Source organism: Ovis aries, chromosome 18 (genome assembly GCF_016772045.2).
Source record: "Ovis aries strain OAR_USU_Benz2616 breed Rambouillet chromosome 18, ARS-UI_Ramb_v3.0, whole genome shotgun sequence".
NCBI classification, from domain to species: domain Eukaryota; kingdom Metazoa; phylum Chordata; class Mammalia; order Artiodactyla; family Bovidae; genus Ovis; species Ovis aries.
In genome coordinates, this window is record NC_056071.1 from 11261064 (window position 1) to 11405242 (window position 144179).

A 144179-nucleotide genomic window follows, 5' to 3' on the forward strand; every position below is an offset into this window, starting at 1 on the left:
TGTCAAACTTGAATAGATGTATATGAGAGCCTGTTCACTCTTATCTCCCCTTCATTTACAGAAGCTGGAAGGTGGTGAGAAAAGATGTTCTCAGATGCCCTGTTAGTGAAAGTGAAAGTGAGGTAGCTCAGTCATGTAAAACTCTTTGCGACCCCATGGACTGTAGCCCACCAGGCTCCTCCATCCATGGAATTTCCTAGACAAGAGGACTGGAGCGGGTTGCCATTTCCTTCTCCAGGGGATCTTCCCAACGGAGGGATCAAACCCAGGTCTCCCGCATCGTGGGCCGATGCTTTACCATCTGAGCCATGAATTAAAAAAGAAAGCAAAAAAAGGAACCAGAAGATCCTAAAGGGCAGTAAAACCATATAAGTTGATTAAAGCCAGGAGAAACAATACTGGTTTTGTGTAGATACCATCTCCACTGTGTAGAAATGCACAGTTTGTCAAAAAAGAAAAAGAAAAAAATATATTCTGCAAACAGATTCAAATACTGCCTTCTATCTTCTTGGCATAATGAGCAAATGAAATAATGGCATGTCTTTGACGGCAAATCTCAGTGTTTCTGTGTCAGGACTTCAGGGCTTGGGGGGTGGCTTAGAAGCCCTTGAACGGTGAGCCCTGGCTTGCAGTGAAGAGGCTGCACTTTCTGACTTTCACAGCCTTACCCTCACTGCTCTGCCTTTGACGCGATCACCTCTCCTCTGAGTGTTTCCTCGGCCTTCCCTCCCTGCCTACCCCCAGCCTTATTTTATTTTTTCATAGGCTCTGGAAATGCAATGGAGAATAAAAATGTGGTGAGACCTGCCGCCAGCACCTATGCCCTGCAGTTCTAAGCTGACAAAAATGTCAAGAAAGTGACAGTAAAATATGCGAAGAGAAAGCCGTGCAAACAGGCACAGACCCCAGACTGTTTGGCACTTTCACCACACTGGGTCATGGTTTTCAAACAGAAATAGCAGTTGTGGGATTTATTATCTCCAGCATCACTTGTTAAATTTTACACTATGCAAATGATATATAAAGTATACCGAAGGGGAAGCTACGGAAGATGGAATGAGCGAGGCCTGTAAGTAAAGGGACAGATGGACTCCGCAGAGCACTAATGGAGGGACCTCTGCCACCATCAGTGGGATGAACACAGTCCCCCTCTGTGGGTACGGAATAGGGCGAGGAGGCTGGTAAGGAGAGCCGGCTCTGTCTACAATAGTCCTGTAACATGGTTGGAAAGTTGAAACACACATCTATTTCATTGGAAAACCCCTGGCAGATAGCCTAGCTAATTTCCCTGAACAATTTCAGTATTTATTCAGTAGGATTTTAAATGGTCCCAAGCACACACCGTCTTCCTGAAATGAACGAGAACTTTTGAGAAACTGAATAATAATTGTCACTGCCTTCTGAGCTGTTGAGGAAAGCTTGGTTTTTCAAGTATCATCTAATTTAATCCGTTAACTCTCTTGCAAGTTATGTCTTTGTTTTGTTTTTGTCTTTTCCTCATTTGAAAAAGGAGGAAACTGAGGCTTAGAAGAGAGGAAATTTCTCAAAATCTTAGAGCTGTTAGCTGGCAGAACATGGATTTAAAACTACACTCATCTGATCCCAGATGGTCATCTTGACTCAATGTTCCCTCCATGCAAGAAAACAGTTTTTTCAAGTTTCATTAATAAAGATGCTTGCAAACCATTGTTTTAAACAGTGAGCACAACTTGGAGCATACTCTAAGAAAGAGTTGTAGGTATTCTGCATTTATTAATTTAAAATTGCGGTAACCCTTTCTCTTCTAATACAAATTGAGAAGTTCTGTAAATGTTCTTTGTTTCTTTATCTTTCAACAGACTGAGAAGCCAAAGCATGTAGGAATGAAATGTCCTATTTTGTTTACATTAATAGCCACAGTACTCTTGTAAAAGTAGGGAGAAACATTCATATAAAATGACTTCATCAAAGCAGAATCAGGTTCCTCCCTTAAGACATCAGATACCATGGGTATGTTTATAACTGATGGTTTTAAAGTGCAGTTGAGGTGCCCTACTTAACTTGGGGTATGTACAACTTAATTGCACGTAAAATTAGCAACTCACGACCTTAAAAAAAAAAAGGGAAAGAGCAAACAGAAGAAAAAAGAAGGGAAAAAAAGAGGAACAAGTGAGAAAGCATACAGGACTCAATTGCCCTTGAAATTTTCACGCAACATTTGCCACAGGAAATTAATCTGCACACAGAAGAAGGGAAGACCCCTGTAATCTTACGTTATTCAAGGCACCCAGCAGGTGATGGCAAAGCCAGTGGAACCCGGGGTGTGTGGTTCCTTCTCTCTCTGGACAGGCGGTGGGACCATTTATGCACTTCCACTCTGATCACAGCTGTAAGGAGAGCCATAAAACTGCCATTGGAATCCAAATGTCTTATCAGTGGAAATATCTAAAGCCAATAACAACTCCAGTGATAACCCCTTAATGTTCAAATAGATCCCTGAGGGCAAGTGAGACAGGCTCTCCTTCAGGAAGGCCAGCATGGGTTTGGTTAAAAGCCAGAACACGCCAATGTCCATAAGCCCCCATCTCTCATGGCACTCTTTCATAAATTATATTATTACTTTAAAGGCAGATTGTGAGGAAGAAAGAATAACAGCTTTAATTCAATTTACATATGAATAGAAGAATATGTGCAGTTATTGGAAATGAACTTCTACTTAAAACATGAGCTGCAGAACAAAGAGAGCCTGATGAGCCGTCTTTGTGTAAGGTGACAATGCTCTCATTTACCTTAGCGCTGGTTCAAAGTGTTCCTAACAGGCTCTGACCACTTCCTGGGAAACTTTTCAAAACATTTGTTTCAGCATTCTCCTTTTTTCCTCATTTAACTTATTCCAGTGTGCATTTTATGCAGATAGAAGGTTTGCATGTATTTTGCCTGAGAGATACAAATGTAAATAAATTGAGGGTGGGGTGGGGAATTAAGTTTGTTCCATCTTAATTTGAGCCATCAGTTGATGGTGAACTGAAACAGTATTTTTAACCAGGTTTAATGACTATAACTGCAAGTATTCTTTATATTGGTCACATATTATCTCACTGAAAGACGACAAAAAGCAAACCAAAAAACCAAAACACAGAAAGGTCTTTCATATATCTTACCATGTGTTAGTCCCTCAGTTGTGTCCGACTCTTGTGACCCCATGGGCTATAGCCCGCCAGGCTCATCTGTCCTTGGAATTCTCCAGGCAAGAATGGAGCAGGTAGCCATTCTCTTCTCCACGAGATCGTCCTGAACCAAAGATCTAACCTGGACCTCCTGCATTGCAGGTAGATTCTTTACCATCTGAGCCACCAGGAAAGACCTATATCTTACCTTAGAGGAAATTAATATATTTATATTCTGCCTACCAGAAATAGGAATATTTACAGGGAAAAACATTTTGAATTTTCACTTTCTACCTGTACCAGAAATTAAATATAAGTAGTGGAAAAATATTTACAATTAGTACATTGAAGAAGTCCTATCGTATACAAGAACTTCCAACATCATTTATCGATTTCAGCATTCTTTTGGCCAAAATCCTGTGTACATGATGTTGATTGTTAATCTGATTCTAAGTTTACCAGTTAATTTTTCTCTTCATTATTTTTCTTTCCAAAATTCATACTCATTAGATAATCTGTTTCCTATATCAAATACTGGATGTTGAAGTTGGTAACTTTCTAGAAATGAAGACATCTTTCAAAGGTCTCTTACTTCTAAAACTGTGTTCATAATTTTCATAAAGCAAGAGAAGCATTCTTTTCTCTCAGCCCATAACTAGCATATTACATGGTCTTGACTGCATTTCTCTAATCCTTTGAAAACAAGTCTTAGAAAACCTTTCCCCTTTTTCTTATAGTCAATTCCTTATTTTCCTTGGTACTTTGCATGGTATGATTTATGTAGAAATTGAAAACCATATGTATTAGATTTTTAATCATAAACATATATTTACACAAATCTATAGGAGACCTAAAGGAAAAGTGAAATGCTCAAGAGAAAAATAAAAATAAAACCTAATTTTCCTACAGGCTGTATTTCCTTAAATGGTATTAACTAACCAATAGAGATACTATTATTTTAAGTTGGCCTGACGCATTATTTAGAAGTTAATAAGACAGATTTGACTTGATTTAGACTAAGTATGACTCTGCCATCTGCTAACCATGTGATTTTGTTGAAGGTCAATCTCTCCAAGCTATGGTTTCCTCTTATATTAAATGTAGATATGTGTTCAGTCACTCAGTTGTGTCCGACTCTTTGCTGCCCCATAAACTGTAGCCCGCCAGACTTTTCTGTCTTTGGGGATTATCCACGCAAGAATGCTGGAGTGGGTTGCAACGTCCTCCTTCAGGGGATTTTCCCAACCCAGGGATTGAACTCAAGTAGCCCATACTGTAGGCAGATACTTTATCATCTGAGCCACCAGGCAAGCCCCAAAATACTAGAATGGGTAGCCTATCCCGTCTCTAGGGGATCTTCCAGAACCAGGAATCGAACTGGATTCTCTTGCATTCTTTACCAGCTGAGCTACCAGGGAAGCTCCTTATGTAGATACTATGCATATGGAGATATGCATAGTACTAATTTTTAGGTTTGTATGAACATGTGAAATACACAGCATTGGAGAGTAGTATTTCGTTATGTGTCATATACTAATATTGTTTTTATTGGTAGTACTAATAGTAGTAATAGAGATACTCAATCTTATCCACACACACTCAGAAGCACTGAAAATAAACTGCCAAAAATCTAGCCCAGTGCAATCTGTCCTGGCCACCAGGACATTCAGATTCGTGAATAGGTACCCTCTGCTTTCATCTCCTTCAATTCTCAGATCTTACCTAACATGACCTATTTAACACAATTTAATGAATGCATTTTCAGCTTAATTTAATCAGGATCAATTTCCGCCATTTGCCACCCAAGAGGCGAGACTGATACAGATGAGAAAACTTAGATATTCTGTTTCTTTCTCTGAAATTACCATGTTCCTCATATAAAGTTGATTCAGAATATATTGTCACTTCAGCAGCAGAACACTACTCTGAAATAGTTAATACAGCATCCAGTGCATAGCTTGCAGTCTCTAGAAAAATATAACTTATTGTGTTTGCATGTTAGTGCCTTCTGGTCAATTCAGTCCAATGACCAGTCAAGTTGGTGGAACAAAATCAGCTAAATTGGATGTTCAGTTGCCTTGACCATTCATGTCAGTTTAAAAGTATGATCCCATGGAACTTTTTGGTCACAGCTCTGTAGAGGCATGGCCCGGCATTGAATCTGCATGGATTATATAAGAAATGATAGAGCTAGTATTTGAAAATGATTTTTTCAAAATATTTTTATCTTTAATCTTAACAATCTTGAGTGTAAAATAATAGGAAGTTAAAGTATTTAGACTTTTCATCATTACTGAAATTTAGTCACTCAGTCATGTCTGACTCTTTGTGACCCTATGGACTATATATCATTACTACTTAAGCATAACATTTTCTACAGAATGTGCCTTAATGGGGGAAATAAGGCTTCAAATACTTATTTGAAAATCTACATTGAAATCCCAATTCTGCACATAGAAACAAAGCCACTTCCGTTGAAGTAAGTGATATCTTCCAAACAAGTTTTTTTTTCATTTGCAGAGGATAAGACTTGGCTTAGGTGCCCCGTAGACTACAATGGGATTTCTCTGGTGATTTGGACAGTAAAGAGTCTGTCTGCAGAACAGGAGATCAGGATTGATCCCTGGATCAAGAAGGTCCCCTGGATAGAGGAATGGATACCCACTCCAGTATTCTTGCCTGGAGAATTCCATGGACAGAGGAACCTGGCAGTCCATGGGGTCTCAAAGAGTCGGACACAACCGATTGACCTACACTTAATGCATGCTATAATAAGCACCAACTGAAAATGACGTTTACTGAATAAATGAATAAACACTGGGCATGAATAAGTATTTTTTAAACTTGAAAACACTACACAAACTATAATAAAGCTATACTGCCCATCAACTCTGTTACCCTTTTCTAGTAGGTCTGTTTTTCCATTCTCAAGATTAGTGTTCCCTCTTCTCCCCTACAGTGCCCTTTCATTTTCTGTTTTTAACTCCTGTTGGCTCCCATTTTCAAAATCAAAAGATCTTGCTTCATATTAACATTAATAAAATATAAATGAACATACAATTCCACAAATTCAAAATCTTACTTTCGTCTAGATCATTATACCTTTTGGGGGCTTCCCTTGTAGCTCAGATGGTAAAGAGCCTGCCTGCAATGCAGGAGACTGGGATTCAATCCCCGGGTCAGGAAGATTTCCTGGAGAAGGGAACGGCTATACCCACTCCACCATTCTTGCCTGGAGAAGTCCATGGACAGAGAAGCCTGGCAGACTACAGACCATGGAGTCACACAGAGTCAGACATGTTTGAGTAGCTAACACTTTCAGAACTTTCAGAAATACCTTTTCATCTCCTATGAGAAATGAAGAAATCTTTCATACATGAAAAACTGTATTAACTTGTGCTATAGGATCCCATCTTCTCTTGTCTTTAGGGGCAATTGATCCTTTAACTATTTCTTACTCACAATAATGACATTCTTTTCTTCCTACCACTACTGCTGCTGCTGCTGCTGCTGCTAAGCCACTTTTAGTCGTGTCTGACTCTGTGCGACCCCCTAGATGGCAGCCCACCAGGCTCCTCCATCCCTGGAATTCTCCAGGCAAGAACACTGGAGTGGGTTGCCATTTCCTTCTCCAGTTCCTACCCCTAGTTCTGTGCTTTCTCTGTTTTCTTTACAGGCTCATTTCCTCTATTGCTAAAACACTGGTATTCCTCAGGCTCAAATCTAGCCATTTTCCTTTCTTTCTCTAAATTCTCTCTCTTAATGTCCTCTGCTATTGTCTTGATTCAAAGATTATTTGTACCTTTCAGGATGGTAGTATCACTGACCTTTAGACTTAGATTCTTTCTTGACATCCATAATGTAACCCCCTCCAAACATACATACAAATCTGTTTCTCTCATTTTCTGAACTTCTGTAAAATCATCTTCAGTCACCATTTCTGACAGCTCATCCCATATATCATCAATTCCTATTCCTTCTCCCTCAAAACCAGTCACACGTTTGTCCTTTTGTCTCCTTCTCCACTATTTCAGAATCCAAGCCACCTGTGTCTTGTTCTTAGATGAAGACAAATAATAACAAACCTACCTCTCTCCTTGTTCCAACTCCTGGCCTCTTTCAACCTATTCTTCATATATCAACCCAAGTGATATCTTAAGAGCCTCTTCCTGTGCTTAGAATACAGTTAGTACCTCTTAGCCACCATGCTCTACAAAGTTGTTATCAAGGTGGCAGGATTTGGGTCTCTCACTCATCTTTGGCCTCTCTTTCCTTTGCCCAGCACATTCCATCAATGACTTTTCAAACTCGTGAGAGTGTCAAGGTCCTTTCCACTTCAGGAAATTTGTATGAGCTATTCCCTCTACTTGGAGCACACTTTAACTTGTGCGTGGCTCAATCCTTATTTCCATCGTATCGCCACTTAAACATCTTTACCGCTGCACTTAAAACTATACCTTTGTCCTTCTTTTTAATAGAACTATCCCTATTTTCTTCATAGCACTGATCAAACCTCAAAATTATATTTTATTTGTGTCTATTTTCCATCTTCCCAGCTAGACTATAAGAGAAAAGAGGTTATGCTTCATACCCATTTTATTCTTCACTGTGTCCTTGGGGCACAGCGCTGTCCCTAGCATATATCCATCCATTTGTTCTTTCACTCAACAACAACAACAAAAAAATGGTCAACATCTATATACTAGCCACGTTCTAATGCCAACTTTTTCTTTCTTCTTTGTACCAGGATTTCTGGAATTTATTTATCAGTCCATATTTCAACCATTTTAAGTACAAGTGATACAGATTTCTTTTGAAGATAAGATTAAGCAACTATATTAAAGATATTTTTCCATATACATATTGCATTCAAGGACACTTAAGTTTTTCCGTAGCATTAGGTTTTTAATATCCTAGGTTATATAAAAAGTGTAAGTGGAATCTGGAGAAAATGAATATAAGATTATAAGATTCTTTATTTCATCAATGAACAGAATTATCCATGCCAGAAATTTGAAATGTGTGTAATTTTCAGATGTTCTTTTTTCTTTTTATCCTGCTCTCTAATTTGTCATTTCAAGAATGGATGTCCTAACTCTACTGATGAAAGAGAACTTGCATAGCCCGTAAACTCAATGAGCCATTAAATAGGTGACAATAATCTTGATAGAAGTTTGGAATATTTAATTAGTGCAAAAAATACTCTTAGCCATGCGCTCAATTACTTCCATGGATACTCCCCAAAATATCAACCAACTACTTTGCATGTCCATGAAATGCTTTGGAAGACATTTAAGACTGAAAACGGAGATAATATTTCATCTATTAATTGAGGCTTTGACATGGTTGTGCATGTCCAGTAATAAAGCTTCAAAGTGAATTCAGTTTAGCTCCTTGAGATATTTTTAAAGGTGACATTTTTATCCTTAAGGTTACATGAAAGTAACTGAGAGGCTATAAAATCCTCTTAGGCTCGAAATGGGAAGTGTATCATCTGTGTACTCAATTCTACCCCCCCCCTTTTTTTTTGCATATTATATGCATTGGCCAAACACCAGTAGAACAAAGAAAGGAAACAAGAAAATTATAATCTTGTAAATCATAATTATGATGGAAAAAACAACTTTTCAGAATTGGTCTATCAGCACAAGAACAGCTTAGAGGGATAATACAATGGAGAGAAGGTAATAAGAAGGAGGAAGAAAGGAGGAGGAGGGAGTGGATGCTCTAAGGAAGTGAATACATGGACACTTGACTTATTTTTAAAAGACATGATTCAGTATCCGTGCTAGTTTATTCAATAGGATAAACGTGTTATGGTCTCAAGAAGTGGAGCTTCCAAATTGGTTATGTAGTTCATTTACCCTCATTCAAATCCTAAAAGATGATGCTGTGAAAGTGCTGCATTCAATATGCCAGGAAATTTGGAAAATTCAGCAGTGGCTGCTGGTCTGGAAAATGTCAGTTTTTATTCCAATTCCAAAGAGAGGCAATGCCAAAGAATGTTCAAACTACTGCACAATTGGACTCATCTCACATGCTAGCAAAGTAATGTTCAACATTCTCAAAGCAAGGATTCAACAGTACATGAAGCAAAACCTTCCATATGTTCAGGCTGGATTTAGGAAAGGCAGTGGAGCCAGAGATCAAACTACCAACATCCACTGGATCATAGAAAAAGCAATAGAGTTCCAGAAAAACATCTACTTCTATTTGATTGACTACACCAAAGCCTTGACTGTGTGGATTCTGTGGATTCAAACTGTGGAAAATTCTAAAAGAAATGGGAATACCAGACCATATTACCTATCTCCTGAGAAACCTGGATGCAGGAAAGAAGCAACAATTAGAACTGGGCATGGAACAATTGACTGGTTCCAAATTGGGAAAGGAGTACATGAAGGCTGTATATTGTCACCCTGCGTATTTAACTTCTATGCAGAGTACATCATGAGAAATTCTCGACTGGATGAAGCACAAGCTGGAATCAAGGTTGCCAGGAGAAATATCAATAACCTCAAATATGCAGGTGACACCACCCTTATGGCAGAAATCAAAGAGGAACTAAAGAACCTTTTGATGAAAGTGAAAGAGGAGAGTGAAAAGACTGGCTTAAAACTCACCATTCAAAAAGTGAAGATGATGGCATCTGGTCCCAACACCTCATGGCAAATAGATGGGGAAACAATGGAAGCAGCGAGAGACTATTTTCTTGGGCTCCAAAATCACTGCAGATGATCACTGCAGCCATGACATTAAAAGATGTTTGCTCTTTGGAAGAAAAGCTATGACCAACCTAGATAGCATATCAAAAAGCAGAGACATTACTTTGCCCACAAAGGTCCATGTAGTCAAAGCTATGGGTTTTCCAGTAGTCATGTATGGATAGGAATGTTGGACCATAAAGAAAGCTGAGCACTGAAGAACTGATGCTTTGAACTCTGGTGTTGAGTCCCTTGGACTGAAAGAATAAACAAGTCCATCCTAAAGGAAATCAGTCCTGAATATTCATTGGAAGGACTGATGCTGAAGTTGAAGCTCCACTACTTTGGCCATCTGATATGAAGAACTGACTCATGGAAAAGACCCTGATGCAGGGAAAGATTGAAGACAGATGGAGAAGGGGATGACAGAGGTTGGATGGCATGACCTACTTGATGGGCATGAGTTTGAGCAAGTTCTAGGAGTTGGTGAAGGACAGGAAAGTCTGGTGTGCTGCAGTCTATGGGGGTCACAAAGAGTCAGACACAACTGAGCGACTGAACTGAACTGAACTGAACCAAATTCCTTTGCCCTACTCTAAAGAATCTCCCTGCAATGCAGGAGACCCAGGTTTGATCCATTGGTCAAGAAATCCCCTGGAGACGGGCATAGCAACCCACTCCAGTATTAGTGTCTAGAAAATCCCATGAACAGAGGAGTCTGGCAGGCTATAGACAATAGGGTTGCAAAGAGTTGGACATGACTTATGTGACTTATCATGTATGCACTAAAAAATTTATCTAGGTAATAAAACAGTAAGTAAATCTACTTTCCAAATAGGCTCACGCTTTGGACAAAATTAAAATTTAGTTAGATGTTTTAAAAAAACTATGTCACCCAAATTTCCTTACCTAAGCAGTCCTGACAGTATAATCCTAGCCCTCATGGAAGAAGCAGGTGAAATGTTTATCCTCTAGGTTATGCAGCTTGAGAACCAGTCTGTTATCAATGCCTCTTTTCAATGATTATAGCCTATCTGGGAGACAGAAATTCTGGACAAAAGACTGATATAGAGATGCATAGATGAAATTCTGTACCCTAAAATAAAAATAATGTCCATAGGAGTCCAGCTACCATCTAAAAAAAAAAATCCCATCATAAAGGAGGACTTGTCTCTCATATTGAGTATGAGAGTATGAGTATTGGTATTGCTTAGTTAGCTTAGATTTATCATCTACTGACAATGGATTGATTCTTAATAGATATGACATTAAGCCATTATTTATTTATTAGTCATTGATTGATTAAGTACTCATTTTTAAAAATATTTTAGCCTCCTAGACAATTTTCAGAAGTTGAGTTGAAAATAGAATAGTAAACATCTCTTCAGCCAAAGACCTTAACATTTTATTAGTCTGTCCTATCACAATGGAGACATCCAAATTTTGTGTCTTTTTCAGTTTCATTTTCATTTCCTGTACTCATTTTTGATCTTTTTATTATTGAGTTCTGAAAGCTATATATTCTAGATACATAACCTTATATATATGATTTAAAAATATTCCCCTCATTGATTGATTGTATTTTCTTGAAAGTGTCCTTTGGAGCACAAGTTTTTAATTTGACAAAAAGCAATTTGTTATTTATGTTCACGTTTTTGGTATCATATCTAAGAAATCATACCTTGACAAATCTAAGATTGTGAAGTTTTACTCTATCCATTCTTCTAAGAGCTTTATTGTTTTAACACTTAGATTTAGGTCTTTGATCTATTTGGAGTGAATTTCTGAATGGTATGAGCTACGGGTTCAACTTAACTTTTTGGCATATGTCTAATTGCCTATATGTCTATTTGGTTATCCCTCCATAATTTGTTGAAGGATATCCTCTGCATTGAACAGCATAGGAAATTATTAGAAATCAATTGACTATGAGTTAAGTTGTATTTTGGGGTTTTCAATTCTGTCCCATTGGTTTATACGTCTCTTTTTACGTAACTGTCACTTGGATATGCTTTCTCTTGCTTTGAAGTAGCTTTTGAAATCAGGAAATACAAATCCTACAACTTCATTCTTTCTCAAGATTGTTTCAGCTATTGTTTGTCCTTTGAGTCTTCATATGAATTTTAGAATTATTTTATCAATTTCTGCAAATAGCCCAGGTGGTAATCTGATAGGGAATGCATTGAATCTGTAGATCACTTTGGGAAGTAATGATATCTTAATAATATTGTTACCAGATCTATGAATATAAGATGTCTTTCAATTTATTTGGGTAAACTTTAATTTTTTTCAACAGTATTTGGTATTTTCCATAGTAAAATATTTAAATTTTTTTCATCACATTTATTTCTAAGTATTTTTCGTAAATGAAATTATCTAATTGTTTCATTTTTGATAGTACATCGCAAAGGAATAAACTTACTACTTATTTTGTTAAATTGACCTTTTGTCCTGCCAACTTGCTGGACTCATTTATGAGTTTAACATGTTTTTCTGATGGATTCCTTCAAGTTTTCTACATACAAGACCATGTCATCTTCAAGTCACTTTAGTTCATTTCTATCCTGCATTTCTTTTATTAGATTTTCTTTTCTAATTACTCTTTCTAGAACTTCCACTATGATGTTGAATACATGTGGTAAAGGTTGATATTCTTGTCTTTTTCCTGTTCTTAAGGGGGAGAATTCAGTCTTAATCATTAAGTACAATATCAGCTCTGGGAATTATGCACTTTACCATCAACAGGTTGAGAAATTCCCCTTCTATTCTTACTTTGCTAAATATTTTTATGATGAAGGAGTGTTGGAACTTGTCTAATGTTTTCTCTGACTCTATTGATATGTCATTCATAAATTACTTTGACATGATGTATTTACATCAATTGATTTCAGATGTTAGATCAGTCTTATAAGGATAAAGAAACTTTAGTCATGGTGTATGAACTTTTTCATATGTCGATGGATTCATTTACTAGTATTTTGTCAAAAACTTTTGCATCTACTCATGAGAGAGACTAATCTCTAATTTTCTTGTCTTGTAATTTCCTTCTATTCACAGTTTTACCAATGAGGGCAATAGTGGCCTAAGGTAATGAGTTAGAGATTGTTCCCTCCTCTTATATTTTTAGAAGCATTTGTGAAGGAATGGAATTAATTATTAAGAATTGTTTGGTGGAAATCACCAGTGAAACCCTCTGGGCCTGGGTTTTCTTGACTACTAATTCAACTTCATAAATTTTTATAGATACATTTTCTATTACTCCTTAAGTCAGTTTCAGCCAGTGTCTTCCTGGGAATTTTACAATTTTATTTAAATTATCCATTATTGGCATATAATTATTTATAATATTCTTTCATAATCCTTTTTTATTTCTGTTAGCTTAGTAGTAATGTCCCCTTTCTTAATTATTATCTTAGTAATTTAAGATTTCTCTGCTGTTTTCTTGCTGAATCTAAGTAGAAGTTTGTCAATTTTGTTGACCTCACCAAAACACTAATTTTGGTTTCATGAGTTCTTACTATAATTTTTTTCTATTATTTATTTCATTACTTTCCTCTTTAATTTGTGTTAATGTAATATCTTTCCTTCTGCTTGCTTAGATTTACTTTATTATTCTTTCTGCAGTATATTTAAGTTGAAAGTTTTAGTCGTTGATTTAAGATGTTTCTCCTTTTTTAATGAAGATGTTGACAGCTGTAAGTTTTCCTCTAAGCACAGTTTTTTGCTGCATCCTCAGGCTTTTGTATATTATGTATTCATTTTTATTCATATCAATAACTTTCTGATTTCTTTTGCGATATTCTTTTTTACCCAAATCTAGGCAGCAATGTACTTTTAATATTCACATATATATGAAATTTCCCCCAATTTTTTTGCTATTGATTTCTAATTCCATTCTCAGTGATTATATAACACACTCTGTGTATCTTCAGTCCTTCTAAATATATTGAGGCTGTTATATACATAGCATGTTTTCTATAGTTTTCTATAGGTGTATGCACACTCAAGAAGAATGTTCTGTTCTTGTTAAATAGATTTTCTGTTATATCCAGTTGGTTTTTTACATTGTTCTAGTCTTCTATTGCCTTGCTTACCTTTCACTTATTTTTACAATGTAGATTTGTCTGCAGTAACACTCCCCACTGTCATCATCATTTTATTTGTATATCTTTATATGTATATTATTTGTATATTTCTTTGGTTTTCTTCTCCTGAATTTCTGCTATGTGTATATATATATATATACATATATATATGAAGAGAGAGAGATTTACTTTTCCTATTTTCAATTGCTAAAATGTTTTCAAATTCTTTTAATCCCTTTCTTTACATCATTTTGACTTTAAAGTCTTCCTCTTTTTCATATTGGAATTCTCTTAGAGCATTGTCTGTTGTATTTATTAGCTCTTGCATTTTTAAATTCATTATTTTTTTGAAAATTTTTTCTTTATTTTTTAAAATTCTGTTACAGTTTTTCACATTTTATTATTAATAGATTGCTTCATGTATGAGTTTATCTTATTCTGATTGTTTTGTCATAGCCTCTAATATTTTCTTAATTTCTTTTAACTCATTTTAAAATATCAATTTTCATTTATTTTGTAGATTTATCTTCTTAGAATATTGTTATGGTATCTAGGGATTTTTGTCACTTATTTTTGTTAATATATAATAACATATATGATATGTGATATATAATATATATTGTTAATATGCAAATACTAATATATATTGTGGAACTTGATAACTATCCTTTTGCATTATTAAATTTTTAGACAAATTACTTTTTATATAAATGCAGGTGGCAGGTTTCAACAAATATAACTTATCTATCTAGCTTCATGGTTCTAGAGCAGAATCTTTCAGAGTTTACATAAAGTAATAAAAATAAAGGCTTCATTCTAAAATGTTTTGGTAGAAATGTTTCAGGAGAAATGTTCCACTTTTCCCTGATTTTATCCTTGAAAGTTTTTTCTCAATATGGATCTTCATCTCAGTAGGGAGTATCAGTTTGCTAGTGTCAATAGTTCACATACCATAAGTAATAAAGACATTCCAGTAGCAGTGAACATACCTAACTCTCAGATTTTGATCTTTAATGCCCCTGCTAATGGAATTAGGAATTCTTGGAGAAATGGATTTTTATAAAACTAAAATCTGTATAAAATGAGCTATTTTGTTATCTCTGAAAGTAAAAAAAATATTTTTTAAAATAGAGAATCATCCCAAGGACTTAGATGACAGCTTGATATAATTTATTTGAACACATGTGGGACAGCTTGTGTATCTAAAGTAATTAAATACAGGAATAAATATAAACCACTGGAAAACAGATTTGAGTTCATATAGATAATAAGTGACAAATAGTGCAGTTTAAAGGGCTTTGCTTACAGCTGAAAATAGAATATTGATTTGTAAACATATAGAGAGATGGAGTGTTAGAAAATAAATATTTTGCAATTATCACAGTAAAAATTAAATCAGGTATTATCTATTGATGTTAAATCAAAGATGGAAATTTGATAAGTATCAGGATATTTCCATGATCATAAAATGTCTCCCCACAGACTACAGTGTAAATGAATATGAAACTCTTTTATAAAAACGATAATACATGTTGATGGATTAAGTAGTATTCTAAAACAAACAAAAATACATATAATTTTTTGTTTAAATAAAGTAACTTTACATGTCTCAGTGAAATATAACTTAAGGAAAAAAACTACATTAAGACTGTAGGTTAAAATGTGTTAGATACTAGTCACATTTTTTTGTGGTTATGCAGGGAAAACCACTAGACCGTTCAGGTGTAGTCACCTGATGTGAAGAGCTGACTCATTTGAAAAGACCCTGATGCTGGGAAAGATTGAGGGCAGGATGAGATGGTTGAATGGCATCACTGACACAATGGTCATAGGTTTGGGTAGACTCTGGGAGTTGGTGATGGACAGGGAGGCCTGACATGCTGCGGTTCATGGGGTCACAAAGAGTCAGACACAACTGAGCAACTGAACTGAATTGAATTCAAGTATGACCTAAATCAAATCCTTTTCAGTTATACAGTGGAAGTGACAAATAGAATCAAGGGAACAGATCTGATAAACAAAGCTCCTGAAGAACTATGGACAGAGCTTCGTAACATGTTCAGGAGGCAGTGATCGAAACCATCCTTAAGAAGAAGAAATGCAAAAAGGCAAAATGGTGGTCTGAAGAGGCCTTACAAATAACTGAGAAAACTCCTCAGATGAGAAAAGATGATGCTCTTAAAGTGCTACACTCAATATACCAGCAAATTTGGAAAACCCACCAGTGGCCACAGGACTGGCAAAGGTCAGATTTCATTCCAATCCCAAAGAAAGGCAATGCCAAAGAGTGCTCAGACTACCACACAATTGCACTCATCTCACGCGCTAGCAAAGTAATGCTCAAAATTCTCCAAGCAAGGCTTCAGGAGTATGTGAACCGAGAACTTCCAGATTTTCAAGCTGCATTTAGAAAAGGCAGAGGAACCAGAGATCAAATTGCCTGCATCCGTTGGATCATAGAAAGCAAGAGACTTTCAGCAGAACATTTACTTCTGCTTCACTGACTACGAAAAAGCCTTTGACTCTGTGGATAACAACAAACTATGGAAAATTTTTAGAGAGATGGGAATACCAGACCACCTTAACTGCCTCCTAAGTAATCTGTATGCAGGTAAGGAGTACATCAAGGCTGTTTATTGTCACCTTGCTTATTTAACTTATATGGAGACTACATCATGGGAAATGCTGGACCGGATGAAGCATAAGCTGGAGTCAAGATTGTTGGGAGAAATATCAATAACCTCAAATATGCAAATGACACAATTCTTAAGGCAGAAATGAAAGTGAAAGAAGATGAAAGTGAAAGAAGAGAGTGAAAAGGCTGGCTTAAAACTCAACATTCAAAAAATGAAAATCGTGGCATCTGCTTGCATCCCTTTATAGCAAATAGATGGGGAAACAATAGAAACAATGAGAAACTATTTTCTTGGGCTCTAAAATCACTGCAGATGGTGACTGCAGCCATGAAATTAAAAGACACTTGCTTCTTGGAAGAAAAGCTATGACCAACCTAGACAGCATATTTAAAAGCAGAGAAAGTACTTTGTCAACAAATGTCTGTTTAGTCAAAGTTATGGTTTTTCCAGTAGTCATGTATGGATGTGAGAGTTGGACCATAAAGAAAACTGAGTATCAAAGAACTGGAATGCTTTTGAATTGCAGTATTGGAGAAGACTCTTGAAAGTTGCTTGGACTGCAAGGAGATCAAAGCAGTGAATCCTAAAGGAAATCAGTCCTGAATATTCACTGGAAGGACTGATGCTGAAGCTGGAGCTCCAATACTTTGGCCACCTGATGGGAAGGGCTGACTCATTAGAAAAGACCCTGATGCTGAAAAGATTGAAGGTAGGAGGAGAAGGGGACAACAGAGGATGAGATGGTTGGATGGCATCACTCAATCTAAGGATATGGGTTTGAGCAAGTTGCAGGAGTTGGAGATGGACAGGGAAGCCTAGCATGCTGCAGTCCATGGGGTTGCAAAGAGTCAGACATGACTTAGAGACCCAACTGACTGACTGGTTTTGCTATTCCGAGGCAAATCTGGGAGTAATGAAGGATAAATAAATTAAGGATGCCATAGTTTATTCTAAAAATGTTCTAGTTCTAAATTTGAATAAGAATAGTTAGTGTGAACTCGTAATTCATTTTTGTCATAGAAATAAAGCATAGTTTGAGTTTTGTCCATTAAAAAGACCTAGAAAACTTAATCAACCCAGTAACAATGAGCACTTTCAGCTCTCAGATTGTGGTGTCTAAGCACAATTACCCACTCAAAGGGATCTATTTCTTTGGAGAAATGGATGACTTCATGACTGAGCCAAAGCTACACAGGATGATCCCTGAACATCTTGTCACACTTGATATCAAGGACGCTATTGTAAACTACCACATTCATGACCAAAGGACACGGGAGGCAATTTGAAAGTATCTTTTTGTGAAAGATGGAGAACTATGAGTATCATTCAGAATAGCAACAATAAATATAAACCATAAAATAAATATAGTTGAATTTTTTAGTTCATAGGAGTGCTATAGGAAGTTATTATTACAACATGCTAGAGAACAACCTCATAATTAGAAAACTGGTTGGTAAAGAGAATGAATTAAGCATTTACACTATCTTTCCTAGGCTCCTCCCTCCATGGGATTTTTCAGGCAAGAGTACTGGAGTGGGGTGCCATTGCCTTCTCCAATAGAATGAAGATAATCCAATATTAAATTAAAGGAAATGATTACTTATAGAAGTGTCCAGCTAATAAATGAAGAAAAATGACAGAATATTTCCAAATTGCAGCTCATAATGAATTTTTGGTTCTAGTTATTCGAGTTTTGGTTGTTAACATTATAAAAGGATAGATTATTAGGTTATACAGGGCTTCTGATGGCAGAATGGAAAATCTATTATGAAATAGGTTTAATGAGGAAAATAAAGAGAGGAAGAAAGAAAGAAGGGGAAAGGGAAGGAAGGGAGAGAAAAAAAGATAAAGGAAAGAAAGAAGGAAAAAGAGGGAAGGAAAGGAGGAAAAGAAAAAGTCTAAATCTGACCAAGAGTATAGTTCCAACCTCCAACTTCTAATTCACAGGGAACAGAGAAAAAGGAAACATGCTAAACCCCAGGACAAGTATGTAACTAGAAAAATTCAAATTTCTGGAAAATATGGTAGTGATTTCATCCTTAAATATCATGATACACAAAGGAGCCAGAGAGAGGGAGATGGGGAGTGACCATCAACCACTCTCAATGTATTCACTTTATTTGGATTTTTACATAAAAAAAATCCAAAGGGTTAAAAAATTAGCATCATAATATTTAGGTAAAAATTTAAATTTTAATACTAAGTAAATATTTGATGATACTAATGTATTATTTTAAAATTACTTTAGGATATGATACATGGAATGGTTATGTTAAAATCATCCTTATTTATTAAATATATATATTGAAATACTTATGGTTGAAATGATATAATGTCTGGGATGTGCCAAACAATCAAATGGAATGTGTGAATTAGGTGGGAGTGATGATGCATCACTGAAGGTCATTGGTACATGATTTGTAAAGTTGAGTGATGAAGACACAGCAATTTATTATACTATTGTGTTCACTTTTGTGTTTAAGGCAAAATAGGAGTATAAACATATCTTTTAATAATATGGAGGTAAATCAGGAGGTAAGATACAAAATGTAGAGGGGATGCTTCAGAGAAGGTAGATAACGAGGAGATATCGAGGGGATAATGAGGAGCAGTAAGTCAAGAAAGCACTATTTTTTATATTTGGTGTTGGGTAGTTTTTTAATTCTATGTGCATTTATTATTTTGTCAAAAATGAGAATAAATATAATAAAATTAAAATAAGTATTTTTGACTTGCCAATATTAATTCTAAAAATTTACCTGAAAGAACATCTTATATAATAATGCCATTCAACAAGATGTTCAAAGTGTTCTTTGAGGTATGATTGTAAGAATAACTAATTGAAAATAAAGGAAGACCATTACTAGCAGATTCATCTAATGTTATTCTAGATTGTTGTTAAAAAGAATGAGATTGTGTTATACATCAAACCTGAGAAGAGCTCCAGTGTACACTGGTAAATGGAAAAAAATTAGCTGCTTAAATAATATAAAGTAGTGTATGATATATCACAACATATAATACTTCACTTTTGTTTTTTAGAGTGGTAATACTCTGCAACAAACCTGTTTACTTTTAAGGTACTGTGAATTTTATTTGCTAGTATATATACTTTTAATTTGATGTATTTTTATTGTAACTATTCGTATCAGTAGTTTTAGCATTAGATTTTGAGGTCTCAGTATTCAAGTATTATGCACTTCTGATGTGCTATTTAGCTATTTTAAGGCATTTTTGAAAATATATAAATGATTTTAGTAAATGCATTGAAAAGAATAATAAATGTAACAGTTGCTTTTTATTAAGTGATTATTAAAAACTTTTGATTCTATGTACTTTTCTCCCTTTTATATAAGAATCATTTATTTCTTTAACTATTGGAGAAATAAAGCAAGATAAAGAAGAAAAAGAAATATAAGAATACAAGACTAATCTTAAAAAAATGTGCAGACTTTCAGCACCATCTCGAAACAAAATATTCCCTCCATGACAATGTTCACTGAACCACTAATTTTCTCTTGATCAAAACGTGAGTAAAATGTGTAACTTCCTATAAGTCACTTTTGGTTCAACGGCAAATAGCAGCTAATTGCACAATTGAGTGCTGACTTATTTTCTTTCCATATTATTATTTACAGAACCAGTACAAAGTAGTCTGTTGCTGATTAGAAAGGAAATTTTATCACAGTTTCTCAGAATGACTTTTATTTTGATGTATGTTTTTTAATGAACCTAATTTATGTGAAGGTTGTTCTGTTAAAAGAAAAGTTCACAAAAATATCATGCATGATTGATCTCATGACTGCACCTCAATCCAAAGACAACACACAACAGCAGTCAAACATACATTTTATGGGCTTTTGTCTGTTTTGCAATAACACCAGAAAACATTCTTTAATTAAAATTTAAAACTGTAACTGATTAATTTTCTGTGTAAACAATCCGTGTCAACATGGAATGTCAGCATTTTAAGGCTGTGTGAGGATAAATTTTATTTTCTTCACAAGGGCCTTCTGGGAAGAACTTTGGCACAGCAGACGGTGAGAATGTGACCTAGAGGAGAAGGGTTTGGAGCCCTAGCTCATTCTGTAACTCCACTCCTGTCCACTTAGTTGAGGCCCAGTTAGGGCCCGAGAAAACGTCCTAAACCATTTGATAGTGTTGGCAAGGGTCCGGTAGTCAGTCGCTCCATAGCTCGTCATTTACTAGCTGCAAACGGCCAAAGGGTTCCAAATGTGCCATCCAGTCGCTGGACCTGTTTCTGCCTCATCCATGCCGTGAAGGAGACATTCCCAGTAATCTGGGCATGAACACGGCTGTGCAGAATTTAGACTGAGCACTCCCGTTTGGTTTCTGTTGTTACCCATAATCCCCAATTTTTTCAGGAACCAGAAAGCAACCTCACTTCTCAGCCACTTTCTGATTTTCCTTTTCTTTCTTAAATACAGAGGCAGAGTTTAAAAATATTACTTAAAATAATCTTGAGCGACTTTTCAAGGAAATATGGAAATACATTGCCAGGAAAACGGGGGAGTACGTTCAAATGAAAGGATTGAAAACTTCAGCATAGACATGCATATAAAACTTTAAATAAAAATGCTCATAATCAAGTTATTTTTATTAGACATTTATAGTCTTGCCAATAATAAATTACAGTGACCTCAGCTCTTCTAGAGTCTAGGAAAAGATCCAGGATTGAAATCCTCTGAGGTGACGAGCTGGGTTTTGCATTTCCAATATGGTTCAACTCTTTTGGATAAATTTTACATCCTTTGCTTACTTACCCAGACCCATTCGTCATGACGAATACCCTTCTTGGGCAAGGGCAGAGGATGAACTACTCGAAGTAAATGCTTTCACACTTCGGATCCCTATTTCTCTCCCAGGGAACTTATTTCACTTATACTTAAGCAATGAAGGTTTCTAAAAGTTCCCATGCAAATATATATATATGTATTTGGCCATCCTGCAGGACTTGCGGGATCTTAGTTCCCCAACCAGAAATTGAACCTTCTGGTTGGGTTGCAAACCACTTCAGTTGCAAACTTCAGTTGAATCTGTGTTACCTTCCAATGGAAACTCAGACTTTTAACCACTGGACCACCAGGAAATTCCCCAAATTAATCATATTGATGATACTATAAGAAGAAAAAGATATATACAAAAACTTTCCTCCAGTGAAAGACACTTTGCTCTTTTACCATGTCTCCTAAACAGGTTGTGTACTGGTTGTTGGTGTTCAGTCATGTTGACCCCACAGACCGCAGCACACTAGGCTTCCCTGTTCTCCACTATCTTCTGGAGTTTGCTCAAATGCATGTCCATTGAGTTGGCGATGCCTGCCAATCATCTCATCCTCTGTTGCCCTCTTCTCCTGCCCTCAGCCTTTCCCAGCATGAGTCTTTTCCAATGAGTCAGCTCTTTGCATCAGTTAGCCAAAGTATCTCACTTCTGTCTCTGAGCACATGGTGGGGCCATTACTGGATTAGGGAAGGAGGGGAAGAGCAGGTTTAGCAGAAAAAATGAGTTCGGGGCAAACTGTGTTTAAGGTGTACGTAGAGACTCCGAGGGAGGCGTCTAAGGGGATTGTCTAAGAGGATATAGAAGGGTGTGGTGCCTGGGAGAAGGGTCTGAACTGATCAGGACAGAAATGGAGAGGAAGCCAACAACAGTGAGAAATGGGAGAGGCTGCTTGGAGAAGGCAATGGCAACCCACTCCAGTACTCTTGCCTGGCAAATCCCATGGATGGAGGAGCCTGGTAGGCTGCAGTCCATGGGGTCGCTGGGAGTTGGACACGACTGAGTGACTTCACTTTCACTTTTCACTTTCATGTGTTGGAGAAGGAAATGGCAACCCACTCCAGTGTTCTTGCCTGGAGAATCCCAGGGACGGGGGAGCCTGGTGGGCTGCTGTCTCTGGGGTAGGACACGACTGAAGCGACTTAGCAGCAGCAGCAGCCCAAGTATTGGAACTTTAGCTTCAGCATCAGACCTCCCAATGAATATTCAGTGTTGATTTCCTTTAGGATTGACTGGCTTGATCTCCTTGCTGTCCAAGGAACTCTCAAGAGTCTTCTCCAGCACCACAGTTTGGAAGCATCAGTCCTTTGGTGCTCAGCCTTTTTATGGTTCAGCTCTCACTTCTGTACATGACTACTGGAAAAAACCATAGCTTTGAGTATATGGACCTTTGTTGGCAAAGTGATGTCTCTGCTTTTTAATACGCTGTCTGTACTGGTGCATCACTAAAACTTGGCAGTGTTTTTGTGAAGGGATTTATTAATTTATCTATCACACTTATTAGCAAAGTGTATATTAAATGCCTGATTCACGTATGGAAGTTTATAGAAGATAAAGATTTTGTACCTCCTTCATAGAGGATATGAGAGCAAAAGAAAATGCATCTGTAAGCTCTGCATATAAACAGTAAAGAAGGCATATTTAAAGAGCACATGTTAAAGTAAATCTATATATGTGTTATCTCATGTAATTTCAAATTTTCCGTGTCACTGAGAGATGAAGGAATTAAAGTTTTATGAGGTAGAGACATTGATGGCCTTCCCTGGTAGCTCAGTGGTAAAGAATCCACCTGCCAATGCAGGAGATGTGTGTTCAGTTCTTGAGTCTGGAAGATCCCCTGGAGAAGGAAATGGCAACCCATTCCAGTATTCTTGCTTGGGAATTCCCATGGACAGAGGAGGATGGCAGGCTACACTCCATGGGCTCACAAAAGAATTGGACATGACTTAGTGACTAAACAAGAAAACTTGGGTAGATCACATGGACAGGACACTCAGGGTTGGGATTTAGAATTTAAACCGAAGTTGTAATTCTAACAAATATTTCCTGCCACAATTATGTTGCCTCATGGTAGATGGGATCATTCAAGCAAAGGAATGACTGGTGTGTTGATCCAAAACTAGAGGAAAATCGGACATAGACCTTCAGGTAAAAGAAAAAGCAGCAACTTGGGAAGTTCAAAAGGCAAGGTTAGGGGTCACTTTTCTGAGGTCAAAGGAGTGTAGATGAAATAGAGATGGGACACACTGGAGCTTGAGTTTTCATTAGACAATGCAGTAGTTGGTATGTTTTAATTCTTCACTGTGTACCCTTTCAAAGACCCCCTGAGTCTTGGGTCTTCATTCCTATAGGGCATTCCCTTCCAGCTCCTGTGGTAATTGTTTAGTCAGACCTTTACTGCTTTAATTCACATACCTATAGGTTTATCTTGTGGGAGAAAGTGGACTGACTATCTCCAGGAACTAGAAACATGAGATGAGATCCCCTGACATCTAACCATTCCAAACTTTCCCTGACATAAAAATAAAGCAAATATTCAGATGCCTAAAATGCCTACTTACTCTTTATGGGATGTCCTCTTCATACAAACCTTGAAGCTGCCAACCTTCAAAGATGTGAATACACGTCTGCAGGTCAAGCATGTAGGTTGGTTCATGTGTCTGCCTTACATTGTCGCATGTGGGCATTCACTTCAAGTGGCTGCGTTTTTGTGTACTTTGCTGTACAGCACTGTAGAGGACAGTAGTTCAGCATCTCTATATCCAGCCCAGGATGTCTGAAAGCAAGTAGGAAAACAGCAATGACGTAGCCTTTATGGTGCTACCAGACTGTACCACTGGATCATTTTTCCAAGAAGGTAGACAGAATTGAATCCTGCCAGGAACCAGAGCCTGAGCCATCAGCATCAGGCCTGAGTGAATTTGCAGCTTGCCCTCCATCTCCTGTTGCTGATGATCTTTCAGCCCTACCAACTCCCGCCTCCTTCCCCTCCTCCATCAGTAACTCTTCTGGTCTGTTCACTCGATGCCAGCCCCTGTAGGCCAGCTGTTGTACTGACTTCTGTACTTTTCAAGGTCCTGTAAGATTTAAAATATTTTCTTAATATTTTATTTTCTTAATATTTTCTTAATATTTTATTTTCTTAATTTTTTAGTTTTTATGCATTATTTATGTGAAAAATATTATAAACTTGTAGTAATACAGTACTATATAGCTGACTGTGCTAGTTGAGTGCCTAGGCTAACTTTGTTGGACTTACTAATAAATCAGACATAAGCACACACTCTTGAAACAGAACTTATTTGTCTGTAGGGGACTTAATGTAGTATTAAAAGAAAAACAGATTTGTGCATCCCAAAATTCCTCCACCAATCGGTGCATTACCTGCCATGAACATTGTTTCTTGGTTATCCACCATAGTAACTGTAACAAAACTACATTAAAGCCCACCCTTTGCCTTGTCCCTATTGAGAACAGGAGCCCTAGGGTTTCTAATTAAATAGAACTGGTCTACAAATTCAAAGTCTTGTTCTGACAATGAGTTCCGGAATCTTACTGGAGGGCTTGGTGAACAGCTGCTTTAAACAGCATCTAAATCTTGCTTCCATTTCCATTGTTCTCCATTTACAGGACAAATCATTTTGAAAATCATCTCCATCAAAAGACACAGAGATCATTCCTATCATGGTCATTTTTTCAGATGAGGAGACTAAAGAGAGATAATACAATTCTAATCTCAAACAGTCAGATCAATTGTTCTCATGGATACTTTTGGAATTGCCAGAATATGTGTGGAATATTGGCTGGAAATGTGGTCATCATCTATCAGATTGGGGAACCTTATGCATTAAATTCTTTTTCAAGGAAGTGATATAACATGGGGTGAGATATAGACTGTTTCTCTTGGCTCCACCATTTTCCAGGCATGGGATTTAGATAAATCATGAAACATCTCTAAATCACAGGATCCTCATTTGTAAAATTAGAAAACATAATAGAACCTACTTCACAGAGTTGTGAGGATTAAATGAAATAACACATATAAAGCATGTTAACACAGCAACTGGCATATTTATGACTCAATAAATGCTAGCCAGTGCTAGCGTCGGCATTGATATTTTTTCTTTCCAAGTTCCTGAAACAGTTTGTCTCTTTAAACTTGTATATTTAGCAGTGTAAACAGTGCCTCACCCGCAACCGACACCTCCTTACCCCCTACCCCAATAGACGTTAGTGGGATTATTTGATATGCTCACTATTAAACAGTGCGACCATGGGATTGGCATCAAGAAATAAGAGCTGGGATTTTGCTCTGTTCTCATTTTGTTCCTACAAATATTCCCCACCCCCACCTCTGCCCCCGAGTCACACGCACACACATAGCATCATATTTCTTTATGTTGAGCTGGAAGGGGTGTTCACGTCGATAAGAAACCTTCCTCCCACCCCACTTTGTCTGCCCTGCACTTAGGAACCAAGGTTGAGTTCAAATAGGGGTCAGGGAGATAAAAGCCTGAGGCTTAACCACCAATTCACTAGTCTGGTGCCTAAAACTTCCGTCATTTATTTATTGCCATCAGAAAGGATCAGTCGGGTCCTGGGTGGTGCAGGCTGGGAGCAGAAGCCTCTGCCGTTTATTATCTATCTCCCCTTCAGCTGGGAAACGAGCAGGCGGATGCCATTTCCCCAGGACATGCTGCCCTGCTTGTGGACTCAAGTCTGAACGGAAAGCGAGAGAAGTTTCCTTGCTCTTTATGGGCTCTTTTGTTTTCCATCAAGAGGCCAAGTACAGACATTTTGAAATAATTGTCAGAGTCAGAGCACAGGCAGACCCAGGGGGAGAAGCCAGCTAGCCCGGGAGAAAGAGGACAAACAGCCATGGCTGAGGTTTCCAGACTGAAGGAGATTTACTGCAGCCACTCCAGAGACTATTTGTTATGGAGGAGAAGATAAACAGGAGGCGCCTTTGGAGCCAGTGGTCATGTGGAAGGTGCTAGAAGCATTCCTGGGCAAGAACAGGCCCGGCCTCGAAGCCAGCTGGTGGCCGTTGACTTAGGTCCGCTTTTCTCAAAACTTTCATCTTGGGTTCCGATCTATGCTGGGCTCTTTTAAATGTTAGTGCAAGGGACTACAAGCCAGGTGCCCCTAAAAGAGCAACTGCACAGCAGATCTGAATTAGAACGCCAGTCCCAGTGCATCCAAACAAAACCTGGCGGGCACCAGCCAGGAAAAGCAGGGCAAGAAACTGCCTTCTGGGACTCTGTCTTGGCTGCAGTGCTCACAGGAGTCTGAGTGGGGCCTCAGCCCTCCTGCCATGTCTCCCCCAAGCTGTTTCTCTCCCATCCTCCGTTTGGCAAAGCCAGCAAGATCCTAAACGTCAGATGCGGGCTTGTCCCTGTAATCATCCCCTGGTGAGGAATACAAATGGCCCTGGAACACATTTGTGAGTCAAATTGCCTTTCTGGATAGTGGGCTGTGAGGGCCAGGGCTACTGCTCATGTGGCCCGAATGAGTGTGAGTGTGTGTGTGTGTGTGTGTGTGTGTGTGCACATGCACACTGCTCGCGTTAAACTTCTAGAAATTGAGAGCCCACAGGGTTAAGCCTAGATGGCTAGAATGATATTTTCGCTGCCTTTGATGACACACTAAAATAAAGAACGTCTCATTTTGTAGCAGAACATTGCGTCTGTGAAGCCAATGTACATGTGGTTACTATTTGCAGAATTTGGCATTTTCTACGAATAGTATAAAACAGGCATTGGATCGGCTGTCATGTTTTGACAGGGTTGTCCTTTTTTGCCAGAATGCCACTTTCCCTACCCCCAACCTCCCTTGTATTTGAGCAGCAACCCTACTGCATTTTTTTTTTTCCAATGGACTAGGAAAATTGATGAATAATGAGTTAAAAGCTGGACTGGGTCAGGGGTTTAAGGCACAAGGAAGCAATCACCCTGAAGACAGTGGGCCCCCTAAGGGGAGGCAAGTCCCAGTTAGGACTGTTGGTCGGATCGTCTCCAGACGGGGCCTCATCCGGCCCCAGAAATGGGGACAAGATCAGGGACCTTGTTAGTTAACAGTGTGAAGTGGGAGTTTAAAGCTGTTTTGTTTATAACAGGCTAATCAGCCTGACAGAGAAGTACCCCAGCTCTTCTCTCTGCTCAATACATTTGATGCCTTCCAAGCTGTCTGGGCCTCTGTCTTCAGATTCTCTCAGTCCTGCACCGTTCATCCATCCACAAACTTGACAGAAACAAAGACGACAATGAGAAATAATTTTACCTCTTCACCGTGACACACATCCATCAGCTTCAGCCCCAGGGTGTAAGCCTGGGTGTGAGGTTTCAACTGCTCAGTGAGAGAGTTTGCTGTGTTTAACCTATAAGCCGCTATTAAACACACATACACACAGACCCACAGACAGAGGAAGTCCTTTCAACCTCTTGCGAATTTGGACCTTTGGGTTTTGCCCCGCGCCAGACATGTGTTAAATTTGTATTTTGAAAGCTGGACTTGACGCTCTCACCTTCTTATCTCTCTTTTTCTTTTGTTCAACATCTGCCACTTTTTCCCCTTTGTTTTCAAGGGACCAAAAGCCAGAATTAACCCACGCTGAAACGTCTTTTCTAACCAGCCCTTCAGTTGCGTATAGAATGATCTCCCTGAATATCCATTCTTCTATGTTAACCAAAACAACTGAGCTGACATTGGGAAAAAATAGCTCTTGCATGGGTTTTGAACAAGCAATAGGTTTCTGATTAAACTGCTTTATCATGCATGTTTAAATGAACAATATAATTATACTCAAAATTGAAACCAATTGTCAAAATGTCTATGTTTGGCTTGGAATCACTACAGCACAAATCCAGTCATAGAATTTCTCAGAACAGTATTAAGAATAGCAAGCAGGCCATGTACTGTATTATCATTTCACTGTTATTTATGTTTGCCTGAATTTGATTCAGAATCGTAGAAACCTCTTATGTCATGACATTTTTTGCCTGTTAAATCCTCTCATTTCACCAGGAACTTCTAAATTAGTCTTTTCTTTTAAAAAAAATGAGGTTCAAGAATTAAATTCTTATTTTTTTTGACATGCATGGAGATCATGGCTAATTATTATAATTATTAATCAATGAAAGTAATGTATTTAATCATTCATTTATTTTTCATATAGCAACTAAGCATCTAGCATATGATAAACATTATGCTTAAATTCTCAGGTATATTGAAAAAAAAATTTCTGTCCTCAAATTGCTCATAAGAGATAAAATAAGAGCTATGTATATATATATGGCTACAATGAAATACATTTAAACCTTTGTAATACTCATATATTGTGTAATTATGAATTCTGTAAGGGTAAATTTGGTTTTCTTTTTCGAAGTTAAATTGTATGGTATGAAAACTTAGCATTACCCATTTATCTATTGATAGAATTTTGTCAGAACTACGTCCATGACTGTAGAATTTAGTTATAATAATTAGTAAGGATAATTTGAGTATGACAAGAAGTATTTCAGAAGACCTTGACATATACTATCTTAATCAAATTGTCAATCATATAACACTTTTAACCTCATATTTCACAATAGAATGCATAATGGAAGTTCTTCACCTAGGAACTTAACAAATGCAAGGGTTTGAAATGAGCAGCCCATTCACTCAATAACAAATAAATATTAATCAATAAATGTGTCTTCAGCCCCCATCTGTGTCACATACATAGAACTGAACAAAACAGTTCCTTCCCTGATACATACAGAGAGCCCAAGCTAGAGAAGGAAGACATTGTACAAATAAACATAATTAAATATTGAACAAAATGCTATTAAGAAAGAAGGTTCTCTGATGGAGAAAGCCAATAAAAGCTGTGGTTTCAGATGGAGGGCAAGGGACAGCTTCCCTGAGGAACTGGTGTATGGTTTGAGAATTGGAGAAGAAACCAGGCAAAGAATGCAAGGAAGAGTGTGCGTGGCAGAGGAACAACATGTACCAAAGTCGCAAGTAGAAAAGGGCAGCTGTATTTAGAAATGGACCTCGCAATGTGTGGGGAATGCAGTAAACAAGGGGAGAATGGTACAGAATGAGCCTGGAGAGACAGCCCTTGGAAGCCCTTGTAGGTCAGGTGTATTAGTCAGGGTTGGCTAGGCTCTGCTGCAATAACACATAAATCCAAAATCTCGGCAGCACAGCAAAATAGGAGTTTATGGTAGTTTATACATCTCACAGTCTGATGTGGTGGTGGTGGGTGGACTACTCTACATAGTCAGGGGGCTAGAGTGGGAAGAGGTACACAGAGAAAGCACACATGCTTTCAATTTCCTTGACCTATAAATGGCGTTTCTCATTTCAACATGCTTCCATTGATGAGAACTAGTTCCCAAAGCCCCACCAGGATGCAAATGGGTTCTCAGTACAAACATACGATTTGGCAAGCTTCTCTACTCAGTCTCTATTCAGAATGACATGTAAAGAACAGGACCTCATATTTTATCCTAAAAGCCATTAATCACCATTGAAACATAGTCCAACATCAATTTTTATGTGATTCTTCTAATATCAGGGCGAAGAATAAAGTAGAGGGGCTCCACGTGGCTTCTGAGGAAACCACAGAGCTATATTTCTTTTTTTTTTTTTTTACTTGTTTTAGGCAAGCAACATAGTCTCATGTTTCATCTTCTTTTTGTGTAAAATTTATAGCTGATTTGGCTTGGAAATCCCACCAAGTAAAAAGTGATGTTGAGTACACCATTTCAAAATATAACCAATTAGAGAGAAAGGAGAACTTGACAAATATTAAAAGTCAAGAAACACAACAAAAATTTTACAGCTCCAAGTGTAAAGGTTTAAAATATGTTAGTAAAGAATCATACTGAAAATCAATGCTCACAGATAAAATATAAAGCAAAAGAACAAAATAGCATTACAATTGTAAAATACAGTCTAAAGCTTTTAATAGCAGTCAATAGAATTAAATAGTGAGACGTGTAAAAATGCATTTGTGACTTTATGTGAAAATATTTAACATGAACCCACCATAAAAATAAAGAGACAGCAAATCAGAAGATGAGATTAAGTGACATGGAGGAAGACTGGAAAGTCAAAAAGGAGAATAGGGGAAAGGGGAGTTTGATCAGCTAAGGCCGTGCCATTATACAAAGAACTTATGCCTTGTGTGTAAGGGATGAAAGTCTGAAATTAAAAACAGTGTCACACTGGCCATGCAGGCAAACTTTAAGACATCAGGGGAAAGGAAATCTTTAAAGCAACCATGGAGAATAAGCATATTATCCAGAAGTGCATACCCACCCACTAAATCTACTCTAAGCTTTTCAGAAAGGTGACAGAGGGCATAAAGCAATGAAATGATACTTTCCAAGTATGAATGAAAAATAACCACCAACTTAAGATTTTTTTTCAGTAAAATTATCCTTCCTGGGTGAGAGCACAATGTAATCATTTTGTTTAAAGCCTAAGAGAGCCTTCCAGTTATAAAAACTTCAGTTCAGTTCAGTTCAGTCGCACAGTCGAGTCTGACTCTTTGCGACCCCATGAATCGCAGCATGCCAGGCCTCCCTGTCCATCACCAACTCCTGGATTTACCAAAAGAAGAAAATTAAAAAGATACACAGTAGCAATCATGAATAACGGGGAGAGTATAAAAACATTATGGAACTATACACTGTCGTTGATGATATGTAAAAACTTTGAATCAGTTCAGTTCAGTCGCTCAGTCGTGTTCGAATCTTTGCGACCCCATGAATCGCAGCACGCCAGGCCTCCCTGTCCATCACCAGCTCCCGGAGTTCACTCAGACTCATGTCCATCGAGTCCGTGATGCCATCCAGCCATCTCATCCTTGGTCGTCCCCTTCTCCTCCTGCCCCCAATCACTCCCAGCATCAGAGTCTTTTCCAATGAGTCAACTCTCCGCATGAGGTGGCCAAAGTACTGGAGTTTCAGCTTTAGCATCATTCCTTCCAAAGAAATCCCAGGGCTGATCTCCTTCAGAATGGACTGGTTGGATCTCCTTGCAATTCAAGAGTCTTCTCCAACACCACAGTTCAAAAGCATCAATTCTTCAGCGCTCAGCCTTCTTCACAGTCCAACTCTCACATCCATACATGACCACTGGAAAAACCATAGCCTTGACTAGACGGACCTTTGTTGGCAAAACTTTGAATACTCCTCTATAATTTATTGGTTTTCATTTTAATGTGTCATATTGAAACAAAGCTTTGTATTCTTCTTTCTCTTCCCATTTGCATAGCTCAAAATCGCTGTAGAAGTTCTATCTGTCAAGGTCTCTGTCACTAGAAAGTGAAAAAGAATAAAAATGTCCAGAGACATGCTTCTTAAATTAGGTGTAGGGAAAGATAAGCATTCTAAGGAACCTGAAAACCTATTATATTTTATCACACTTATTGTAAACTAAATAATCATCCTTCTAAATTCCTCATGTTCCACTTGCCATTTTTAGACACTGAGATTTATAACACTGCACACACTCATGATTTATGTACAGGTGTATGTGTGTGCAATGCGTGTATATTGTGCTCATATTTGGCACTGAATGCTTTGTATTTAGAAGGACTATTGTATAAAACATCAGTTGCCATTAATATTAACTCAATATGGTATAAATCCTTTCCATCTCTACCCTCGCTCCATCTTTTGGCAAATTCATTTCCATTCGCCCTTCTATACTAACCACCTTCCTCCAGGCTAAAATTTTATCCAAGAGTTTACCATATAAATTGCCATCCCCACCAACTTGTATATCTCCCTGGTTCCCATCATCTCTTTCTCCTTCCCTTTACCAGGATGTCTTTCAAAAAATGACCAGTTAGCCATTAGTATCTTTATTTAAAGGTCCTTTATGTTGTTTGCAATAGTGTCTAGGAAGAGCAGGGCTTCCCAGGTGGTGCTACTGGTAAAGAACCAGCTTGCCAGTGCAGGAGACATGAGAGACAAGAGTTCAATCCCTGGGCCAGGAAGATCTGAGGAAGGGCATGGCAACCCATGCCAACAGCATGCAAGCATTAGGAAGAATAAGTGCGCGATAAATACTAGCCATCTTTTTTTTTTTGAAAAATATTCAGGGATGCCACTGGTATGCCCACATGAAATCCCCTTGGCCCTCCTGATTTCAGCCACAGCTACAGAGGGCAGCACTTTGCTTACACATACTTACCTCTGCTGATAGAGGTACACTATAAATTCACTCTACATTTATATTTTCTGCCCCATAATACAGAAGCCTGTTCAATTCCATGGGCAAGAACAGTCCAGAGGTATAAGAGAGTTATTATCCCCAGGAACAGCCCTTTTGCTAAAAAAAAGAAAAAAGAAAAGAAATCCCTTTTCTCTAAATTTCTACTGTTAGAAAGTGAAAGTTAGTTGCGCAGTCATGTCTGACTCTTTGTGACCCCATGGACTGTAGCCTGCCTGGCTCCTCTGTCCATAGAATTCTCCAGGCAAGAGTACTGGAGTGTGTGGCCATTTCCTTCTCCAGGGGATCTTCCAGATCTAGGGATTGAAGCCAGGTCTCCTGCATTACAGGCAGGTTCTTTAACCAACTGATGAGCCACTAGGGAAGCCCACTGTCAGAGGTTTATCTGCTCAATGTTTTTTTTTTAAATTTTTTTCCCCAGCACCATCGCTTTATAACTACCTTGGCAAATTCACCAGTTATATGCTACTTTCCAAACACAATTGTCTCACCTTACCATCTTACTCAGGCTTTAGAGTATTTAACATTAATGAACCCTCCACTCTTCTTGGAGCTCCTAGCCTGAGCTTAGAAGCATCACACTGTCCTGACTCTCCTTTAATTCCACTGACCATTATTCTTTAGTCATGACTGCCATCTCCACTTCCCCAGATCCTCTCCCTCCCGAGCCCCACCTCTGTATTAACTGATGGACTCGTTTTCTGTATAGTTCATGTTGTCTGATGCACATTCAGCATAATCTGGGATTAATTACCTAATTTGATGGCTGGGAAACTTATGTCCAATCCCTTGTAAACATCTTCACCGGCTTGGCAAGACCTAAGGACGTCAAGTACTCTGTAAAATCTCACAGAGCAGAAGGGATTTGGCAAGGAGGAAGAGGAGGCCAAGGAGACTGGAGACACATTATAAACCTCTTTCATTACAAATATGCACTCTGGGGGCTGAGATTGTGAATCACAAGCCATTTAACTTCCGCTGCCAAGTGGGAGGGTGAATAGGGTGAGTCAGCCATTAAGATGAGCAAATTCAAGGGCAACAAAGACCTAAGATGATAAGAGTTAGCTTCCAACCTTAAAGATATTTCTTGAGTGGTTCAAGCTTTGTATGCCCTATAGTACATCTGTTTTGGTTGCCTTTTTCCATTACCTGAAAGAGTTGAATTTTATATTCAAAACCATTTATTTCTCTAGAAAATAGTGTTATAACATTGCCAAGTAAAGATTCTTTATAAACTAGAGTAACATCAAACCCTTTAAATGGTTAAACTTTAAGCCTCTCTCTGGTGTGGTTTTTATATGGAGAGTGTTTATTTAGCTGGCAGACAATCAGCCAAAACGGTCAATGTGTGTGCAGGCTTCACTTGGTAAACATAAAGTGCAGGGATATGCTACTGAGACAAAAAAGTACCCCAAAGAAAACATTTGATTATTTTTGAAATGGAGATATAATTGCATTGGGGGATAGATACTTCTGGATGCTTATACAATACCCACTCCCATTTTCCTTCTTACAGACAGGAGCTCTATTATTTTGGAGGGTGGGCAGCAATGTGATCAGATCAAAATTAATTTCTATAGATGGTAGGGCACTAGTAGTGAGTTTCTGATCATTTCTATGTATTCCTGGGAAAGTTTTGCCTCCTTATTATGAGTACCACTCATCCTCTTTTTTCTAACTCTTTCCTATCTGAATGAGAGTCACGATGGCTGGAGCTGCAGATGCATTCATATGCCTGATCACGACCGGAGAACTGAAAGCAGTTCCTTTAACCAGCTCTGGACAGGTTAGCTCTGAATGAATCTCTATTTTGTCTCATCTCTGGTTATCTAGCTTATCTGTTGTATGCAGCTACACCCAAATCCTAAGAAATAGAGGAAAGCAATAGAATGAGAAAGACTAGAGATGTGTTCAAGAAAAATTGATACCAGGGGAGCATTTCATGCAAAGATGGGCTCGATAAAGGACAGAAATGGTATGGACCTAACAGAAGTTGAAGATATTAAGAAGAGGTGGCAAAAATATACAGAAGAACTGTACAAAAAAGATCTTCATGACCCAGATAATCACAATGGTGTGATCACTCACCTAGAGCCAGACATCCTGGAATGTGAAGTCAAGTGGGCCTTAGGAAGCATCACTATGAACAAAGCTAGTGGAGGTGATGGAATTCCAGCTGAGCTGTTTCAAATCCTAAAAGATGATGCTCAATATGCCAGCAAATTTGGAAAACTCTGCAGTGGCCACAGGACCGGTAAAGGTCAGATTTCATGCCAATCCCAAAGAAAGGCAATGCCAAGGAATGTTCAAACTACTGCACAATTGCATTCATTTCACACTCTAGTAAAGTAAATGCTCAAAATTCTCCAAGTCAAACTTCAACAGCACATGAACCATGAACTTACAGATGTTCAAGCTGGATTTAGAAAAGACAGAGGAACCAGAGATCAAATTGCCAACATCTGTTGGATCATCAAAAAAAGTAAGAGAGTTCCAGAAAAACATCTACTTCTGCTTTATTGACTACTCCAAAGCCTCTGACTGTGGATCACAACAAACTGTGGAAAATTACTAAAGAGATGGGAATACCAGACCCCCTGATCTGCATTTTGAGAAATCTGTATGCAGGTCAAGAAGCAACAGTTAGAACTGGACATGGAGCAACAGACTGGTTCCAAATCAGGAAAGGAGTACATCAAGGCTGTATATTGTCACCTTGCTTATTTAACTTATGTGCAGTTATGAGAAGTGCTGCAAGATTGTCAGGAGAAATATCAATAACCTCAGATATGCACATGACATCACCCTTAAGGCAGAAAACAAAGAAGAACTAAAGAGCCTCTTGATGAAAGTGAAAAGGAGAGTGAAAATGTTGGCTTAAAAGTCAACATTCAGAAATCCAAGATCATGGCATCTGGTCCCATCACTTAATGGCACATAGATGGGGAAACAGTGACAGACTTTATTTTGGGGGGCTCCAAAATCACTGTAGATAGTGACTGCAGCCATGAAATTAAAAGACGCTTGCTCCTTGGAAGAAAAGTTATGACCAACTGAGACAGCTTATTAAACAGAAGAGACATTACTTTGCCAACAAATGTCCATCTAGTCAAAGCTATGGTTTTTTCCAGTAGTCATGTATGGATGTGAGAATTGGACTATAAAGAAAGCTGAGTGCAGAAGAATTGATGCTTTTGAATTGTGGTGTAGGAGAAGGTTCTTGAGAGTCCTTTGGACTGCAAGGAGATCCAGCCAGTCCATCCTAAAGGAAATCAGTCCCAAATATTCATTGGAAGGACCGATGTTGAAACTGAAACACCAAAATTTTGGCCACCTGATGCAAAGAACTGACTCATTTGAAAAGATCTTGATCCTTGAAAGATTGAAGGTGGGAGGAGAAGGGGCCAACAGGGGATGAGATGATTAGATGGCATCACCGACTCAATGGACATGAGTTTGAGTAAACTCTGGGAGTTGGTGATGGACAGGGAGGCCTGGCGTGGTGCAGTCTGTGGGGTCACAAAGAGTCGGACATGACTGAGTGACTGAACTGAACTGAAACCCAAATCCTAAATGGTGCAGTTTCAAATGAGATGAGTCAAAGTGGAAAAAGCAAAGACTTGAGGTTTTCAGGCTTCTCATTTATATTTCGAGTTACTAGCTTGAGTCCTAAGGCAAAATAGTAAAGCTTCTGAACCTCAGTTTCCTCATCTGTGCCCTGGTGCTTACAACACAGAACTCATTTCTAAGGTTGTTACAAGGATGAAGCGAGGTAATGAATAGTTTCTGGTAGATAGAAATTAAAATTGCAATAAAATCTCAATAGAAGAAAGTTTTGGAAGTTCTCGCCAATGTATAAATATCTAGAAGATCCCATTTAAAGGTGGAGTCAAGCTATTCCTGACCCAGTCCATTTGTTTTATGCACTGCCAGCAATATCACTGTAGCGGAAAACATATTTCATGGTGTGCTGGGTGGTTGAAGTAGCACTTAGACACACATGCACTAATTCCAGGTCAGCAAGAAAGATCCAAAGCACCCTGACAAGACCCAAACTGACCCCTTTTAACTCTTGAGTAAAATGTTATTTTACTCGCTGAAGAAATTGCTGCAAATGAAACTAAATCTCCAAGAGGAATAAAAATGCGAGGGAAGGGAAAAACTCTCTTCCGACAGCACTCCAAGCCTCTAGATTTTAGTTATTGTTTTTTAATAAGACTGCAGAGCATCAAGTGTGTTTTCCATTTCCCCACAATTTCAAAGTCATGATGCATATTACATGCATCCTAGTTTTTCATTTTCTGCTACCTTCTTTCTTCTTTCAGGATTGAGAGAATACTTACATGGAATTTCCAAGATCCCAAGTATGTCTTTAACATAAGGTAAGCATAATGGACCATGTGTTTGGGTTAGGAGTAGGAAGTATAGGGACTTCTTTTGACTCCAAAGAACAGAAATTTAACTGTGCGACTTCAGAAGGGGGAAGACAGAGGTACTCAGAGAGACTGAAAACAGGAAAGTAGGCTGAAACTGATGTGCTCTTAAACCAACTGGCTCCTCTGGGTTCCATACACTCTTCCTTGCCTCTCTCCCTATAAAGGTTTTCATCTACTTTCTCCATCAAACAATATCCTTTGGAACAGTACAAAAAATACTAACCCCAGAATTTTGTGACCCTGACTCTGAACCCTTTTGATATAATCATTACTATTAATATTAATATCCTTGTCTGTATCATGATGCAAGTGAAGTGAAGTCGCTCAGTCGTGTCCGACTCTTTGCGACCCCATAGACCGTAGCCTACCAGGCTCCTCTGTCCATGGGATTTTCTAGCCAAGAGTACTGGAGTGGGCTGCCATTTCCTTCTCCAGAGGATCTTCCCAACCCAGGGATTGAACCTGGGTCTCCCACATTGTAGGCAGACGCTTTACCATCTGAGCCACCAGGGAAGCCATCATGATGTAAAGTTCACCAAAATTTTTATACCTACTTTTTCATTCTTTAAAGTGTACTTTCTCTAGTTCTTAATTGGAACTCATCATGTTAGACTCTAAATTAGTACATGATCTGTGAAGATTCAAAATCATCATGAAAATTTAATATCTTAAAAAAAAAAGCAAGGCATAACTCTTGGACAAGATAACTTTATACAACTCTCAACCAAAGTCAAAGCCAAGTGGGACTTCCCTGGTGGTCTAAGTGGTTAACACTTCTCCTTCAATTCAGGGAGAGTGGGTTTGATCCCTGGCTGGAGAGCTAAGATCCCACATGTCTAGTTGCTAAAAAACCCAAAAACATAAAAACAGAAGCAATATTATAACAATTTTAGTAAAGATTTTAAAAATGGTTCACATACAAAAAAAAAAAGATAAACAAAACAAAATCTTGAAAAAAATCAAAGCCAAGTGTCTTATTTATACTCATTCCACAGTGAATTCTCATTCTTCCTGCAGTCAGTGCTCACTCTTTCACTAACACTGCCATCAACCATCACTTTTGAGTTTTCTCAAAGTAATGGTCAAAGTATTAGATGGCTTAAGGATCATGGACTTTGTGTCTCAAACAATTGAACAGGGACTGGATGGCTCCCTTTGATTCGGTTGCCATATGTCAGTGTTTCCTGTCTGTCCTGGAACGCTGCACCTTTCTCTGGATCACCCACGTCCTGCCTTTCTTTTCCTGACTTGGGAAGTATGACTTCCGTCAGCCTCTTTGGGGAATTAGCTGCCATTCTCTTGTTGATGTCTGTTTGCTTATCAACCTCTCAGGGAGGTTTTTGTTCATGAGTCAGGAGGAAACGCTGATCCATAAAGCACATGTGTCCATTCTTTGGTGGCAATGGTCAGTAGAGCATCAAAAGATATTCTAAACGTGAGTGATGTGTTTCAAGTTGCCGAAGACTAGAGACAGCACATAATAGAAAAAAATAAATAAAATCACAGAAACCAATTATAAGATTTTAGGAAACAAGAGCATATTTTTAAAGTCAGAACTAAATTCAGTTAAGTCTTCATCTATTTACAAAGATATAGGGAAAAATGATATCATTTGCAAAGTGACATTTTATCAATTCAGCACCTCCTTTTACATGTTGAAAAACAACCTAAATATCTGATACATGAAAACGAATGGATTTCCTCCTCATATTTTTAAAACTACAAAAGTAAACCAATAGCATGACACGTACAATGAATTCACATTCCATTTTCCAGAAGGGAGGATATTTTATATTAGTCATTTTCTTAAAATTGCAAGCAAAACATGCCCCTCTTCTTGAAAAAAAGTTTGTAAGAACTGAGGCTAGATGGAAAGAAGTCACTGGGACAAACAATTATATGATTATTTTAACTCTCCAATGTCTTCAGGTGCCAGTGAAAACCATTTCTCACCATTCCATAGCCAGACAAAACAACATGGTTTATGACTTCCCACATCTCTAGGATATGTTCTTCCAGTTATTCCCTTTTAAAAGCAAGTAATAAAACACCAACAGAGTGCGGATGTATCATTCTACACTCCAGTGGGTGAGGAGAAAAGCCTACGTAAGGGTTTCTAACACCTTTAATTAGGCCCCCAAATAAAAAGGTTACGTGAATATCTTTTGTGATGCAGTTTTGTCAATAAAAGAGAAAAGAATCATTTTCCTTATGACCTGTCTGAAGAAAGTGATTCTTCTTGGTGCCCTAGCTGCTAATTTGGGCTTACCTCCATCATTGCTCTTGTCATTGATCACTCTCCCAGTAGAATAATAACAAAAGTATGATGGTATAGTCTTGTAGTGACCAGAAAATAAAAACAAATATTTCTTGAATGCATGAGTGATTTTCAAAGGAATTAAAAGTACCCTGTTTGTCTTATTAAGAAATAGAAGATTTTAACCACAAGTGCTATACTTCATGTTGCTGCTATTCAATCGCTAAGTCGTGTCCAACTCTGTGACTCCATGGACTGCAGCACACCAGGCTTCCCTGTCCTTCATTATCTCCCGGAGTTTGCTCAAACTCATGTTTATTGAGTAAGTGATGCTATACTCTAATGCTAAGTCACTTCAGTCATGTCAGACTCTTTGAGATCCCATGGACTATAGCCCGCACGTTCCTCTGTCCATGGGATTCTTCAGGCAAGAATACTAGAGTGGGTTGACACTTCCTGCAGAGGATCTTCCAGACCCAGGGATCGAACCCATGTCTCCTGTGTCTCCTGCATTGCAGGGGGATTTTTTAGTGTTGAGCCGCCTGGGAAGCCCTAATTGAGTTGTTGTTGTTGTTGTTGTTGTTGTTATTTTGAAAGTCACTCAGTCGTGTTGTGACTCCATGAACTATACAGTCCATGGAATTCTCTAGGCCAGAATACTGGAGTGGGTAGCTTTTCCCTTCTCCAGGGGATCTTCCCAACCTAGGAATCGAACCCAGATCTCCCACACTGCAGGTGGATTATTTACCAGCTGAGCCACAAGGGAAGCCCAATGGAGCCTTTCAATTCAGTCGCTCAGTCGTGTCCGACTCTTTGCGACCCCATGAATCACAGCACGCCAGGCCTCCCTGTCCATCACCATCTCCCAGAGTTCACTCAGACTCACGTCAATCGACTCAGTGATGCCATCCAGCCATCTCTTCCTCTGTCGTCCCCTTCTCCTCCTGCCCCCAATCCCTCCCAGCATCAGAGTCTTTTCCAATGAGTCAACTCTTTGCATGAGGTGGCCAAAGTACTGGAGTTTCAGCTTTAGCAGCATTTCTTCCAAAGAAATCCCAGGGCTGATCTCCTTCAGAATGGACTGGTTGGCTCTCCTTGCAGTCCAAGGTACTCTCAAGAGTCTTCTCCAACACCACAGTTCAAAAGCATCAATTCTTTGGCACTCAGCCTTCTTCACAGTCCAACTCTCACATCCATACATGACCACTGGAAAAACCATAGCGTTGACTAGATGGACCTTAGTCAGCAAAGTAATGTCTCTGCTTTTGAATATGCTATCTAGGTTGGTCATAACTTTTCTTCCAAGGAGTAAGAGTCTTTTAATTTCACGGCTGCAATCACCATCTGCAGTGATTTTGGAGCCCCCCCAAATAAAGTCTGACACTGTTTCCACTGTTTCCCCATCTATTTCCCATGAAGTGATGGGACCAGATGCCATGATCTTCGTTTTCTGAATGTTGAGCTTTAGGCCAACTTTTTCACTCTCCACTTTCACTTTCATCAAGAGGCTTTTTAGTTCCTCTTCACTTTCTGCCTTAGCCTCTGTTAAAATAGAAAATTATGAAAGATTGAAACATGCCCAGTAAAACATGGCATATCTTTCCTTACTGGAACTATTTAAAACGTAACATGTGATTTTATACAAGAACTGGATAAGCAAATGAAAAATATGGAAAGAGTAAATTTATTATAGTGGTGGAGTTTTTACACACACATGTATTATATCCTAGTACAAAATTAAAAGAAAAATAAAAGCCTTGAGATGAGGAGGAATAAATGGACTAAGATCAGAAGTTCCAGGAGTCCAGAACCTGAGAACCAAGAGACCAAACCACAGGCTCCATGCTGAAGATACAGAAGGGAGGCCTCTGTCACAAATGGACTCAGCTGAGGCTCTCAGGTGACAGTCATTCACTTACCTCCGCGTCCAGTCATGTTTTCCTTGAATCCCAAGACTGCCATTTGGTTTTTGTCTCAGCTTGCTGGTCCTCATCACCATGAGGATTCTCGCCTGTGTTAACCCTTACTGTCTTTTTTATGTTTCCACTTCTAAGTAAAGGGGTTTCCTGGTGGCTCAGCGGTTAAGAATCTGCCTGCCAAAACAGGAGATGCAGGTTTGATCTCTGGGTCAGGAGGATTCCCTCAAGAAGGAAACGGCAACCCACTCCAATATTCTTGCCTGGGAAATCCCATGCACAGAGGAGCCTGGTGGGCTATAGTTCTTGGAATCAGAAAGAGTTGAACACAACTGAGTGACTGAACAACAACAACAACCCCAAGCTGCTGCACCTTTCTGGAGGAAGTCACTGTGCTGGGTAGAAGTGACCACTACAGAGTCACACTGCCCAAATCCAATGGAGCTGTCAGGCATCAATATCTGCTTATTCTGTAGCTCAGTTTCCACCACAACTCTTGTAAATATCTTCTTCACCCTTTATGATACGAGGCCTGTGCCCTCAAGAATGTGGCCTGGCAGAGGATGTTTTTTCAGTTAGAAAGACCTGAGTTCAGTTTCTGGTTCTTTACCTATAATCATATAAACGCAAGTAAGTTACTTTACCTCTGAAAACTTCAGCATCTTTTCATAAGAAAAGGTGATACAGCCCATTTTTTTTCAGTGCTGTTCTGAATTATAGCAGGGGTTCAGTCAAGAGTATTCTTGCGTGTGTGATGGTGCTCAGTTGCTAAGTCATGTCTGACTCCTTGAGACCCTGTGGGCTGCAGCCCGCCAGACTCCTCTGTCCATGGAATTTTCCAGGCAAGAATACTGGAGTGAGTTGCCATTTCCTTCTCCACGGGTTTTTCCAGACTCAGGGATCCAACCAACACTTCTTGCATCCCCTGCATCAGCAGGCAAATTCTTTACCGCTGCTCCATCAAAAAAAAGCCTCTAGTAGTATTACTTTCAAAAGACTGTAAGTCTTATAGCAGTGGGGCTACAAGTGCTGGTGGGAATGAAAAGGGTTTGTCAAATTGGAAACCAATTGTTGATATCTAGGAGCTGAATGGATGTGAGCGTGAGAAAGTGAGTGGGGTCAGAGGTAGTCCAAAGTTTTCAAGCTTAGAGATAGGACAGCAACATTCTTGTGCCTTTGAAGCAAATCAAACCGAAAACAAGCAAACAACAACAACAACAAACTATGTAGCTGATTAACTAAATAAGTAAATAAATTGTTGGGATTTGTGAGAGAATGCTAGTGAGTTGTCATTTTCTTAGCTCTCCATTCCATTCTTACACTCATTTTCTCCCACATGGAAAAGGTGTTTGTTTCCCTGCAAGAAAAGTTGTTTAGTCTTGACCCATGTTCTTGATTTCATTTGCTCCTATGTCTACTCCTTCCTTCAAATCTCCTGTATCTCCCCATTCTCTTTGGTTCCCCCTTTCTGCTGAGGAGCCCTGTGTCTGTTTTCATTTATGCACAAATCCCTGCATTGAGAAAGTCCCTTGGTTCTTCAGTAGTAGCTACCATATTTTCTTTTTTCACTGAAGGCTCCCAGGACTTCTTTTCAAATCCACCACATCTTCACACCCAATCATATCTTGATTTCTTGTCTCTGATTTCCACTGTCACGACTAATCAAAACATGTACTCTTTCAAAGTTCCACCTTGTGACTTCCTTTTCCCCAGACGCATGGCTTTTGTTAATCTACATTTTCCCTGGTGTACCTCCTTAGTGTGGAACATATTTAATACAACAATCTTCTTAAAATCCTCCCCTTCCAGTTAATTCTGTATTTGTCAGTGTTTTCCCCTCCAATTTCTTTATCTCATTTCAATAACTCCCATTAGTTGTGAGGCTAAGTGGATGTGCTACAGTCCAAAACATTTTATTTTTGTGTTCTTTGACATAGATACTTGAGCTTCACTAAGATAGAATTTTCCTTCAGTAAAATGGGGATAATTTTCATATATATATGAAAACTATTATCATATATATGAAAATATTTCTGTAAAATGGGGATAATTTTCATATATATGTTAAAACTATATATTGTATTATGAGGATTAAATAAAATAACCTCCATCATAGATCTTTATACAAAGAAACTATCTATAAATGTTAATAATATTACTTTTATCCTCTTCTTTTTTTAAAGTCTTTACTGAACTTGTTACAATATTGCCTCTGCTTTATTGTTTTGTTTTTTGACCACATAGCATGTGTGATCTTAGTTCCCTGATCAGAGATTGAACTTGCATCTCCTGCGTTGAAAGGCGAAGTCTTAACCACTGGACTACCACCAGGGAAGTCCTGCCTTCTCTTTCTCAATTATAGTATGGAAGGTTCTTGCAAAATTCCTTGTTTAAGATCAAGAATACTTGGCACCACCATGTTAAATTTTACCTCTTTTGGTGAACAGCTAGAGCTAATGAATCGGTTATGATCTTTTCAACAATATTTGCAATGTTGTCTGAAAGATACTATAGCAGAGTAATATCTGAATTTTTCTATTTAATTCAAGTAAATACATTAATACCAATTGTTTTTTTTAATTAATTCAAATAAATCTCTTTGTTTAGAGATTATGATCATTAGTTCTTTTTATTATTCATCTCCTTAGACAGATTAGGAAGAATAAAGCCTGTCCTTCTCTATAATAAAAAAGGCAGAATAAAATGCTTACTGACTTCCCCCCATGGAATCTCAAATAGTACCCATGAGAAAGTAATAAAAAGAATCAGATGAGCTCCCATCCAGGTTAGAATTGGTACCCAGTTGGCTCCAGATGAGCTTGAATCATTATCTTTTAAAAAAAATTTTAATTGGAGGCTAAATTTATTTATTTTAATTGGAGGCTAATTACTTCACAATACTGTATTGGTTTTGCCATACATCAACATGAATCTGCCACGGGTGTACATGTGTTCCCCATCCTGAACCCCACCCCTACTTCCCTCCCCATACCATCCCTCTGGGTCATCCCAGTGCACCAGCCCCAAACATCCTGTATCCTACATCGAACCTGGACTGGTGATTCATTTCTTATACGATATTATACATGTTTCAATGCCATTCTCCCAAATCATCCCACCCTCTCCCTCTCTCATAGAGTCCAAAAGACTGTTCTGTACATCTGTGTCTCTTTTGCTGTCTCACATACAGGGTTATCGTTACCATCTTTCTAAATTCCATATATATGTGTTAGTATACTGTATTGGTGTTTTTCTTTCTGGCTTACTTCACTCTGTATAATAGGCTCCAGTTTCATCCACCTCATTAGAACTGATTCAAATGTCTTCTTTTTAATGGCTGAGTAATACTCCATGGTGTATATGTACCACAGCTTTCCTATCCATTCGTCTGCTGATGGACATCTAGGTTGCTTCCATGTCCTGGCTATTATAAACAGTGCTACGATGAACATTTGGGTACATGTGTCTGTTTCAATTCTGGTTTCCTCGGTGTGTATGCCCAGCAGTGGGATTGCTGGGTCATAAGGCAGTTCTATTTCCAGTTTTTTGACTCATTATCTTGAGCTACTAGTCAGGAATGGAGGTTGTGGCTCACCAGCTTTGCCCCTTCAGATGTTGCACAGTGGAAAAGTTGCACATTCAGGCTGAGCATGCCAGAGGCAGTAGGGATAATATCACTTTGTCTAGCATTGCTTTTGAAGGTAGGGGGGCATATAGTGTAAGACCTATTGACTTTATTTATCTGAGGGATACATCTTATTGGAATAAAAATCTCAAAAAGTCTTACCTGGGTTAGATAAAGGAGATGTCCCCAAATCAGTAGACTCAATGCAAATCCTCAAAGTTCTCACTTGCCTTCAAATGTCTTCATATATCACGTTATTGAAACAACTTCCTAAACTTGTTTTTGTAGAAAAGTGAGAAGTTCATCAAGATAGTCTCTTTTGTACAGTGAGAGTCTAGCACAATTTTTTTCTGAAGTGTCTCCTGACTTCACTTCCTCAGCATTTTCCTCTCCTCCCTTCTTCCAGATGAACCAGCTCTATACAAAAGGCACTGAGATTCAGTCTTTCAGCCTTAAAACCTCACAGACACCATCAATAACTTCCCTTTCTTCCTATAAAATGCAAGCTGTATCAGTCACCAAGTCCCCTTGATTTTATAATTGAGACTCTCACATACCTTTAGTTTCTTCTGTCTTTAATTTAATTCAGATTCTTTCTTATCATCTTATGGCTGGAGAATAACAAAAACTTCATAACTCTTCCCTCTTCAATCATTCCTGGAGGAGTAATTGATCTAAAATTACTTTCCATCATCTTTGCCCTTTTAAAAACCACATATCCTTAGAATGAAAAACAGGTTGACATTCAGCATCTCTGACCAGTGGTTCCAGACTATTACAAACTCATACCTCCCACTATTCTGATGCATAAATTCTAGGTTCTGTTTAACCTCGCACATAAACTTGCTTTTCACCTTTGCATACTCCTCATACAATACACTAAAAATGCCAGCCACTCTCCTCTCTGTCTTTTAACTACTATTCCTTCTCCAGAACCAAATACAAATTTCATCTTTTTTAATGAATTTTCTCTAATCATTCAGCCAGATTTTTGCCTTTCTATAATTTTTCAGCATTTACTCTCTATATGTCTAGTAGATTTTTCAAGCCTATCAGTTTCATTTCTCCATACAATCTTTAACTTTCTTGATGATAATATCTATATCTTATACTTTTGGAGTCACTCTGAGGAGCTTGCATGATACTAGACATATTGTTTAAAGCAGATATTTAAACTCCAAAGGATGACTGAGAACATTAAGATAGATTGATCACATAACAAAGATCAAATTTAGAGTCTAAATAATCAAATACTCCCTAATCAAGGAGGCTGATATGGCAATATAGGTTATTCAAAGGAGCAGTGCAGAAGTGAAAGCACTTATCTGAACTTGTCCTCGAATTAAACGCATCCTGGGAAAATTCATCTTATGTATCTCCTAAAACCCAGCTGTGTCACAGTTCCATTGATAAATGGAGAATGCATTTGTGTGTGTGCTCAGTCACTAAGTCTTGGCCGACTCTTTGTGCCTCCATGAACTGTAGCCCACCAGGCTCCTCTGTTCATGGGATTTCCCAGGCAAGAATACGAAAGTGGGCTGCCATTCCCTTCTCGAGGGACTCTTCCTGACCCAGGAATCAAACCTGCGTCTCCTGGATCTCCTGCACTGGCAGGCAGATTCTTTACCACTGAGCCACCTGGGAAGCCTAGAGAGTGCATATAAAAGGCAAAATGCACAGCAGATTTTACCAAATAGTCAGTATTTTTTGTACACTAAAATCACAGTATATTCTGTAATTTTCTATCCAAGATTGTATTCCTCCAAAATGGTTCAGCTACTATGCAAAAGAATCTGGCAGTTTCTCAAAAAGTGAAATATAGAATTATCACATGCATCAGCAATTCTCTTCCTTTGTATGCACGCAGAAGAATTGAAGATAGCTATTCAAGCAAATTCATGTGCACGCACGTTTATAGTGACACTATATATAAGAGCTAAAGGTAAAAACAACTTAAATACCCACCAGCCAATGAATGGACCAACCAACTGGGGCATATCTATACAATGGAGTATTATTTAGCAGCAAAAATAAATGGGGTACTGAGGCATGCTACAATGTGGATGAAACTCCAATTTTTCTATGTGAAAGAAGCCAGACACTAAAGTTTACATAGCATATGATTCAATTTATATGTAATATTTGGAACAGGTGAATCCATAGAGACAGAAGACATATTGGTTGGTGCCAGGGTCTGGATGGGGAAGAATGAGGAGAAACTGCTAGCAGATATTCTTTTGGAGTGTTAAAAATATTCTGAAACTAGATAGAGGTGGTAGTGGCATAACATCATGAATATATTAAATTCCACTAAATTGTTAACTTTAGAATTATTAATTTTGTGTTATGTGAATTTCACCTCAACAACAAAAACTTGAATCTTTATCACTTTCAATATAGTTGTTGCTTTTATAATGTGTACCCATCATTACACTATGGAAGAAGTAAATGGATAGAACAGTTTCCAGGCCATCATAGGATTTATAAACATTTTCGGAGGTAAGCAAAGAAATTGGATAATGATACAAAGCATATATAATAAAATGGTATTATAGTCATCTGAGAAGTATATGCTCACTTTGCTTCCTGCTTTTTGTAGATAGCTTTTGACTCTGGGAAAGCCATTTTATGTCCCTTCAGTTTTAGAATAAGAGGGCTGAAGAAAATGGTCTTTAGACTTTCTCCCAGGTCAAAAAAGATTGGGAGATTTTAAAGATAATATTGGGGTGGTAGAGAAAATATACATCATGGAAAGCAATATCTGAGAATATGCAAGTAGCAGTAATTCCTGGGCAATGCTTCAAAAAAAGACTGTGGAGTTGGGCATTACCCCTAGTCTAGAAGGCTGGGTTGGAAAGGTTGCTATTGTCAAATGGTATGTGTGCAGAGAACTTCAAAATATCTTTACTCTTGACCTACTATGATAAGGTCCATTATTTTTTGTTTGTTAAAAAATATATATATATATATATATTATTTTATATATATATATACACACACACATACATAGTCTCAAGTTAGAGCTAAATCATCCATGGATTATATTCTGTCTTAATCACCTAAAGATGTGTTCTTCTCCGTAACTGAAAGTCAGGCATATAAAAATTCTAGGTAGCTATAATAAGATCATGAGGTACCCAGCAAAACACAAGATGTATTTGTCATTACAATAGCTACATTTCATCACATTTAAATGGAAGTTCTCATCTGTGGATTTCATCCTGGCAATTTTGATGTCATGAACTAAAGTTAAGATGAGTAAGATTTAGGTGTGAAAGCATGGATAGGATTAATCTTTTGTACTAATTGCATATGACCAACCTCAGATCCATCAGTTATTTAATTCTCAATATAAATCACACAAAACAAACGGCCCCCTAAACAATCATTACACTAATGCCTTAAATAGGCATTTTCTCAACCTTCTGAGAGCAGAAGCATTATTTCTAAGGAGACTGAAAATGTCTGATGAATTGCTCTGGCTTTGGTGTCCCATGGTGGTTGTGTAAGCCTGCATTCTCCAGTCCCACGTGACAGACCAGAGGGCCTGGACTTTCTTCTTCAGGAACAAATAGGCTTTGAAAAGTGCTCTCCCGCTCGCATTTCATCTGGTATGTAAATTACCCAACTGCAAAGCTGCTTGTCTGAGAGGGTTTTATAACCCTCCGTTGTTTATACATGTCACTGATGAGCTTCTCCTTTGCTGTTTGGCATGTTAGGCATGTTATTTATTTGGGAGAAAAGAAATCCCCACCTCCGATCTAAGGCACCCCTGTCTTCTTTCTCTAGCTGGAGGGAAGGAGCGGGAGGTGGGGAAATATGGAGGGTCGGAAGTAGACTGGAGCCATTTTCTCCCCTGGAGAGCCACTTCCTGTCAGAAGGATGTCAGCCACTGTCATCTGAATGCTCAAAAGGGGGGAAATAGTAGCTTGAAGTTTGGAAGGGATGAGCGTACACACCTCCCAGCTCAGAAAACCCATAGTTACCCCTAGTCATGATCACAACAAGCCTCCCTCACACCTCCTCAGCACCCCGCCTCCTCCAGTACGTTCACAGGTAACACACTGAAAGGGGTCTTCAAAGAAACAGCCCCCCGCCGTTTCTTCTAGCTCCTTGGGTGCGGTGGCTGAAGGGACAGTTTCCAGAAAAGCAAGCAAAGATTTTTGTCCCTTTCACACCTTCAGCAAATTTTCTGTGGCAGAATATTTGGGAATGGGAACAAGTACAAATGCAAAAAAAAAAAAAAAAAAAAGTGTTTATGAATAATGGAACATTTCAAATCCATCTGGTTTCTGAGACATTTTTTTTCATTTCTCACTACAGCCAATTATATAGCATGCTTGAGTGAGAACTGGTTCTATCCTGAGGCTCATTCTGCTCTCAAATTTCTACATTGATAGTTGCTACCAACCTCTGAGGTTAGTAGCCATATGGTAGTCCAATATGGTACTTTATACTCTACTTGTTATATAGTAGGTGATATTCTGGTGAACATAAATTCACATTGTAGTAGACGCCATAAAAGGGGGACCCAGGGTAGGGAAGCTGGAGGGCCTTCCCTGATTCTGGCAGTATACAATGGTTTCCCTTTTTAGTTTAAGGATGCTGGGGGATTATTTCCATAGTTCTTCCTTTCCTTGCCTATACATACCCAGGGTGTCCCCGAATATACATGACAAAAGCCCACGAGAAAGGAAATAAAAAATGCTTTGGCTTTGAGAAAGCATTCCTTCCATGCCATTTTTCGAATAACATGCATTTGAAGACATTTTGTTATAGACTATTTCAACTTATAGATGTATTGTTCAATTGATATATTTCAAGAAATAAAAGTAGAGATAATACATGTTGAACCTTTGTGTGTGTCAGTGGATAGCCTCAAAAGAGACCTTTATAAAAAACAAACAATATCATCACTCTAAAATTTCACACCAGTAATTCTTGATCATCATTAAATATCCACTCAGTTTACAGAGTAATAAGGGCTCTCCTGCTATCTAAAGGAAAGCTTCATTCCTGGAGGGTGCACTAGAGGCTGTTCATTTTTATAGATGGGGAAATGAGGCTCTGAAAATATAAATGGCATGCTCAAAGTGGCATGGCAAGCTAAAGCAGAGAGGAGCTCAACCCCAAATCTATGCCATCCAAGTAGGATGGATCAGCTGCTTCCCTTCTCTCCTTAATTACAAGCTCTCCAAATGCAGCCTTAAACTGAGAAGCAGGACCAGTTCAGACAGGTCTCATGTCAACACTGAAGTATAAATAATATTCAGCTGGTTCCATGTCTTTTGAGCTCAAACTGTGGGAGGAATATGATCATGCTTTTAACACATGATGCATTTATCCTCACAACAGATGTGGGGATGGCTTAATACCTCTCAAGGAGAGAACTCTCAGTTTTGCAGTCTTTATTCAATGACTGTTGCCTTTTTTGTCTTATTTCCTTATTGTTGCCACTAAATTATAAATTTCATAATTTGAAAGTGATTGTAAACTTTCCAGTGACAAACTACACTTTATCTGTGGAAGGACTAAATACATGCTCACTAAATGAAAGAATACAGAGAAAATCACTTACGAGTATTGCAAACCCTTCAGTATAACTGTAGTTACCATTTGTCTAAAATGTTACTCGAAGCTGCTTGTAATATATTACTTGGAATAGCTCCCCAAGCTAAGCTTAACACATGATAAAAATGTTATAAAATATCTAATAGTATATGGCTTATTGGTATATTTTGGGTTTTCTGCGTGTCTGTACTCTCTGACCTTGGCAAAGATCATCTCAATTTGCTTTAGTTAATTATGTGGTTGACAGTGCTGAGTTCAACAGGAAGACCTGAGTGATTTTAAATGGCTGCAGATTTTCATTTCTCAGTTGGTTACTAAATCTTAAGCAATGTAAGATTATTTACTCATAACTTTATGAATCATTGAACAGTTTTTCCACTCAAATTTATCACAGTATTTATGTTCTTTCAATTTTAATAGTAATTTATCATATGTATATATGTAACCTAAAGTTATTTCTTTTATATTGATTGTGCTTTACCTACTTCAGCTTTGCAGTTGAGAGATGCCTTTTCATTAAAAGAGATTTATGCTAATTTTCTAATTTCAAAACTAAGGAAACTGAGATTTGTGGAGATTGGTTGAATCAAAGAGACCTCAGTTGGTGAGCTGGACCTCACAGCAGCTTCTCTGGCTTCTTAACTCAGTTATTTCCCTCTTCAGTGTTTTCCACAGTCTGACTTTCTGTCCATGGACCTCTCCAGGCAAGAATACTGGAGTCATTTCCAGTATCATACAGGCAGTCATTTTCTTCCCCAGGGCATCTTCCTGACCCAGGTATCCAACTCTAGTCTCCTGCAGTGCAGGCAGATTCTTTACCATCTGAGCCACCAGGGAAGCCCAAATTGTAAGCCTTTGACCAGTATGGAGAGTGAACTTGCAGCCTTGGCATTATTAGCACCACACTCTAACCAACTGAACTAAACAGCCAGTTGATCTGAGAATCACTGGGTACTTCCTAGCGAGACAGATCCCTTGGCTTTCCCTGGGAATGGATTCATCAGTATAGGATGAAGGCAGCTACGATCTCTAATTTTTAAAGATGAGTATGATCTTGAATGATTTGACTGATCCAGCTGAATACAGTTGAGCTGTTCTTACATGGAACATGCCTGGTATAGAGACCAGCACATAATAAAGCTCAGTAATGGGAGATGATTTTTAATGCTGTATAAATGCTAATTCCCCTTCTGGCTTCAGTTTTAGCGGCAGGCAAAAGGAGTTACACAGAAAAGAGGGAATGTCTTCTCACCTCCTTCTAACCTTTTAAGAAGAGTCTGTCCGGGGACCATCTGTTTGCAGAGGATTTGCTATTTCTACTTATGCATAAATGTTAGCACAACCCTTCAATAAGGTGGCCTCCTTGAGTTTAATTCATTTAACACTCAATCACTCCAATATTAAGAAAATTTGTTAAGCTCTGCCTGCTTGGTGTTTGTGGAAATGGGTAAGGAGGGAAAAAAAGAGGAACAAATAGCTTTGGGCAAAACCAGGCGTCTGAGAACAGATGGCATGCAAGCTTCTAGCACTGAGCATGGCTGACAAACCGTAGCAGTGACCTGTTCTGATACACAGCTACTGGGGGTTTAGTGAGAATTCCCAGCGAAGCCAAAGACTTCCCTGGTGACCTCGACTTCACTTTGCAAATAGCTCCACCAAGCGCATCATTACTGAGAGCATAATGGAATAACGACACCAACTAAAAAGTCCTTTTTAGTAAAAAATAAAAATAAAAATTACAGGAAATATATGGTCCCATTATGCCCTGGAGAGAAGGAATAGAAGTTGAAACCATCCAAGCAGATCTGGGGCAACCCAGAGAGTGTTCAAGTATTTGTCTAATCTCCAAAAGAATTTTCACTAATTTGGAAAAGTGGGGAGTTGCCGAGTGTCTATGAACTCAGCCTCCGTCTTGTATCTACTTCTGGTCTCTCTTGTCCACTAAAAGTACAAAATAAGTGAAAAATAGCAATAAATAAATAAATAATGTGGCCAAATATCTCCTTTAGATCAGGGATTCAATTATTTTTCCAGTCCTAATTTAGAAACCACCAAGTTACCAATTACAAATAATATCCATCTATTTCCACTTTGCCCTTTAATTCTATACATCTTTCTTTAGCTATCTCTCAAGTATCCCACATTGCCAGTCACATTCCTAATTCATACTTCTTTTCAAACCTGGAATAGTGTGACAACTTCCCATCTGGTCTCTTTGTCTTACTTCTAAACATCGCACCCTGTAACTGGGGAAATATTTAAAGAAACCCACCTTTCCTGACCCTAGGTAGGTCCTAGAAGACTCTGCCATCAACACCACTCCCTCAGATAACTAATTGTTATTCTAATGTATAATATTTTCTTGCTATTTCTGCCACATTAACCCCCATATAATTTTTAGGTTGTCAAGAACTTTAATGGCTCAGTGTCCCTATATCTCACTGCCTGGTTTTGATCTCAGATAGCCTTGACATGCAGCAGCTTGATGCAGATTTTGGTTCCCTGGCCAGAGGTTGAAGTCAGTCCATGGCAGTGAGAGTACTGAATCCTAGCCACTAGACCGCGGGGGCTAGTGACAAGGCCGTGGCCCACCAGCTTGGTAGAAATTAATTCCCACAAAGAGATGTAATGTGGTGAAACAAGTAAAGTGCTTGTTAGTAGGAGAACAGTATGTGTGAGTAGACACACGTGGGTGGGCTCAGAGAGGAGTCACAGACTTGCAGTAGTATGAATCGCTTATATGGGATTTTTCTCCCCAGTTTCCTCCTGTTAATCATCTCGCTTTGCCTGGTTCTAAGTTCATATTTGGCTTATCTCAAGGACTGCCCCTGTGTGCACGAGCATCTCTTAGCCAAGATGGATTCTAGTGAAGAGGCCTACGGGTAGGTTGACATCACCTATATGAGAGGTGCCCCTTTCCTTACTGAACTGTGAGTGCACTTTCTACCCCTGTGTAGTCAGAAAGGTCTCCTTTTCCTTGAGAATGAGAACTATGTGCTCCCTTTGTCTCTAACCTGGGCAGAGCTCAGCTGCTCTCTGCCCCTGCCATCACTGTTATCTTAAAGCGTTTACTGGAGGCATCTGGGAAAAGTAAGTGTATATGGAGGACACAAGCATGCGCAGCCTTGATGGAGATGCAGATCACGTTTTTTTATATTTGACATGAAAACCAGGACAGCTGAAAGTGCAAAGAAAGAAAGGGATGAGAGTAGAAGATATTGTTGGAAAGATAACAGAAGACCAGATCCTTTAGAGCCTTAAGACCACAGTAAAGACTTGGGTTGTGCTGAAGGGAGCTGGGAAGCCACCATCAGTAGGTTTTGAGCAGAAATATGACATGGGTCCCTTGGTGCTGTGTCCAGAGTAGACTGACGGGAAACAAGGGTAGAAGATGATGATCCCCTTACAAGACAATGGCAATAACCAGGTGATGATAACCGTGTCTTATACCAAGTGGTAGTAGCAGGTGAAAAACAATGAGCTTCTAGGATATTTTATGTATTGCGACAAAGTAAATTCTTAGCAGATTGGAAGGAGAGGATTTGAATATGTTTCCTTAAACATACAGATTGATGGCATTACCACTTGCTGACAGCAGGAAGAGGGGAGGAAAATAAGCAAAGTCTTGGCTTTGGTTATGAGAAGTTTGGAGAACTTACTGGATATTCAAATGAGTGTGCTGAATAGGCAGCTAAAGAGACAAATAGGGAGTTGAGACAATAGTCTGAAGTCTAATTTGGGAGTCTTCCGCAAATTCTTTTCTAATGGTTTCTGTGGCCCTAGTGAACTAGAAATAAAGACTATCACCTGAGTGTGTATGTGAGGAAGGGTGAGTTGTAAGTTTGAAGAAGAAAAACCACGAGAAGTCAAGTCAGTGGACCAGTGGTTTGTGCTGGGATTTCTTGTCGGGGACTTAAGTTCATGATTATGCTTTCTCTTTCACCCATGTTGAGTTTAGGCACAAAGCAGACAGAATTCAACTTGCTGAACAGAGTTCAACTTGCTGAGACTTCTATCCCAGAAGCGCCTCTCACTTCAGTGGCCTCTTACGAATGGCTGCGCTCTCTCTCCTCATCTCTTGTATTCCTCTTTTCTAAATACCTTTCTATTTCTTCTGCTTAAATTGTATCTATTTATAAAACCCTTCTCACATCCTACTTCCTTCATAAAGTCATCTGCAGACTCCACCTAGCATTTCCTTATATCACTCTTGGTCTATTCTGTTTGCTGTGTATTTCAAAGGTTTACTGAATCATTAATGGCAGAGGAACACAGTGGAAAACTTCTGAGTAAAAATAACTGGAATTAAAACTTGGTCATGTTCCATGTCATTTAAGAGATCTAGGAAATTCTTGCAATGTTTTTGAACTTCAATTTACTCTGTACAAAAATGGGAACAAATGTAATAATTTGATGTTACAAAGTTGTAAGATTTCAATGAGAACAGTTATCTGAGAATAGACAATAGATTATCCAATGCTAAATAACTGGGAGGTTGTGCTCTCCTGTTTTATACTTTTCACAAATTATACTGACAAATTTAGTTTTTCCCTCTTAAGTAGATTTTCAGGTCCTTAGAAGCAAGGATTGCACACATGTTTTTATCCCTTACTGCAACCTGAGAAACAGTCTTGCAAAAAAAATAAATTCAATGAAAGGAAAATTGATAAATTGAGTTAAAGTAAAAATAAACCAGTCATTACAAGAATAAATTAGTTAATGAAAGTTAGCACATTTCTTTTAACATACTTTTGATGAAAGAAAAAGTGTGTTTTTTGATCCATGAAGAATCAAAATGTACAACCAGAATGCTATCCTGATCAAGATGATTGATTTTTAATTAAAATATAGTTAATTTATAATCTTATGTTAGTTTCAAGTGTATATCAAAGTGATTCAACTATGCATATATATTTTTTCAGATCATTTTTCATTATAGGTTACTACAAGATATTGAGCTTAGTTCCTATGTGCAGTGGTTTGTAACTCTTAGTCCCAAACTCTTAATTTATCCCTTTCACTCTCACTTTCCTCTTTGGTAACCATAAACTTGTTTTCTATGCCTATTTCTGTTTTACCCATAGATTCATTTGTATTATTTTTTAGATTTCACATATGTGATATCATTTAATACTTGTTTTTGTCTAACTTATTTCACCTCAAATGACATGCTATGAGTCCATTGGTCAAGATTCTTTTAATTCAAGATTGTCAGATTTTAGTAAATAAGAAAATAAGATGTCAACTTAAATTTGAATTTTAGATACATAAAAAATAATTTTTAGTATGAGTAGGTCTCATGTAATAAGTAGGCCATACTTATACTCAAACATTATTCTGTTTATCTCAATTCATATCTAACTGAATGTTTATTTGAATTCAAATCCTACAGCAAAACTAAAAATGTTTGCTGTTTATCTGAAATTCAGGTTTAATTAGGCATCCTCTACTTTATCTCTATTTTATCCTCTCTTTTATCTGTCAACCCTACAAAGTTAGTTACAAATGAAAGGAATCCAACAGAAAATAATTTAGACCAGAAAGAGGAACTTAGTGGGACGTTTTCCCCGCTGGCAGAAGGGCAAGGAGCACCCCTGGGCCTCCTGCTCAGCAGGGTGTGGCGCTTAAGCATTGTCAGACCTCGTGCTATTGTTCACCTTTGCTTTTCTCTGAATGAGCATCCTTACCTCTGAGGGTCTCATTCTGCTAGACACTTTGGCAGAACGTGTCACCCACACCTCCGGGCAATGGCTATGGAAAGAGGAAGATGGTCCTCAGATTGTGAAGTATTGCCACACCTAGACCCACTAGATTGACCCGCGGTGCCATTTCAGATCACGTATTTGCAAAGGGACAAAGAAGCTAATTCTCCAAGGTAGGGAAGAGGAGATTTCCCAAAGAAAGAGACTCAAAACAGCCAAAACAACAAATATTCACTTTAAATAGAAATCTCAACCGAAGAATTTTTGCTTTCTACCTTCTTAAAATGACTTCTTTTCCCTCATTTTGATTGGCAGCATCACAGAAGTCTGGGTAGCCCACTTCACCGTGACCTGTATGTCGGGCACAGCTCCATATTCTTGTGAGTCTGTATTGAATACCCTGAATTAACTTGATAATAGCTTCATAAGACTTTACAGTCAAATATTCTCTCAAGTGAGGACTCCCAGGCTCTCACTTTTCTTTTGCTTTGATAAAGACATTCCACAGGAAATAAGCATGCTTCCCAGGCTAGTGAGGCAGGATACAGCTCCTTTCTCAAGCTTGAATTCTTGGCACTCGATAATTCTATGAGTAAGTCTTGGAAAGTCTATGCAAATCTGAGTGACCAGTTCATAATTTCATCTCCTGAGGATGTCCCCAGGCATTTTAGAAAATAATGCATGCCTATCCCAGGTTCTAAATCCAAAATGAACATATTTTAAACAAGACCAGTGGAAAGGAATTACCAGTAGAACTAAAAATGCCATATGCTTATGACAGGAAAAGTTGCTCAGAGCAATATGCTAAAATGATATAATTGAGTTAAGATCCAGTTGCATCAGGACAAAAGCTAAGACAGTGAATAAGTTAAGCCTGTAACTTATGTTGCCTAGTTAACTTGATTTATCCAAAACAAGGACACTCTTGTTGTCGTTTATTTATATTAGAGAAGAAAAATATCTCCGGCTGGGCTTCTGTTTCTAGTAATGATGAACTAAGCAATTTCAATTTCTTCTTCATCCAGAGAAAAGCCAGCTATATATTCTTTTTGAAAGTATAAGATTACTAACAGGACTCTGAAAATAACTAAGCCAGGATACAGAAGGGAGATAGAGGTCCAGTTAGAATGAGTCTAAGATCTGGAGTCACTTTGCCCCTGGGAGACACTGCCATTCAGTACCCTGTTTGGGGGGCTTCCCTAATGGCTCAGCAGTAAAGAATCCACCTGCCAAAGCAAGAGCCTCGGGTTTGACCCCTGGGTCAGAAAGATCCCCTGGAGAAGGAAATGACAACCCACTCCAGTATTATTGCCTGGGAAATCCCATGGACAGAGGAACCTGGCGGGCTATACTCCATGAGGTCACAAAAGAGTTGGACACAACTTAGCGACCAAAACAACAAGAGCAACATCTGGTATTTGAGTGGATGAAGGAATCATCAGCCATTCTAGCCATCTGTGGAAGCCAGAGAATCAGGGACTAGAGCCTGCAACTCAGTAAAGAGGGCCCAGAAGAAACTCCATTTAGGCTGAGCCACTGAAAAGTTCTAGTCTAGGGAGAGATTGCAGTTCATAGAAACTGCAGCTTAGCTTTGAATTTTCTCAATCAGCACTTTGGATGAAGAGAATTCCAGATTGCTAATGCCTCCAATAACTGGTAGAAATAACTGGAAATCATATCTGGGGGAAGATACACCAGGTTTTGTGTTATTTCTATAAATAATTTTTAAAGTGTAATTTATAGCAACGAGATATCATCAGCTTAGAAGAAATGAAAGCAATTAAAAAAAAAGGCAGAAGACACTTCAGACATTACACAAAGGGCTTAAGATACAATAGCTATCAAACATAGATTTTAAGGAAAACATGCATCTTCTTGCAGGAGATGGAAGAATAATCCAGTGGTCAAGGAAAAATATCAAAATGAGAACTTAAAAAGAATCTGGAACTGAGTGATCGTAGAAGGTAAAATATCTTAAAACTTTTGAAGACTGCTAAAGCCATGCTTAAAGGAAGACTTATAGCTTTAAATACACATCTTTGAAAATGATGGGAGAAAGGTAATAATAATCTTAAATATCATCTCAGGTTAGAAAGAGAACAACAAACTAAATTCAAAAGAGGTACAAAAAATGAAGACATAAATATAAGTGTAGACGTAAATAAAAATTGAAAATAAATAATAATACTGAGGATCAACCAAATGAAAAGCTGTTTACTGGGAAAATAATGAAATTACTGTAGTTGTGATGAGTTAGATACAGAAATGCACGGAAAGGAGCAAATAACTTATGTCAGGGCCATCGCTACTGACACCACGGTATTGAAGAAAAGAAGATATTTTGAGAACACATGTGCCAATAAGTCTGAAATTTTAGATGAATGACAAATCCCTAGAAAAATATTTAACAAATACTTAATATTTGTTGAATACTATTTAACAAAATGAACATAACAATAAATTAAAAAGGTGAATTCATTTTTTAGGAAAAAAATAATAATTGAAATACTTTCCTCAAGAAAAACTCCAAGTATTTTTTTTTCTTGACAGAAGATTCCACAAAGCTATAAGGAAAATTAAAAATCTCACACAGAATGCTCCAGAGAATAAATAGAGGTGATAATCTTAATTTGTTTTATGAAGTCAGCATAACCTTGATATAATCTGAAATAATATTAAGGTAATAGTTAATTGATTATAGCCTAATTACATCAAACATTAATATAAATTAAAAACTATTAAATAAAAATTATACAATAAACAACTTGGAGTTGTAATCTTATCCCAAGAATAAGAGGTTAGTTTGACATTTGAAATATAAAATTATTGTTATTTACTATCTTAGCAGAATTAATTTTAAATTTATATGAACATTGTGATGAATGGAGAAAATTTAATCTGATAAAAATCAATATCTTTTACAATATCTTTGAAAATATCAGCATGATGTGAATAGAGATCGGAGAAGGCAATGGCACCCCACTCCAGTACTCTTACCTGGAAAATCCCATGGATGGAGGAGCCTGGTGGGCTACAGTCCCTGGGGTTGCTAAGAGTCGGACACGACTGAGCGACTTCACTTTCACTTTCATGCATTGGAGAAGGAAATGGCAACCCACTCCAGTGTTCTTGCCTGGAGAGTCCCAGGGACGGGGGAGCCTGGTGGGCTGCCGTCTATGGGGTCGCACAGAGTCGGACACGACTGAAGCGACTTAGCAGTAGCAGCAGTGAATAGAAATAAATTTATTTTCTCTAATAGAGAGTATAGGTCAGAACTCACATCAAAAATGCACATTTCATAATAATCTTTTCCAAGATCTCATTTTGAGACTAGAAACAGCAACAACATGCTTCGTATGGATACTACTAAAGGAAATGAACAAGAAAATTAAATCAAAGGCTTAAGAATTGGATAAAAGTAAACAAAACAGCAATTATTACAGATGATATGTTTTTACACATAAAACTCAGGAGAATCAAAAATATTTTTTGATAATATGTACAATATGTAAATAAATGAGTTTGGCATGGTTGTTTAATATGTTTCAATAAGGAAAATTTTTTCTATCCACAAAATTCATAAGATTATCAAATAGGCTGTTTTCATCACATCTAAAGGACATCTGTGAAACAAGAAGAAAAAGACAAATTGAGAAATGGACACATGACCTAGGAAGGCGCTTTGTAAAAGATGCATTCAAATGAGTAAAAAAGCTCAACATCATCACTTACAACAGAAACAAAGGTAAAAACACGAGGTGACCCAATTAAATACGCACCAGACTGTCTAAAATTCCACAAAAGGAAAAACGCTATACACTGCTGCCAAGAGTGTAAACTGGTCACAGTCACTTTGGAGACCAGTTTAAAATTTTTTTCTACCATTGAAGATATGCACATTCAAATATGTATAGATAGATAGACATAGGAAAGTTCATCATTTTTAGTAGATCTAAGCCAAAAGTAAACCAAATGTTCATCAATAATAGAATGGGCAAATAAAATAGTGAAATATATAATGAGAAGATGAATGAATTATAGCTACCCACAAAAGCTAAATGAATGTACCAAAGGTCACAAAACCAGACACCAAGGAATAAAGTGTATAGAAAGTTCAAAAACAGGCAAAACTCACCCATCATGTTTAGGAATGCAAATATAGGTATTAATGTAGGTTAAAGAAAATTTCCTTTTAAAAGTCACAAGAGTAGTGATCTCTGGGAGAAGGGAGGATGTTGTGACTGGGAAGGAGTTTGCAGTCACAAACTAGGAGGACTAGCAAGGAGCATTCTAAAATTTAAGTACTTGCTGATTATAATGTATCTTTTTATAGTAACGCTTTGAGCTCTTGTGTATTGTGTCATTGAAGGTGTTTGTGTGTGCATTTTATAACCACAATAATTACAGCATATAAGGATAAACAGTTGAAATTGTCAAGCATCTTGAGGGTTTTATCTACACATCAGGTTGCTTAAAGATCACTGAGCAGATCCCGAGAGCCCTCTTCTCCATCCATGGTTTTCTGGAGAAAAAGTTTTTTCCTCTTTGATCTCCCAGAAATCTGATAGCATCTAGTCTCTCCCTTACTTTTCTTCCTGAAATGTCACTTAGTTACCTAATGTTCTGTAAACATGGACTGCCACTTAAAAATCTCTCTTTTCTTGTCAAAATAGGGAGGCTGGTATGTCCTACCTTGTTTAAACTGCTTATGTTTCTTCTACAAAGAAATCAAGCCACCCCCCACTGATTGAAAGGACCAGACTTGAACTTCCAACTGTCAGAGATTATGCTTTAAGCAAAAGCATGCACAGCACACTTTCTAAAACACAGAAAACCATACATTCCATGTCACATATATGCTATGATTCTTCATATTTGACATTGGGCCAGCTTAATATGCATATTTTCTCATGTATTTCTACACACTGGGGTTTGGAGAAAACCAAACTCAGAGGATAATCATTCAGTAATCTACCTCCAGCTCACTGTCATGCAGACTCTGAAAGAAGCAAACAGAGATGCTTGTGCCAATTTCTGGCCTTCCCAGTTGACACTAGTGGTAAAGAACCTGCCTGCCAGTGCAGGAGACGTAAAAGCCACGGGTTCAATCCCTGGATCAGGAAGATCCCCTGGAGAAGGAAATAGGGATCTTCATTTCAGTATTTTAATTCAGTATGGATCTTCCCTCCAATATTCTTGCCTGGAGAATCCCACGGACAGAAGAGCCTGGCAGGCTACAGTCCACAGGGTCTCAAAGGGTCAGACACGACTGAAGCAACTTAGTCAGCAAGCAAGCAAGCGAGAAGCTTATATATCTGATGCCTCTTAGGACATTTCTAGGTTCACTATATAATGACATGACTGGTTCTACAGGCCTTGGAATCTCAAAATTTTGAGAAAGATATGAAAATGAGTTATTCTCTGGGTTAATATGTGTATCAAATAGCTATAGCAACCATCATAGAAAGATCACAAGATTTAGAAAACACAGGTTCAATTTCTGACTCTGCCTTCTGGTATGTAATCCAGGACCACTTTCTCTGGGGGCCTTGATTTCTACACCGATGGCGGCCACTACACAACATAATTCAAATTTAAGTGTCGGTTTTTTGAGATGTAGAGTGTATTGTTGCTGTTTAAATGCTAAGGCATATCTGACTATTTTGTGACCTCATGGACCATAGCCTACCAGGCTCCTTTGTCCATGGGATTTCCCAGCAAGAATACTGGAGTGGGTTGCCGTTTTCTTCTCCAGGGGATCTTCCTTGCTCAGAGATTAAACCCATGTCTCTTGCTTGGCAGGTGGATTCTTTACCACTTAGCCACCTGGGAAGCCCAGCGAGTATTATAGTCGCTCAATAAATCTTGATTGAGTATTCGCAAGGTCAAAAACAATAAATGCAATACCTTAGAACAATATTTTAAAGGAAAGAAATCATATCTTAAAACATATCTCAAGAGATGACTGATGCCTCATTTGATAAATTGTATTTCCCCTTTTCAGAATGAAATGGAGGAAGATTAGAAATGGAATGCACACTGTTGTAGCATGTAGACCGCTTCTCTTAAGTCCGTCTAAGACTTCCCTTCCTGCCCAGTGTTCGGTTCCAGTGTACCAGAGGATTCTGAAGTCAGTTCTCTCCTCTTCCAATGATGCAGTGCTCTCTGCTCACTCTTACAGACCCTCCTTGTTTGAGTCACTATCTCCATACTGGTCCCATCCAAATTCACATATCCACATCTTAGCGCTGAGCTCCAAATCCAACATGTCATGAAACAGACTCTTCCTGCGCTGAGTCTGCAGTTCTTTCTCTTTGAAAGGAATATTTTGATGGCATTGAGAATACTTAAATGGTGAATTTTGACAGCACACTTCAGCCTGGGCTATATATATCCCAGAAGCCAGTCAACCAGAGGTCACCTGGAAGGATCCTCAGCTTCCCCTGGTGCGCTGAGGCATTGAGTTCACCTAGAGTTATGATTGGCTCTGAGCCTCAGGCAGTAATTGTGTAGCTGTCTACATAGACATCTATTTTAGGTCTTCAGTTATTGCAGTGACAGTCTCCTGTACTTGCAGTGGGATGTTGCTTGTATAATAATCCTGTCCTACACTAGTGGTAATTCACTTAATTATTTAGAAAGTCAGCTTTCCATCAAAGAGAAGGATCTCACTAAGTTCCATTGAAAATGCAGTTAAACATGTAGCATTCTAGCCTCGTAAAGACAATTCACTTGACCTACTTTTGTACTCCAGTCCCCTCCCCACATAATTTTTATCCAAATAATTGGTGCTTTCCTGGAAAATAGTGGTGGGAAAAATGTTCATCACTTCTGCCCCAGTCACTCATTTATTTAACAATATCTATGGAGCTCCAGGCACTAGGCTAGTTACTGAGACTCTCTAAATATACAAACAGCTCAGGTGACAACAGGAATTCAATCTAGTGTTGTGAATTGGGGCAGTGAAGGAGGAAGGGGAATACTCTGAACATTAAAAGAAACTGTGTGATTTATAATAAAGGTATTTATCTCCCTAATACAAGTCTTTTGTAAAATGATTCTACACGTTTCCATTTTCCCTCATTGTTCACAGCTCTGCAAACTGTCTTTGGTTCCTACACTCCTGAAAATGCTCAAACCAAGTCTACCAATTTACTTCTACAAGTTATTTGGATGCTTTGCTGTTATTTAGTTGCAAAGTCATGTCCAACTCTTTCATAACCCCATGGACTGTATGTAGCCTAGCAGGCTCCTCTGTCCATGGAATTTTCCAGGTAAGAATACTGGAGTGGGCTGCCATTTCCTACTCCAGGGGATCTTTCTGACCCAGGAATCAAACCCACGTCTCCCGCGTTGGCAGGTGGATTCTTTAGCACTGAGCCACCAGGGAAACCCACCTGGGCACTTTCTGGTTCTGTTTTCCATTGTTTCCTTGACATGTACCCGACCTCACCTCCTTCTTGAATTACTCTTTCTGCATGGTTTCCATAGTGGTAATGAACTCCCTCTGGCTTTCCTTTCTGGCTAGAGTTGATCTATCCTTCCATGCAACAACCTCAGCTCTCTTTTCTTTTCAGGCTATGCACCTCCTCAGTAGTTTCATCTATCCGTTTCCAGTTTTATGGTAGTTGCGTCTCAGAATCCATCTGCAGTCTAGATAATCTTTCTGAAGGTAAACCTGCCATACAAGCATCCATCACTTAGATATCTCAAAGTAATGTTTCACAGGCAACCTACACTCAACACCAAACCAAACTCAGTTTGGTTTCTCCACTGAAGTGGTTCTTTCTACTGCACCCCCTGTCTCAGCCAAGTTGTCGCTGCCTCCGAACTTCTCAGGAGAAAAACCTATGTATCATCCTTTGTGTTTACATCTGTCAATATCTTGTTCGCATACTCAGATAGTCAACAATCTCTGTCCATTTTACTTTCTAATAATTGACAACTCTCTGTACTTTTCTCTATCTCCATAAGGATTTACTACAGTCAAAACTCCGTTATCATTACCATAAGTCCCAGCTTCTATTGCCCATATAATAAAATGCAAATTCTTAACTTAATCCTTTCTGAATTGACCTTTACTTATTTGTCCAGTCTTATTTTTAAAAAATTCTTAATATTGAATTTTGTGCTTTTAAACAATTTTTCCTATCTGCAGTTCTCCCCCAGATATTTTTCTTCACTTCTGAGAAGAGAAATTATTGTGAATTCTTAGCTTATACTAGGAAGGTTTTTTCTGCCTTCTTACTTACTGGGACCAAAGTCTCCTTGTGAACTCTGGAAGGGTCATGCCCTTAACAAGGAAGATACCCTTCTTACATGCTTGGATCATATATTGAGTTTACCACTTATGGGTAGTTTATTGTAACTGCCCATTACCTCCCTGCCTGGAGTGCATAAACCGTGTCTTGGTCTTGATTATATTTCAAGCTCTAACACATGCCTTGAACCTTTAAAACATTCCCTGAGTACTGAATGAACCAAAGCATGTCCAAAATATCACTAGGAGCCCTGAGGATGGAGTAGTTTATTCAGCTTTGGGAACGAGTATAGGTTTCATCACAGAAATGACAATAGAATCGGGCCTTGAAAGGATGTAAAGAGTGATATAAAATTGTATGTTTATCGTAAGACATGAGATTTCAGTTCTGTTTATCCTCATAATGGAATAAAGGAAAATGCAGCTGATCTTATCCTCTCATTTTCATTGATCTCTTTTCCTGGGATGATATTCAGATGAGATATTAGCCACCACATAAAACACATCGATTCTCACTATGGAAGAAAGTGACCTGATTGTGAAGGGTGTCCACTCTCCAGACCAATACTTTGTAAGTTGACAAAGTCAGTTGCAAATACGAGATTAAATTAGTATTATTTCAGCTTGTGCATTTAATTGGCAGAGGTTGGAGAACAAAGAGGGGCTGGCAAGACTCTGAAACTCAGGACAGAGGATTATTGTACCATAGCTGCTCAATCACGTGGGTGTTTCTCCCCCAGTTTTTGTACAATAAACCTGGTGGGCCTGGGGCTGCCTTCGGATTACAGCCCCTTGAAGTGATAAACATGCTGTTTCCCTGAGATTTGCCCCAGGAGATAAACATTTCCGATGGATTTTTCTGACAAAGCCAAGAAAGCTAATAATTGCCATGTCAGGCAAAGAAAAAAAAAAAGTGAAAACTTATTCAGTGTGATCCCTTATGAAAGAGAGAAAAAGAGCAAAAGATGATTCACAACTGGAAGCATGAATTGTCAGAGCTCTTTGAGGATTTTTTGAATAAACGCTTCCGCCAGGTTATAAATAATGACAACAGACAGTAATTTGCATGGATTAGGGTTGTTAACATTTATCAATTTCTGCATTTTAAAATACTCCCAAATTCTTGATTAGGAGTGTCCCTTTGTAGTGAAGGATTGATAGTGGGAGTAAAAGAATTTGATGAATTTAAGACTCAGATGAGAGAAAGCAAAGCCGTCCAGATCTAAACTGAGATACCATTAGTAGCTCCCATAAATCAAATCATGTTTATAGTAAGGATACAGCTGAATTACCATCTGGACTTTTTAACCTCGACATTTATTTCCGAATCATTCCCTAATATTGGAAGTAAACTTAACCCTTCCTTTCATCTCTAGGGTTTGCCTGAATGCCAGTTTTCTTTGAGAAATGATCTGATTTTTGATGGGGACAGAATGTCATATGTGGCATGAGGTTGGAAGAAGCAGAGAAATTCTTGCGTAACGTTAAGCTATAAAAGAAAGAAAACATGCTTAGCTCTAAAACCACATCAGCTGAGAAGAATTTAGTGTCAGGGGTGGAAAGAAGTGAGAAATTTAAATTGCAAAGGTGTAAATTTGGGGCATATTTATGTATAAAATTAAACTGATTTCAAAAAAAAGTTTTATGTAGCTATAGACAGGATTGATAGCGAGTAGAAAGCCACACAGATTTTCTAAAGCTCTAATTAAATGGCTAAATAAGTCTGGGCTCTTATTTTTCTTTTTCAGGCTGTATAGTTTCAGATGTGAGCCTCTATAAGTCAGAATGACCTGTGGTCCAAAGAGGGGGTTCTAACGTGAATTCAAGTGATTTTCCACCCAGTAGGTACTGTGTTCAGGGCAGTTAGCGGTTTTACTGATAGTTACTAATTCTCTTTATCAACTCCAAGGTATAGTAGATAGATAGTGATTTAACACAACTAAGTGCAGGACCGTGGCATTTCCTTTACCACACAATTGGGAAGATTATTAAGGAGAAGAATGATTTTATTTTCTCTAACATATTATCCCCAGAATTTTACCATCACAGATTTACAATATCTAACTTTCTAACCCCTTCACAAAAAAAATTTGAGCCACTGAAATACTAACACGTAAGGTGCTAAGGTGGAAATCAGAACATTTTTCCTACCAAGAAGGGGGTTCTTCTACGCCATTTGGTCTGAATTGTTGTGCAAGGGGACTAGCCCATTTGTAATTGACTGGTTGGAAAACAAACTGAAATTAATGTAGAATTATGATTCTAATTCATGTCTGATTAAATGAAATTTTAGGAGCCAAGGAAGATAATCATTTCAGACCGGGGATCTTTGAAATTCAGTCTATCCTCAGTCAAGATTCAGCTCTGATCTCATAATTAACATCTTTCTCAGAAGTTTAGCATTCCTGGTGCCAGGAGAAACAAACCATGTCCTCTTCAGAAAAAAGTGCATTCTATTCCTGGATGCATCTGTCTGTCTGTCTCTGTCTCTCTCTATCTCACCTTCAAAGTTTAAAGTGACTGTAGTGTATGGATTAGGACACATTCTGATGTTATATGCAGACTGGCTCATTTGTCACTACCAACTGTAATCTGCCAGTGCCACTGATAATAATTGTGAACATTTAAAAGACAAGAAATTTGGTCAGAAATAGAAACTCCCTATTAAACACATTTAATGGAGGAAAATCCTGCTTAATCTGCTCCATTTTATTTTTAAGTTGCTGTTTCCTTTCCTTTTCCCTCATAAGTAAGAAAACTTTGGCTCGGAAACTTGGCTCATGAGATTGTGAAGAGAGTTTATCCTACACGGAACTCCACACACGCTGATGAGGGAATCTCTTTTGTCTGAGGACTTTCTTTAGGAAAGAAGAATCGGTTTCTTAACTGCTTTCAAAGTAGCCTTGACAAGCTTCTTTGTGTCACTGTATCTTTCTCTTTGAGCTGAAGGTTTTTCACCCAGCCCTTATTATAGATGACCTAACATTTCACTCCGGGGCTGATACCAGAATCCTTTTCCTTTCGTTCCAGGCAAGGTTACTGCCATTTCCTCTGTCTCTCCTTCCTGAATTTACCTAAACTGAAGTTCCAGCCTTTTGTTGAAATGCTTTTCTCCCTTCCGCTCTTGTGTGCCCTGTGTCACGGTATCAGCAAAAGGTTGCAACCAACTTCCCTTCGCTGTGGACACAGGAAGGGGAAGCGGAGAGGAGAGAAGTTACTGATCTGCTTCTAGAGGTCAAGGGTGTGGGGAGGGTGAGTGTGCGTCTCTCAATAGCTTTCACTGCCTCGTGTGCTTTCCTTTGTTAACCAACCTTTGCTATTGTGTTGAGAAGCCTTTTAATAACAGCCAGCAGAGCTGACTAAATGGCAATACCAAGATGAAAAGGACCTGGTTAAAAAAAAAAAATTATATGCACACGGATGCTTGGACATATACGTAGTAGATACTCAACTGTTTCTGGAGGGTGGAACGTGCCTGCGGCTTTTCTCATCCAACGGAGACAGTATCGACTTTATGGTATTCAGTCCTCACAGTATCTTATTAAAACGAGAGCTATTTTCATCACTTTACAAGTGAGAAAACTGAACACAGAGACTTAGGGAGGAGTGGCTCATTGTCAAAGATCACATAGCAAGAGGCAGAGCCGCAGTTCAGACTGTGCCTCTTCTTGCTCTTCGCCGTCTCTCACGCTGCTGTAAGGTACAAGCACACAGGCTACTGACGTGGAAATCAAACTTTCAATCTAGGACAACTTTTCTCCCTCAAAAGGGCAGTGAGATTATTACTATTATTATTATTATTATTATTGCATTTTAACTATCCTCTTCTGGTGCCACAGGCTAATTAATGTGAGCATATTTCCATTCTTCCAAACCAGACATCCTTGGATGATGGCTCTCAAGGTGCCTGCAGATCTTTCACTTACAACTCCTGTCTTTTACACACCTTAATTTCTGTAATTAGACTCCTCTGCTCCGCTGTCTCTGTTGGGCTGATGGTAGCCCTGTGACTCTTCCTTCCGGTTTATGGTGATTACAAACGGGGCCTTGGAGTCACATAGCAGGGGAGACCCCGTCTCAGAATGGGTCTCAGGATTCAGGAGTGCAATGCCTGACATGGTTAGGGGACAAAGCATATTTAATGCAGCAACCTAGAGAGCTTGAGCTTTTCAAGAATATTAGGAGGATGCTCTGAAAAGTGCAAGAGTAGATTAATGAATACACAAATGCCTTTGATTTATTATCATCACTTCTAAGTGTCAGAATTAATGGAGTAACACATCAAAGGTAGTGTCCACGTTAAGGAGGGAGGAGTCTGTAAACAGGAGTAGTGGAGAAAGAAATCAGACATTGTGAAGACGGGTCATAGCTCACCCTAGTGCCTGCTCCAGGTCAGTAGAAGCAATCTTTCATTCTGAGCATTCCTTGCGGTCAAGCCTACGCCCTGGGGCCAGAGCTAAAGAAAAAGAAAGGAAGGGAAGGCAGAAAGGAGGGAGGGTTGGAAGGAGTGGGGATGGAGGGAGAGAGTGGAGGAAAGAAAGAGGCAGAGAGAAATATAAAAGAGGATAGGTGGATAAATGGACAAGCCAATAGGGACACAGACAAGCAGTCTTCTGCACTTACTTTAAAGGTATAAAGCTGTGTTCCCCATTGTCCAATTGAAGGACACACAGTGAAAGTATATATTTTATGGAGGGAAATAATGAGACAGCTAGAGGTTAAGTGGGTAGCAGGGAGGGGAACCCAGGCTTTCCGTCTTCCGGTCCAGTTCAGCTGCTCTTCCTCTTCCTCCCGGACCACACCCCAGCCCGCAGGCTGAAGCATCCAAAGTGAAGTGAAACAAAACAGGCCAATCTTTCCGCAGCCTTAATCAAAACAGCTGAAGGGGGCGCTGCAGAGACAGGAACGGAACGAGATCATTGTCTAAGGGCCATATTTTCAAGTCAAGGAGTATCACGATACACATGTTGATCCATTTAGGGTTCTTACAATAAGTGGAACAGCAATAAATCTTAAAGTGTGTGTATCCAAACATCCGAAATATTTAAGAATGCATTTCTCTCCAGAGCTATATCGTCAGTGTAACTGACAGCTTATACTTATCAATATCATTTTTATTTTCTACTCTTAACTTCCTTTTTATGTTACATCCTTCACTTTCTTGTTGATTTACCTTTTACTTTAAAATCAACCTGGACTCACTTTCAAAAATTTAGAAAATATTCACAAGCTTCCTGTAAATATCAACATACCCAGACTACAGAGTGTTTGAGTGGTGGGTAGGGCAACAAAAGTTACTGGAGCAGGATTTGGACAAACACAGGTCCGACCCCAAGTCTGCCCCTCCACCGCAGTGGGCTTCCAGGAGAACCACTTACTCTTTTCTTGTGCTGTTATCTCCATTACAAAAGAGGCTTATTAAGAGTACCTATATGATACAATTGCCTGAGACGAACAAAAGATATGTATCAAGTGTCTGGCATGGCAGCACTTAGCAGGGCTTTATTAAGCACAGACTGTTTTTCTAGACAGTGGGTTCACCTGCATACATAGATTATAGAGTTATCTGAGGAGGAGCTGAGTTTTGATTCCCCAGCCTGATCTCTGGTAGCCTTAGCCTGGAGTGGCTTGAAGTGGTGCTTCAGCTCCAGGCCAGACGTTGAGGTCTGGTTGCGGCGGTGGAAGCACCTAATTCTAACTCCTCGTGAAAGTGAAAGTCACTCAGTTGTGTCTGACTCTTTGTGACCCCATGGACTGTGGCCCACCAGGCTCCTCTGTCCATGGGGATTCTCCAGGCAATACTGGAGTGGGTTGCCATGCCCTCTTCCAGGGGGCCTATGGACAGTGAGCATCAATTAGCATCACTCCCCTTTGATCTCCAAGGAGTCTTTCTGTGCATGAGTAGTCAGGGAGGTCTCCCGACTTCAAGAATGAGAAATAAGTGGTCTGGACAGCTCCTAGCCTTCTCTCTTAATTGTCCTGCTAGTCTCATTTTGGAATTTCAGTCCACAAAGACTGAATGTCCAAATGCTTTACCCTGTAAGAGGCCAATCTACCTCCTGCCTGAAACCTGGAACAAGAAGAAATCTGACATTTTCCCCAGAGATGGGTCTTAAAGTTGAGGACACATACTATATATGATTTTTTATATTTAATATAGTGCTGTAGCATACATCCTCCTGTTCATAAAACTCAAATGTCTGTGATATCTGCCAAGTATTCTAACATGGTATATTACACAGTTTCCTTACATAGTTCTCTATATTGTGATTTTACATGTTTTAAATTATAAATAAAACTGAATAGACCCTTTTTATTTTTTAGATTTCCACTTACTCAGAATAAAATTACTAGATCAACACTTATCAAGGTGTAGGTTGCTTATTTACGTATTATTTTCCACACCATGGACTTGATAAGTTTATTCTCCCAATATGGAAACAGACTGGATAGAAATTCAGAACTGTTTCCACCTTAAATAGCATGCCCTTATATTAATTATATGGATGCGTGCTGCGTCACTTCAGTGGTGTCTGACTCTGTGACGCTGTGGACCTTAGCCTGCCAGGCTCCTCTGTTCATGGGGTTCTCCAGGCAAGAATGCTGGGGTGGGTTACCATGCCCTCCTCCAGGAGATCTTCCCCATTGAGGGATCAAACCCTAGTCTCTTATGTCTCCTGCATTGGCAGGCAGATTCTTTACCACTAGCACCACCTGGGAAGCCCCTATGTTAAATATACACTAAATATATTAAAATAGTCCAAACCAAATAATCCAAGATTTACTACAGGTAAGTCAGTCAATGCTTACAACCTTGAGTGCATTTTATTATAACAGTGGGGCTTTGCATATACATAGCAGTTAAGTCCCAAAAGCCTCATTTAGCACATAACACTTCATAACAGAAAAAAAGTGAAAGTGTAGTCACCCAGCATTTTTTTTGGACTTAACTGCATACCGATCCCTGGGATGGGAAGATCCCCTGGAGAAGGGAAAGACTACCCACTTCTATATTCTGGCCTAGAGAATTCCATGGACTGTATAGTCCATGGTGTCAGAAGGAGTCGGACACAATTAGGAGATTTTCACTTCACATACTTGTAGTTATTTATTCTTTCAGATTTTCCTTTTTAAAAAACAGCTTCATTAAACATTTTTACATTCCTTTTATTTTTTTATTTTTTTTATTTTCTTTTTTTTAATTTTAAAATCTTTAATTCTTACATGCGTTCCCAAACATGAACCCCCCTCCCACCTCCCCTCCCCATAACATCTCTCTGGGTCATCCCCATGCACCAGCCCCAAGCATGCTGTATCCTGCGTCAGACATAGACTGTCTATTCGATTCTTACATGATATTATACATGTTAGAATGCCATTCTCCCAAATCATCCCACCCTCTCCCTCTCCCTCTGAGTCCAAAAGTCCGTTATACACATCTGTGTCTTTTTTGCTGTCTTGCATACAGGGTCGTCATTGCCATCTTCCTAAATTCCATATATATGTGTTAGTATACTGTATTGGTGTTTTTCTTTCTGGCTTACTTCACTCTGTATAATCGGCTCCAGTTTCATCCATCTCATCAGAACTGATTCAAATGAATTCTTTTTAACGGCTGAGTAATACTCCATTGTGTATATGTACCACAGCTTTCTTATCCATTCATCTGCTGATGGACATCTAGGTTGTTTCCATGTCCTGGCTATTATAAACAGTGCTGCGATGAACATTGGGGTACACGTGTCTCTTTCAATTCTGGTTTCCTTGGTGTGTATGCCCAGCAGTGGGATTTCTTACATTCCTTTTAATATTTTCATAATATTTGATTCAATGATTGTATCTTGAATAAGTTCACTCATATCTGAAAACTTAGTTTTGTTTTTGTTTTTCTAATTTTGACTTCTTATAAACAACACTATGGTGGATATATTTCTAGGTATAACACAATGAATGTTCATGATTATTTCCTTGTGAAAAATTCCTGGAGAGAGAAATGATGAGTTCAAGATGCCTTCTAAAAATATCACGCCCAGGTGTATTGCTACCTATGAATAGTCTATGATCATACATATGTAATATGTAGAATGCACATACAATACACATATCATACATATACTATTGTTCAGTCACAATGTCATGTCTGACTATGCAACTTTATGAACTGCAGCATGCCAGAGTTCCTTGTCATTCACTGTCTCCTGGAGTTCACTCAAAGTCATGTCCATTGTGTCAATGGTGCCACCCAATCATCTCATTCTTTGCCTCCCTCTTCTCCTCCTGACCTCAATCTTCCCCAGCATCAGGGTCTTTTCCACTGAGTTGGCTCTTTGCATTAGGTAGCCAAAGTATTGGAGCTTTAGCTTCAACATCAGTCCTCCCAGTAAATCTTCAGAGTTGATGTCCTCTCGGATGGCCTGGTTGGATCTCCTTGCAGTCCAAGGGACTCTCAGTGTCTTCTCCAGCACCACAGTTAAAAAGCATCAGTTCTTTGACTCTCGGCCTTCTTTATGACCCAACTCTTGCATCTGTACATGACTCCTAGAAAAACCATGGCTTTGACTATATAGACCTTTGTCGGCAGTGATGTCTCTGCTTTTTAATATGCTGTCTGGGTTGGCCATAGCTTTCCTTCCAAGGAGAAAGCATCTTTTAATTTCATGGCTGCAGTCACTACTTTCAGTGATTATGAAGCCCAAGAAAATAAAAGCTGTCTCTGCTTCCAGTTTTTCCCCTTCTATTTGCCATGAGTGATGGCACCAGATGCCATGATCTTAGTTTTCTGAATGTTGAGTTTTAAGCCAGATTTTTCACTTTCTTCTTTCTTCATCAACAGACTCTTTAGATACTTTTCACTTTCTGTCATTAGAGTTGATTCATTTCATAGATACAATATTTTTAAAATTTTTATGTGGATTTTCTGTCTCTCTTCTCAATAACAAAGACTTGTTCAAGAAACCATTCTCAGATTTTATAGATCTTTTCAAAGAACCATTTCAGATCAGTTTTTACTGCTCTTCTAATTCATTAATGTATGCCTTCATCTTTATTATCTCATTCTTTATAACTTTATTATTTTTTCTTGATTCAATTCAATACATGATTTATCATTTTTAAAATTTTGTTTAAGAAACTTGGATTTTTCCCTACTTGTTCAATATGGCCCTTTTACCTACAAACATTTCTTTTAGGCCTGGAGGATAATATTCTATTTAAACCGCCACTGCATTTTTTACTTTAGTAATGAACTGCCTCAATGTCACTTCACCCTCCCTATAGTCTGACTTCCTTTACTACATATAGGGAGAGGGTGAGTTTGAGGGAGATGGCTGTAGAATTAATTATAATCACTCTGAACACATAAAGTGTTGGTCAGAACCTCTCTTTTCTCCAGTTGTTAAATGCCTTCAGCTTTTAAGTGTAAGTAGTAAATACCAGAAATTAAAGACCCAAAACTCTGCTCTAGAACTATGGAGAAGAGCTTATTTCATCACTTTCTGTTTCTTTGATTGGGGTCTATCCTTGCCTGGCTATTCAGATTCATGACTACAGCCTTTCTCCCCTTCCAAGAATTAAACCATAAATGCAGTTTAAAGCTACTAGCTTCTTAACAAATTTTGATTTATTCTTCAGTGAACAAATGGCAAGTCCCCCTTGTATCCCTCTTTATCATACACAATGTTTTAAATCCCTGTAACTACTATAATCAAATCTGGTCTGGTGGACTTGGTAATGGGCTTCCACGGTGGCTCACAGGATAAAGAATCTGCTTGCAAAGCAGGAGGCCTGGGTTCGATCCCTCGGTTGGGAAGATCTCCTGGAGGAGAGCATGGCAACCCACTCCAGTCTTCTTGCCTGGAGAACCCCCATGTATAGAAGAGCCTGGAGCCTACAGCCCATGGGGTCACAAAGATTCAGACACGACTGAGCGACTAAGCGCAGCAGAATTGGTAAGATGGCCATTCTCAGAAGTCAATTATAGGATAAATATCAAAGCAACAATTTGAATCCAGAGTAATTTATATGCTGAATATGAAAGATAGCAGGTAGGAAATGGCAACCCACTCCAGCACTCTTGCCTGGAAAATCCCATGGACAGAGGAGCCTGACAGGCTACAGTCCCTAGGGTCACAAAGAGTTGAATATGACTTAACAGCTAAACAACAATGACTGAGAAGGAAAAAGAATAATAATAACATCAGCCATGGAACAGAATATAGAACATTCTAACATTCTTCAATTATATTTCATGTTTAAATTTAAATGTTATATTTAGATAGGGTTTTTTTTCCTACATTAAACACTGTCTAGTTACTTATGAATGAAAGCAGTAAGCATGTTAACAGAATCTTTGGGTTGGAAACTGTTTCATCCTAAATTTATTGTTTCAACATTTGTTGACAAAAAGGTTTTTACCATATTTTATTATTTGAAGGATTAATTTTATACTTAGAAAGAGAACAAAAGGTTATTCAGGAAAGGGAAAGTACTTGGGAAAAAAAGGGAAAGTACTTGGCAAAGAGCGGTAAGAAGAAATGAGTTGGTAGAATGAGTGATGACTACGGCCAAGGTCAGCATCTTGATGGCAGCCTTGTGAGGAGCCCCGAATCAGAGGTACCTGGCCAAGCCGGACCCAGATTCCTGACCCATGAAATTTATGAGACAATAAATGACGACTATTTTAAGCTGCTACATTTTGACATTTTAGTTACCAAGGAAAAAAAAGAGGAATATGCCAGTCATATTAAAAGCGATCTATCTTTGGGTCCTAGAAAAATTTCGGAAGCTTTTGGGAAGAAAAGAAGGTGTTGAATTAAAAGACAGATAATGGAGCCTTGAGTCAGTGTAAAATAGTATTGCAAATATACAAAGACTCTCAGACTAACTGAGCCTGCTGTAGCTTAGCATGAGAGGGGATGTTGAGGCAAGCACGTGGAGTAAAAGAGGATGTGCGGAGAAATAAGAAAACTTAAAAAGGCTACTTAGGCTGCTTAGGTGCAGTCGCTCCTACATTGGTCAACTAGAAGGATTCTTTCTTCTTCACTATAAGAAAGTGAAGTGGCTCAGTCGTGTCCGACTCTTTGTGACCCCGTGGACTGTAGCCCACCGTCCTCCGTCCATGGGATTCTCCAGGCAAGAATATTGGAGTGGGTTGCCATTTCCTTCTCCAGGGGAATCTTCCCGACCCAGGGATCAAACCCTGGTCTCCCACATTGCAGGCAGACGCTTTAACCTCTGAGCCACCAGGGAAGCTCTTCACTATAGGAACAATATAAAAACAACCTTGTCTCACTCTCACTTCAAACCTTTTAATGATGTCCTATTGTACATGCAAAAATACCTAATCTTTCTGTACATCACATTAGTTCTATCACAGAACCCCTTACTGCCTGTTCAGATGCACCAGCTGAGACACAGTTCAGTTCAGTTCAGTTCAGTCGCTCAGTCGTGTCTGACTCTTTGCAACCCCATGAACCGTAGCACGCCAGGCCTCCCTGTCCATCACCAACTCCCAGAGTCCACCCAAACCCATGTCCATCGAGTTGGTGATATCATCCAACCATCTCATCTTCTGTCGTCCCCTTCTTCTCCTGCCCTCAATCTTTCCCAGCATCACGGTCTTTGCAAATGAGTCAGCTATTCACATCAGGCGGTAAAAATATTGGAGTTTCAGATTCAGCATCAGTCCTTCCAATGAACACCCAGGACTGATTTCCTTTAGGATGGACTCGTTGGATCTCCTTGCAGTCCAAGGGACTCTCAAGAATTGTCTCCAATACCACACTTCAAAAGCATCAATTCTTTGGCACTCAGCTTTCTTTATAGTCCAACTCTCACATCCATACACGACTACTGAAAAAAACCATAGCCTTGACTAGATGGACCTTTGCTGACAAAGTAATGTCTCTGCTTTTTAATATGCTATCTAGGTTGGTCATAACTTTCCTTCCAAGGAGTAAGTGTCTTTTAATTTCATGGCTGCACTCATCATCTGCAGTGATTTTGGAGCTCCCCAAAACAAAGTCTGTCACTGTTTTCACTGTTTCCCCATCTATTTGCCATGAAGTGATGGGACCAGATGCCATGATCTTCGTTTTCTGAATTGAGCTTTAAGCCAACTTTTTCACTCTCCTCTTTCACTTGCATCAAGAGGCTCTTTAGTTCTTCTTCACTTTCTGCCATAATGGTGGTGTCATCTGCATATCTGAGGTTATTGATATTTCTCCCGGCAATCTTGATTCCAGCTTGTGTTTCTTCCAGTCCAGCGTTTCTCATGATGTACTTTGCATATAAGTTAAATAAGCAGGGTGACAATATACAGCCTTGATGTACTCCTTTTCCTATTTGGAACCAGCCTGTTGTCCCATGTCCAGTTCTAACTGTTCCTTCCTGACCTGCATACAGGTTTCTCAAGAGACAGGTCAGGTGGTCTGGTATTCCTATCTCTTTCAGAATTTTCCACAGTTTATTGTGATCCTCACAGTCAAAGGCTTTGGCATAGTCAATAAAGCAGAAATAGATGTTTTCTTGGAACTCTTGCTTTTTCCATGATCCAGCGGATGTTGGCAATTTGATCTCTGGTTCCTCTGCCTTTTCTAAAACCAGTTTGAACATCTAGGAGTTCGTGATTCACGTATTGCTGAAGCCTGGCTTGGAGAATTTTGAGCATTACTTTACTAGCATGTGAGATGAGTGCAATTGTGTGGTAGTTTGAGCATTCTTTGGCATTGCCCTTCTTTGGAGGGAAACCCCAAGTTAAAATCTCCAGGGGATCTTTCCAACCCAGGGATTGAACCAAGGTCTCCCACATTGCAGGCGGATTCTTTACCAGCTGAGCCACCAGAGAAGCCTGAGAATACTGGAGTGGTTAGCCTATCCCTTCTCCAGGGGATCTTCCCAACCCAGGAACCGAAGCAGGGTCTCCTGCATTGCAGGAGGATTCTTTACCAACTGAGCTGGTATCAGGGAAGCCCATCTCTTACCAAACTCTCCCTCAAACTCTCTGCTCTGAGCTTTCCACGTTCATCAAAGTCTTTAACACCTCTTGCCCTTACAGAGATGACCTTGCTTCCTGGAACATGCTTTACCACCTTCCCCAAAGGTTAATTCTTCATTGCCTTTTATGATTTTTTTTAATTGGAGTCTAACTGCTTTACGATGTTGTGTTAGTTTCTGCTGTACAATGAAGTGAGTCAGCTCTATGTATACATATATCCCCTCCTCTGGAATCTCCCTCCCACTCACCTTCAGTCCCTCCCTCTAGGTCATCACGGAGCACTGAGCTGAGCTCCCTGTGCCATGCAGCAGGTTCCCACTAGCTATGTATTTCACTCGTGGCAGTGCATGTATGTGTAATATACATAGTGTATATAATCTTAATCTCCCAGTTCACCTTACCCTGCCCAGTTTCCATATGTCCATGCTCCAGATCTGGATTTCTGTTCCTGTCCTGGATATAGGGTCCTCTGTACCACTTTTGTAGATTTCACATGTATGAGTTAATATATGATACTTGTTTTTCTCTTTCTGACTTACTTCACTCTGTGCAATGGTCTCTAGGTCCATCCACATCACGACAAATGACCCTGCTGGAGCATCCCGCCAGCCAAGAAGGCTTTCTTTCCTCTGGGACCCCTGAGGAACAGTGGTGCATGACAACTGTAAGACAGATCGTGATGTTCTGCCATCATCTTTTCATAGGTTTTTCTTCCAGCCCTTCTTCCTCATAAGCAACTGAACTGAATTGCACCATCATTTGAAATGTTTTACCTAGAAAGCTGTTTTTATCGTATTCTTTTTCACTTAACCAGAAGCTTATATAGCTGCCCACTAGAGCTTAAGATCAAGATGAGTTAAGATCAGGACCCATTAAGATATAGTGAATCTGTATCATCATATCAACAGCAGATCATTTGAACATTCCTCTAAGTTTATAGAAATGAAGGCATTGTTTCTGTTTGTCTCTTTAAAATGCTTCAATAACTCAAAGACCCCCACTGGTGCTCTTGGGACCTATGGAGCTCTTTGTAGAACTCTCTGATTTCTGGGAGTTTTCCTCCCAGAATCTGTTGACCTTCTGTAAATTAAAATGCAAAAATAAAATTTAAAAACTCATACATAGGCTTCTTTTCATATGTCTCTTGAGTAAGTTCTTAGAAGCATTATAGCAAAGTTTTTCCAACACATCAAAACCTCCATGGTAGGGTCTGTTGTTATTGGTTTCAATCAAATGCAATTCATGCATCCCTTTGGCATACCTGCAAGATTAAACAGGGGTATCTCATGGTTCTTCACATTTTTTTATTTAGCAAAAACTAATATTAGAACAAGAAGACAGTGGCCAAAATCGCCCTAAAAGAATGACGGATTTTGCAAGACTGCCTGGTGCAATACATTAGTTTTTTCAATGGTTAATAGCAATAATTTCAGTGACGTCATGCCCTAAGCAGGTCTCAGCCAGGGGTCTCCCCATTATATCCCTAGTACCCCACCTCAAACAACACTTGGGCTACCTGAAAATGATATGGGAATTGAGACAAATCAATATTTTTCTATTTTACAGGCAAAAGCTTATTGTCTCAATTTTGCTTCAACATTCTAAACATTTGGCATCAATAATGCTTTCATTTTAATAATGCAGTCATTAGCCCCAGGTCCCTCTCGTTTTGTCTGTATGAAGAGCCCATTTATCAGGCTTTGGAGTCAAGCAATGTGTAGCATTTGCATGGTGGTGTGCAGGCACATTTTCTCTGGGATCCTGCCTTCATTTCTTACCATACTCCTTTTGTGTATGAAATCGTGGAGCACACTACAGCCTGAAGTTAAACCCGCTGACAGAACAGAAATTGAATCAATTCCTGAGAGCAAGGATTCAACCCTGGGAATCTCCAGTGGCTAGAAAGCCTTGTGCTATACACATGCCTCCCAGGGATTTCCCCAGGATGTGGCTTTATAAGGGAAACATTTATAGAAACTACCCACTGTGCAAATCTAACATCGGTTAGTAGGTTCCATACAACTTGTAGGAACATTGCACAATTCTGTGAAGATAAAGCAGTCACAATCCTGTGAAGAGACCTCCTGAGGGAAATAGAGGCCTGAGCATTCAGGAGGAAAACCCAACCCTGTTGGACACAAAGGAGCTGGGGTTCTGATTCTTCCTTTGTCTTCTCGTTCTACTTGGAAAAAATCAAATCATATGTCAAGATTCTAAGTATCCACGAAATCTCATTTTGGAAGGATTCAAGAAACAAACAAAAGTAAGTATATAAAAATAAAATAAGAAAAGATATGAATAAATTCACAGGAAAGGAAAAATAAAGAAATATACTGAAGTAAGCTCAGAGAGATGCAAAACAATATAATAATATTTGGATCATTTTTTACATACTACATAAGTAATTAAAAATTAATGATTATTTCCATTCAACTAAGAGTACAGTCACTTTAGAGCATGTATTTATTATCATGAACTGGTATTAATTTGTATGAATGCTTTGAAAAGCAAGCTATCCATAGACTGAGAAAAACAGAAATAATCATACCATTCGATCCAGAAATACACTAATATGTTTTTATATCTATCATAAAAATAAGCTAAACACAGAGATACTCTATATTATTTATTTATATAATTGTTACTTATATAGAATATTTTCTAATTGGGAAAATTAGACTCTAATATGTAGTCAAAAAAGAACAAATAATGATTTTACCTGGTAGGTTACTTTAATTCCAACAAGCATTGTAATAGTGTGTTGGGTATTGTGAGTTGCAAAACACTTTTTTCATACTTTGTTGCAACTTTTAAAGTAAGAGGCCCCAAGAAAAGGAGAGTAAACCTACTTATTCCAGTTTTACGGATACATGCAATTCAGCTCAAGAATTAAATGACAGCTAAGATCACCAAATGTCCGAGGTGAAATTGACAAGGCTCCATATCTAGCTATATTTAGGAAGATGAAAATAACTTAGGAAAGCCCTGATGGGTCCAGAAAAGGTCATTGTCAGTGAAGACAAGGAGAGGGGTACCTAGTCTCAGAAGTCCTGGGCACCTGGTGTGTTATCCATCTGGTGTAGAGTAAGGGGAATAGGTCCAAGGAAACCTCGCAGGGACTCCTACCCAAAATGGGCAGGTTCAGAAACCAGCAAAGGGGAGAGTTGACATGACTGGGAAGTGAAACGCTAAAGGAAAGGATCAAGGGACATGGAAGAGAAGGTGGCTTGTTGACAATTTAAAATGTTGTCCTGTTTCCAATCATTTTGGGTGGCTATAGCAAGTTACCATAGAGTGGCTGGATTGAAAACAAACATTTATTTCTCACAGTTCTGGAGGCTGGAAGTCTGAGATCAATGTGCTCACAAATACATTGTCTGGTGAGAACCCAGTTATTACTTACAGATCACGATCTTCTCCCTGTATTTTCAGAGGACGAACGTTAAGAGAAAGGGCTAACTCTTTTCCCCTTCTTATAAGGACATTTATCCCACTGGGGCTCCACACTCTTGACCTAATTGCCTCCTAGATGCTCCACTTCCCTATATCATCATAGTTGGGCTATGACTTCAACATGTGAATTTTGAGGAGGCACAAACACACAGCCCCTAACATGTCTCTTAATCACCACAATCTACTCTTTCCTCAACAATACTTGAGTAGGAGCTAGCCATTCAGCAACTTTATTCCCAGCTAGCCACCTTCTCAGCCAGAGAAAGTCAAAGAAAGAAAGTGAAGTCGCTCAGTCATGTCTGACTCTTTACAACCCCATGGACCATCACCTACCAGGCTCCTCTGTCCATGTCATTTTCCAGCAAGAGTACTGGAGTGGGTTGTCATTTCCTTCTCCAGAGGATCTTCCAGACACAGGAATCGAACCCAGGTCTCCTGCAATGCAGGCAGATGCTGTATCATCTGAGCCATCTCCTCAATGGAGTGTGAACACAAGTGAGGCAAGTGTGTCTTTGGATGCAAGCATTATGATCGAGGTTGTGGCTTCTTCCCTCTCTCTTCTTCATCTTCACCTGAAGGAACCCAGACAGGGTGGAACTAAGTTGTAGATATTAAGGAAGTGGTCCCCAGAGGAACACAGAGCAGAATGTCTACCAGCTGAAACACTTACCTAGGTCTGTCATGAGCAAGAGAAATATATTGCTTTGTTTCCTAGATACTGTATTTTGTGAAAAATTGTAGCAACTTTGTCATTAATGAATGCAGGAGTGAACTAACATTTACATTGTATGCCTACATCAATTAGATGCTTCACTGATCTGGTTGAAAACTTATAACAATTCTGTAAGGTGCATATTCTTATTTAATGGATAAGGAAAATGAGTCTAAAGAGAAGCTAACCGACTTGACCAAGGTTACACAGAAGATAGTGGGCTTCCCAGGTGATACTAGTGGTATAAAGAACTCACCTGCCAATGCAGGAGACATAAGAGATGTGGGTTCAATCCCCGGGTCGGGAAGATCCCCTAGAGGAGGGCACAGCAACCCACTCCAGTATTCTTGCCTGGAGAATCTCATGGACAGAGGAACCTGGCAGGATACAGTCCATGGGGTCACAGAGTCAGACACCACTGAAGCAGTTAAGCTCACACAGATGCACACAGAGGACACTAAAAGGTCTTGGTGAGGAATGGAATCTTGAGTCTCTTGACAAAGTCTGTCTATGTTACTCATTAGATTGTAAACATTAATCTTACAAAGCCTTGTTTCTTCTGTAACATAAAGATAATGAGAGAACCTGTCTCATAGGAGTCTTGGGAGGATTAAATGAGATAATACATATAAGGTGACTGGAATATAATAAGAGTTCCATGGGTGCTGGTATCTTTATTCCAGTGCTAGTAAATGACTGTAAAAAGATTCAAAGCAATTCTCTGAAGCTCCAAAACTAATAATCTTGTCACCCAAAGAGCAACTCTGGTGTCTAGCTCTTGTTCCCCTCTGCGCTGCCTGTTTCACACCTTTGGAGTATGTCTTCTCTTTCTTTCCGTATCTGTGGATGCGCTAGGGCTAACATACTGCTTTTAAGGCCATGGGCAGGTGTTACATCTGCCACTGAAACTAACAGTAGTCATAAAGAAAATTCATCTTCCTGTCATTAGAATGATTTCCCTCCATATCCAGGGAAAGTGTTGTATCCATTTAACGCACAATGCAGCTATACATCTCTTCCAGTCAAAATACTCCAACATGTGTTTTGTGTGGTTTTTTTTTTTTTTTTCCAATACTTAAGATATCACACTTTTCTTTCTAGGACCTTACAGCTAAAAGTGCATTATTTTGTCTATTTTGCTGTTGGTATTGTTTACTTTGTTTTTGCCCTGAGATTATTTCTCTTTCTTCTTAAGTATTAGTATTCTGGCTATTGTGGTCCCTTTGAGCAAGCACACTAACATGGCCATACAAAGGCCTGCATGTGAAACAATTCACATTCCAAAACATGGATGCCCTTGATTGATTGCCTCCAACTTTATGAATAGTGCTTTGCCTTCCTAACAGAGTGTTTATCATCAGCAAAAAATAAAAATAAAAAATCAGGAAGTCTTCTCATATTTCTCTGGAAGAGCACCATACGACACTACTTTCTGCAGTGATGGGAATTCCTTATATCTGAACTGACCAATAGGGTAACCAACAGCCGTATGTGTCTACTGAGTACATGAAATATGGCTAGTGTGAAAGAAAAATTGAATTTTTAATGATAGAACATTTAATTTTAATTAATTGAAATGTAAATGTCACCCTGTGGCTATGTATTGGCAACATATTTCTAAAGTCTAGATGAGCGTTATTCAATAGAAGTACAATATAAGTAACATAGGTACTTTAAACTTTTCTAGTAGCCACTTTTAAAAGTATAGCAAAAAGATTCAGGTGAAAGTTATTTTAATATTATTTGTTCTTTTATCACTAGGTCATCTGGTAAAATAAACAAGTATTTGACATTAAAATGTTGATGATGAGGTATTTAGCATTTTTCTCATGATGAGTCTTTGTCAATATCTTTATATATTTTGTACTCTCAATTCAAACTAAACTGATTTCAAGTGCTCATCAAACACATGTGGCTGGTTACTATATTGGATAGGGCAGCCCTCTGCTGTTAAAATATATTCTTTTTAGTGGCAGAAGTTTGTCTTTTTCATCAATAAATCCCTTGCTTTAAACACCGTACTGGCCCATAACGTCTTTAATAAATATGTGTTTATTGATCCCCATCCACAAGGATCAATTCTCACTGCAGATTTACAGGTAAACCAAAAAACGCTTGCAAAAATATATTAAGCTCGTCTGCTACCTCTCCTGTTTAGAGTTGACTGTTTATTTTTACAACTACCTAACAAGGGCAATGAGTTTTCATGTTTATCGTCAAGTGTTATGCTTTAGGATAGGGATCAGCAAACCTTTACTGTAAAGGGCAAGATAGTGAAGATTTTACATTCTGCAGGCCACACAGGCTCTGTGGGCAACCACTCACCTCTGCTGCTGTAGGGTCAGTGAAGCCACGGATGATACATATGTGAGTGCATGTGGCTGGGTTTCTATAAAACTTCATTTACATATCAAGTAGTGGTCAGGATTTGGCTCTGAGGGCTGTATTTTGACAACATCTGCTTTAGAGTAAGGTCTGCTTTTTAAACGTGTTTTGTACCTCATACTTATAATACTACATAAATTAGAGGTGCTTAATAATCGCACCCCACTCCAGTACTCTTGCCTGGAAAATTCCACGGACAGAGGAGCCTGGTGGGCTGCAGTCCATGGGGTCACTAAGAGTCAGACATGACTGAGCGACTTCACTTTCACTTTTCACTTTCCTGCATTGGAGAAGGAAATGGCAACCCACTCCCGTGTTCTTGCCTGGAGAATCCCAGGGACGGGGGAGCCTCATGGTCTGCTGTCTATGGGGTCACACAGAGTCGGACACGACTGAAGTGACTTAGCAGCAATATATAAATGTTTATAAATATGAGGAGAAAATACTCTGCTTATGTATAAAACCATTAATGCATTCAGTAATTTCATTCATGAAACATGTATCGCCTATTTAAATTGCTGCACCCTCACTTTCACACCATGACTGACATGTAATGAGTGATTAACAAATGTTTTAATAACTAATAAATGGATTAAATGGGTCTGCTAAAGGCTGGAGGGATCCAGGAAGTCTTCAAAAAGGCGGTGATGTTTATGCTGCTGCTGCTGCTAAGTCACTTCAGTCGTGTCCGACTCTGTGCAACCCCATAGATGGCAGCCCACCAGGCTCCCCCGTCCATGGGATTCTCCAGGCAAGAACACTGGAGTGGGTTGCCATTTCCTTCTCCAATGCAGGAAAGTGAAAATTGTAAGTGAAGTCGCTCAGTCGTGTTCAACTCTTAGTGACCCCATGGACTGCAGCCCACCAGGCTCCTCCGTCCATGGGATTTTCCAGGCAAGAGTACTGGCGTGGGCTGCCTTTGCCTTCTCCAGGTGATGTTTATACTGAGTATTAAAAGTAAGTCAAAGAATAGTGAAGAAACTTGATGCACACTCCTCAGCTAGGTGATCAAGGTCACCATGAATCAAATCATGTTGATAAGTCATGTATCATGTAGACAGTATATACTCACGATGTGATGAATATAGTGCTTTGTTTGTGTCTCTCTTTTAATAACTATACGAGCTTAATCATTAAAAAAAATCAGATAAATTTCAATATGGGGCATCCCAGAAAATATCTTACTTGTATTCCTCAACCTGCCAAGGTCACCAAAAATGAGAAAAGTCTAAAAGGCTGTCATCCTCAAGATAAGTCTAAGGATACATGGCAACCTAATGTAATGTGGTGTCATGGGTGGGATCCTGGGACAGAAAAAGGTCAGTATGCAAAAACTAAGGCAACATGAAGGATGTATGAACTTTAGTTAATAAGAACATCCCAATATTGGTTCATTAATTGTGATGAATCTATTTAAGATGTTAATAATAGCTAATGTAAGATGTTAATAATAAGGGAAATTGGATGTGGGATATAAGGCAACAGTATACTGTCTGCTTAACTCTTCGGCAAATATGAAAATGTTCTCAAAATCTAGTCTGTTTAAAATAAATAAAGATCAGATACTGCCCTGCCTCCCAGCCAGCAGGACTGGAGTGCTAACTGCAAAATGGCAAAAAGAAAATAGGGTTCATAGAAAGAAGAAAAAGGCTGATCATTGCAGGTAGCATGATTACCATGTGAAGAGGCATGGTGACTTGGTGTATTCTGTGCCTTGAAATTCTTGCAATGTATGAGTAGAGGCATGGGAGGTTTTAGAGATGTGGTAGGTAAACACAACCAAACTTGTTTTTTAAATCTGAAGGGTGGAAACAGAGGTAATTACTGCTGGTGCTGCTGCTGCTAAGTCGCTTCAGTCATGTCTGACTCTGTGCGACCCCATAGACGGCAGCCCATGAGGCTCCCCCATCCCTGGGATTCTCCAGGCAAGAACACTGGAGTGGGTTGCCATTTCCTTCTCCAATGCATGAAAGTGAAAAGTGAAAGTGAAATCACTCAGTCGTGTCTGACTCTTAGTGACCCCATGGACTGCAACCTACCAGGCTCCTCCGTCCATGGGATTTTCCAGGCAAGAGCGCTGGAGTGGGGTGCCATTGCCTTCTCCAGGTAATTACTGAGGGACAGTGAAATGGTAGTAGGGGATGAGTATATTTTTTTTTTTTGGCAGTATGGTAACATTTGTAGTATTAATCTCTTTTCCACTATTTAAAACTAACCTCTAGGCTGAGTCATTTTCTACTAGCAGAGAGAATCCAGAAGAACTCAGGTCAATTTGTCCTATTTTTTCTTCTTTTCTTTTGTTATTCAATTCATGTTGTGATAACAGTATTGAGGAGTAAAGGCTTTGAGTGTCTACTACTACTAAGGAGCCCAGCGTGAAGTTTACACAGTAAACACCAATATGTCTCTGTTAATATCCCCATTGTATAGATGAGTAAACAGAGGCACAGAGAGCCCCAGGCTTAACAGGAAGAATTCAAATCATTATACAATATATAACAATTTTTGCTGTCACAGTCGTTATATATTTGCTGGTATGGTGGTTGTTGCCACAAGTATTATTGTGATTAAAAGTGATGTTCTTTCATTTAAGTAAAGGATGATGATTATTATTATTACTTTTGCTTTGAAAGCACTCATTACTGAATAACCACATTGACTTGTGAAAAGGAAACATGTCTAAACCAGGATACAGACCTGCCACTAGCAGAATATTTTGAAAACACGTCACCCTGGGTCACCAGATGGTGTAATGTTCATCCCAGTCATGATGACACTGCTACAGAATGAGCACAAATCCATGTGTAAAAAGCTATTCATTAGGTGTTGAAGCAAGTGTATTAGTATTCTGCGACTTTTGTAACAAACTGCCACAAAAAAAGCATTGCCTTAAAGACAACAGGAAATTATCTCTCGAAATTCTGGAGGCCTCAAGTCTAAAATATGCTGTACCACACTTCTACTGAAAGTTCTAGAAGAGATTCCTTCCTTCCCTCTTCTAGTTTCAGGGTACCAGATATCCCCTGGCTTGTAGTTACAAAGATCTAATCTTTGGTTCCATCTTCATACAGTCCTTTCCTCTCTGTATCTCTTTTGGGTGTGCCTCTTATAAGGAATCTTGTCATTGAATGCAGGGCTCATCCAGATAAACCCAAGATGAGCTCATCTCCAGGATCTTTAACTTAATTATATCAGCAAAGATGATTTTTCCCAAAAAGGTCATATTCACAGGTTCCAGGAATTGAAACATACCTCTCTGGGGCCATCATTTAAGCAAATTCATCTAAAATATTCATCCAAGATTCTATGAATTCCATTTCTTTAAACGAAGAATTTGTGGGAAAAACTTCTACTTTCTTTATACCATTTGGCAATGGATACCACCGCTGATGTTGTTTAGTTGGTAAACCATGTCCAACTCTTTTGTGACCCCATGGACTGCAGCCCACCAGGCTCCTCTCTCCATGGGATTTCCAGGCAAGAATACTGGGGCAGATAGCCATTTCCTTCTCCAGGGGATATTCCTGACCCAGGAATCAAACCCACATCTCCTGCATTAGGCAGATTCTTTACCACTGAGCCACCAGATAAGACCAAACACCTGCTCAACACCTGATTGCCTTGTGCAAAGGGATATTGGTCACGATTTTAGAATGACTTTCCCATTCTTTATGCTATTATCAGGAAGATCCCCTGGAGGAGGAAATGGCAACCCACTCCAGTACTTGTGCTTGGAAAATCCCATGAACAGAGGAGCCTGGCCGGCTACAGTCCGTGGGGTCACCAAGAGTCAGACATGATTGAGCACGTACATGCGCATGCTATTATGAGGATATAAAGAAAGCTAGTGGTTGGAATTCAAATGTAGGACTGTTGAGTTTTTTCTCCTCACTAGTAAATCCTGAACTGAAATGTTCAGACCGCTAGAGGTCTAGGAAGGCAGCAAAAAGAGACCATGGGCTATCTCCTATATTTTGAAAAACCTAATTGAAGCTATTCATTTGCCTATAGGTAAGACATGCAGGATAACCAAAATGTCAAGTTTATCTGATTTGGACTGGAATGGGATAAACTGAATGTAGTAACGCAGACTGACTGCCTAAGATTATAAGTGATGACAGGTAGTCATATAGATGTTGTCTTTGTTCATTTCAAAAACAGAAAAGTCTTGCAGTCCCTATGGAAAATAGTATGGTGGTTTCTCAAAAAACTAAAATGACCCAGGAATTCCACCCCAGGGTGTATGGATATATACATATGTACCTATGTATGTGTACATATACCTGAAAAAAGTGAAACATTAATTAGTAACAATGGAAGTGAAATTTTTGATTGCTTAGTCAGGTCCAACTCTTTGCAACCCCATGGACTGTAGACAATTTGTAAAGATACACGCACCCTAATGTTCATATCAGCATTATTTACAATTGCCAAGATAAAGAAGTAATCTAAGTATTCATCAACTTATGGCTAAAGAAGATAAATACAATGAAATACTCAGTTCAGTTCAGTCACTCAGTCATGTCCGGCTCTTTGTAACCCCATGAATTGCAGCATGCTATGCCTCCATGTCCATCACCAACTCCCAGAGATCACTCAGACTCATGTCAATCGAGTCGGTGATGCCATCCAGCCATCTCATCCTCTGTCACCCCCTTCTCCTGCCCACATCCCTCCCAGCATCAGAGTCTTTTCCAAAGAGTCAACTCTTCGCATGAGGTGGCCAAAGTACTGGAGTTTCAGCTTCAGCATCATTCCTTCAAAAGAACACCCACAGGACTGATCTCCTTTAGAATGGACTGGTTGGATCTCCTTGCAGTCCAAGAGACTCTCAAGAGTCTTCTCCAACACCAAATTCAAAAGCATCAATTCTTTGTCACTCAGCTTTCTTCACAGTCCAACTCTCGCATCCATATATGACCACTGGAAAAACCATAGCCTTGATGAGACAGACTTTTTGTTCACAAAGTAATGTCTCTGCCAATGAAATACTACTCAGCCATAAAAAAAGAACAAAATTTTGCCATTTACAGCACCATGGATGGACTTGAAGTGTATTATGCTAAATGAAGTAAGTCAGAAAAAGAAAAATATTGCATTTTATCACTGATATGTATAATCTAAAAAAAACACAACAAACTAGTGAATATAACAAAGAGGAAACATTTTCACAGATATAGAGAATGCACTGTTAGTTACCATTGGGGAGAGGGGAGTAGGCAGGGGCAAGACAAGAGTAGGGGTTTAAGAGGTACAAACTACTATGGATAAAATAAATAAGCTACAGTAATATTATAGATATTAGAGATACCAAGGGAACATTTCATGCAAAGATGGGCTCGATAAAGGACAGAAATGGTATGGACCTAACAGAAGCAGAAGATATTCAGAAGAGGTGGCAGGAATACACAGAAGAATTGTACTAAAAAGATCTTCATGACCCAGATAATCACGAGGGTGTGATCACTCACCTAGAGCCAGACATCCTGGAATGTGAAGTCAAGTGGGCCTTAGAAAGCATCACTATGAACAAAGCTACTGGAGGTGATGGAATTCCAGTTGAGCTGCTTGAAATCCTGAAAGATGATGCTGTGAAAGTGCTGCACTCAATATGCCAGCAAGTTTGGAAAACTCAGCAGTGGCCACAGGACTGGAAAAGGTCAGTTTTCATTCCAATCCCAAAGAAAGGCAATGCCAAAATGCTCAAACTACCGCACAATTGCACTCATCTCACATGCTAGTAAAGTAATGCTCAAAATTCTCCAAGCCAGCCTTAAGCAATACGTGAACCATGAACTTCCAGATGTTCAAGCTGGTTTTAGAAAATGCAGAGGAACCAGAGATCAAATTGCCAACATCTGCTGCATCATGGAAAAAGCAAGAGTTCCAGAAAAACATCTATTTCTGCTTTCTTGACTATGCCAAAGCCTTTGACTGTGTGGATCACAATAAACCGTGGAAAATTCTGAGAGAGATGGGAATACCAGACCACCTGACCTGTCTCTTTAGAAATCTGTATTTAGGTCAGGAAGCAACAGTTAGAACTGGACATGGAACAACAGACTGGTTCCAAATAGGAAAAGGAGTACGTCAAGGCTGTATATTGTCATCCTGCTTATTTAACTTCTATGCAGAGTACATCATGAGAAACGCTGGACTGGAAGAAACACAAGCTGGAATCAGGATTGCTGGGAGAAATATCAATAACCTCAGATATGCAGATGACACCACCCTTACGGCAGAAAGTGAAGAGGAACTAAAAAGCCTCTTGATGCAAGTGAAAGAGGAGAGTGAAAAAGTTGGCTTAAAGCTCAACATTCAGAAAATGAAGATCATGGCATCCGGTCCCATCACTTCATGGTAAATAGATGGGAAAACAGTGGAAACAATGTCAGACTTTATTTTGGGAGCTCCAAAATCACTGCAGATGATGATTGCAGCCATGAAATTCAAAGATCCTTACTCCTTGGAAGAAAAGTTGTGACCAACCTAGATAGCATATTCAAAAGCAGAGATATTACTTTGCCCACTAAGGTCTGTCTAGTCAAGGCTATGGTTTTTCCTGTGGTCATGTATGCATGTGAGAGTTGGACTGTGAAGAAGGCTGAGTGCTGAAGAATTGATGCTTTTGAACTGTGGTGTTGGAGAAGACTCTTGAGAGTCCCTTGGACTGCAAGGAGATCCAACCAGTCCATTCTGAAGGAGATCAGCCCTGGGATTTCTTTGGAAGGAATGATGCTAAAGCTGAAACTCCAGTACTTTGGCCACCTCATGCGAAGAGTTGACTCATTGGAAAAGACTCAGATGCTGGGATGGATTGGGGGCAGAAGGAGAAGGGGGCGACAGAGGATGAGATGGCTGGATGGCATCACTGACTCGATGGACGTGAGTCTGAGTGAACTCCGGGAGTTGGTGATGGACAGGGAGCCCTGGCGTGCTGCGATTCATGGGGTCGCAAAGAGTCAGACACGACTGAGCGACTGAACTGAACTGAACTGAAGATATTATATAGCACAGGGAATATAGCCAATATTTTATAATAACTATAGATGAAGAATAATCTTTCAAAATTGCGAGTCACTATATTGTACACCTGTAACACATAATATTGTATATCAACTATATATCAATTTTTAAAAGTTAAAAAAATACAGAAAATTCTGGTCAGAGTTGTTCAAGATACTCTGCTTACATGTACTCTGTTATGTGCTTTATCAAAAACCACTGTATGTGTGGGATGAAAAGTGAGGATGGAGAGGCGATCATGATAAATAATTACAATGTTTATTCCTCACTTGAGACTTCCTTGATGGTTCAGCGGTAAAGAATCTGCCTACAATGCAGGAGACAGGGGTTCAATCCCTGGTTCGGGAAGATCCCCTGGAAGAGGAAATGGCAACCACTCCAGTATTCTTGCTTGTGAAATCCCATGGAGAGAGGAGCCTGGCACTAGACACAACTGGGTGACTGGGCACACATACACTTTCTTTACTTGTGTGTCATTTCAAAGCGTAGTTTCACAAGCTATCTGGACTTGTGATGCACTTTTACCATCTGTACCTTGTAATTTCAGTAATTTAAGTTACCAGATATCTTCCATACCCTAAAGACGGTTATACTGCAAGGACATTTCTAGTTAGCCTGACTTCCAATTATCTTGATAAAGATACATTTATTTTTACCTTATAAGCCAGTCAGGATAGAGAATTAATATAAGGATCTAGTTTGAACAGAAAAAAAAAAAAAGCTTGGAGACAGAGGTCTATATATCTGTCTGTTCTACTGACTATGGAGACAGCAGCTCTAAGCAATGGAGTGAGACAGTAATCAAGTTGATGTGTACAAGAGTTTTGTAGGGACTGCAATAGTGATGAATCTCAGCAGCTCTCTGTTGACATACAGCCAATGATTCAGACTTCCTAGCTTGTGAGAGGAGAGACCTTGAATCTCTGTCTCCTTACTTTGACAACAGGGGTTTTATCAAAGGTCCATGGAAGCCTGGCACTTTGGGATGTATCATATCCATTCCACTTGAACAGTTACTGTAATCTTCTATTTCTGAGCTCACTATCATTATGCAGCTTCCCCTCAAATATGGTGTGGAAATTTTTCATACCGGGGAGATAAGAACAGCATGGTTCTTTATGACACCAGCTTCATATTTTGCAAGCATTTGTAAGCATCACAAACAGGCAGGAGCCTGTGGTTAAAAATGAGGTATCTGGTTGTGGCTGTGACTTTATGGCCTGAAGCTGCTGAAAGCTTTGTTGATTGTCCAGTTAGTTTGATCAGTACTGACAGCACAGTTATCCCACCCCAATGTGAAAAGTGTCTGCTTCACATTTTTTAGTAATACATTTATTAGGATATACCTCCACACTGTAGAGTTCACTAATTTAATGCATACTCTCATGCATTTTTTTAGAATATTCACGAAGTTTCATACAGATCATTTAATTCCAGAAAATTTATTTAATTCCAGAAAATTTTTCATCACCCCAAAAAGAACCGCATAACCATAGCAATAACTCCTCATCTCCTTCTGCCCCTCTGTTGTTTTTCAGTTGCTCAGTCATGGCCAACTCTTTGCAATCCCACAGACTATAGCATGCCAGGCTTCCCTGTCCTTTACCATCTCCCGGAGTTTGCTCAAACTCATGTCCATTGAGTCAGTGATGCCATCCAACCATCTCATCCTCTGTGCCCGCTTCTCCTCCTGCCTCCAATCTTTCCAAGCATCAGGGTCTTTTCCCAGCATCCAAGTCTTTTCAGCTCTTCACATCAGGTGGCCAAAGTGTCGGAGCTGCATATTCAGAGCTTTATTCCTTTTTGTGGTGAATAGTCCATCGTGTGTACATACTGCATTGTTTATCCTTTCATCAACTGACAGACATTGGGGTTGTTTCCGCTTTGGGACTATTATTAATTTTTAATTTCATTATTAAATTATTAACATACTTTTGGTATAATTTGTTATGTGAACATATCTTTTCATATCTCTTGGATATACACCTGGGGTGAAATTTCTGAGTTATATGGTTACTAAGTGTAATATTTTGAAGACCTAGCAAACTGATTTTCAACATAGATTCATAATTCTGTCTTCCCACTAGCTGCAGATGATGTTTCAGTTTCTTCATATCCTTGCCAAAATTTGTTATTGCCCATCGTTTTTATTATGCTCATAAAAGTGTGTGCGAAATGGTATTTTATCATGGCTTTGATTTACATTTCCTTAATAACTAATGACATTGAGCAGTTTCATTACTTACTGGCCGTCTTTATATCTTCTTTTGGGAAATGTCATTTTAGAATTTTTGCACATGTTTCCATTGGATTTTTTCCATTGTTGAGTTGTAATAGTTCTTTAAATAGTCAGAAAATATTTCCTTATCAGATATACAGTTTGCAAACAATTTAGGGGGGAAATGGATCTTTGTTGCATCCTGCAGGATCTTTTGTGTGGCCCAGGGACTTGCTAGTTGTGGAGCATGAGCTCAGTAGTTGCAGATGCCGGCTTAGTTGCTCCACAGCATATGGGGTCTTAGTTCCCTGACCAGGGATTGAACCCACATCCTCTGCATTGCCAAGTGGATTCTTAACCACTGGACCACTGAGGAAGTCCCACTTTGCAAATATTTTCTGACATCAATGAATTCTTTCTTCACTTAGCTGATGACAATCTTTGAAGCACATTTTCAATTTTGCTGAAGTTCGATTTATCTATTTTTTTCTTGTGATTTTGCGTCATAGCTAAAAAACTGTTGTCTAAATCAAGGTCATGATGATCTCTTCCTACATTTTCCTCTCAGAGTTTTATGGTTTTAGCATTTATCTTTAGGCCTTTTGGGGTTCCCTGGTGGCTCAGCCTGTAGAGAATTTGCCTGCAATGCAGGAGATCTGGGTTCAGTCACTGGGTTGGGAAGATCTCCTGCAGAAGGGAATGGCTACCCACTCCAGGACTCTTGCCTGGAAAATTCCAAGGACAAAGGAGCCTGGAGGGCTACCATCCATGAGGTGGCAAAAAGTGAGACACGACAGAGTAACCAACACTTTCACTTTTCACTTAGATCCCTCATCCATTTAGAGTTCACTTTTGTAAATGGTAGGTGATAAAGGTCAACTTCATTTTTCACATGGAGACATCCTCATGTCCCAGCAACGTTTGTTGAAAAGACTTGTCTTTTCCCCATTCAGTTTTCATGGAACCCTTCTCAAGGACTCAGTTTCCCATAAACGTAAGTATTTATTACTGGACTCAATTCTGTTTCATTTATCATAGAATACATGTGTATTCTATGCCTGCAGCATATTATTTAATTACTGTAGTTTTACAGCAAATTTTCAAATCAGGAAGTGTGAACCCTCTAACTTTGTTATTTTTCAAGATTGTTTTGGCTATTCTCAGTCCCTTGAGTTTCTATGTTAATTTTGGAACTTTTCAATTTCTGCAAAGAGGCCAAATGATATGCTAATATGGATCACATTAATTCTTTAGGACAATTGGGAGAGTAATGACATTTTAACACAATTAAGTGACGATGGGATGTCTTTCCATTTGTTTAGATCATCTTCAATTTATTTCAGTGATATTTTTCAGTTTTCAGTGTATTAGTGTTGCACTTCTTTTTAACATTTATTTCTATGGATTTTATTATTTTATGCTCTTGTGGATGTAATTATTGCTGAAATTGAATTTTTTATATTTCTCATATCCTGCAATCTTGTTTAACTCATTTATCAATTGCAATAGTTTTGTGGTGGATTTGGCAGAATTTTATATACAAGATCATATTATCTACAAATAAAGATAGTTTTAAATCTTCCTTTTCAATTTGGATGTTTTATTTCACGTTCTTGTGTAATTTCTCTATCTAGAATCTACCATACACTGTTGAATAGAAGTGATGAAGGTGAAATTCATGTTTTGTTTTGCTCTTAAGGGAAAGCATGTATTTTTTACCATTAAACATGAAGTTAATTATGGAATTTTTGTTGTTCCTCTTTATGAAGTTAAACAAATTCTATTCTGCTCTTAGGATTGTTATAGGATTTATCATGAAACTGTACTGATTATTTGTAATTTTTCTGCATTTTTGAGGTGAGTATGTGAATTTTGTCATTTATTTTATAAATGAGGTATATTAATTAATTTTAGTCTGTTGAAACAACCTTGAATTTCTGTAGCATATTCCATTTTGTTATGGTGTTATATCTTAATATACGTTGTGAATAACAGGTGCCTTATAGAATGAATTGGGAATTGTTTCCTCAATTTTAATTTCCTTGGAAACATTTGTGAAGGACTGGAGTTAATTCTTCATTAAATGTTTGGTAGAATTCACAAGAAAATTTGTGCAGGTGGGTTTTGCTTAGTGAAAACACTTTTTGTTACTAGTTCCCTCTCTTTACTTTTTATAGTTTATTTATATCTTCTATTTCTTCTTAAAGCAGCTTTAGTGTTTGTATCTTTCCAGGAATTTGTTCATTTCTTCCAGATTTTCTTTGATGGCATGTAATAGTTCATAATATTCCCCTGTGTTTTAATCATCTGTTTATATCTGAGGTGATGTCTTTCTTTCATTCCTAATTTGAATTGTCTCTCTTAGGCTGGGTGATGGTTTGTCAATTCTGTTGATCTCTTTAAGAACCAACTTTTATTTTGTTGATTTTCTTTATTGTTTTTCTATTTATTTTTCTTTAATTTCTGCACTATTTTTCATTATTTCCTTAATTCTACTTGCTTTCAGTTTAGTTTTCTTGCCTTTAAACTAGAGGGGTTTTTTTGTTTTGTTTTTGTTTTTCTCTAGTGGAAAATTTGGTTATTAGGAAAGTTCTTTTTTTTCTTTTAATTTTTTTTTAAATTGGGGTATAGTTGCTAATGGCACCCGACTCCAGTACTCTTGCCTGGAAAATCCCATGAATGGAGGAGCTTGGTGGGCTGCATGCAGTCCATGGGGTCGCTAAGAGTCAGACACAACTGAGCGACTTCACTTTCACTTTTCACTTTCATGCACTGGAGAAGGAAATGGCAACCCACTCCAGTGTTCTTGCCTGGAGAATCCCAGGGACGGGGGAGCCTGGTGGGCTGCTGTCTATGGGGTCGCACAGAGTCGGACACGACTGAAGCGACTTAGCAGCAGCAGCAGTTGCTTTACAAGGTTGTACAACAAAGTGAATTAGCTCTATGAACACGTGCATCTCCTCCTCTAAGCCTTCTCTCCGACACCTCCATCCCACGCATGCAGGCCACCACAGCACACCGAGCTGAGCTCCCTGCGCCCAGGCAGGTCCCCACTAGCTGCCTGTTTTACATATGGTAGTTCACACGCATCAGCCCTGACCCCCAGCTTACACCGTCCCCCCCATGCCCACACACCTGTTCTCTATGGATGTGTCTCTATTCCTCCCTGCAAATGGGTTCATCTGTACCATTTGTCTAGATTTCACATAAATGCATTTTTCTAAAAAAGACATACAGATGGCTCAGAGGTACCTGAAAAGATGCTCAACATCAGTAATTATTAGAGGAAATGCAAACCAAAATGACAATTAAATGTCACTTCACACTGGTCAGAATGACCCTCATCAAAAAATTTACAAACAAGAAATGTTGAGGAGGGTGTGGAGAAACCCTCTTGCACTGTTGGTGGGAACGTAAGTTTATGGAACTCTATGGAGAACAGTATGGAGGGGCCTTGCTAAGTCGCTTCAGTCGTGTCCAGCTCTGGGTGACCCCATAGATGGCAGCCCACCAGGCTCCCACGTCCCTGGGATTCTCCAGGCAAGATGGAGGGGCCTTAAACAACTGAAAATAGAACTACCATATGATCCAGCAGTCCCACTACGAAGCACATGCCCTGGAGAAAACCATAACTCAAGAAGACGCATGCACCCCCGTGCTCACTGCAGCACTATTTACAATAACCAGGGCGTGGCAGCAACCTTAATGTCCGTCAACAGATGAATGGATAAAGACGATGTGCTATAAAAAAGAACAAAACCGGGTCATTTGTAAAGATGTGGATGGATCTAGAGAGTCTGTCATACAGAGTGAAAGTTCTTTTTTAATGTAAGTGTTTACAGCTGGACATTTTCTTCCAATGCCTGTTTTAGCTCTGTCTCATAAGATTTGTGTTATCATTTTAGTTCAAAGTATTTTGTAATTTTTCCTTGAATTATAGAGGAAATTACAACGATGAATCCCATTGTTTCTTCTTTGCCCATGGGTTACTTAGAAACATGTTTCATTTCCACATACCTGTAATTACAAAGCAATCGTTCTAATAAGCTCTCTCCCTCCTCCTTCCACCTCCACTGCCACGGACATACAAATTACAAATGAACACACTATAAGCCTATCAACATAATTTTATAAGGATAGTTCCACAGTTTTTAATAATTAGAAAAGATTAGAAAACTGTTACAAATGAAAATACATTAATAATGTCTTTTATTTTTACCTATTATTTATCTCAACCAATGTTCTTTCTTTCTTCAAGTGGACTTAAGTTACTGTTAAATATCCTTTTATTTCAGGCTGAAGTAAGCTTTTTATTATTGTGTGTGTGTATGTGTGTGTGGAGCAGACATGCTACACTTGTATTCTCTGATTTTGTTTACGTTAGAATGTCTTATTTTAATCACTGACTTTATTTTTCAAAGTTACATTTGCCGGATGTAGAATTCTTAGTTGACAGTCTTCTATTTCAGCACCTTAAGTATGCCATTCCACTGCCTTCTGACCCGCCCGATCCCTAGAGAAAGTCAGATGTTATCTTACTAAAGATAGCTTGCAGATGATAAGTCGTTTTTCTCTTGTTGCTTCAGCATTCTTTCTTTATCTTGGCCTTCAACAATTTGACTAAGATGTCTCTCACATGGAGCTTCTTGTGTTTATTCTACATATAAATTATTGAGCTACTTGGATTACAGATCACTACTTTTGGTCAAATTTGGGACTGTTGGGGCCATTATATCTTCAGATAGTCTTTCTCTACCTTCCTCTCTCCCTGTTCCTCCTGGATCCCACATTATCCATATGTTGGCATGCTGGATCATGTCCCATAAACCCAAAAAGGCTCTGTTATTTTTCTTTATTCCTTATATTTTTCTTCTCAGACTGAATAATCTCAATTGACCTTTATTCATACCAGCTGATTCTTCTGTCAGTGACATTCCTTGATGGAACCCCTCTAGCTGTATTGCTTCACAACTTTAGAATTTCTACCTAATTCCTCTTCTAACTTCCTGTCTCTTTACTGAACACATTTTATTTGATGACACATATTTCTCATCCTTTATATATGTTTTCCATCAGTTCTTTGCACGTATTTATACTAGTGGATTTAAATGTGGGTAAGTTTAACACCTTCGGAGAAGGCAATGGCAACCCACTCCAGTACTCTTGCCTGGAAGATCCCATGGACGGGGAGCCTGGTAGGCTGCAATCCATGGGGTTGCAAAGAGTCAGACACGACTGAATGACTTCACTTTCATTTCTCACTTTCATGCACTGGAGAAGGAAATGGCAATCCACTCCAGTGTTCTTGCCTGGAGAACCCCAGGGATGGGGGAGCCTGGTGGGCTGCTGTCTATGGGGTCGCACAGAGTCGGACACGACTGAAGCGTCTTAGCAGCAGCAGCAAGTTTAACACCTTGCTAGATTTCCCAGGCTCAGTTCCTAATGACTGTTTGTTTTTCCCATTGCCTGTGTACGGTTTATATGTTCCTGTTTCACTGGATATCTTGGAAGTTTTTATTAATTGGACATTTAGAATAATGTTAACTATCACCTCCAGAAATCGATCTTCTCTCCTACTAGGGTTTGCAGTCATTGTTATTTGTTCTGTAATTATTGTTTAGTAACTTGGGGGGGGGGGCTATTTCTTTAAAGTGTGGACTATTTGTCATCTGTGGCAGTTGATGCGTGCTCAGTTATCCTACTTGCAAGCTAACAAATGGACAGAGGTTTTCTTAAATGCCTTGAACCAGTGGGCCTCCCAACCTTTGCTGAGAGGCTCTCTTGGGCGTGCCTTTAATCCTTTGGCAAGCAAAGCTCTAAGTTTTACTTAGAACTGGTATTACTACCTCAGGCAATCATTATATTAAACAATTGCTGCTGATTCATTTTAGTAAATAATTGAGTTAAGTAATGGTTTGGGCTGAGTTCTGAGTTGGGTCAAGTAAAAAGCCCTGAGACTGGACTTTGCAGCATGCTGCGAGCAAGTCAAATAGTGACAGTTTTCCGGGGTTTTCTTAGGAAGCTCCAAACTACTGTGACTCCTTCAGCGGCTGCTAGATTAATCAGTTTCACATTTACTATACTTGTGAGACTATTGCTTTTCAAAGCTCCCATGGAGCTGGGGAGAGAGTAATGGGATTATGGCAAGTTAAAGGACTTCGAGGCTTACTGTTTCTACTAAAATCTGCTTGTTTTCTTGAATAAACGTATCATGGATTTTGCAAGGTTTTAATTCATTTGCAGAGTTTATATAGCTTTTATACCAGAGAGGATTTTCAGAAGTCTTTACTCAGCCATTCGGACATCAAGTCCCTCTGCTTCACTTAGTGCTGCTGCTGCTGCTGCTGCTGCTAAGTCGCTTCAGCCGTGTCCGACTCTGTGCGACCCCTTAGACGGCAGCCCACCAGGCTCCCCCGTCCCTGGGATTCTCCAGGCAAGAACACTGGAGTGGGTTGCCATTTCCTTCTCCAATGCATGAAAGGAAAAAGTGAAAGTGAAGTCGCTCAGTCGTGTCCAACTCTTAGTGACCCCATGGACTGCAGCCTACTAGGCTCCTCCATCCATGGGATTTTCCAGGCAAGAGTACTGGAGTGGGGTGCCATTGCCTACTCTGTCACTTTTAGTGATCAATGCATACATAATTCCCATTTGTATAGTATGCTAGTTTTTACAAAGGGCTCTCACATATTATCTCTTTTTCTTTTTAAATTTTGTTTTTTGAAATAATTTAAACAGAAAAGTAGGGAAAACAATACATGGAGTGTCCTTGTAACCACTATCCAGATTTAAAAGATGAAATACTTTTTTCCAAATTTGCTTCATTTTTCTATTTTTATTTTTAAAGAAAGAAATATGTTTACTATCTTTCCTTCGTACCAAAGAGGTTACTCCTGTTTTGAGGTTGACGTGTATTAACGCTAACCATATTTGCAAATGTTTGAACATGAATGCATACAAATATCTGTATTTTCTTTTGTGGATTCTTTAATTGGTAAATTACTTTCATGTATTTCTTTTTGTAACTAGTTTTCTTTATCATCTTGACATTTATCTATGCTGATGGATGTAAATCTACAGTTTAACAAAATAGTGCTTGATTAAATTATCAAATATACTCTCTTTATTCAGTTTTACTTCCCAAGTGCTGCTAGTGGTAAAGAACCTGCTTGTTAATGTAGGAGACTTAAGAGACATGGGTTCAATCCCTGGGTCAAAAATATCCCCTGAAGGAGGGCATGGCAACCCACTCTAGTATTCTTGCCTGGAGAACCCATGGACAGAGGAGCCTGGTGGGCTATAGTTCACGGGGTCGCAAAGAGTTGCACACGACTGAAATGGCTTAGCACGCATGCGCATGTACAAATGACAGCTGAGAACAGTAGCTGTGAGTGTGAGCTCTGAAGCAAAAATCCTCATCTTTAATCCTTATTGATTTACTTTTATTTATAATTTGGGAGGATTTATTTAATTCAGTGTCTTGATTTACTTATGAGAATATAACAATATGCCTACCATGTAAAGTAAATTTGAGGACTGCATTACATAACACAAATAAAAAGCTTAAAAGACTTCTTGGGAAATAGTAATAAGACTTCAGCAAGAATTAGTTCTTGTTACAAGCAACGCTGCCAAAAACACCTTCATACCTATCTTGTAAAATTTCTGAGTGATAAAACATGCAATATCCAGCTCATTAGAATGGTACCGAGGTGCAGTTCCACTGCCTTTTCTCACATTCTAATCATACACTGATGGAATCAGACAACCAGCCTGGGTCAAGATATTTGCCGTGTATGTATTCAACAAAATTCAGGGGCCAGAATGCACATTCACTAAAACCTTCTGCAAGTTGATAAGAAAAAATATTTCCATTAGAAAAACATGGGGAAATAAGTGTGACTAGAAAATTCACTGAAAAAGAAACCCCCATGACCAGTGGTGTCACAAAGGCTAACTGACTAACTGGTAGTTAGAAACCTTGTAAGTGATCTAAAGTAGCTTTAATACGTATCTTCCAAATCCACACCCAGACTTTCTCTACTACTCCACTTTTCTTCCAATTAATCCTGCAATTACTGAATCTCTGCTTCCCTAAGCTATGTGTAACAGCAGTGTGTTTCTCCTGCTTTTGGAGTGTCCTTTTATTTAAACAAAAACATTTTTCTAGGAAGATTTTTCTGAGCTGAAATTAGTGAGAGCAACTAGTAACACATGGTGTGTTATCCACTGATGTGTGCATGTGTTTTTAAAAAAATCTGTGTATTTGTTTCTACAAATGTATGAATGTAACAGGTGTCCAGGCACACGTGTGTTTTTCAGAGCTGGTAAAAGAGTTGATGGAAGCAATCTCCTTTCAGAATAACAACAGGGCTGGCACAGCTATTCGTTGCAACTCACATTTACAGAAATGAAACAGAAATTTGGCAACTTGACATGGAGCTACCAGAGGTTGGTATGTTTGTGGGCTTCTAAAATACATGAGAGAAAAACATTTCCTATCCAATCTTTGACGTTCCGTGTTCCCAAAGATTTTTATTTTAACCCCAGTCTTAATTGCCCTTCAGTATCAAAATTAATTGTGTTTTCCGCTAAAAGGCCAGTGCAGCTTAAGGTTACCCCTGGGTCTCTGCAGCCAATGCATCTTCTGTAAGTGGCTTGATTGCCTTCTGCAGAGAGGAGTGCTGGGAAAGATGTGCTTGACCGAGGCTATACATTACAGTCCAATTAGTGTGAAGATCACTACATGAGTCTTTAACTTTATCTAGTAACTGTCGGAATCTCTAATGGAGACCGCAGAGTGAGCGAAGGGGCATTTAGAATCTACTCTTTCCGCCAGGCAGAAGGAGAATGGCTTTGGCTGTGTACCAAGGGATCCCAGGGCCACTTGTCTCAATTTTTCTGTCCCCTAAATGTCTCTCTTACTCCTACCATCTAAATTAAGAATTAAGAACAAAAGCCAGATCCTTCAAAGTCCATGTGAATATGGGCAGTACCAAGTATAGCCGTGGTTCTTAGCAAGGACACTGGAATGGTGGTCCTTAGTGAGAATTTCAGATTATTTGAGTTGGTTATTATAATCGTCCAAGTCTCAGATCCATTAGGCAATAGCGAAAATGAGAATTGCGTCCCTTTTCTAATTATTAGAGTAATTAAGTAGTACCTAGATTTAAAGAATCCTGAGTGCTAAGCTATGTGTACACATTTGCTCTTTTTACACTGTTCAGTTTAGTTCAGTTCAGTCGCTCAGTCGTGTCCAAATCTTTGCGACGCCATGAATTGCAGCACGCCAGGCCTCCCTGTCCATCACCAACTCCCAAAGTTTACCCAAACTCATGTCCGTCAAGTCGGTGATGCCATCCAGCCATCTCATCCACTGTCGTCCCCTTCTCCTCCTGCCCCCAATCCCTCCCAGCATCAGGGTCTTTTCCCATGAGTCAACTCTTCACATGAGGTGGCCAAAGTACTGGAGTTTCAGCTTTAGCATCGGTCCTTCCAAAGAACACCCAGTACTGATCTCCTTTAGGATGGATTGGTTGGATCTCCTTGCAGTCCAAGGGACGCTCAAGAGTTTTCTCCAACACCACAGTTCAAAAGCATCAATTCTTCAGCACTCAGCTTTCTTTACAATCCAACTCTCACATCCATACATGACCACTGGAAAAACCATAGCCTTAACTAGATGGACCTTTGTTGACAAAGTAGTGTCTCTGCTTTTGAAAAAGCTATCTAGGTTGGTCACAACTTTCCTTCCAAGGAGTAAGCATCTTTTAATTTCATGGCTGCAGTTACCATCTGCAGTGATTTTGGAGCCCCCCAAAATAAAGTCTGACACTGTTTCCACTGCTTCCCCATCTATTTCCCATGAAGTGATGGGACCAGATGCCATGATCTTCATTTTCTGAATGTTGAGCTTTAAGTCAACTTTTTCACTCTCCTCTTTCACTTTCATCAAGAGGCTTTTTAGTTTCTCTTCACTCTCTGCCATAAGGGTGGTATCATCTGCATATCTGAGGCTATTGATACTTTTCCCGGCAATCTTGATTCCAGCTTGTGCGTCTTCCAGCCAACCGTTTCTCATGATGTACTCTGCATATAAGTTAAATAAGCAGAGTGACAACATACAGCCTTGACGTACTCCTTTTCCTATTTGGAACTAGTCTTTTGTTCCATGTCCAGTTCTAACTCTTGCTTTCTGACCTGCATATAGGTTTCTCAAGAGGCAGGTCAGGTGGTCTGGTATTCCCATCTCTTTCAGAATTTTCCACAGTTTATTGTGATCCACATACCCACTGTTACTGCACATTAAAAGGAAATAGAGTTCCAAGTGTGTCCCAAAGGACATTCAAAGTAACTGATCATGTTATTTATTGTTCAGCCTTCTAATGTCAGTTTTTTAATCGTTTTTTTTTTTTTTTTTCTGCCCTGATTCCTCCGTGGTCATTGAGCATTTTCTAGGCCCACTTGAGCTCAACTCTCTCTTTGTGATAAAGGTTTAGGTACAGGAATTCCCAAACTTCCATCATGAAAAGATTGGCCTGTCCAACCCTTCTCTTGTGAGTGCTGCTTATCAATACTGCTTTCTATCAGGGGTTCCTTATGTCTCCTTTTCTTAAAGGTTTACCCCTGGCCTCTCCATGCCTCTTTCTCACAAATCCTCTCTGAGCTTTTCAAACCCCAGGTTGGATACGTATCAGGTCCTGTTTCAGGAAAGAGAATGGGGTGGGAGAAGATGGTCATGTCCCAGGTCTCAGGTGAGTCCCTGGGGTGGCTGCCAAATGTGGGTTCTTGGCTTCATATAGAAAAGAATTCAAGAGCAAGCTATAGTAAAGTGAAAGAACATTTATTCAGGGAGATACACACTCTGTAGATTGAATGCAGACCATCTCAGAAGGCCAGAGAAGCACCAGGGTATGGGGCTGTCAGTTTTCATGCATGCTGTGTACATGCTGTCTAAAGTCACGTTCGATTCTTTGCAACCCTATGGACTATAGACCACCAGGCTCTTCTGTCCATAGGATTCTCCAGGCAAGAATACTAGAGTGGATTGCCATTTCCATCTCCAGGGAATTTTCCTGATCAAGGGATGGAACCATAGCTTTTATGTCTCCTGAATTGGCAATCAGATTCTTTACTACTAGCGCCATGTGGGAAGCCAGTTTTTATAGGGGTGGGTAAGTTCATAAGTTAATGAGTGGCAGGAGCTTTTGGGGAAGGAGTAGGGATGTCCAGGAATTGGGTCACAACCCACTTTTTGACCTTTATGGCCTTGGACCTGTCACAGCGCCGATGGGTGCGTTATTTAACTTGCTGATGGGCTACCACGGGAGTCGGCTCCTCTGCCAACTTGGACCTATTTGGGTGTGATCAGATTGTGCTGCGTTGTCAGGCTATGTCATCATTTTAAGGTTTGTGCCCTGCCCCCTACTTGTCTCAGTTCCACTGAGAACAGAAGGAGAGTATCTGCTACCTCATACCAGAAGACTTAGTAATTTCCTTTCGTGACCTCTCTTCCTTTGAAAACAGTCTTCCCTTCTCTGACACCCGCAAGGTCAAAGGTGTCAGAGCACCAAACCCCACATCATGAATTGCGAGATAGCATACACTCCTAGTTCTGTCTATAGCACAGACGTATACCTATGTTCCTGTGTTGAGAAGACTACTCACTGGGCCGCCACATTTGGACTTCCTAGTAAAAGATTGGAATAGTGTATAAAAAGAATTAATATTATGCTGACCAAAACCCAGTTGTGTCTGTTCAAAATGGTTCGATTCCTGGATCGGGAAGATTCCCTGGAGAAGGAAATGGCAACCCACTCCAGTACTCTTGCCGGGAAAATTCCATGCACAGAGGAGCCTGGTGGGCTGCAGTCCATGGGGTCTCAAAGAGTCAACATGACTGAGCAAATAGTATTCTCACTTTTTCACTTATTATTGTACTTATATTCTTTAATTAATGAATATATAAATGGATTAAGTATGTGTGAGTTGTTGCTACCATAAACATTAAATTGATAGTTTGGGAGAGATAAGATAAAAGAAAATTACTGTCTTAGTCATTGTCTTCAGGTTGCTATTACAAAAATCCCACAGACTGGGGGCCTTAAACAGCAAACATTTGTTCCTCATGGAGGCTGGAAAATCCAAGATCAAGATACTGGACAATTTGGTTCCTGTAAGAACTCTCTTCCTTGTTTGCAAATGGTTGCTTCTTGTAATCCTCTCACATGATGGAGAAAGAGAGATCTATTCTCTTTTTCTTCTTATCGGGACATGAATCCCATTATGAGGGCTCCACCTAATTACCTTCCAATGACCTCAGCTTCTAATATCATGGTACTGGGGTTTAGGGCTTCAATATGTAAACTAGGAGGGTTATAAACACACAGTCCATAACAATTACAAAAAATATTTTTTGAGAACTCAGTATAGGTGATAAAACTAATGTATCATCCTTCTGTTTCTGCCTGTTGCCAAGGTGACCAAAATTTGAAAGTTGAGAGAAATGTTGCCAAGTCTATGTTGACAAAAAAAGAAAGTTTCTCCCAAATCTTTTTATTTAAATGGTGCCTGGAGGCGATGAGGGCAAATAACAAAAACCAATAGACTATAATAGAGTAAAAAGTTATCTCAATGATTTTGTATTTAGAAATAGAAATATTTAACCAGACAAATGCCTAAAGCTGAAAACACATTAATATTTATTGTAATTTTTTTTAAATACCAAAACAAATTTAAATGCCCAGCTCAGGAGGCCTAGTAAATCTGATGACGGTGCATGTTTATAATTTAATGCTCACCAGCTGATAAAATGATAGAAAATCGCTATTTCCTATTTCTTGCAATTGCCACATAATTATTGCTAATTTATAAGCTGAGTGTGCCTTTCTCTGGGAGTGTGTGTGTGTGTGTGTGTTTCTAGAAAGTCATAGACAAAATTTTAGTCATCACTTCTAGATATTTAGATATTTTGTGGCAGTTTTTTTTTTCCTATGGATATTTTCTGTTTTCTATATTGATCCTATAATCCATAACTGCAAAAGGAGTTTCGCAGCTATGCTTTATTTCTCATTGGTGTATGTTTTCTTTTTCTTGGCATTCTTAGGAAAAATCTAGAACTTGAGCCAAGGTATGGTTGCATAATTGCTGTCTCCAGGCCCTGACAGAAGAGTCTCCTCCCACATTGCTGTCAGTAAATCAAACTCTTCACAAATGATCATGTATTACATAAAAGCTGCTTTTTAAAAAATAGCAACAACTTACAGTATAAAAGAAAAGATGGGTTTCGGGCAGATTTTAATTTTTTTTCAGGTAATTTCCAGGCTTTCCTGTGAATTTCCTGCACCTAAAGAGCCTAGCTTGATTTCAAATGTCCCAACCCTACGCTGTACACCTCACCCCAGGGGCACACAGCCAGCCGGATCTCAGTGGTCAGGACTGACTGTCTTCCCAGGGAACCCTGATCCTCGCCTGCAGACCACAGGACACCACCCTGTGCTGCCCAGAAATGCGGGGAATGTAAATGAGAGTCTGACCCAGACAGGTGCTCTGCCTCTAGGGGCCCTGCACCTTCTCATTAGTCTCCAGAATAGTCTGCGGAAAGTCCCCTTGTCCTCTGCCCCAGCTCGGGTATGCCATCTGCCCTCCACCCAGACTTGGTGGCCCCAACCAGACTTAGATGCATTAATACCACGTGCTGTTAATGGCTGGTGTCTAAAGGGTGTACGGCTCATCTCTCCCCGGCCCTGCTTTGTTACCTCTGACAACCACTCGAGGCTGGAGGAGACCTGTGTCGCTTCCACTCAGCGCCAGCCCAGCAACTAAGTACGTTCTCACAGAGGACATCAATCTCAGATGCCAAAGCTTGGAGATTTGCATTGCAAATAGCTGACTGTGGTGACATTTCACCACTGGGAGCAGAACCGGAGGCATCCTCCCCCGGCTGGAGCTATAGAGATAGAAGCCCACTTTGTAGTCAAATGAAGTGAGGAAGAAAGGCAAGAAGGGGCGAGAAGAAACTGGACCATTTGCCTCTTTTTTTTTTAAATCGAAGTGCTGTTCATTTACAACTTGTGTTAGTTTCAGGGGTATAGCAAAGGAATTTGGAGATACAGATATAGATATATTTTCTCAGATATTTTTCCCTTATAGTTATTACAAAATATTGAGTATAGTTCCCTGTGCTATAGGGTAGGTCTTTGTTGGTTATCTATCTTATATACAGTAATGTGCATATGTTAATCCCAAGCTCCTAAATAATCCCTCCTCCCAGCTTTCCCCTTTGGTAACCATATAGAATCTAAAAAAAGAAAAAAAAATTAAAATGACACCAATTAACTTATATACACAACAGAAATGGACTACTTGCCTCTTTTTTTTTCAATTGAAGGATAGTTTTTTTCCCTTATAGGTTCTTTCCCCTTATACGTTACTACACAATATTAAGAACAGTTCTCTCTGCTATACAGCAGGTTTTTGTTGATTATCTGCTTTCTATATAGTAAGGTATATATATTAATACCAAACTTCTAATTTATCTCTCCTCTCACCTTTCCCCTTTATTAACCATATATACATTTATATTAGTATTGCTGCTGCTAAGTCACTTCAGTCGTGTCCGACTCTGTGCGACCCCATAGACGGCAGCCCACCAGGCTCTCCCGTCCCTGGGATTCTCCAGGCAATGGAGTGGGTTGCCATTTCCTTCTCCAATGCATGAAAGTGAAAGTGAAGTCGCTCAGTCGTGTCCGACTCTTCGCAGCCCCATGGACTGCAGCCCACCAGGCTCCTCCGTCCATGGGATTTTTCAGGCAAGAGTACTGGAGTGGGGTGCCATTGCCATATTATATTAATATTATATTAGTATCAGTTGCTCAGTCTTTGCGACCTCATGAGGACAGTAGCCCACCAGGCTCCTCTGTCCATAGAATTATCCAGGTAAGAGTACTGGAGTGAGTTGTGATTCTCTTCTGCAGGGGATCTTCCCGACCCAGGGATCCAAGCCAGGTCTCCTGCATAGCATGCAGATTCTTTACCCTCTGAGCCACCAGGAAGCCTTTTGGTAATCATATGGAATATTAAAAAAAAAAAAGAAGAAGCAAAGAAACAAATGAACTTATATACAAAACGGAAATGGAACACTTGCCTTTTTAAAATATTGGGGTCACTGTTCTTTTCAAATCATGAGCTGTTTCCTCCAGGACTATGATGAGCCCTAAGCATCTCATTTGCTACCCATTCCTGACGTTTCATGCCCTATGTCTGGCCTGTGAATGGTCTTCCTGACCCATGTCTTCTGTAAGGTTATTTTTTGGTTGATTTTCTTCAGTTTCATGTGTCATTCTGATCTTTTACTACTTTGATTCTCTAGCATTTTTTGAGCTTTAATAAGGACTCATCTTTGAGAATTAAATAGGTTATTGTATCAAAAGGGCTTTGCACTTGATGCATCTTAGCCATTATTGTATTGTTATTTTGTTAAGATAGATACTTTTCTGGAGTATTGTATTTAAAAAATAAATAAAGAAAACTCCTTTTGACATCAGAAAAATCTGAGCACTGATATTGGCTCTACTGCTTTCTAATTTTCTGAATTTAGACCAAGCTTTTTCCAACAGGACCTCACAGACAAAAAATGGGGATAATAATAGCACTTATCTTCTAATGTTGTAAGAATTAAATGGGATAATGATTCTGAGCATAGAGACTTAGCCCAGTGACTTGCAAATGGTAAAGCCTGATTAATAATTGGATATTGTTATTTAATTATTTTAATATTATTTAATCTCCAGTATTTTGGTCATCTGATGTCAACAGTCAACTCATTGGAAAAGTCCTTGATGCTGGGAAAGATTGAAGGCAGAAGAAGAAGAGGACATCAGAGGATGAGATGGCTGGATAGCATCACTGACACAATGAACATGAATTTGGGCAAACTTCAGGAGATGGTGAGGGACAGGGAGGCCTGGCATGCGGCAGTCCATGAGGTCATAGAATCAGACATGACTGGGAACTGAACAGCAACATTTAATCATATGCTGAGCTGCTAGATAGAGTCATAGTTGTGGCTTTGGGGTAAGATGAGTCTGGTTTAGGTTGAAGGCAGGAGGAGAAAGGGTTGACAGAGAATGAGATGGTTGGATGGCATCACCTGCTCCGTGGATATGAGTTTGGTTAAATTCCGGGAGATCGTAAAGGACAGGGAACTCTGGCGTCCTGCAGCCCATGGGGTCACAAAGAGTTAGACATGACTGAGCAACTGAACTGAATCGGGGCTGGTTTGGATTCCAGACCTGCCACTAACTTGTTTATCTCCAAGCAGTTTATACCTTCAGAGGCTAATTTTTTCATCTGTAAAATACAGATATTAAATCATACTTAATACTTGTTTTGAATATTAAATGAGTTATATGGGTTTAGCAACTGGTAACATTTATTATTCATTCTATGCAAACAGTATAAACTGTTCTATAGTTTGGTGTGCTGCAGTCCATGGGATCACAAACAGTCGTATATGACTACTTAGTGACTGAACAACAGAAACATAGTCTGGGTACCAGCTTTATTTTACACTTTTTTCCCCCTTATTAGAGCTCTTTTCCTATTATAGTGGTTCTAGCACTGTAGTCCAGGAACCTATCAGGGTCTCTGACATTCTTGTAGGGACTTATGAGTCTAGCACTATGTCCACACGTGTAGACACACGGGAAGGAGAGGGTAGGATGAATTGGGAAATTTGGGTTGATATTTGTATACACTGCCATGGGTAACATAGACAGCTAGTGGGAAGCTGCTGTATAGCCCTAGTGGGGACCTCAGCTTGGTGCTCTCTGCTGACCCAGAGGGGTGGGCTGATGGGGAGAGGAATACATGCATACACATAGCTGGTTCACGTCACTGTACAGCAGAAACTAACACACCATCGTAAGGTGTTATACGCCAATAGAGAAACTCTGTATTACAACAGGGCCCCTACTCTGTTTCAGTTGAGGACGCACAGCAGCAACGTCTATCGTACAATCCCTCAGACCTCCCAGGTCCTGGATTCTTTCTTGGTAGGAGATGTAGTCCTGCTACGTCTCAAACAGCATCTCAAACAGTGGGCTCTGACAGCTTTGTCTCCTCAGCATCACTAGTTTCTGCAGCATCACTGTGATATTCCCAAAATGCTTCTGGAAGAATGAGGGTTCAGACCTTCCCTATTTCTTTAGCATTTTTTTCCTGATACCTTTCATCCTCCCTAATGCATGGTGGGCTTAGCTATGAATACTTCTGCTGCTCCTGTATCTTTACCCTGACCATCTCTTCCTCCTAATATGTCCTGTCCTGTGTCTCCACCTACCAAATCTATCTGTTCTTTGGGGTCTTCATTAACTGTCACACTTCCATAAGCCAGTAAGAATGAATCACTCTTCCTCAGGGTTTCACAATACTGACCACAGTTTATTTGATAAAATCTATTTGTAGTTCAGTTCAGTTGCTCAGTCGTGTCCAGCTCTTTGTGACCCCATGGACTGCAGCACACCAGGCCTCCCTGTCCATCACTACCTCCTGGAGTTTGCTCAAACTCATGTCCATCAAGTCGGTGATGCCATCCAACCATCCCATCCTTTGTCGCTTCCTTCTCCTCCTGCCTTCAATCTTTCCCAGCACCATGGTCTTTTCCAGTGAGTCAGTTCTTCACATCAGGTGGCCAAAGTATTGGAGTTTCAGCTTTAGCATCAGTCCTTCCAATGAATATTCAGGACTGATTTCCTTTAAGATTGACTGGTTTGATCTTCTTGCAGCCCAATATGTCTATTTTTTCCCATCTCTTGCAAGCTCCTTAAGGGAAGAAATTGTTCCTTCTTCATTGCTATGGAACACTGTATTTGGCTTTTAACATTAAAGAACTCACAAAAAGTGCTTGAATATCTTTCAACTGAAGCCTGATCAAACACCCTTAGGTATTTTTTCTATATTAGTAGAACTATCCCTTTGAAAAATAACAGGGGAAAAAAAATTTCTTATTGCACATACGTTCTATGAAAACAGATCCCATACTATGAAACATTTCCAATAAGAAAAAGAAAAAAAGGCCATTTTAATCCATATGTGTTTGACAATGCGCACTTCACTGTTACCTGTGCAAGTCTGAAAATTCAGCAAATAAATAAACATGCATTGGTTTCAGTCAAATGCAAAGTGCAAAGTTCTGTGCTAGGTTGCAGGTAGCCCAAAACTAGAGCCTTCATCTACTCAGCCCAGAGAACGCGGTTTAGATAGAGCACAGATGTGAGCTACCGAGTTAGGATGACTGTCTCATGAGAAAGATGTTGAGAAAGAGGAAAGAGGATGTTGGGGCCAGGGCTGAATCATGGATGGTGTCGGGCACCGTCTAAGAGGGTTTTGTTTCTATGTGAAGCTCTATAAAATAATGAGACACAACATGATGGACATTTCATGACTCACAAGGGAATGAATTGAAGGCTCACAAACCAGGAGTCACCCACATTTCCCCTCCAACCACAGAGCTGATCTGAAGACACTCAGCCTGAGAAAGACCCTAGTTTGCAGGCTCAAGGCTTCTTAGGCAAACTGTATGTCAGTGTATCATCCCCACCTCTGACCTTTTCCCCAATTAATAGCCCAATTTAATATGGATGTTTTTCTGGAGCATAGCGCGACCCTTCAGGGCTGCAAAATTAGGCAGGAAATACCCCACGGGCAGGCCTGTCAGGCATGATTTCCAGACTCTGCAAGAGAATACCCAACGCTCTCATTTCTCAGGGAAATAGAGGATTTCTCCCTCAGCTCAAAGTTAGCTCTTTATCTTCAAGGAACTATAAACAAATACAGTTTTGGCAATCACCACTGGGAAAGATAATGCTGATGGAGTTATCGAAAATTCCACTTTTACTCAGCCTCTTTGCCTGCCCCCCACCCCGACCCAAGATTTCACAGCTGGTTCATGTTCCCTTGCATTCTTCAGTTCCACTACATTTTGTTCAGCTTTAAATGGGCAAAACAGAGACTATGCTTTCTTTGGAGCACGACTTTTTGTCTCTAAAGGAGAAACTCTGTTTTAAGCTTTCAGACTCTTGGCTCCCAATTTTGCTGGTTGTTCTCCATTTAAAGCAGCAACAGTCTCCCCAGGGCAGTTGAGTAAATGAGGTTACACTCTCTACAATTAATGAAACACATTAATATCATTATATTTTCTCCACTTTTCTTTTCCCAAACTTTTAAATAAGGTTTCCAGGCATCTCTGCTTTATGATGCAAAGCCAGAAGAACGATATTGAATAAAAAGGAAAATAAAGGAGCATTATTTTATACTAAAGGGAAGAAAAAAAAAACAAAACATTTTACAGCATTTTTAGTCCTCTCTGCCCTTTCTTGATGAATTGTGTTGACCCAAGACTAAATTGGCTTAGTAGACTTTTCCTAATGACACAGCATGCTAATCTGCTTTTATATTAAACATTTAATTTAATATAATCTATTTTCTTGATGCTATATCTGGATTTATTCTGGAAAATATTTTCCTCATTTTTCAGTAAGGGGAGACTCCAATTTTGGTAGCATCAGAAAACAACAACGATTAAAAAAAAAGGACTAGTACAATCAATGAAAACATTCTAATACTGATACCAATTCATGTGCAATTTTAATTACGCACATGCATACAAATTAAAAGGGCTTCCCTGGTGGCTCAGGGCTTCCCTGATAGCTCAGTTGAGAATCTGCCTGCAGTGCAGGAGACCCCAGTTCAATTCCTAAGTCAGGAAGATCTGCTAGAGAAGGGATAGGCTGCCCACTCCAGTATTCTTGGGCTTCCCTTGTGGCTCAGTCAGTAAAGAATCCACCTGCAATGTGGGAGATCTGAGTTCGATTCCTGGGTTGGGAAGACCCCCTGGAGAAGGGAAGGCTACCCACTCCAGTCCTTTACCAGCTCAGTGGTAAAGAATCTGCCTGCCAATGCAGAAGACGTGGGTTTGACGCCTCGGTTGGGAAGATCTCCTGGAGAAGAAAATGGCAACTCATTCTAGTATTCTTGACAGGGAAATCCCATGGACAGAGGAGCCTGGTGGGCTACAGTCTATGGGGTGGCAAAGAGTCCAACATGACTTAGAGATTAAACAACAGTGACATACAAATTAAGTAAATACATGTACATGTTAATTCTATAAGGTTATCAATGGATAAGCAGATTACTGATACAGGGGACTCTAGATAGCCAGAAGGGATATTCCAGGAACCTCCCCCACTCCCGCTCTACTCAAGACCCTTATATAAAATGGCATAAAACTTGCATATAACCTAGGTACATCTTCTCATATACTTTAAATCATCTGTAGGTTACTCATAATACCTAATACAATGTAAATGCTATGTTAAAACTATAAATACAATGTAAATGCTAGTATCAGTATTTACATAGTTGCTGACATATGGCATATTAAAGTTTTGCTCTCTAGAACTTTCTAGACTTGGTGGGAATATTTTAGATTCAGGGTCAGTTGAATCCACCAACCAATCCAAGGTTACAGAACTCAAGGATACAGTGGGCTGATTGGAGTTAGTAACCCAGGTTTTATTTATTCATATTTTAAAAATTTTCTACTGAAAGCATCTCTTATATTTTAAATCAGAAAATACAAATATATTGATTAAAATTTTTAAGTGCATATAATTTGAAACTATGTATACATGGCTTTGATCCCTAAACTGATTTCAGACAATTTTAGACATACATAGCCATAAAACTTGTCCTTTGATTGCTCTTAAATATTAGAAGAGATTAATTCATACATTCATCAACCATGGTGCTAAATGAATGCACATAATTTGGAATATTCTTATTAAAGCACACACACGGAAACATACACATGGAAGATATCACTTGATTGTCCCCTCTGCAGATTTACCTTTCTAATTATGCTTCTCTTAAGGCAATATTACAATTAGCACTCCCTGAGCACAATCCCACTAATGCTGGGGAAAGTGGCTATGGAGCAAAAATCAGCTCATCGCATTAGCAGTTCAGGCTCTCAGACTCTGCTGCACCAAAAGGGCTGAAGCAAGACCTCTCTTGCCGAAAGTGTTGCAATGATTTATTACCCCACTAATTCCTCATGCGTTGTGCTGTAACCATTAGACCCTTGGCTGTGAGAGATGATGTCTTTCAGATGGAAAGTCAAGACTGTCATGAAAGCACCATGTTCCACCAGTACAGGACGGTCGGTAACTCTAATGATCCTGGAGGCACTCCAAGCTAGAAAGCCACATGCTACCTCTCATGAAATTTCAGCTGAAATGCTGCTTTCCTGTTACCAGCCCTATCTATCTGCAGTACTGCATTCAGCTAGACAGTCATATCACAGTCCAGACATGACTGATTTTAATATTGAGCGTGATGATGTCACCAGAACTATCGTTTTGGATTTGGAGTTCAAATAGGCTAGTTTGCTGATTGTAATTATTGTGTTGTGATAGGAGTTGAACTAGTTTGGAAACGGATGTCCCAGTGGTTATGTTGAACATGATTTTCCTTGGCATGAGAAAATGTGAGAGATAATGTTTCCCTTTTCTCCAGGACTTTAAAACTCTAAAGGACTCTCTCTCATCTGATGGTGAGCGTGGATACTCCCTTCATCGGATAACTGAGCAAGTTGAGAGACAGTTCAAGATCACATAGTAAGAGAGTCTAATTTCCCCCTCATTATATTAACTCCCATTAAGCTGTGAACTCCAGGAGGCCTAAGGAAACATCTATGTCCATCATCTAACACCTAGCACCACGTAGATGACATTCACAAGATATTGTGAATTAATGAATAAAAACAAGTTGAGATTTAAACTCATATCTTCCACTAAACTAAGGTTTCTCAACCTGGGATGTATTCTAGAAATTTGTTTTCTGAGATCTTCAATCCTATACAATAATTTTCTCATTTTAAAATGACTCAAAAATCATTTTAAAATGAGAAAACAACAGAAGCATATTTTGGATTGTCTGGAAATTGGTTTCAATGCTGTAATTTGCCTTTTTTTAATGTGTTATACAGAAATGAAGGTCAACTTGCATCTGAGTTTATTATATAAACAAAAATATAATGTTAAGTAGGAATGCCATATCCATCTTGGAGACAGACATTCATTTGATCATGTTTTTATCTAGAACAGCATGTGCCATTTCATCATCAGTAGGTGCAATGATTTAAAATAAAATAAAAAGCAATGAAAAAATGTTCAATTCCCAGTTTTAGTAGCAATTGAATTAGATGTTCATTTAAGACAGTTATCAATAATGCAGTGACACCAACATTATATTCAAGAGGACAAAATTGCCTTACAGATATGCCAAATAATTCATTAGAGCTGGTGTTTGAATATTACTTAGGCTTCCCTCGTAGCTCAGCTGGTAAAGAATCCACTTGCAATGCAGGAGACCCTGGTTCAATTCCTGGGTCGGGAAGATCCCCTGGAGAAGGGATAGGCTACTCACTCCAGGATTCTTAGGCTTCCCTGGTGCCTCAGTCAGTAAAGAGTCCACCTGCAATGAAGGAGACCTGGGTTCGATCCTTGGGTTGGGAAGGTCCCCTGGAGGAGGGCATTGCAACCCACTCCAGTATTCTTGCCTGGAGAATCCTGATGGACAGAGGAGCCTTGCGGGCTACAGTCCATGGTGTCGCAAAGAGTCAGACAAAACTGAGCGACTAAGCCAAAAGCCAGCATATGCAGTTTGAATAAAGTTTGAGTCCCAGCAATTCCCAGAATAGCAAACAGAGCCTTACAACAATTGTTTAATATGTTATATATATATATGTTAGTATAAACATACAAAATCTGTAATAATATTATTGAAATTGAAATACAAAGATAAGTTTAGTGGTGAACCATATCTGAGGTTACTGGTATCCAGTAGGAACTCCAACTTCTTAACTTTAATAATAATGCTAGGACTTCCCTGGTGGCTCAGACGGTTAAGCGTCTGTCTACAATGTGGGAGACCCAGGTTCGATTCCTGGGTAGGGAAGATCCCCTGGAGAAGGAAATGGCAATCCACTCCAGTACTATTGCCTGGAAAATCCCATGGATGGAGGAGCCTAGTAGACTGCGGTCCATGGAGTTGCTAAGAGTCAGACACGACTGAGCCACTTCACTTTCACTTTTCACTTTCATTTTTCACTTTTATGCATTGGAGAAGGAAATGGAAACCCACTCCAGTGTTCTTGCCTGGAGAATCCCAGGGACAGGGGCGCCTGGTGGGCTGCAGCCTATGGGGTCGCACAGAGTCGGACACGACTGAAGTGACTTAGTAGCAGCAGCAGCAGCACTCCTTATTAACAATAATGTTTCACTGTCTTTGTCCATCTTACTTCACTAAGCATAACATCCTACTGGCCATCTATATTGGTGAAAATGGCAAAAATGAAATTCATTTTAAGGATTGAGTAATATTCCATTTGTGTGTGTGTGTGTGTGTGTGTGTGTGTGTGTGTGTGTGTGTGACATCTTTCTTATCCATTCGTTGACGGACACCAGTTGCCTCTATATTTCGGCTACTGTAAATAATGATGCTATGAACATAGGAGAGAGGCAAGATAGGAGAAGGGGATTAAGAGGCACAAATGACTAGGTATAAAATTAAGATATAAGGATATAATGTACAGCACAGGGAATACAGCCAAATTCTATGATTACTTTAAATGGAATATAATCTATAAAAATATTGAATTACTATTTGTACAAGTAACATAAGTATTATAAAATTCTTCAAATATTAAAAAAACAATGGTTTATTAGACTTTCTTGGCTTTACAGTTTTGCATGCATTTATGAATTTGCTGAGAATTATTAGTTGCAAAGAAATTATAATCATGGATAGTCTGTACTCAGTTTTACACTTTTATATATTAAGCAACATTATAAAAATGATGACTTGAGTCAATTCAGTGTCCTCTGCGATTTCATTCCATGATGAAGAAATCTCAATGAAAGGGAATTATAGACCTGCAAAAATTAAAAAAATAAAAATCAAGACATCAAATTAAAATGTTGGGAAAAAGCAGCCTTACATTTCTTTTGCTTTAAGTCCCAGATTTTTTGTTGTTGTTGTTTAACTAGCAATATTTCAAAATATTTAATAGTATGAGAAAAAATGTATGTTTTATTATTATATTCATAAATGGTATTTTCAGAAATAGGCCACGTTTTTTTCACTTTTGAAGGGATATTTTGAGAAATTAAATATATATGAAAGTGTCAGTTGCTCAGTTGTGTTCAGCCTTTGCAACCCCATGGACTATAGCCTGCCAGGCTCCTCTGTCCATGGAATTCTTCAGGCAAGAATACTGGCATGAGTAGCCATTTGCTTTTGCAGGGGATTTTCCAGACCGTGGGACTGAACACAGTTCTTCCCTCACTGCAGGCAGATTCTCTACTGTTTGAAACACAAGGGAAGCCAAATATATATTGAGAGTTGATAGCATTTTGGACACATTATTTAAAGTGTTTCAATAAGCAAAAGCCACGTGTTTAAGAGTATTTAAAATGTTTTGGTGAAAAATAGTCCATAGTGATTGTGAGAAACTCAAACAGAAAAATACAAAGGAAACAATCTTTTCAAAAGTTTTTTAATCCCACCATTTAGAGAGAGCCATTTTTAATAGTTTGGGGCATCCTTTTAGGGATCTTATTTTTACATCTTACACACATGTACAAAATTATACATTCATACTGTATATCTTTATCTTGAAGTCATTTTTAACTAGGTATCATGTACATGTAAAGAGTGATTCAAGCAAGTGAATCAGTTTAACGAGACCTATAGCATCAGTTTGACTCTTGAAGAAAACTCAGTGGGACACTGACTGCAGACAGTGACTGCAGCCATGAAATCGAAAGGCACTTGCTCCTTGAAGAAAAACTGTGACAAACCTAGACAGTGTCCGACAAAGCAGAGGCATCATTTTGCTAACAAAGGTCCACAGAGCCAAAGCTATGATTTCTCCAGTAGTCACGTACACATGCGAGAGTTGGACCATAGAGAAGGCTAAACACCAAACAATTGATGCTTTTGAACTGTGGTGCTGCAGAAGACTCTTGAGAGTCCCTTGGACAGCAAGGAGATCAAACCAGTCAATCTTAAAGGAAATCAACTCTGAATATTCATTGGAAGGACTGATGCTGAAGCTGAGGCTCCAATACCTTGGCCATCTGATGTGAAGTGCTGACTCACTGGAAAAGACCCCGAGGCTGGGAAAGACTGAGGGCAGAAGGAGGAGGAGGCGACAGAAGGTGAGATGGTGGGATGGCATCATCGACTCGATGGACATGAGACTGAGCAAACTCCAAGAGATAATGAAGGACAGGGAAGCCTAGCGTGCTGCAGTCCATGGGGTTGCAAAGAGCCAGGCACCACTGAGCAACTGAACAGCGACAAATGTAGCACACCCAGATTATCTGATTGACTAGTGTAATTAAATTTAATAGTAAAGAAACAATTACTAGGGATAGAGGAATTAGAAATATGTTTAAACAAAGAATCTTTAACATGAGTTTTTCCCACTGGATCTGACTTACGTTGAGCAATTATTATGTTCTACTTTTAAAAATCTTGAATTTATAATAAAGTAAAAAGTAGAAAGGTGTATTTATGTTATCCATCTTAGAAGCTGCAGTGAACTACATTACTTGATAGTATCTCCAAATTAATTAAGAAGTCTGTTAGGGGTATTCTTAATAAAGCCAGCCAATTTTTAATTCAGGTTGACACCACTAAAGATACAAGTGTAATTGCTATTGGTTGAAGTCTGGAGATGATCTGATATCAGTCCTCTGCATATGTTCAAGCACAGCAAAACCTCATTAATTTAGACTTCTTCATTTGAATTTCATGACAATTTGAACAATCTACTCTGTTCTTCATTGCTTAAGGAAAAAGTTTCCAGTAGGGAAAAAAATAATCCCAATAAAGGCTAGAATATAAATTATCTTTTTCTTTATACTTATTTCTTTTAAAATATTTTTAATTGTGGTAGAACTCCATAATATAAAACATACTATTTTAACCATATTTATCTGTACAGTTTAGTGGTACTAAGTACATTCATATTATTGTGAACTTTAACCGTCATCCATCTCCTGAACATTTTTTAAAATTTAGCAGCATTCATGTGTATACAAATGTAGTAACTATGCATTGAAAAAAGTATATTCAGCATAAAATCTATTTAGAAATACTCGTGTATTCTGATTTTCTATTATCTATCTCTAACATCAATCCATCTGTATGTCTTTCTATCTCACATATCTAAATTTTTCCCTGTTACATCTTCACTAATTTAGAATGGTACCCCCCTGTGTTTTTCATTGTATTTAACTTAATGGGGAAAAATATATATGCGTGTGTGTGTCTGTGTGTGTGTGCATGCTCACTCCTGTCTGACTCCTTGTGACCCCACAAACTGCGGCCTGCCAAACTCCTTTGTCCCTGGAATTTTCCAGGTAAGGATATGGGAGTTGGTTGCCATTTTCTACTCCAGGGGATCCTCCCAACCCAGGATCGAAACCACATCTCCTGCGTCTCTCGCATTGGCAGGCAGATTCTTTGCCACTGAGCCACCAGGGAAGCCACCCAGCATCTCACAGCACAGCATCTCATATTGCATGTGACAACAGGAAGATCAGTACAATATCGCTAAATCATGGCTTAAAATGTAATTACCTTCAAAAGTGCAAGCTACCAAATTGTTTATATTAGTGGTTCTCAACGACGGCTGATTTTTACCCTCAGGGTATTTTTGACAAGGTCTACAGACATTTCTAAGTCCTAAAGGAAATTGCCTCTGAATTCTCATTGGACGGACTGAGGCTGAAGCTCCAATACTTTGGCCATCTGATAGGGAGAGTCAACTCACTGAAAGAGACCCCGATGCTGGGAAAGATTGAGGGCAGGAGGAGAAGGGAGGGGCAGAAGATGAGATGGTTGGATGGCATCACCGACTCAATGGACATGAGTTTGGGCCAACTCCGGGAGATGGTGACGGACAGGGAGGCCTGGCGTGCTGCAGTCCATGCGATGGCAATGAGTGAGACACAACTGAGCGGCTGAACAGCAACAGCAACAGCAACAGACACTCCTGACTGTCACAACCGGAAGTGACACTGGTGCAGCCCAGGGATGCTGCCAAACATCCCACAGAGCACTGGCCAGACCCCACCACAGAGAAGTAATCACCTTAAAAGGTCCATAGTTCCAGAGTAACATTATAATTTTAATAATGATTGAATCAGTTATTGATATAATTGGATAAGCTCACTGTCCAAGCTGTCAAATACGAAAATAATAAAAATACTCTTTGGCAATATTGAGGTCCATTGGAAGATTCCCACCAAATAAACATGGCCTTGTTTGGTTCCATGTTGAATCAAGCATTAAGTTTGGTCAGAATTTCAATATTAGACTGTGTACAAGCAGAAACTGAAGCAGATCTGTTAGGCAGCACAACTTAGGTGCTTGAGAAATTAGCCTAAAGAAAGGATTCAAGTGTCAATACTTTAGCTGGGAGGTGCAACCCCAGGTTGACAAAGATGAGGAAAAAGACAGCGTTAGGCAAGAGGAAACGTAAGTCAATTCAAGTGATGCACGGTGATGCTGACCTTTGTGGATGAGGAGCCACAGAGGGGTGCAGCAAACTGCTCATCGGGTCTGTCTGCCTTTTCACGAAATGCTGCAAGGTAAAATCTCAGAGCAGTCCTTAACATGTGTGAAGGAGGGAAATTTTCTCTTTATCACTGATCAAAATTCACTCCAGAAGTCATAGTGGGAGGTTTAACAGCCAACACATTTCTGATTGGTATCATCTCTTTCCTTCCGAGGCTTTCAGTAATGTCTGAGTCCATACCCTGCATTCAAAGTCTGAAGGGGGTGGAAGGGTCCAGGCACCCCAGTGTGTGTCTGTTTGGCTTCTGTGTTGTTGAAGTCAAGGGGTCAGAATGAATGAGTAGTTAGTGGCATGGTAGAGACAGCTCAGGGAAAACGAGGAAGCATAAATATCTGTGCCTGATAAAGTAAGAATGGGGGTCATTTGAGCTATTTTCCATGGATTTCTTGTATCTTCCTTCCAGGACCGTGGTGGGATTATAGTTCTTGTCCATTGTGTTGGTTGGATGGGGCCATATGTCTCACTGAGACCAGTGAGTTGTGAGAGCAAATTGTTTTTGCTACAGCATCCAGTTACCAGTAAAAGATCCTTGCAGAGTTCCCTCTGAAATGACAGCTGCAAGAGTCGGGATGGTAGCTGCTCCACCAGCCTGGGTCCTTAAGTGACGACAGTAAAGAGTCTCTTCACCGCTCCATCCTGGTGTAAAAATAGCATGCAGCGTAAAAGTGATAAGCAAAAACTTGTTATTCTTTAAACCATGAGTATTTCAAGGTGATTTGTTACTGCAAAACTGGTTAACCCCTCTGACTGACTCTATTTGCTGTGTAAGTCTCAAGCAGTTGAATAATGGTTAAATTAAGCTGCATGACTCTCATACAGGAACAAAGAATAGGGCCTTAAGACATAACAAATGCTTTAAATTTCACTTATGTACATCCATTTTCCAGCTGCAGAACAAAACGCAAAACAAGATGGAGCAAAACTCTGTATTTCTTACATAGCAATTCCTCTATAAGAGTATAGATTAAAAGTGCAAGAAGATTTCCCAACTAATTTTGCTCTTGAAATAATGCACAAACATTTAGGGGGCTTAATTTTTCTGTATGCAAAATGAGAAAGAGTGCGCCAACCATCATTTTACCACCATGGTGTTACAGGTATACACTGGTTTTCTTAAGTTATGTTCATGTAGAGTGAGAGAGAATAATACTTTTGCTGTACCTATCTTGCTCTAGGGGGAAGATTCCCTGGAGGAGGGCAAGGCAACCCATTGAAGTATTCTTGCCCGCCGAATCCCATGGGCAGAGGAGCCTGGCGGGCTATGGTTCTTAGGGTCAAAAGGAGTCAGACACGACCGAAGTGACTTAGCATGCGTGCATCTTGCTCTAGATGCGTGCATCTTGGTTAGAGACTTTTTCATTTGTGATCTCAGATATTTAGAAATTGTAGCATGATCTTCACTTCATAGATAGAAACACTTAACCTTAAAGAGGTTACAAAAATATTCTTATTTCAGATATCTACTAAGTCTTCAAAGAAACAAGGGGGTTACATTTTTCCACCCTTTAAAAAAAGGGGGAAAGATGCATACTCTATCTCACTTAATCCTAAACTCAGGGGGATAAGAATTAGTAATGTCATTTGGCAATTAGGAAAATCAAGACTCTGGAATCTTTTAAGTTTGCACAAAATCCTGTTTCTGATAAGCAGCACAGTTAGGATTGAACCCTGGGTCTCTCTGTTTCCAAAGTCTGTAACTGTATGTTGTACCCTTGCTATTCAAAGTATGTTCCTTACCACACCACCAATGACACCATCTGAGAGCTGGTTAAAACTGCAGCATCTCAAGCCATGCCTCAGATCTACTGACTTAGGATCAACATTGTTTCAATGGCTCCTGGTTGACTTGTGTGCTTGTTGAAGTTTGAGAACTATTGCTACACCACATGGCCTTCCCTCAAGCTCATGGAGCCAATGATTCCTTGGTATTAGTTCAGAATCAACTGGAGTGTATATCCCCCAAAGCAATTATCTCCTCTTCTATTGTTATTTCTGTCAGACTTGGAGAAGCCGGTCCATTCATCACAGAGCTCAAACTCCCAGGTCTAAGATGCCTACTGAAAGTTGAAGCAAAATTTAGAGTTGGGTTTCAGCTCTGACCATGTGGAATCTGAAATCTCTCAGGGAATGAGGCAAAATTCAGTAGGGTCCTCACAGATCTGCTCCAAGTGATTTTCATTCATGCTTGGAGCTACTCCAGATCCCTATGTGTGTGATTCCAAGCCTTTTTTAATGTGGCCCACTGACTTAGTAAACTCTTAGTATTCCAAATCTCACTAACGATAACTCTCAAAAAGTGGTAAAGTGGTATGATAATTTAATGCTTGTGGCTGTATCAGTCTCCATATAGACATTTTAAAAATACCTTTGATGTGTAGACACTGCTAGACACTGGGCCTACAAAAACAGTTAAGACACAGCCTTTCTCGTCAAGAAGTTCACAATGGTTTTAGAGATGTTGCCTGATAAAAACAAACAAGTAGGCTTATGGGACAGAAAGGGATAGTAAATGATGTACATTGATAATAAAGTCATTCTCAGTGAGAATGCTCAGGATAATTATCATCTAATATGTATCTCATGGAGATGCATGTCATGGCAGGAGGAGACGGGGATGAAAGAGGATGAAATGGTTGCATGGCATCACCAACTTGACGGACATGAGTTTGAGCAAGCTCCAGGAGCTGGTGATGGACAGGGAGGCCTAGTGTGCTGTAGTCCATGGGGTTTCAAAGAGTCAGATATGACTGAGCGACTGAGCTGAACTGAACATGCTTTTCATGCAGATGAATTATACTGCATGTTTAAATGGCTCTAATCCACCAAGTCTCTGGTGTCTGTAGACATTCTTTCTATGGGAGCACATTTAAAAATGTTCTATGTGTACTTTCACACAGCAGGACATCTTATCTTTATGGGATTCCTCAGACTAAACTTCCTTGGGAAAACTAGTAGAAAGAACCCAGAGGTGCCTAACTGTGTTGATGTGTTTGGAAGATTTATTTTAACATGCCTTGCCTATTGCAGCCTATGTATGTACATAAAAAACCTACTGAGATATCTTGGGAAAATTACAAATTTTGTGTATTAAAATATTCCTTTTTTTCTGGATAAGTTAAATTTTATATGTGTGTGTCTATGTGTGTGGGTGTATGTGTGAAGGTGTTAGTTACTCAGTCATGTCTGACTCTTTGTGACCACATGGACTGTAGCCCGCCAGGTTGCTGAGTCCATGGGATTCTCCAGGCAAGAAACTGGAGAACACAGTCACAGTCATTCCTCTCTCCACAGATCTTCCAAACCCAAGGATTGAACCTGAGTCTCCTGCATTGCCGGCAGACCCTTTACCATCTGAGCCACTAGGGTAAACCATTTATGTGTCTAGTCAGCATTTATGTGTTCTAGGCAGCACTAATGGTAAAGAACTCACCTGCCAGTGCTGGAGAGGAAAGAGACATGGGTTCAGTCCCTGGGTGGGGAAGAGCCCCTGGAGGAGGAAATGGCAACCCACTCCAGTATTCTTGCCTGGAGAATCCCATGGACAGAGGAGCCTGATATCATATATATATATATATATATATATATATATATATATATATATATATTAGAACTGTGTCAGAAATAATAGAACAATTTCTGGTCTTCAGATAAAGCTACTATGCAGCTGTTTCATGACTAGGGTAAACTTGGAATACTTAAGTATTTTACAAGGTTTATTTTAAGACTGAAATTCTATAAGAAAGGTATATCTTAAAAGGGATAGGAAAAAACAAATAAATAGAAGGCTTGTAGCAACGGTAAAAATGGCAATGATTATGTTTTCATTCTCTACACTAAAGATGTCTTTGAATATCATTTCTGAGAAATTTTTGGTTCTTTCATAGTATAGCATGAACTGACAAAATTCTCATTTGTGGGGATAAACAATCCCCAAGCAGACTCTTTCTACAAAACTAAATGCTTTAAAGCTTTGAAAATACTCCTTTTGCCTTCTTTAACTTCCAACAACAGCTTAGGGGACAGAAAAGAAGAGGCTATTTGGCAGAAATTCTAAGGTTAAAATACACTCAATTGACTCTGTAATTATTTCTGTTCAAAGTCTGACCATGTGTTCCAAAACTGCGCTGACCTTTGTGGGAGGGCCAGTGACTGGGGAAAAAAAAAACACCATAAAAATAAAGCCTAATTCCAAAACTATGTCTAAAATATGTAATATAATCTCCTGAAAAACATATGTAACATGAGAATTCAAAAAGATAAAAGCACCTCAGTGTACATTCGAGCACTATCTACAACATCCAGGACATGGAAGCAACCTAAATGTCCATTAACCCTGGAGTGGATAAAGAAGACATGGTACCTACATACAATGGAATATTACTCAGCAATGAAAGAGAACAAAATAATGCCATGGATGGACCTAGACACTGTCATCTGAGTGAAGTAAGTCAGACAGAGAAAGACAAATAGCATATGGCATCGCTCATATGTGGAATATTCTTTACAAACATGTACAAATAAACTTATCTACAAAACAAGAGTCAGAAATACAGAAAGCAAATTTATGGTTCACAGAGCTTAAGAAGGGGGAGTGATAAACGGAGAGGCTGAGCCTGACATATACACTACTGTGCATCAAACAGATAACTAATCAGAACCTGTTGCATAGCACAGCGAACTCTACCTGATAGTCTGAAGCTATCTATATGGGAAAAGAATCTAAAGAGGTGGGTATATGGATATGTATAACTGATTCACTGAGTCGCACACCTGAAATTCACACAACGTTGAAAATCAACTATAGTCCAATAATAATTTTTTAAGTGCTAATAAAATGTTTGAATAGTATTTATAGTTATATGGTTATATGAAACTAGAGATGACGTAACCTAAAAACAAAGAGGAGATGCTAAAAGATGAGAATATCCAAGAAGAAAACACATTTGCCATTTCAGAGAGCATCCCGGTACACTACACACAGGATCAAGAGCCTATAGTCCTGGGGCCATTACTTCTGCTGCTCACTATCTGAAATAGTGAGGTAGGTTAAGTTAGTGGCCAAAATCCAAGGGTTCTAATCTGTGGAACAGAATGTGAACAACTCATTGGACATGACTGTCATATGAAGATTCATTAATTAGTGTTTGCAAAGCACATCAAGGATGAAAAGCTCTAGACATTAATGATAACTGATTTCACATTCTCAAGCAATGCCTGCAGTGATTTCTGCATGTAGAGTAATGCTAGAAATAAGTTTTCATATTCCACCAACATATCACTTAAAAGGTGACCCTTCAGTGGATTAAACAGAATACTAAATTGGGTACTAGGAGACAAATATAGTAACTATTATACATGGGTCATTTTAATGACTGATGAATGAAAGAGAGACAGACGCATGTTATTGACATACATCCCTGGGCAAGTGAAGTTTGTTTGGTCAAATAATTTAAGAGAAAGATTTTACGCTATTGACCCTAAAGACTTTAGATAATTACAGTCTGTTTCAACACATTAGATCACCAATATTGGCTTAATTTTTTAAAAGTTGTCCACAGAGGAAATATTGGCAGTAACTAGTTGCTAATGGACTTTTTCTTTGCAAAATAACTAGTAATGGCTCTATTTTGTTTGGCATTATAAATGTTCAGTTTCAGGACAACAATTACAGGCACTGAGTTCTATTTTTTTCATTCAAATATGTTTTTAGCTTAAAAGTGTTGGCCTTACCTTCCAGGATGCCAAATACAAAAATAGTATTGTAGTAGTATATAGTATATAGTATGTAGTACTATAGTATTCTTATAGTACTGCGAAGTTCTTTTAAGTATTTTTCTCAGAATTAAATCATAGGTCTCAACTCAGGAGATCCACAGAACAAGGGACACACTGACTATCATGATTTTATCATTCACTGAGCCTTACTTATTCTGTAACTTAAAGAGGAGGTCTTTCCTTTCAACTAGACAAGAAAGCAAGTGAAAGTCATTCAGTCATGCCTGACTCTTTGAGACTTCATGGACTATACAAGCCATGGGATTCTCCAGGCCAAAATACTGGAATGGGTAGCCTTTCCCTTCTCCAGGGGATCTTCCGAACTCAGGGATCAAACCCAGGTCTCTGGCATTGCAGGTGGATTCTTTACCAGCTGAGCGACAAGGGAGCCCTCAACTAGACTAATGTGGCTTAAAATATAATGGGTTTTAGAAAACAGCATTCTTGCTTTTATAGAATATTTTAAATTATGGGGAAATTCTATTTTAGGATTGATATACATACAGCAGACACATATGAATAAGAATCAATGTATTTAATAAGAAAACTAGCATGTCCGAATTAACACGGACCACTTCGAGCACCGGTCTTGTTGGGGTACCAGCAGACCCTTACTGGAGAAAGGATGGAGTTCAGGATGGCAAGAAATATCACTATAAAATCCCCTAGAGTTTCACAGAGACAATGAACGGAAGATGACAAATAGCCTTTCAAAACTTCCAGGGAAATTAAAAAAGAAGGACACAATTTTTAAAGAAACATAAGTTCTGTGGGAGTGAGACCAGATATGACCATGTACAACTCACCTAGAATACGTCCTAAGCTTCAGCTGATGGTGAATTTATTTTTAAATCATTAGATGAATACCCATTTTGATCGCCATAAAAAACCAGCAAATAAACCTGTTAATGTAATAGAGGATCACAGAATTCATCTGCTTGCTACAGAAGAAAAAGGAAAGAAATTGGAGCAAAGGAGGTTTTTGTCAGAGATTCACTTGCCAGTCAATGGCTTAGTAGACCAGCTTCCTACACCAAAGTAAAATTAAGTGTGTGTGTGTGTGTGTGTGTGTGTGTGTGTGACCACATCGAGTGACAAAATGGGAGCTGTCATAATGTGCCAGTTAACATGTCCAATACGAGCTGATCGTTGAGTGTCCCCTGGGAAAAGAAAGACAGAAACATGGCAAAGAACAAAGAACGTGGATCAATAATGCTTGGGGAAATAAGACAGAGAAGGTTATTTACTTGCATTGATCCGTGGCTGCCGCCGCGTAAACTTGGCCTGTTTTTCTTTTGTTAACCTTTAAGCCTGAGTATACTCAGAGGCAACCAGGGAGCCAACTAACAGGTGTAGATTAAGGATCGAAGGAGGTCACCGTACCTCTGTCACCACCAGGCACCCATGTAACAACATCCCTGAAGAAATTTAAACATCAATAGCCATAATAAGGGCAAATTTATCAAGCCCAGCCAGCTCTAGCTGGGAGCCCGCCTGCGTCCAGCCGGTTTGCCCTTGCTAAAAGCTCAATTGATTCGGACATTCTTTTACTAGAGTTGATTATCAATTGTGACATAGCAAATTTGTTACCTTCCAAGTGCTGAGCGTATGGTGGCTAGTGGAGTCTCTGAAGTGAAAACACCTGGAGTTAAGTCACCCTTCACTAGTGAAAAGAGGGAAGCCAGGGGCAGCCTTGCTCTCGGAGGGGCCAGAAGGATCCTCCTTCCCTTCGCATGCAGTGCAGGCTGGTCTTGGAGAAGAAGGTCCTCAGAAGGGTTGGGAAGACTTTTTGACCAGACAGTGTGAGTATCCAGTTGAAAATCAGATCATCAAGCTCTTACTCATGGTCTTCCCTCTACCTGGAAAACTCTTAACCATCACATCCTCATTTACCAAAACCAGACCTGTCTCCAAGGTATTGTTTAGAAGCTCTGTCCTTTGAAATCCACAATGTAAAGGTCACTACTCTCTACATTGATATCCTGGTGGATTACACTAATTTCTCTAGTGTCTCTTCTCTTCCCTATGAGACAGCAAATTCCTTGAAGTCAGAAGATTGGTTTACATTATTTCTAGATCTCCTCAATCACCAACTACCACACCATAGTTTAGGAAAACTTGCTAGCAAGTGAGTGAAGAAATGAATGAAGAAATGCAATCATTCAAATTTAGATAGTAATTTTAAACTGAGTAATTAAATAAGGACCTTTCAGAGGAAAACTGCTCACTTAGCCCACCCATGTCCTATAGCTCAATTTTCTATCAGGGGTTATTTTCCATATCTGCCACCTCTTTTCTTCCTTTCCCCAGCTGCACCTCTGACCTCTCCTGGGCATTGGGACTCTCCCGACCACCACTGGTAGTCACATTGAGCCATCAATAATTTATATTTCAGTATAATTTCAGTATCCTGTCTCTTGTGCATGCATGCTAATTCACTTCAGCCGTGTCCGACTCTTTGAGACTGTCCAACCCTTTGAGCCTGTGTCCAACTCTTTGAGATGCTATGGACCATAGCCCACCAGGCTCCTCTGTCCATGGGATTCTCCAAGCAAGAATACTGGAGTGGGTTGCCGTGCCCTCCTCCAGGGGGTCTTCCCAAACCAGGGACTGAACCTGCGACTCTTTTGTTTTCTGCATTGGCAGACAGGTTCTTTACCACTAGGGTCACCTGAGAAGCCCAGTAATCACAGCAATCATGTGATATAAGCAGAGCAAGTATTATTACCTCTCAGGGAAACTGAGGCTCACAGTGGTTAATGATGAGCCCAAGGTCACCCAGCTAAGATTTAGATGTCTGGGGCTAAGGCATAGCCTGATGCCAAACTCTGTGCTCTTAGATATCCTCCTTTTTTTTTTCCCCTTGTTGTTTGCTTAAACAGTTTTATTGAGATGTAATTCACCTCCCTTCAGAATGTACAATTCAGTGGTTCTTAGTAAGATATCCTCTGTTTCTAATCCATATCCTCTTTGTGCTATTTCAGGCAAAATAGAAATTACACAAGGAAAAGTAACGCGTATCCTGTGAAAGAGTGTAGATGGAAAAAGCAGGGGAACACACACGCGTTAAGGAAAGAACAATTGCTCACTGTTCCAGAACAGTGCTTCTCACCTGCCTTCCCACAAGACCCATAAGACAGACGCAACCGAGTTCAGGAAACTCACTCCGACCCTTCCCTCCTACGGTATCCATAAAGGGTAAGTCATTTAAACAATGTGTAGCCATCCCAGCTTTACAACCAGCCGTCAGCTGTTTCTCACCACGGGCTGCGGGGGCACCGGGGCCCGTCCCTATGAAGTGACAGTGATCTTTGGCAGGGTGATGCGCGCGCAGCCGCAGTGCACGGCACTCGCAGGCGCAGCCGCTTCCTCTGCGGAGAGGGCCTGCTGCAACCAGTGCTCGTTAAGGCCCACAGTAGCCTCACGCCGTGGGGTCTGGAATGCAGCCGTCTCCCCAGCACTGTGTCTTTTCTTGGAACACGTAGCTTTTTTTTTTTTTTTTTTGCAGTCCACGCTTTCCAGGCCTGCTATCCACATCAGGAAAACAAAATAAATTAAAACCCCCAAACACCTTTCTAATGAGCACTAATTGGTGCTTCTGCTGATGAGATCTGCAGACAGGCTAAGCCTGGAGGGGGCCTGACTTGAACAGACTTCTTTTTTCCCCCCCCGCTGTCTTGTGGCCCCCAAGGCATCAGTAAGCGCTGATACCTGGGGACAACTTGCTTTCCAGGTCCCTGGGCACTCCGCCTCCTGCAGACAAAGACGGCAGTGTAGTGTGCGGTAGTAACAGGGTTTCCGAAAGTGATCCCTCACCCAAAGATGGCAAAGAGTGCAAGGGAACTCTTCCTTATAAGTTTGATTGGGTTTGCTGGCCAAATGCAGGCAGACCTCCTCGACACAGTCTAAGAAGCCATTCTGCAAAATCTGGAGTCATCAACGTGATGGTTTGCTTATTCGTGCATTTAGCAAGGATGTCCTTGCAGCATTTAAGGGATAGGGTCTGAGTTAGGCTCTCAAGATAAAGTTCCTTGTAGGCATAGTTCTACCTTAAATGAGCTGCCTGTAAGAACAAGATGGACATTAAATGTAATCACTCACTCAGTAGAATTTTCTCCATTTACTCTATTGTAAGTAGGCAAAAAAATAATAATAATAATAAAAAGAGGGTAATTATATTACTGGGGCTTCCCAGGTGGCCCCATGGAAAAGAATCCACCTGTCAAGCAGGAAAGGCAGGTTTGATCCCTTGTGTCAGGAAGATCCCCTGGAGAAAGAAATGGCAACTCACTCCGGTATTCTTGCCTGGGAAATCCCATGGACAGAGGAGCCTGAGGGGTTATAGTCCAGAGGATCACAAAACGTTAGACAGGACTTACTGACTAAGCAACAATTATGCTATCATTCTCTCATTATTATATTAATGACAGAGTGACTTAGAACAAAGATTCAAGAGTGTTTTCTCCTTCCTCATAAAGAAGAAAGAGGAGGTAGCCAGGCTGGGAACAGGAAAGGAAGTGATGAGAATATTTAAAGTCCTTGAAGTTAAAAAGAGATCAGTGAATCTGAAAAGCTGAGGAAAAGTCCTTGTGGCTGGAGTATCCAGAAGGGGGCAAAGGCTGGTGAGGTTGATGGTCTCCATCAGGTGAAGAACAGGGCTTTGTCCCATATGCACCAAGAAACCACAGACATATTCGACATCCAAGTTTGGGGACATCCAATTGACACAAAATATCATCCCAGCCACTCTGGAAGTTGAAGGTTGGCAAAAGACAGAATAGGGGATCAGAATAGGTGTCTATTGGAACAATCAAGAAAAGAGACAAGAAGAACAGAGTGTACGGAGTGTCTATACACCATACATGCAGAGTTATACCTCCATTATATGGAAAAGATTAAAAGGGAACTTAATATCTTTAGTGAGAAAACAGACAATACCACATATCTTGGGATATAATATACGTATCTCAAGATTTTAGATTATATATAACTGTATATATCAGTAGAGGATGAAAGGATGAGCTGGTTAGATAGCATCACTGACTCAATGGACATGAACTTGGGCAAACTCTGGGAGATAGTGACGGACAGGGAGGCCTGGCATGCTGCAGTCCATGGAGTCTCAAAAAGTCAGACACAACTTAACAACTGGACAACAACAAATATATCAATATTATATGTAAAAGGATCTTGAAAAGGAAAATGTGATGGTCAGAATACGAAAGTTAAGCCTAAACAATGAGAAATTTAATGGATGGGACAAATAGACTGGATGCCCCTGAAGAACAATTTTTGGTGAGCAGAAAAGCAAGGGAATTCTTCCAGAACACAACTCAAAGGAGGCAAGAGAAATGAGAAATAAATAAAACATGAAAGATGCTGATGGCACTCTTCTTTCCTCCCCTTCTGGGAGGAATCAGTCTAACCCTCCTGGGTTATATTAAGTATAGGGAGAGAAAGATATGCACCAAGCTGGTGTAGCTATTCTCATCCCAAGCCAGCTCATCTTGGCCAACAAGAAAATGAGCTTAATCTTTTGTCATTTCAGAGGCAGAGTTGCTAATAGGAGCATGACACAAGAATGTGGATTTACAAGATTAATTATCTGCGTTGGATTTGACTAAAGTCCAAAGGAGAAAAGAGTGCTGGAGGTATACACCTAGGAGTTCTCCACCCAAGTTCAATTTAACTATTTCATGCCTGACTCAAATTCTTTCTTCGTTACTTCACTTCTTGCCTGTGGGACAAGCCCATTTCAAACTCCTTCTAAAAGTGTTTCCTAAAGTATGGCTGATGGATAACAAATGGTTCCGCCTTAATGATTGCTTTCTCTACATTAGCTATTTTCTATATATTAGCATTAGTATATGGCATGATCTCCAAAAAAGTCAATGATGGGTCATGTACACGTAATTCAGGCTTCATAAGAATCCTAACCTCATTTGATCAAACCCTACTCTTTGTAAGTGGTAGAGCTAGAATTCAAATCTAAACAGTCTGTCTCCCAAGTTCTCTTTCCTAGACACTGAGCTGTACTGTGGGCTGGGGCAGGGATTCTTGACCTCAGCACAGTTGATATTTGGGGCCAGATAATTTTTCTAGAGGGTCTTACTGTGCTACAGATGTTTAGCAGGAGGAGCCTGGTAGGCAGAGTCCATGGGGTCGCTAAGAGTCGGACACGACTGAGCGACTTCACTTTCACTTTTCACTTTCATGCATTGGAGAAGGAAATGGCAACCCACTCCAGTGTTCTTGCCTGGAGAATCCCAGGGATGGGGGAGTCTGGTGGGCTGCTGTCTCTGGGGTCTCACAGAGTCGGACACGACTGAAGCGACTCAGCAGCAGCAGCAGCAGCAGCAGCATCAGCAGCAGCAGCCCACCACTGACTAGATTCCCATGGCAGCCCTCTCCAGATCTTTTACCAAATGTCTCCAGGGGAGTGGCCATATTGCCCTGGTGAGAACCACAGGGCTATATTCCCAGGAGGAACCTAAAGTGAGCATTATACTTTGGTGGAATATTAAAACCATCCCTATTTACATCTATGAGTCACCATCGCTCTGCATGTCCTCATCAATGCAATAAAAGTATAAAAATAAATGTAATATATATAAATCTACGAATACATATAAGTTTGCTGGCAAAGAAAGCTTCCTTTCTAGTAGTTTCTGTTTTGTTCTGGTGAAGTTTTACGAGAAGCCATTTACTGAAATAATGGAGGAGTATAAGACGAGAATGCGCTTGTGCTCAATCTTTTCCAGCGCTGCCACCCTTTGGACTATACCCCCACCAGGCTCTTCTGTCCATGGGATCATTCAGGCAAGAACCTGGAGTGGGTTGCCTTTTCCTTCTCCAGGGGATCTTCCCCACCCAGGAATAGAACCCATGGCTCCTATGTCTCCTGAATTGCAGGCAGATTTGTTACCTGCTGAGCCACCAGGGAAGCCCCATAAGACAAGAATGAGAGGTTTTAAAAGAGCAAACAATGGGGGAATAAACCCCAAACAAGGCAAAACGGTTGGATGCTGGGGCACATTAGCAGTGATTGAGGTGGCTTCTCCTGAAGACCTCATATTTGTATTTCCTGAAGCTCTTAGCAGAGATTTCTGCCAGCTTCTTATCAATGGCCCCATTTGATATCAAATATCCCCCAAAGGACTCCTAATCCATCTCCTATGTATGCACTTTATTCCAGTCACCTAAAAATTACCAGCTGCTATTTTTCCCCATATTGCAAATGCAAATTAATCCATAAATATTATAACATTTTATAAAACCCAGTATTGTTAAGAATACATAAGGTAGCAAAGTATTTATTTTGGAAAGTTTAGCAAATACATCAAAGGACAAAGTGCTTCTACCACTGAGTCAAAAATCCAGTTTCTAGGAATTTTTTCCTCAAGTAATAATTACATCAGCACAGAAAGACAGTCCCGGCAGCACTGCTGTAATATTAGAAAATTGGAAACAACCTAATGTCCTCCCTAGGGGACTGCTGAAGTAAATATTTGTGCACATATGCAATACTCTCTGATGCCACAATTAAAAAATAATATTCATGATATATTATTGGTTGGAAAATGCTAGTTATGAATGAGTGCACTTGGCATATGTTCATTCATAAAATATATACGTGAGTAGAGAGATTTCTGCAAGCCTGTTTCTCAAAACATTAGCTGCGATTGTCTCTACGTAGAAGTATCTGAAGGGCTTCCCAGGTGACTGAGTGGTGAAGAACCTGACTTCCCATGCAGGAGATGCAGGAGCTGAAGGTTCGAGTCTTGGGTCAGGAAGATCCCCTGGACTTGGGGAATGGCACCCCACTGCAGTATTCTTGCCTAGAAAATTCCATGGACAGAGGAGCCTGGTGGGCTATAGTCCATGGACTCACAAAGAGCAAGGCACGACTTAGTGACGGAGCATGAGCACAAGAGGTATTTGAATAGTATCTTTGTTCTTCGCACTTTGGGGGTTACTTGACTTTTCTACACTGAGTATATACATGTTATTTTTAGTGAAGCAGTAGAGTAGCTTCCAGAAGTCTGAAAATGACCACATGAGAGGTACTGACAGTCAGTGCAGAAGGGAAAATGCTTTGATAAACTGAGTAGCAAAAACTGGAATGTCAGGCCCCTCCGCTCTGAGACAGCTAAGTCTGCTTCATGACAGAGAGGGTCTATGGCGGAGTTCTTGTCTGAAAGTGGAATCAACGCTCTCTGCAGGTATATTTAGCTGGAAATACTACCATTCTTGTTGGAAAATGCTGTGGCTACACTAGCAAAACAAATAATAATATTTAGCTCCTTAGCCATATTCAGGACTCGCCTGAGTACATTTTTCCAGCATAAAGGCCTCAGTGTGCTTGGGAATGGGCAGGGCTGCCTCACCCAGAGGCCTGGTACATGCTGACCTGCTCACTAGCCTTGGCCAGTTGGCTGCTTGGCACTTTTCCCAGCAGTCATTGCTCTCCAAGCAGGACATCTATCACTGTTGCAGTCAGAAAGATGGCACTTACCTGATGGGTGGGCAGAAGCATCTCCTCTTACCATATGCTGGGAATTGTCAGGAGCTATTCACGCCAAGACTGGCGACTTTGAGTGCCAGGAAATGGGCCTTTCCCAAAGCCTGCCAGAAAAATACAAATAAAAATTTTAAAAGAACCAATTTTCAGATATCAAATTTTGTGTCGGGGAGTTGTGTAACAAGCTTTGCAGAGCAGGAAAGTATGGATGTTTTTCTGGCGTAGGCACACTGAACACAAAAAAAGAAGAGCAGTTCTCATTTGTGAAATGAAAAGAGATTTTTAAAGAATCTCTGACCTATGCAAACATCAGGTTAGACCTTGCCCCGTACAAAGGGCTTCCCTGGTGGCTTAGATGGTAAAGAATCTTCTTGCAATGAAGAGACCTAGGTTCAATCCCTGAGGCAGGAAGATTCCCTGGATCTGGCAACCCCTCCAGTATTCTTGCCTGGAAAATCCCATGGACAGAGGAGCCTGGTGGGCTACAGTCCATAGGGTCTCAAAGAGTCAGACACAACTGAGTGATTAACACATACACACAATCCCATGCAGAGTGAGAAGAGAGCCTTACCTATCCAATGTCACTTATGACCATTGAAAGGCCCACCTGCAGTGAAAGTGGAAGGGTCATCACTGGAGTCCTTTTGGAGACATTAAGGCATTACCTAATGAACAGTCCTGCAGACTTCCTGTCTGATCCTTTGGAGGACAGAACAACAGTAAGTCGTTGTCTCCAGTTATCATATTTGTGTAGATGAGCTGATTAGATGTAACAGGTAGGTATATTTTGATGACATCACACACAATAGGGAAATATTTGGGGCCTCAAATATCACTGGAGAAAGAAACAGTGGCTACTGTTTGCTGCTAACCAGAGGCTTGTGTGTAATTGAGGAGGAGCATAGGGAAGGCAGGCCTGAGATTCTCAGGGGATATCTCCAAAGAGGGACTCAGGAGGTAGGAAGGAGTCAGTGTCCTGTGAAAAATGATGTAGGAACATCACCCAGGGCACAGTTTAGGAGCTCAGGCTGGCAAGAACCCCTGAATTGTGCTTGGGGGCATTGCCACAGCAGAGAAGAAGGTGCTGGGAGATGCTGGAGGGTGACTGGAAGAGATGGGATGAACTTGAATGAAATGGACAAAGAAGGAGAACTGCAAGAGACTGCCACCTGAGCAGAAAGGTCACTAGCCTCAGAGATCAGAGAAAGACACCAACGATGGACAACAAGCTCAAGGACCCCCCAGGGTACAAGTCAGGACGCTCCTTCTGGCACTATTGAACAAACGCTCCCAGGGCAAGCAAAACTGTTTCCACAAGCCTGTCAACTCCACAGGCTGCAGTGAGACAGCCCAATCCCATTTCAACTTCGAGCAGCCTCATCTGACCTACAACTGCCTGGGCCTTCTGCTCCTGAAGTTTCTGCTTTGCGTTTCCACCTGGCCATGTCACTTTTGCTAACTGTTCAAAGCAGTTTGTAATTGTGTGTGACGGTGTGTTTGTCTGCGTTTAAGGTTCCCTGTTGGCTCAGTGGTAAAGAATCAGCCTGCCAATGCAGGAGATGTGGGTTCAATCCCTGGGCCAAGAAAATCCTCTGGAAACGGAAATGGCAACTTACTCCCTTATTCTTGCACAGGGAATCCCACAGCTAGAAGAGCCTGGCAGGCTAGCATCAATGGGGTCACAAAAGAGTCAGACACAACTTAGCGACTAAACACTGTTAACAACAAAATCTTGGAATATAGTGCTAATTGTAATTTATAGTCCCAAGACATTGTTTGACTCACTCATCCATGCCCGCTTTGGTTATTTATCCATTGTCTTGGGAAGACCAACCCAGAACTCGAGTCAAAGGCAACAAGCTCTGCAACCGTCAGTCCAGACCTTCTGTGGCATGTAAGACAAGCGTCTCAGAGCCTTTTCTCATACTCTGCAAGGTTGAGAGCTTAATAATTCTACTGACCTATTTTGAAATACGTCTTCAATTCAGAAGCATTTAAGGGGAGAAAAATCAACAGAAAAGGCCATATGCTCTAGCAGCCCTGGGTCAAACTTCTTGAGTTCCTATCCTGGCAACTTGCCTACTGGGTGTCTCTGTGTCCTTCAGTTTCCTCATTCATACAAAGTAGGAAATAATAAAAACAAAGTTCATAGGTCAAGTGATTGGAAGCATCTATAATTTGACTGTGCACTTTTCGTCTGCATATGTAGCAAAAAGCATTTAAACAGAGCTTAAAGACAAAGATTGATTAATGAAACATTAATATCCATATCCTATAATTAGTTCCTAAAATCAATAAAAGAAAATTTGAATAAACAATGTAAATAATTCTCAAAAAAGTATATAAATAGTAAAACAAACAAACAAAAATCTATGAAATAGCACTAAACACAAAACAATCAGAAAGAAAACAAAATCATACATTTTTTTCCCCTATGACATGGGTAAAAAGTTAGATAATAACCAGATTGGCCAGTGGGTTGGAAAGTAGACTGTCCTTAACAGCACTGATGGGAATAACAGAGGTTTTTATTTTTATCCACTCGCTTTCTGAGATGACCCCATGTTCTGGGGCTACTCTTGCTCTCCCAGCTGGACCAAATTCTGCCTATGGAATGTGTATCTCTCTCAATAAACCTGCTTTCAGTTTTAAAATAATTTTTTAGAAAGTCATTTTGACTTTTTAAAAGGCCATTTAGCAATTTTTCAAATTTTAAAATATGTGGGTTCACATGTCCAAAATTATGAAGGCTAGGAATCAGAAATATCTGTGCAAATCCACAAAATAATATTTGTATTTATTGCAGAATTGTTTGCAAAAGAAATGGAAAATAGTCTAAATGCTTATCGAATATTTAATAAATTATAGGACAGTGTCATCATAAACAGTCACTGAAAAAAATTGGGATCTATATGTATTAACAGAAAATGCAAGTTGGAAAGTGACGTTATTATCACACTATTCATGAACTTTGCATGTTTGTTTGTGTTTAGTGGACGTGGCAGTGGAATATTTCTACATGTGTTTTGTCAGAGTACGGAAAGGTCAGAGAAGGGTCAGAGAAGCAGATGTGTTCAAGCTGAAATCCCCAGAAACTTTGTCATCCATACGCCAAGGGCAACTAAGCTATTTGTCAAAAAGGCAGCGAGAAGTGATGGAAAATACAGGTTTTTAGCATCTTGCAGATCAGTGTTCAAAATTAAGCTTTGCACCTCCCTGGCTACATGAGATGTGAATAACTTTGTAAACGTCCATTTCTTCTCTAATTCCTAATTGGACTTGTCATAAGAATTACATAAAATAATGTTTATAAATTATCTACCTCGTAGTATATTCTGAATAAATGCCACTGTCATTTTTTATGTATGGAGACACAATTTACTCGAATAAAGTTTCAAAGAGCCAGAAAAAAGGTGACCGCTTTCTGCCAAAATACCTATTTGTTACCAAACTTGAGTTCAGCTGCTCACTGCTCGAAAGCCAATAATTCAAGAGGCAAGTGTTAGTAGAAAGGAAAGTCAACTTAATGAGAAAAGCCAGGGAGAAGGTGGACTCATGTCCTGAGCCAGCTCTAAGTATTCTGCTTAGCCATGAGTTTCTAAAGGCAAAAGGTGGTGGTCGGGGTGGGGAAATCTCACAGAATCCAAGTTAATCTCAGTGAGACAGGAGGCTGGGTTCTAGATCCTTCTCCACTGCCTGCAGATTGGTTGACTCTCTCTTCAGATGTCACCTTACCTGTGTGATCTGCCCGTAGGATGGCTAAGGGGGCTTTTGTAGAGGAAAGGCCTAGGCATTCTTTAACTACTTAACTCTTCATTCTTACTTCTTTTAATCTAGAGAAAAAATCAACAAATTAGGCAAGGCATGGCATGCATTCAGGAAAGCAGAAGTCAGGAGTTAAATTAAATGTCCTAGTGGTCTTATAATTAGGTTTTTTTCAAGGTTGATGGGGAACAGAAATGGGCAAACAGGAAATTGGCAAGAAAGTTGCTTTTAAATTCATTGTAGGTAATGTCAACATATAATGTGCTAATAAGTTCTAATTGCCAATTTCCTTGGTTGATAACTTAGAAATATGAGTGACTATTACTTAGAAAGGGTTGATGAAACAAACTTTTCAAAACTTCTGTATTTTAGGGGAAACAATCAACTAGATCTGTCAGGATGTAGCAACTCGGTAGCCTTTTTCCTATTTGCCTATTTCTGTTCCCCTTTACCTTTGAAAGAACCCAATTAACCTGCGGATTCATTGCTTAGATAAAAGGAAGAGTAAACAAGTAGATAAAGAATGACAGGCTCTCTCCCCCTAACAATCCCCTTGGCATTCCTATAAGCAGACCACATGGACAAGATACCATCTAAAGAGAAAGTCAGCCAGTGTGCAAGTAATAGAAAATGGTGCAGACCCAACCTCCTGCCTTGCTGATTGACTGAGACTCTCCCTCACTTTTCTCTTAAAAACTGTCATGGCTAAGCCAAATCTTGAGAGTTGTTCTCTGGACATGAGTCCACCTTCTCCTCAGATTGCTGGCTTTTCCGATTAGAGCACCTTTCCTTTCTACTGACACTTGACTCTCAAATTATTGGCTTTTGAGCAGCAAGCCACTGAATATGCGTTTTGGGAACAGCAATAGTCACCTAAAGCATCACTCCACAGGGTGTATCATCAGCCCTCTCTTCATCTCTAGAGGAGGACTCCTTGTTAGTGATTTGCACAGGAAAGGAGAAAGCATTTCCCAAATCCAGGTAGACTCACATTTTATGTTCTGAATCTGGCAAAGAACTGATAAATACATTGTTTCTCCTATCTAGGAAGGTGATATTAACATGTTAGAAATTCAGGCCAAAGGGTCACTTACATGTTCTCTTGAGGTAGAAATTTTAATAATGAGAAACGTTTATTTTGTATCGTTCAGCAATGCTTTTTTTTTTAACAAGGAAAATTCTTCCTATTTACCCCATCATCCTGCCCTGCTCCTCCTAATATGTATATTCTGTATATTCTAATTTTCTCATACATACATACCACAAAATGCTCCTCGATTTATAAATAAGTGGACAACTCTGCAAAACTGCAGGTCTTTTGGTAAAATGAGTTTGAGGTCAGTTTTGGGGGTCCTTGGGTTTTTATATGCAATCTAGCCACATTTCCTCTCTCTGCTTTGCTTGCTTAACTTACTAGAGACTTGGGTACAATTTTGCTGGTGTTGGCAGTTTTAAGGTATGGATTCGTGGAGGCTATTTACAAGATGCCAAGGGATGTCAAATCTGGAACATGTGTTTTTTATCCCACGGTCCTTCTTTGACAGCAGAAATACTCTGCAGATTATCAGATCCATTTGCTGATATTTAACATCTTTTTTTATCCACTATGGGTTTTGGCTGAGATGAATTTTAATGTTTCTTCAGGCTGAAACTGACAAAAAATCCTTTAAACATTTAAAAAGAGGAAATGGGAGCTTTACATTTCAATGCAAAGAGAGCCGTTTAATTTACTTAAAAACGTCATGATTACTTTTCTGCCAAAGAAATTCAGCTTTTTAATTTTTTTTTTTTAAAGGAGCACTTCATAGACATTCTACATACTTAGCAGATCTAATGAAGACACGGTTATGGCCATTTTGAAATTGTCAATACTTGCTTTGCTCAAGTTATCACAACAGTGCTATGGGCTGATTCAGGATTCTCTTGTTCCATAAAATGTTAATATTTTTTCCGAACTAAAACAGTTATTAAACTAGATATCATTTTTAGTGAATATGCAGCATCATCAAATGTGAGTGAAGATTAGATGAGGGAGGCATCTGTCTTTTTCGTAGTCTCTGATTCCATTCAGTTTTTTTCTCTCTTTATGTGGCACTGCTTTGAGATGCCCTGTCCTGTCATTCATATTCTTTCTTCTTTGTCCATTCCAGTCTCCCAAAGCTCTCTGAACCCATCACCATGAGTCTTTTTCTACCAGTTAATCAGGATCACATCTCAGGCCTTCCCAACTGCAAAGACTCCCAAAATGTGCAACTATTATAGTGATAAGACCACACAGGGATCCAAACTCCACGTGATGTTGCAAGTAGCTCATACCCCTGGTCCTGGGTGTCTGACACATCCCTCTGCTTGTGCCCATACCCTCTCTAGTTTCTGACTTCAGTTCAGTTCACTTCAGTTGCTCAGTCCTGTCTGACTGTTTGCTACTCCATGGACTGCAAAACACCAGGGCTCCCTGTCCATTACCAACTCTGAGAGTTTACTCAAACTCATGTCCATTGAGTCATTGATGCCATCCAACCATCTCATCCTCTGCCGTCCCCTTCTCCCGCCTTCAATCTTTCCCAGCATCTGGGTCTTCCCAAATGAGTCAGTTCATCACATTAGGTGGCCAAAATATTGGAGTTTCAGCTTCAGCGTCAGTCCTTCCAATGAATATTCAGGGCTTATTTCCTTTAGGATGGACCGCTTGGATCTCCTTGCAGTCCAAGGGACTCTCAAGAGTCTTCTCCGACACCACAGTTCAAAAGCATCAATTATTCGGTGCTCAGCTTTCTTTGTAGTCCAACTCTCACATCCACACATGACTACTGGAAAAACCATAGCTTTGACTAGATGAAACTTTGTTGGCAAAGTAATGTCTCTGCTTTCTAATATGTTGTTTGGGTTGGTCATAGCTTTTCTCCCAAGCAGTAAGCGTCTTTTAATTTCATGACTGCAGTCACCATCTGCAGTGATTTTGCAGCCCAAAAAATAAAGTCTGCCACTGTTTCCACTGTTTCCCCGTCTATTTGCCACGAAGTGACAGGACCAGATGCCATGATCTTCGTTTTCTGAATGTTGAGTTTTAAGCCAACTTTTTCACTCTCCTTTTTCACTTTCATCAAGAGGCTCTTTATTTCTTCTTCATTTTCTGCCACAAGGGTGGTGTCGTCTGCATATCTGAGGTTATTGATTTTTCTCCTGGCAATCTCGATTCCAGCTTGTGCTTCATCCAGCCCAGTATTTCTCATGATGTACTCTGCATAGAAGTTAAATAAGCAGTGTTACAATATACAGCCTTGACGTACTCCTTTTCCTATTTGGAACCAGTCTGTTGTTTCATGTTCAGTTCTAACTGTTGTTTCCTGACCTGCATACAGATCTCTCAGGAGGCAGGTCAGGTGGTCTGGTATTCTCATCATTTGAAGAATTTTCCACAGTTTGGTGTGATCCACACAGTCAAAGGTTTTGGTATAGTCAGTAAAGCAGAAGTATATGTTTCTCTGGAACTTTCCTGCTTTTTCGATGATCCAGTGAATACTGGCAATTTGATCTCTGGTTCCTCTGCCTTTTCTAAATCCAGCTTGAACATCTGGAAGTTCACAGTTCATATACTGTTGAAGCCTGGCTTGGAGAATTTTGAGCATTACGTTACTAGTGTGTGAGATGAGTGCAGTTGTGTGGTAGTTTGATTCTTTGGCATCACCTTTATTTGGGATTGGAATGGAAACTGACCTTTTCTATTCCTCTGGCCACTTCTGAGCTTTCCAAATTTGCTGGCATATTGAGTGCAGCACTTCCACAGCATCATCTTTTAAGATTTGAAATAGCTCAACTGGAATTCCATCACCTCCACTAGCTTTGTTCATAGTGATGCTTCCTAAGGCCCACTTGGCTTTGCATTCCAGGATGTCTGGCTCTAGGTGAGTGATCACACTGTCATGGTTATCTGGGTCATGAAGATCTTTTTTGTACAGTTCTGTGCATTCTTGCCACCTCTTCTTAATATCTTCTGCTTCTGTTAGGTCCATACCACTTCTGTCCTTTATTGTGCCCATCTTTGCATGAAATGTTTTCTTGGTATCTCTAACTTTTTAATCTAGTGTTTCCAAAGAAGTCTTCTGACTTTAGGTCTCTGTAACCACTGCTTTTGTTTACCATTACTCCTGAGGTTTACTACTTTGACATCACCAATTTCATCAGGAAGTTTGACAAAAATGTTTGAATTAATGAATGAGGTACATCCAGTGCCCTACTGGATGCCATCATTAGTTGTATGTCCATCAGAATAACTGAGGGAAACCTCCCTGCTTGCCTTTCCGAACACAAGATGGCCGAACAGTAGCCTTGTTCATTCTTTGAATGTTCTGAATGTGACAGTGCTTTGAAGTTAAACTCACTCTCTGGGTTGCTTATTGAGACTTCTAACAGTTAGCTGCTGGCAACCACTAGCTAGACTGGTGTTGCCCACTTAACATAAACAACCTCACAGAATAGCAACAATCAGATTCCTTGACTGTGATAACAGAAGACAAACACGAGACCACTCTGTAATTGCATCTCAACGAAGACATAAAGAGACCTCTGCACCTCCACAAAAATGACCAAATATTCCCTCCCTACGGCCTATTTTGGAGAAGGCAATGGCACCCCACTTCAGTACTCTTGCCTGGAAAATCCCATGGATGGAGGAGCTTGGAAGGCTGTAGTCCATGGGGTTGCTGAGGGCTGGACACGACTGAGCGACTTCACTTTCACTTTTCACTTTCATGCATTGGAGAAGGCAATGGCAACCCACTCCAGTGTTCCTGCCTGGAGAATCCCAGGGATGGGGGAGCCTGGTGGGCTGCCATATATGGGGTCACACAGAGTCAGACACGACTGAGGCAACTTAGTAGTAGTAGTAGTAGTAGTAGTAGTAGTAGTAGTAGTAGTAGTATAGTAGTACTGCCTATTTAGCAACAACAACACCTCCCTTTATGATCCTCTGGATACAAATTAGTATGCCCAGTTGCTTCCTGACAGCACACAATCCAGAAAAGGTTCCAGCTTTCTTAAATCTTCCTCTAAGTGCCTATCTTCTATCACAAGTTTTTCCCAACTCTATTTTCCTGAAAACCCACATGGTTTTCTCCAGTTTCTTTTTAGCCGTGACAAGTTAATAAATTAATATTGTGTGTTTCTGCTGGTCTTTGGACCCTGGGCTTCAGCCTCACTCTAGGAGAACTTGGACCAAAAGCTGGGTGAAAAGTTAAGGCTCTCGATATCC

At 39.5% G+C, this 144179-nt stretch overlaps 2 long non-coding RNA genes across 2 annotated transcripts; one reads left to right on the forward strand and one right to left on the reverse strand.

Moving 5' to 3' along the window:
* Positions 1 to 19895: 19895 nt before the first annotated feature.
* LOC105603051 (uncharacterized) lies at positions 19896 to 78484 on the forward strand. Its single transcript, XR_001021990.5, has 3 exons — positions 19896 to 34389; positions 36929 to 36985; positions 77928 to 78484. It is a non-coding gene; the product is annotated as an uncharacterized LOC105603051 (long non-coding RNA).
* Positions 78485 to 117755: 39271 nt separating this feature from the next.
* LOC132658141 (uncharacterized) lies at positions 117756 to 130086 on the reverse strand. Its single transcript, XR_009597301.1, has 2 exons — positions 129755 to 130086; positions 117756 to 121503 (listed from the first exon to the last, which is right to left on the reverse strand). It is a non-coding gene; the product is annotated as an uncharacterized LOC132658141 (long non-coding RNA).
* Between the last annotated feature and the right edge of the window lie 14093 nt (positions 130087 to 144179).